Below are 136,134 nucleotides of genomic sequence, written 5' to 3' on the forward strand. Positions count from 1 at the left end.
CGTTGGATATTGGTGTTTGGGTGACGGTATACTACGCCAATTTTCATGTTAGCGCTTGTTGTGGTGTTACTTATATTAACAAATAAGCTTTCACAGTCAACACAAGGCACTTCAAAAGGTTTCAAGGGTGTGATATTATATTTGTCTAGTGCGTAAATCAAAACTCCACCTGCAGAAGTAATGGAGTTAACGTATTTATACTCGTACCCAGGTAGCGTAATATTTGACAGAGTACAACATTAACCCTAAATCTTCTACCACAGTCTCGAGTATACATTCCTCAGCCTCACTGACATTCAGAAGTTGATTCTGGGATACATTGTTGGAGCTGTTTAAAGCAAGAAGCTAAAATGAAATGTAATTTTGATGAATCGACAAAACATCCAAAAATTTTCTTCCCGAATTTTCTACAATTTTGCCCAAATTCTGGACAAATCAAAAGCTTTGGGCGTGCGATCGCACCCCCTGCACTCCCAGCTCCTACACCTATGGTTAAAAGTAACCTGGATTGTACATTGTGTGCACGGTGCACCACATATGGAGGTAGGATGTCGGTTTGTCGGCTGCGCAGTCTAGTAAAAAGAGTCCTGTACGACGGTCAGAAAGGCATCGGTTGCACTTTCATACTTTGCCCTTGCATAGTTAGTTTTTAACATTACAATGAATAAGATGTCAAAAAGCAGACACAAAATCTGGGTTCCTGCGCACAATCAAAATGTTTCAACAACCTTGCAAAAACCTGAATAGCCTTCGACAAAATGTATATGAAAGAATATGTCCAATGTTCATGTTATGTTGTTATATTTAAATGTAGGTGCAAATGTAATTTAAAATAATTTTGCCTAACATTAAATGCTTTTACAAGAAGTATCATTAGCATGTTTAAAATGCGTAAATTGGTGTTATTTGTAGCAGTGGTATTGCTGTACAGCTGTAATTGTATGTAGCCTACTGTCCCAGACAACTACTTTATCTGGTCCACACCTTGATCAGACAAAGTTATGTCAAATATCTTAAAGAGTGGTCAAACAGTCAATGAGCAACGTTCTACGATTTAACTAGGAAGACATAATTAGATCTAATAAGAAGGGATGCCAGTCATACTGCAACTAAACACCTGCTGCAAATTATTGCAAACTAATCTGCAAGCACCGTCTGATTGAACCACGAGACCTGTCGACAGGTTTTGTTTTGCAGATGTTGGAGCTTGGTTGCAAGTGGATTTTTTGATCCCGACTCGAGTAGTTGGAGTAATAACTCAAGGATATGGTGCTTTCTGGCTAGCTACATTTAAAATATCGTATGGAAATTCGACAGATCAAATGCAAGTGATTCAAGCTTCCACAGGAGGCGATAAAGTAAGATAACACTTTAACTACCACGGACTTTTTAAAGAGCACAAGCGTCCACCTAAAAAATACACACTGTTTGCAACCATCATAACTCTGTTCTTCGTTTACCAAACTGCCTTGGTTTTGTGTCTTAGACCTACTTTACTAGAAAGAGGAAGACTTGCATTTTTTAAAATTTGAACAAAACTACCAACTTTGTATTTGAATTTTTTCTGCGTATTTCAAATTTTATAGGGATTTTTTTGCAATGTGAAGTAGGCTATATTCGGTTCTTGTTCCCCATAACCCATCAGCATCATTGTGGCAACGTTTGTGTGGAAAGACTGACACTTGCCTGACATCTGGCGGTGAAATTTATCACAGTTTGAAGTTTTACTTCAGATGTCCAAACGGAAAAGAAAAAATAAAGATAAAAAAAGCAAAATTTTTGTAGTTTATTAGAAATTTCAGTCATTTTTAAGTCACTTTCAAGAAAAAATATACAAAATTTGAAAACATAAATCAAAAGGCTGTTAAATATACAACTTTCATGCGTTTTTTTTCTTCTGAGAGTTATCCTTCTCAAAATACATCAGCTCAAAATCAAAGAATTGCTCAATTAAAAAAATACAATGAAAACAGTGGCAGTTAAATGGTTGAAATCATTAACTTCGAATTTTCACTAAAGCGTTGTGTTTTGCATCATCAAGAAATACTTTAAACTATCAACGAGAAGGATTGAAATTCCAGATAACAGTACATGCACCTCTGCCAATATATCTTTGTTTATTAATTAAAATAGCCTCCCATGTTCTAACGATAAAGTTTGAAAACTCTTCAAACTGTAGGCTACTGTCAGTTCGCGCATGCCCAGGGTTAGCACAATTAATACAGAAACATGACTGCAATTCAAGATCAATGGCACTTTTAAGGTATCGTAGTAATTTTAACAAAAACAAAGTAAGAAAATATCAAACTAATAGGTGACGCAATAATTTTGCAATTTCAAAAACTTACCTTGCAACGTCAATGCAAAATGATAACTATTCTCAATATATCATTGGTTGAACCTATTTGAAATATGTTTACTTCTCATATAATATGTGTGAAATTTCGTAACGGATTTAAAATTCGTTAATTATCATGTTTGCCAGTGCCACCACATCCTTTCATCTTTTGATTTTAACACCCTCACCAAAATAAATCTGTAGCGCGTGTTTACTTGGATTTTGTGATGAATTCATTAACTGCGTCGTTACATTGAAACTTTCCATTTGCACTGAACGTTGTTTTTTAAGACTTGTGAAGCTGATCCTGCAGATGAAAGCGGAGATACTCACGTGACAAATCGGTTTCCTGCTCCTGTGACCGGAAGATACTTTCGCCTCATTATTGGTTCTTTCCCCACTTACCCCTTCTTAAGGATGGAGTATCTGCTGTGCTAAAGCAATTTATGCGACTGAATACCAAAAATGGCGGATGATAAATCCGTTATCTCATTGTAAAATTGAGAAGAGAAATTACTGTATATAGTTATTTGTCATGTCAATAAAGTCTAAGTATAATCATAAAAATTAATTCTGAATAAACGATGTAAAAGATTTGTTTGTTGTGCAAAGTGGTTGCGTTTAAGATAAAACTGATCAGTAGGCTATACATAAATGAGCGGTAATTCTCTAAAAGTTGTGCAAGCAACCTGACAGGACAAAAGAAGAAACAAAGAGTCATCAAGATGACGCCCACGTGCAAAGTATTGTATGTCACATCCTGCAATGACCAGCTGCAATCAATAGTTACGCAGTGCTTAAGAATTGTTTTTCGGATATCAGCTTCTTAGAGATCTCACAAAAAACCGGGCTCTCAATCTTGTGGAATTAAACTACTTTGCCAAATTAAAATATGCTATTATAAATTTTCCAATAACAATTAAACTAAATATTAATGTAATACATTGCGACTTAAATCAAACATAAAAATAAAAATCAACAGTTAATCCGAAATACAGTATCGGTAGCACTGTCCGTCACATCTATAAAGATAGCACTGTCCAGCACAGTACCATCTTTTAAAACGCCTTGCTTCGTTTCTGCGCAAAACGATTGAGCTTGGAAAGTGGAATAATAACAATATTCTTGGGCTTGTGGAAGTAACAAAAATGTCAATGCATTTTATTGGAATTAGAAGTTCACATCGAATGATTGTGTGAAATATAACCCCGATAGCTCAATTGGGTAGTGCGTGACTTCGAATCTCGCATTTTCGTTGTGTGCGCTTGAGCAACGCACGTTAAGGAATGCTTTCCATTCAGCTGAAGGTAATGGATGGAATAATTCTCGGCAACAACACTTCAACAATTTAAAACTTTACTCTGCCAATCTCAGTGACCGGGCCTGCGTCAGTGATTCAAAGCCTCTATAAGTATGCGAAACTACCAGGATTAAGCTCTGCAAGAAGCTTTCCTAGTCGGAGGATAAATATTCAGTCAATCAAATATCACATTTTTTTCTTTATGTGTGGAGAAGTTGAAGGCATCTCTTTATTTGAAATTTTAAATCACTTCACTTGATTTCGACGCTGAAACTTCTTTCTTGGTTTTACTTCATCATCATCATTACGTTCCTTCCTCGTATTGAGTGTTGGATACAATACGTCATTGTTCTCGACCATGAGCTGTTCGTACTGCACTTTCATAAGTTAATTTTGTCCATGTAGTGATGTTTGATGTCCAAATCATTCTTGGTCTGCCTTTGTTTCTTTTACCGTTTATCTTCCCTTCTATTGATGATCTTTGTAACGAGTTTTGCCCTATTGTGTGTCCGAAATACTTCGATTTTCTTCTTTTGACTAATTTTAAGCGAATTTTGCTTGAATTGAATTTGGATAATACTTCATCGTTAGTGATCATTTGTTTCCATGAAATTTTTAACATTTGCCTGTATGCCCAGAGCTCAGAGCAGTTTTAATTCATATCAAACTATTTAGTGAAAAATTTTGTTTTTTTCTAAGCAGTTTCGTTTCGTCGTCAGCTCAAAACGAAAACGGAACACATGAAAGTCTTTGACGTCAGAAAATACGCTACAATCTGATTTTAGGCAATGCACTTCCGAGAATAGTTAACACATTAGGCTTACTATGCAAGCATCCAAACAAACATATTCGAACATATTGCGAAAGATTGACGTAAAAGCCTGTCGCCATATTTTGCCTCTATGTCGTTTTTAATTAATGTTCTTGTACGAGTTTCGTTCCATTTAATACAAACAACACAAATTCGAAGTTTTAGAACTATCCAAGACGGACTATATAGTCCGTCTTGGAACTATCCTAATATGTAGTGTTGCGGTTGTAGAACAACGCAATCGTTCTAATTTTTTAGTGACTTAAGTAACATCACAAATAAATCATTTGCAATGAAAGGTTGTTAAAGTCAGTCATTTATTTTTTTTGAATACAAAAACAAAGCATAGCCTACATAAAAAATTTAGCAGTCTCGCAAGCGATGACCAAGCAATTTCCATACTAGACGAAAATTTCATTTGCTGACTTGGGCAATAGCTGAAATGTAGGCTACATGCTGAGTTGTCGCATGCCGAGTGGTCCGACTAGCGAAATGTTTTCGAGTGAGGATGAAGAGTCATGAAACTATGCAACCGATGAAAGATTCCTTCATTTTGTGGGGTTAGTTTTTGGCTAGTAGGCTAATATTGCGTCATAATAATAAAGATGCAAAAGTTATGTCAATTTCTCGGTGACGTAAGCCAATAAGCTTATATGCCTCCTAAAAGTAACACACTTCATGCAAGGTCGTGTGAGCACCATCTTGCTCTCTCCCAAATCCACCAGTGGGTCCTTATGTATAGTGACGACTCTTAAAAGTAGGAAAAAATCGTAATATTATGGCGCAAACTCCTTCAATGTTGGTAAAGAATTTACATTCATCATTCCAGCAAAGAGTATGTGAAGTTTGCCTCAAGAAAATTTTGAAAAGTATGATCTTGTTTGGATCACTTTTTAAGTATTTTTGAGCAAATAATGTTTTCTTCTTTATCGAGATTCTCAATTTGTATGTAGGCTAACCATACCTGTAACCATAGATCGCTTTACATAATTCATCAAATTAAATTTGGATTTGGGTAGAAAGTTTGGTTTTATATTTATGTTGGCCTCCCATTTCAAAAAAAATTCATTCACTATCATAGAAAGATTTCAATGAGTAATTTCCTGAAAATTTGTATAGCCTAGTATATGGTAGAGCCTTTCAACAAACTAGAACTTCGAAAATCTACCTGAGCTGTTTTCATTTTCGCTTTACCAATAATATTTTCACGGCACTTGAATATTAACTAACTAGGCTGTTTGAGTGGGCAGTGTTTACTTCAGAATATTACAACAGTCTACTCAGTAAGTTTTTGCTTGACATAAAAGACATTTTAATCCCTTAATCCACTTTTGAAACTCTGTATGCCCAAGGTCACTGGTTAGGTGAATAAAATGTGGTTCAGCGAGCAAAGCAAGTGAAATTTTTTTTTGTAAAATTGAAAAAACAATACCGGTACATATCAAATCTTGGCCAATATGTAAAATTACAACCCGAAAAACGCTACATGTGATAAATATGAGTAATCGGAGGTGGACCCTCATCCAGGGGTTTGAAAAGCAGTAAATACGCCTTGCATGATTTAAGTTATTGATTACTATTATTACACTGGTCTACACAAAATTTCAGGTTTGGGTTTTAACAACTGATTTTAGCTAATTTTGGGGCGCTGAATCCGAAAATGAACTCAGATTTTCTCTATCACATCACGTTTTTGAGATATGAAATATCCCTAATTTTTGAAAAAAATCAATTTTTGCCCCCCCTCTGTTGTCAAAACAAGGAATTCTGATGCAATAAACACTGTTTTACCTGCAATAATCTAGCTTTGATTAACAAACAAGCATTCTATATCATATTCACACAAATTTGCGTTGTCTTTATTAAAATTTCATGCCTTGGAATAAAAAATAGGCATGCAAAAGAGCAACCATAATAACATCAAACGCTACATTATGCTGACGAACATGTCGATAGGACAGTGACAAGGTATTTTCTGAATTATAGCCTACAGTTCACACAATATGCACATAAACATTCCAATGGAGTGCAGAAATTCTGAAGACACACACAGAAATAGCAAAGTGCCAAAATAAAGATTGACTCAAAGGGACTTGGGCAGGGCGAGTTCAGAAACAGTCAAAAAAAGAGCTTTCATAAATATGAACTCTTCACTTATAAGCTTAAAAAGGCTCTTTTGAGGGACTTTCTTTTATGAGCAGCATCTGGAATTTCTCTTTTAAAACTACAACAATAGTCGGCCATCATGACAATCCCACCGACCTTCATAACGTTCCTGCATAATTTTAATATCCTGGTGGAAACGTTCACTCTGTTCTTCACTAACTTTCTCAAGGTTTTCTGGAAATTCATCCGCATGGCTTTTCAAATAGTGAACTTTGATGCTCATCCTGCATCCCAAATCTTCAAAACTAAGCAGTAGCTCCCTTAAAAGATCTTTATAATTTTCTGCTTTTCTGTTTCACAAAAAATTTCTCACAACAGCACCGAAAGCATTCCAAGCTCTAGCCTCGAATGGCAACATTGATTTTACAAAATTTTCATCCTTTAACAATTGCCTGATTTGTGGTCCATTGAAAATCCCAGCTCTTTTTTTCTCTTCACTGAGACCAGGAAAAGCATAACATATATACTTAAAACACTCTCCTTCATGATCCAAAGCTTTTACATATTGTTTCATGAGACCAAATTTGATGTGAAGAGGAGGCAAGAGGATCTTTTTGATATCAACTAACTGATCACGTATGATATTTTTGTCTCCAGGTGTCAAGGTGAGCCTTGGAGCCCACTTTTCTTTGTTCCAGTGCTGATCCTTGGCCCTGCTGTCCCAGTAGCATAGGAAACATGGGTATTTGGTGTAGCCACTTTGTTGCCCCAGCAAAAAGTTCACCATTTTTAAATCTACACAGATGAGCCAACCATGCTCATGGTACTTTAACTTTTCAAGAACGGTTTTGATGTTCTGATACTCTTCTTTCATTGTCACCGAATGTCCTATCGGAATAGAACCGTACACGTTACCATTGTGAAGTAGAACACACTTCAAACTTCATTTGGAGCTATCAATGAAAAGTCTCCATTCGTCTGCATCATACTGTGGTAATCCCATTTCTAGAAGAAGCCCTTCTATATTGTTGCAATAAACGAAATTGGCCCCTTGTTTAAAAAGTTGGCTCTTTTTTGGCTCTTTTTGAACGTGCAGTTGGCTCCTTGCCAAATTTACATCTGGTAACCCTGCTGCACAGAGATAGCAGCTGACCCACAGATAACGCCTGAGAAGCCAAGACAGGGAGTTCAAGCCAGCATGGAAAAACTCAACGCTACCAATCTCCACTATGTCCTATTACGATTATTATCATAACAGGAATTTTTTTTATTTTAAAGGAAATCTGAACCAATTTATGAATTTAGTGTAAAAATATCTCTATGTTTGAAAGTTTATAGCTGTCAGAAAATAATTATATTTGACATTTTACTGCACTAAAAAGGGTAAAAATTGGTCAATTTCATTAATAATGGCAACGATAGAAAGAAAACTTGATGTGATAGAGAAAATCTGAGTTCATTTTCGGATTCAGCGCCCCAAAGTTAGCCAAAATCAGTTGTCAAAACCCAAACCTGAAAAAAAAAGTTGAAATTTGTAGACCAGTGTTATTATCATCTTCTGTTGCAGATTTTCTTTTTTACAGTCAAAAAACATTGAACGGACTGAAATAAAAGGGCCCTTGAACAGCCGTGTCCCCCCCGGCCGTTAACACGGCCCTGTCTTCATAGATGAAAGACTGAGAGAGAGAAATTGCTTCGTTGTCTTTCAATATTACAAACCAAATAAAAATATATAGGCAAGAAGCACCAACGAACTTTACGGTATTCTAGTCAAATTGCTTGTTGTATAAATGCACACAAAATTTTATATGTTAAAAAAAATAAGATATTTGTCGTTTTCTGTAATGAGATTTTGTATTCAGTAGATTCCAATGGAAAACTTTGGCTTCCGTTATCAACGCATTTGCACACGAGATTGAAATACCCGATACAATTATAGCACTCACCATAGCCATCTATAAAGGTCACTAAGGTGCTCACCTATTTGTTGAATAGCTGTTTTCGTTGGACTCGGAAGCATCTGTCACTTGGTGAAATGCAAAGATTGCAATTCCTAAAAAGTTAAGGATTGAATGAGTGAATTGATTGCATTGAATTGTAACATTGAATCAAATAAGATTGTGATGATGGAATGAATTCTGTCGGAAATGTGTTAAAAAAAGTTCCAATTGAGTGTAGTCAAACAGCCATGAAAAGTTCACAATCAGATAGGCCACCTGGTAGATAGACTCATAAGCAATTATTCTACTTGAAGCGAGAAAGACGTTTGCGGACAGACCCCGGTTTAGATCATCTTAATTTAGTGTTAGCCGTTATATGTAGCTTAGAGTAGTGTTAATTTTGACATAACTACTTTACATCTTTACATGAGACGCGGATTAAATCTAAAGGTTTAGCCCTTGATTTCTTGTTCGACCTGTTATTTGCTTTTTTTAACTACTTTTTTTTGATTCATTACATTGAAAATAATTAATAGCAAACATTAGCCTATCTTCTTCAATTGCCTTGCCTGAACCAGGCATCGACGGCCTCAGATAAATAATTAGACCAAATGTTCCTGTTATATGTTGCATGGATAATTGTTTCTGTTTTGTCGTTAAATTGTTCCAGATGTGTTTGTCTTTGTCTGCCAGGTGCCCGCTTTCCAAAAATTTTACCAGTTATAGAGAGATGCTCCAGTTTTTGCTTTCTTATTACATGGCCGAGAAATTTATATTGTCTGGTTTTCATACTTTTTAACAGAGTTCTGGTTTGGTTCACTTGGTGTAGAATTTCTTTATTTGTTTTCTTTGCCAGCCATGAAATGCGTTGCATTCTACGGAAGCACCACATTTCAAAAGCATTAATCTTCTCTGCCATTTTTGTAGAAATATTCCAAGTTTCAGAGTTGTAATGAAAAACAGGATAAATATAGCATTTTAAAACTCTAGATCTTGTTTTGAAAGAGATATTTTTATTGCAAAGAATTGGTTTCATTTGTTGGAAGCTTGCTTTTGCTTGGGCTGTTCTTATGTTGAGCTCTGTTTCGTCTCTTGCATCCCAATTCACCATAGTACCAAGGTATTTGAATTTTTGGACCTGTTTAAGAATTGTTCCATTAACTGATAAATTACAAATAGGAGTTTCGGTTGCTTTTTTCTTTGTTATGACCATTGTTTCTGTTTTCTTTTTATTTAATTCCATGCCAAATATCTTGCTTATCGTACACACAATATCTAATATGTTCTGCAGTTTTACGTCCGAGTCGGCTATCAAAACGGTGTCATCAGCATATCGTATGTGGTTAATGTTGTTTCCTCCAATATTAATACCTCTTTCATCTTCAATATGTCTTAAAATTATTTCGCTGTATAATGAGAAAAGGTCAGGTGATAGCACACAACCTTGTCTTACTCCTTTCTGAATGGGCGTGTAGTCACTGCAGTCATCATTTATCCTGATAGCAGCTGATTGTTCGTAATATAAATTTTGAATGATTCTTAGATCTTTGTCGTCTATTCCAATTCTGTCGAGCATGCATAACATTTCATTGTGTTGAACTCTATCAAAAGCTTTTTTATAGTCGATGAAGCACAAGTACAGGTCTTTTTGCATTTCGATTGATCTTTGAGCGAGGTTTTTCAGAATGAAGACCGCATTCCTTGTTCCTTTATCAGGCATAAACCCATATTGGCATTCGTTTATTTCTGGGTGTAATTTGTTTCTAACTCTGTTCATGATGACTCTCAGCAGCAGTTTAATAATATGGGACATCAAACTAATTGTGCTATGTTCTTCGCATTCTCTTGTGCCTGGTTTCTTCGGGATTGTAATGAAAATAGATTTTGTCATATCAGTTGGAATTTCACCGGTGTCATATATTTTGTTGAAGAGTGCGTGGAGTACGTCAATGCCAATGTCATCTAGTACTTTTATCATTTCGGTGCTTATTTCATCTGGGCCTAATGCTTTTATAAGTCATTAATTTATATTGCTAGATTATTCTTGTACGAGTTTCGTTCCATTTAATTCAAACAACACAAATTCGAAGTTTTAGAACTATCCAAGACGGACTATATAGTCCGTCTTGGAACTATCCTAATATGTAGTGTTGCGGTTGTAGAACAACACAATCGTTCTAATTTTTTAGTGACTTAAGTTACATCACAAATAAATCATTTGCAATGAAAGGTTGTTAAAGTCAGTCATTTATTTTTTTTGAATACAAAAACAAAGCATAGCCTACATAAAAAATTTAGCAGTCTCGCAAGCGATGACCAAGCAATTTCCATACTAGACGAAAATTTCATTTGCTGACTTGGGCAATAGCTGAAATGTAGGCTACATGCTGAGTTGTCGCATGCCGAGTGGTCCGACTAGCGAAATGTTTTCGAGTGAGGATGAAGAGTCATGAAACTATGCAACCGATGAAAGATTCCTTCATTTTGTGGGGTTAGTTTTTGGCTAGTAGGCTAATATTGCGTCATAATAATAAAGATGCAAAAGTTAAGTCAATTTCTCGGTGACGTAGGCCAATAAGCTTATATGCCTCCTAAAAGTAACACACTTCATGCAAGGTCGTGTGAGCACCATCTTGCCCTCCCCCAAATCCACTAGTGGGTCCTTATGTTTAGTGACGACTCTTAAAAGTAGGGAAAATCGTAATATTATGGCGCAAACTCATTCAATGTTGGTAAAGAATTTACATTCATCATTCCAGCAAAGAGTATATGAAATTTGCCTCAAGAAAAATTTGAAAAGTATGATCTTGTTTGGATCACTTTTTAAGTATTTTTGAGCAAATAATGTTTTCTTCTTTATCGAGATTCTCAATTTGTATGTAGGCTAACCATAGCTGTAACCATAGATCGCTTTACATAATTCATCAAATTAAACTTGGATTTGGGTAGAAAGTTTGGTTTTATATTGGCCTCCTATTTCAAAAAAACTTCATTCATTATCATAGAAAGATTTCAATGAGTAATTTCCTGAAAATTTGTATAGCCTAGTATATGGTAGAGCCTTTCAACAAACTAGAACTTCGAATATCTACCTGAGCTGTTTTCATTTTCGCTTTACCAATAATATTTTCACGGCACTTGAATATTAACTAACTAGGCTGTTTGAGTGGGCAGTGTTTACTTCAGAATATTACAACAGTCTACTCAGTAAGTTTTTGCTTGACATAAAAGACATTTTAATCCCTTAATCCACTTTTGAAACTCTGTATGCCCAAGGTCGCTGGTTAGGTGAATAAAATGTGGTTCAGCGAGCAAAGCAAGTGAAACATTTTTTGTAAAATTGAAAAAACAATACCGGTACATATCAAATCTTGGCCAATATGTAAAATTACAACCCGAAAAACGCTACATGTGATAAATATGAGTAATCGGAGGTGGACCCTCATCCAGGGGTTTGAAAAGCAGTAAATACGCCTTGCATGATTTAAGTTATTGATTACTATTATTATTATCATCTTCTGTTGCAGATTTTCTTTTTTACAGTCAAAAAACATTGAACGGACTGAAATAAAAGGGCCCCTGAACAGCCGTGTCCCCCCCGGCCGTTAACACGGCCCTGTCTTCATAGATGAAAGACTGAGAGAGAGAAATTGCTTCGTTGTCTTTCAATATTACAAACCAAATAAAAATATATAGGCAAGAAGCACCAACGAACTTTACGGTATTCTAGTCAAATTGCTTGTTGTATAAATGCACACAAAATTTTATATGTTAAAAAAAAAAAGATATTTGTCGTTTTCTGTAAGTTCCAATTGAGTGTAGTCAAACAGCCATGAAAAGTTCACCATCAGATAGGCCACCTGGTAGATAGACTCATAAGCAATTATTCTACTTGAAGCGAGAAAGACGTTTGCGGACAGACCCCGGTTTAGATCATCTTAATTTAGTGTTAGCCGTTATATGTAGCTCAGAGTAGTGTTAATCTTGACATAACTACTTTACATCTTTACATGAGACGCGGATTAAAGCTAAAGGTTTAGCCCTTGATTTCTTGTTCAACTTGTTATTTTCTTTTTTTAACTACTTTTTTTTGATTCATTACATTGAAAATAATTAATAGCAAACATTAGCCTATATAAGTCATTAATTTATATTGCTAGATTATTCTTGTACGAGTTTCGTTCCATTTAATTCAAACAACACAAATTCGAAGTTTTAGAACTATCCAAGACGGACTATATAGTCCGTCTTGGAACTATCCTAATATGTAGTGTTGCGGTTGTAGAACAACACAATCGTTCTAATTTTTTAGTGACTTAAGTTTCATCACAAATAAATCATTTGCAATGAAAGGTTGTTAAAGTCAGTCATTTATTTTTTTTGAATACAAAAACAAAGCATAGACTACATAAAAAATTTAGCAGTCTCGCAAGCGATGACCAAGCAATTTCCATACTAGACGAAAATTTCATTTGCTGACTTGGGCAATAGCTGAAATGTAGGCTACATGCTGAGTTGTCGCATGCCGAGTGGTCCGACTAGCGAAATGTTTTCGAGTGAGGATGAAGAGTCATGAAACTATGCAACCGATGAAAGATTCCTTCATTTTGTGGGGTTAGTTTTTGGCTAGTAGGCTAATATTGCGTCATAATAATAAAGATGCAAAAGTTATGTCAATTTCTCGGTGACGTAGGCCAATAAGCTTATATGCCTCCTAAAAGTAACACACTTCATGCAAGGTCGTGTGAGCACCATCTTGCCCTCCCCCAAATCCACTAGTGGGTCCTTATGTTTAGTGACGACTCTTAAAAGTAGGGAAAATCGTAATATTATGGCGCAAACTCCTTCAATGTTGGTAAAGAATTTACATTCATCATTCCAGCAAAGAGTATATGAAATTTGCCTCAAGAAAAATTTGAAAAGTATGATCTTGTTTGGATCACTTTTTAAGTATTTTTGAGCAAATAATGTTTTCTTCTTTATCGAGATTCTCAATTTGTATGTAGGCTAACCATAGCTGTAACCATAGATCGCTTTACATAATTCATCAAATTAAACTTGGATTTGGGTAGAAAGTTTGGTTTTATATTGGCCTCCTATTTCAAAAAAACTTCATTCATTATCATAGAAAGATTTCAATGAGTAATTTCCTGAAAATTTGTATAGCCTAGTATATGGTAGAGCCTTTCAACAAACTAGAACTTCGAATATCTACCTGAGCTGTTTTCATTTTCGCTTTACCAATAATATTTTCACGGCACTTGAATATTAACTAACTAGGCTGTTTGAGTGGGCAGTGTTTACTTCAGAATATTACAACAGTCTACTCAGTAAGTTTTTGCTTGACATAAAAGACATTTTAATCCCTTAATCCACTTTTGAAACTCTGTATGCCCAAGGTCGCTGGTTAGGTGAATAAAATGTGGTTCAGCGAGCAAAGCAAGTGAAACATTTTTTGTAAAATTGAAAAAACAATACCGGTACATATCAAATCTTGGCCAATATGTAAAATTACAACCCGAAAAACGCTACATGTGATAAATATGAGTAATCGGAGGTGGACCCTCATCCAGGGGTTTGAAAAGCAGTAAATACGCCTTGCATGATTTAAGTTATTGATTACTATTATTATTATCATCTTCTGTTGCAGATTTTCTTTTTTACAGTCAAAAAACATTGAACGGACTGAAATAAAAGGGCCCCTGAACAGCCGTGTCCCCCCCGGCCGTTAACACGGCCCTGTCTTCATAGATGAAAGACTGAGAGAGAGAAATTGCTTCGTTGTCTTTCAATATTACAAACCAAATAAAAATATATAGGCAAGAAGCACCAACGAACTTTACGGTATTCTAGTCAAATTGCTTGTTGTATAAATGCACACAAAATTTTATATGTTAAAAAAAAAAAGATATTTGTCGTTTTCTGTAATGAGATTTTGTATTCAGTAGATTCCAATGGAAAACTTTGGCTTCCGTTATCAACGCATTGCACACGAGATTGAAATACCCCATACAATAGCACTCACCATAGCCATCTATAAAGGTCACTAAGGTGCTCACCTATTTGTTGAATAGCTGTTTTCGTTGGACTCGGAAGCATCTGTCACTTGGTGAAATGCAAAGATTGCAATTCCTAAAAAGTTAAGGATTGAATGAGTGAATTGATTGCATTGAATTGTAACATTGAATCAAATAAGATTGTGATTATGGAATGAATTCTGTCGGAAATGTGTTAAAAAAAGTTCCAATTGAGTGTAGTCAAACAGCCATGAAAAGTTCACAATCAGATAGACCACCTGGTAGATAGACTTATAAGCAATTATTCTACTTGAAGCGAGAAAGACGTTTGCGGACAGGCCCCGGTTTAGATCATCTTAATTTAGTGTTAGCCGTTATATGTAGCTTAGAGTAGTGTTAATTTTGACATAACTACTTTACATCTTTACATGAGACGCGAATTAAATCTAAAGGTTTAGCCCTTGATTTCTTGTTCGACTTGTTATTTTCTTTTTTTAACTACTTTTTTTGATTCATTACATTGAAAATAATTAATAGCAAACATTAGCCTATATAAGTCATCAATTTATATTGCTAGATTATTCGGCTATTTTACATGTATGTGTTCTGACATGAATGGTCAGAAAATCAGACTGAACTGTTTCGTGATAGGTCAGCGGTGATCGTCTATTTGAAGCCAATCTCTTTAGTTCAAACTACAGTATATTGCAGAATGCCTGAAATGATAGTTAAGGAAAAGCAACCAGCTATGTTGTGATGACTAAATGATATTTGATTTCTCAAAACAATAATTGCTACCAATTTTACCAGTTGTTTTATGAGCTCAGTTGTCATAAAAATTAAGCCTCTACCCAAACGTGGCACAAAAATAGGTCAAATTTGCATGCAATGCAGATCAGAGTTCCCCACCCACCGGGTCGCTAGAGCACTCGATCAAAATGGCCTTCAAGAGTGCGAGTTGGTTGTAGGTATGTAGTATGTACTCAGTCATGACATAAATTGATTACTGTGAAACCAACTGCAATCATACAGTTAATACGTATTAATCTTATTATGACCTGCTCAGGGCCGGATTTAGCTGATGGGTGGCCCGGGGCACTTTTAGATCGGGGGGCCCCCGTGCAAGAAAAAATTTGCGCCTACGGCGCGAAAAACCATCTCTACGTCTGCAGTAGCATCAGTCCAGTACTGCACAGCATTTTGCAGAAACTTTAAAGGCCAAAAGGAAAAAAATAACACAAAATCACATATTTTTCTACATAGGGGGGCCCTTCAAAAGTCTGGAGGCCCGGGGCAACTGCCCCTTCTGCTCCCCCCTAAATCCGGGCCTGGACCTGCTGCATATCTATCAAAGTAGTGGCGGATCCAGGGAGTGGGCGCTTAGTCACGTGCTTCCCAAAACAGTTAAGAAACACATAAAGTCTCTACATTTCTGCAAAAATCTCCTGTCATTTACCTCACTACTTGTACAATTGGGAAAGCATGGTTTCAGCAATGGATTGAAGGAATAGTACAGCCAAGTCCGCCCCGTTAGCTTAGAGGTTACGCGCCAGGCTCAAAATCACAAGGAGCTGCGGTTCGTCTCGGAGTGTTCTAAGGACTGCTCTCCATTCAGCGGCACCTAGTGAATGGAATAATTCCCCAGCAACCACACTTCAACAATCAGAAAACTTCACTCCAATCTTGGTAACCGGCCCTGCGTCAAGAGCCTCTACAGGTATGCAAAACGAGGGGCTCCGAGAGGGGGGAAGTGGGGCAACTTTCCCCCCTAGCATAACATTGCAAAGTAAAAACGAGTAGTTTTTTACTTTTGAAGGGGGCTTACGTTTGCTACTAAAATAAAATGTACCAACTTAAAAATGAACAAATATTTGAATGAAATGTATAGTTTCAAGTATTTTTCCATCATTGTAGCCTACTGTAGATGCTGCTTCATTTGCTTCTCATCTGGAACAAATCGTTGTCGTAATAATGCAGGCTATGTTCAACTGCTTCAATACGTAAAATCTGCTGCTATTGAGGCTACTAATTTCTATACCACTGAACGATTTTTGTTGTTTTAATTCGAAAACTGGTGCTGCGTTGGCTAAGCGTGTAGCTTAGGCTACTATTCTTACTTTACCAGCTGAACCTTGACTTCAAACACCGCGTTGGCCATGCATATTAATCCAACATGTCTGGAAAGGTGAAAGATTTCCAAGCAAGATTAAAGGAAGTAAACCCTTTCTGCATATTTTCTATTCATACAGTGTAATGATTGTACAGTGTTGTCCAGATGTCATATCAATTTTGGAGTAATTGATCGAATGTAAGCTTGTGTCATTTTCAATTGTAACTGGCCAGATATGAACTTTTAAAGAAAGCTGTTCCGTTATGTATGCAGCCTACTTGCAGTCCACAGTTTAACCCTATCTTAGTTCGAGCTATTTTCGTACGCGGAAAATACGTCACTGGTTATCTTAGCCCTGTGCTAATTAATCGCTAATAACGGGAGCTATGAAAGTGACAGAGCCAAAATATTTTACAAGATAATAGCCATGTGTATTGTGTATTGTACGTATAGAAATTAAATTTTTACCTAACAAATTTATTGAAATAAAGTGCTTGAGATTCGCAAAGAACAAACACAAAAAGTCAAGAAAATTCACATTTCTAGCGTTTTTCCTCCTGTGAAATATTTCACTACAAGCGTGGGGCGTCCTCATACAATCATGTGTCTCTACAGATAGGGTTAAAATGTATGCCATTATGTGGTTACATTCCTAAACGAGATTCGCTCCACTAAATTCTTCATACAGCGAAAGGACTGTTCAATGGACAATCAGCTGATGAATTGAATGAAATTAGGCTACAGGAAGATATGTTGACAAAATTAGAGAAAGCTGGAAAGAGTAGGCTCCTCGCAAGCTAAATTCGTTGCGGGAACTAAGAATTAAAAAGAAAAAGATTTTCTGGGAATGGTACTCTCCTATAAAACTACTTCACCGGCTCAATCGTACAAACTAAATTTATTCTATCGCAGGCTATGTTGGAAAAGATTCGCTAGCTGTTGATAGTCTAGTAACAGATGCATCAAGAAAATCAAACACATCATCGATTAGTTTAAACTTCTATGGAAACTTCATCGTATGTCTGATATGTAATTGCAACCATGTAGAACAAATTTAAAGTGCCCCTGACAGGTTGGATCCAAGTATAGTAACTTTTTAAAGCATTTCCTAGCGCGGAATTACACTTAGCGAACTTTTTAATCTTAACCTCGTAGCTCGACTGGTTAGGGCAGTGGTTCCCAACCTTTTTTGTTGCGTTCCTCCCTTTGCCTATTTTGGAACTATTCATTCCTCCCCATATTACTAAAAACAAAAAAGGGAGTCCTAAATTTTAGAAACCCTAGAATTTTAACTAAAATGGTTTCTCTACAATTCCCCCAGATTGTAATAGACACCATTATGTTAGGGTTCTAAGACTCCTTCCTCATTCCGATCGGAAGTAAAAACGGGATCAGGGACCGCACAGCCGGCGGTCTATAAAAATTACCGGATAAGCCAGTTTTTGGTTTGGCTTCTCAAAACCATCGTGTCGATCATCCTCATTCTGCGCGAGCGGAACCCAAGGTATGTGAAGGTTTTTTAGTGGGGTGTTTGGCCAGTGGCGTAGCTAGAAATGTTTTTTTGGGGGGGCCAAATATTTGATGGATCAAAGAAAACGACAAAGTGTTTGATTAAAGACATCGCTACCTCATGTGCAGTGGCGTATCCTGGTGGGTTGAGCAAGGGAAGCAATAAAACTGGTGGGGGGTTAGAGCGTGCCAAAGGCACGAGTATTCTAGGGGGGTCCGGGGGCATGCTCCCCCGGAAAATTTTTGCAAAATTACACTAAAATAATGGATTATAGCGCTTTCTGGAAACACTTTTAGGGTAATATTTGTATGAAATTTATTAGCAAATAAACAGTTATTAACTTATTAAAGGTAGCTCTTGCACACGAACGGGCAATAACTGAAATTCCTCCCCTGAACTCATGAAATTCCTCCCTAGGGAGGAATTCCTCCCCGGTTGGGAACCACTGGGTTAGGGCGTAATTTAATCAAACGACTGCTCCGCAGCGCCACCACAGGCGAAACTCCATATTTCACTGCTCTGGGACGACTTTGGTGGTATTACGTCATCCTAAGTGGACGTCGTTAGCAACGGATGAAACAAACGCTTCCTAGATGTAATTGGTGGATCCCAGTTTGGTCGGAGTTGGTACAAGCGGTTGCTTTTTTCGAAGATTTATTGTTTTTTGCAGTTTAGTAAAACTGTAGGCTATACTGGATACGTTCCTACAAAATTTAAAATATATTTGAAGTGAAAAATGAAGAAATCGTGCGAATCATCATTCATATTTAATTCATCATCACTATTCAAAAATAAATAAAAGTTCTCTCTCTCTCTCATAATGTGCCTTCAGTTGGCCATTGAAATCCTGTGTAACGGCCATCTGGATCTGGAAAAATTTCGGATTCGCCAAACAATGCATGACGGCAACACAATCCGATTGTTACTTCCGAGAGCATCACCTTGTAATATACACTCCAACACATGCATGTAGGCATTTTTACTTGAGTGGTATTAACAAAATCATCTTCAGTGAAGTGAACATATACGACTAGTTTAGTATGGCCCATCCCACTTTGAATACTTGAAGAAATCTTTGACCATTTTCTTCTCAGTACCTTGTTTTGTGGGAAAGTGGGAAAAGAAAGCACACGGTCTTTGTCACTGACAATGTCACATAAACAGCAATTTGTAGGCATTGCCTCAATCATAAATTAAAGGTACTGTTTGTGAGATACTGTTGTTACACTGCAAATGGCTATAGCCAGATTAGGACAAATAAAAAAGTATGAAAATTGTAGCCCTATGAAACTGCAATTTCAATTGAATTGAGATGCTGTTTGATAAAAGTAAACTCAACCTATTTGATCGAAACCTGATAGTAATAATAAGTTCACTTTTTCATTTCGGTAATTCTTAATTTGCACATGCTTTAGACCAACAGAGCCCCACACATTCACGTTTTGCAGTAGCCGTACCATACTTTACCAAGTTATCACAGAGAAAGAATGTATCCTTCCCGCTTACTGTGACGTCACAGCAATGTTGCCGTTTTTATTTTCGCAATTGAATGAGTGCTAGATTCGCCGATGTCAACGAAAGTTTGCAAGCGTGTAATTAGTAGCCTGTTGATATTTTTTACGATTTGCTGGTCAGGGAAGTTTGTTAGGGTCATCTTTTTGGTATCTTAGGTAAATTTAGCGAATTTATTTACCTGTCAGAGGCACTTTAAACAATAATGACATTTTGGATGAGTTGGTACTTTTGAAAGAAAGCTACACAGCAAACTTCAGCTGCAAACCGGAACTCATCACCTATGATCTTTACTCAAGGAAAACATTTATCACAACTTTCGAAACACTTTTCCAAATATTTTTGTTTCTTAGAGAATATTTTAAGTATACCAGTACCTCCAGCGGTTGCCTGTTGAAAACGTGGTTTTAGCACACTAAAATTTGTAAAGAATTGCTTGTAAACCATGACTACAAACCGATTGAACAGCCAGTACATGTTGTGCACCAAATGGTAGGCTACGTTGCATTTGATGCTGGGATTCACAACTTTGCATTGCTACAGGTCCGAGTGGAATGAACGCTTTGTTGAGCTATTTTCATTGCCTGCAGTCTATTGTATGCTCACAAATTTTCTCCATGTAAAAAGATAAAGGGGGGATCCCATACTTGATTCAAGTGTCGGGTATGAGAAGATAAGGTTCTCATTGTACTAGGCCTTGTTTTCAACAACCAGCAGAAGCCGGGGGTCGTACCAGGTTTGCATAATTGGAAAGCCAACGCCTTATCCGTTGCGCCATCCAACCGCCATGTAGGCTACTAAAATTATCAGATACAACAATCTCGATTCGAATCATGATTGGAACCAATACTGGCATGGCACGTCGACTTGTCAAGGGGTGCAAACTTTATCACCAACCAAACAACGGCTCCTCCACATGACTTTACACAACAAACAGACGATAATGGGTAAGAGATAAGAGGATCATCAGCAGACACGCCCGCACTAGCCAAACACTACTTGGATGGAGTACTGTCAGCAACCCTTAATGCTCACACTGGATATGGAGCAGTAGCCTACACGCATGTGACGATATTTTTTAAACATTGGTTTAAGCGTCAAATGCACCGCATATATGCTATGTTCACACCATACGACTATAGGCCTACTACAATTTTTGTAGACATAATAATGAGAAACAATAGCAATTTTTCTGCAAGTGTAGTTGAGTGATTTTGATTGATTTTCATATTGAAAGAAGTTTTTTTTTATAACGATAGGTTGAAAAACTCTAAACTTTATAGAAATTCAAGTTCACACTGAGGAAATTAGGTCAAGTTCAGCATAAAAAATATGATACCTTGCATGATACAAATTTGTTGCTTTTATTTTTGCTGGAAATTGTTTTTTGGGGTCTCATTTTTCGTATTGTTTCCCGACCAGTTCTGTTTCTCTCGGAGGCCCTGTGCGAAACCACCAGGACTAACGTATCAAGGCTTTGTCAGTTCAAGGATAAAGAGTCAAAACCAACCAACCGGTAAATTATTCAGGTCCTCTTAAAAATCAAGATACTTATAACATAACTTGAAGTAGCCTATGTTTAAACCGGTATAAAAAAATAAACTAACTAAATAAGTAGATGTCAAGCTTAGTTTTTTGGAATGCCTGTCCGCGAGGCTATTTTTATTTTAAAACCGGTGCGTGATAGAAAAAAGGTTGAAGATTGCTGCAGACAAAGAGTATAAATCATAATCAAATAACCTTAGATTTGTAGGCTATATCTGATTTACACCAACTGTAATCAATTGAGCTTCATTTAAATATTAATTTGTGCGCGTCGTCAACCTTTTTTCAATTTTAAAAAATTCGTCAGTGTTTTGTTTAATCTGATGCAAAAATGCTTGTTGAAGACTACATGAAATAGTCAACAAAGCTGTTTTCATGTTGCTGGGCATAAAATTACAATTTTCAAACAGACAAAGATTGTTTCCTTTTGTCGTGACAGTACAATTTGTAAGGTTGCAGAGTAACAATCTTTGAAAATGTTGACAAAATTCATTGCAATGTTAATGTTCGTTCATCTTGTTTGTGGAATAAACCCTTCAAACTTGTGTCTACCTCTTAGTCAAATGGTTGATCAACATCAGCAGGTACAATCGCCACACGAAGTTATCCAGGGACGTGCGGGTAAAATGGGGCCTGCAGGTCAACTTGGACCAAAAGGTGAGAAGGGGGACTTTGGACCACCCGGCCAGTGCAATTGTGACGACAGCCCAAGAATTCAAGCTCTAGTGGAACATTTAAAAATCCTCAATGGTAAGTTTCTGACGTCACATATAACAAAATTGTGGTAGAACATCCCCTGCCAACATTCAAACATTTTTGACAACACAGGTAAAAAAAATTACGAAACAAAAATTAAAGTCAAACGCTTTCAGTACTGCATTGTTAAAAGACTGTTTTTAAACTGTTTAACTTCGCTATTTCACTGTGACTGTGATTCGTGATAAATAATAACGATAAATATTGGACACGATTTTTGTGTTTGTAAAATTTTTAAAACTTAAAAATTTAATGAAATTTAAACTAAAAATGTTAATATTGAATTTCCAGTTATCACTATTTTCTACTCATATGCAATGTGGTCATTACGAAACTTGTTTTTCAGACACTGTCCAACAGCAACAGCAACAGCTTGCTAACGTCACTCAAAGATCTCCAACTGGTATGTCACCATGATTAATTGTGTTTGCTTTTATTAAAATCTATCGCAGCTTTACATTACTTTGTCTGGAATAATATACTGTTCATGTATTTATAAAATAGATCTGTGCTATGTCTAATTTTCTTCAAAAATAAACCTTTCTTGAAAGTAAGACGTTTGATAAACTAAAAAGTCTTCTGAAACAAAAATGGAGTAAAACGTTCCAAATGCTTCAAAAAGCAAAGAAAAGTTATTAAAAAAATCACAATTAAAAACAGATAAAATATCCTGTAGCGAATTGTTTTGCATTTATAGTTGTTATTTTCATACTGCTGCTGAGCTGAAGCACATAACAGTCCACTGTGGATGCGATTACACAACAGCTTAGATAGATTTCATGACATCATGTGCAGATATACGATGCCGCGTACCTGACGCTCCTCAATTTGGTTCGGTGTTTCCAAATGTTGCTGAAGTATCAGTTGGAGCTACAATCACATACAAATGCGATGAAGGGTGGAGTATGGGCATTGATCATATGGACTTCCAACTGGTTGCTGCCTGCAAAGAATATCTACCTGTTGGAGCTACAAGTCTGGTAGGCCTATCAGTTAGAGCTACAAATAACTACAGGTGCAAAAACGGATCCTACGGATTTGTCGGTGTGGGTCAGCAGCTGGTCGCTGCATGCAAAGAAGATCTAACATGGACCCAGGAACGACCAACTTGTGTTTTAGGTTAGCTTTGTGGTTTTCATATTTTTTTCTGATGTTGTTTAACAAAACAATGCTGTTGTGAATTGGTGCTTTCTTGAGGTCGATGTAAAAAGGGTTGATAAAGTTTGATACTAGAAAATAGTGGTGGGATGGCGCAGTGGATAAAGATGGCGGCTTTCAAATAAGAAACTAAACCTTGCTTGACACCCTCTTTCAAGCTAGTTGTTGATAAACACCGCTAAAAAGGATAAAACAAGCTAAAATGAGTGGGCTTTCTAGACAATCGTGGAACCTCATAGGGCGGTTAACACTCTTTGTTTATGATAATTCATTTTTATTTACATTTTCTTGGTTTTCATTGATGTCAATAATTGAAATAATTCAAAAACAAACTTCTCAACAAAAATTAGTGTCCTTATTTGATATCGCGGACAAAAAATTGCTCTCAGGTACTCACAATAATTTTACTTCGATGCTCATAATACAAGTTCGACCGCGAAAGCGCACCGCAAATAAAAATGTAGCCTACACCTTACTACAACAACCATAAGTTCATGACTACTTAGCTCCAAGTAATTTAGGGACTGCCAGTGTGTTAGTACGTATAATCTATGTTGACTACCGAGGCCAGACTCTTCAACCCAGCTCAAGACGAGAGCACATATTTATTCAAAATCGGAATATAAACAAAACAAAGCTTGTAGTTGAATTAGTTGACATCGCGGTAGGTAATATAACTAAATTTCAATTGAAACCTTTGCTTTCAGGAAATTTCTAGCTTCAATAAAACAACGACGTAATCTGTGATTTGTTCTAATTTTGATGGACTTACATGAATTAATGTCTTGATTCTGATATCCGTCCCGATAACTCAGTTGGTTAAATGCCTGATTTCATAAACAAAAAAAACACGATCAAGCGACGCTGGTTCGACTCTCGCGTAGGGTGCATCATTCCCATTCATTTCTAACACTCAACTTGCGCCATTGAGATGGTGACCATTTTAATCAAGCAAAAAGAATATGGAGTACACCGGACTCCCTACTACCACCTCCTCACCCCCTTAAGAATTGGTTTAGTAGAATCAATATAGCTTAAAAACTAAACAAGATAACTAGGCCTACGTAGAGTTTTATAGTAAATTTATTGGAACTTCTTGATATACTTCAAATATGTGAAGAAAATAACGTTTTAAAAAATTTCTACATACTTTATAGATAAAAGGTGTAAGACTGAACATTTTTAGCAAGTGTATTGTAATAGAATGTGAGGCTGGATTGAAAAGTGGGAGAATCAAAGACAACCAAATGTCAGCCAGTAGTCACTACACCAGCTCGTATCTACCACAATATGGTCGATTAGATCAAAACCGCGGAACGGGAACTTGGTTTCCAAGCAGTCCATGTGAGTTTGTATGATGAAACATGTTAACCGTTTCTTGATGTCGCGTTAGTTGTATATGACGTGAAATTGTTTATATCAAATTCCATCTTGATCCGACATTACAGAGGATATGTTTTCAAAGTTTATTGCGAAATTATTTTTATGGTTATGACACCCTTCCACCGTACACTAAATGACAGTATTTGTAGATTGAGCAAAGGCTATGTCCAGTCAAGTCAGTTCAAACACACTCGGCTTAAACTTTTTCCATAATATGACTTCACAACGGTGCACAGTGGTGCAATCTAGTGACTAGATTCTAGCCAACACAGAACACTCCAAATGTTTCTATGACATCATAAAAACATTTGCTATAAGATTTCTGCTCAAAAGTATTATCCCTACTCAAGGGGTGGGCGTAATAAGCATTTTTGTGTCATGTTAGTTTTCAAGTTTATAAATTGTCGCATGTCACATTTGAATAATTGTGCTTAATATTTTAATTTTATTGCAGCCTGATAGTCGAATTGCTTATTTCATATGCAAAATATGTGATAGTTACCACAACGCATAAACTAAACAGTAAATACAGGACAGAAGTAAAAAAGTTAAAAGTTTTGCAAACCAGGTATCTTGAGGAGTAACAAACTTGTTTTGTATAGAAGAGAAACTTTAAACTAGTGGGATAAAATAGGCTAGTGATGTACGCAAAGATCGAACCGACCTGTATATAGTCTTAGTCAGGAGAACCCCAATCCTTAAAGGAACGCAATAAATGTACCTGTATATATTATTATCGTAAACAATGAATACACAAAAACATTTTCGATGGAAATCAATCTACCTAGGTTAAAAGTAAAGTCCTCCCAGCGGAAAGTGACGCTCTAAGGTTAACTTGCCAGATCACAAGCCCACGTTTCAAACGATGAAAACAATATCGTTGTTCTTCAACTGCCTTTCCATCAGTTGCGATACCGAAGAGATTTTTTAAACTCTGGGCTACCAGTTACATTGTTATGATGTTACTGATATCAAACCATGTAAAATGTTGAGATTCAAAGTCAAGTATCTAATCTACGTAAATAAAAGTTTAAAACGAAGTTAAGAAATTTGTCGTTTTTTGTGGTAAGATTTTGTATTCAGTAGGTTATAATGGAAAAGTCTGATTTTCGTTATCAACGCATTGCACGCGGCATTGAAATACCCGATAGCACTCACCATAGCCATTTTTGAAGGTCACTAAGGTAGTCACCTATTTGTTGAATGGCTGTTTTCGTTGGATTCGGAAGCTGTTACCTGATCAAATGCAGAGGTTTCAATTCATAAAATGGTGAATGATTAAATGAGTGAACTGATTGCATTGAATTGAATGAAATATTGAATCGAATAAGATTGCAAATATGAAATGAATTCTATGAATAATGGAATTCACTGAAGTAAAAAAGTTGAAAGTTTTGAGAAACCGGATATGTTGAGGAGCAACAAACTTGTTTGATGTATAGAAGAAAAACTTTAAACTAAGTGAGCTAAAATAAGCTAATGGTGTACGCAAAGATCGAACCGTAGGCTACATGTATTTATCATCTCGTCAACAATGAATATAATTGGTGTAATTGTTCGAAAACCAGCGGATAATGGAAAAGTTGAACCGACATTTCTTTTTTTTAGTTAAATGTTTTTAGTTTTACCTCAGTCAAAATTGGCCTGGATTGTGCAATGTGTGCACTCCATATGTAGGTAGGATGGCTGCGTAGTGGAGTAGAAAGAGTCTTGCACGACGGTCAGAAAGACATCGGTTGCACTTGCATATTCAGTTTTTAACAGGACAATGAATAAGTTGTATGAAGGCAGACACAAAGACTGGCCTCTTGCGCACAATCAATATTAAATTGCATACTTTGCAAATGCAATTTCATAAAATTTTGCCTATAACATTAAATGCCTTTTCAAGAAGCATCATGGCATCTTTAAAATGCATAGATTGGTGTTATTTGTATCAGTGTTATAGCTAAACTGCTGTAATTGTATGGAGCCTACTGTCCCAGAACCTGGACCAGAAAAGTTGTTGTCTGGGGTGTATGAAATATCTTAAAGAGCGGTAAAACAGTCAATGAGCAACATTCTACGATTTAACTAGGAAAACAAAGTTATATCTAAAAATAAAACGAAAGCCAGTCATACTGCAGCTAAACACCTGCTGTTAATTATTGCAATCTAATCTGCAAGCACCGCTTGATTAAACCACGACTTATTGACAGGTTTTGTTTTGCAGTCGTTGGAGAATGGTTGCAAGTGGACTTTTTGATCCCGACTGGAGTAGTTGGAGTAATAACTCAAGGATACCCGCGTGGAGATTACTGGGTAACTGGATTCAAAATATCATATGGAAATTCGACAAATCAAATGCAAGTGATTCAAGCTTCTACAGGAGTCGATAAAGTAAGTTAACTCTTTAGCTACCACGGGCTCTTTAAAGAGCTCAAGCCTCCCCCTAAAAATATACACTGTTTGCAATCACCATAACTCTTTTCTTTGCTTGCCAAACAGCCTGGGTTTTGGGTCTTAGACCTACTTTATTAGAAAGAGGAAGACTTGTATTTTTTAAAAGTTGAAAAAAATTACCAGGTTTGTATTTGAATTTTTTCTGCAATTTCTAATCATTTATAGGAAATTTGTACAACATCACTGTGACAACGTTTGTGTGGAAAGAGTGACACTTGCCTGACATGTAGCGGTGAAATTTATCGCAGTTTGAAGTTTTTGTTTTAGACATCCAAACGGAAACGAAAAAAAATTAGAAAAAATGCAAAATTTTTGTAGTTTGTTATAAATTTTAGTCATTTTTAAAGCATTTTCAAGAAAAAATACACAAAATTTGTAAACATATATTTCAAAACGCTGTTAAAAACTAAAAAATACAACAACGTTCATGTTTTTATTTTTTTCTGTTAGTTATCGTTCTTGGGATGGCCCAACGGATAAGACGTTGGCTTTCCAACTATGCAAACTGGTTGTTGAAAATGCCGCTCACCTCTACCCAGGGTGTAATAGATTGGGTGGGCGTAGTTGCTGAAGTAAAGGCAGCCGTGAGAAAGAAACTGGCCAGTGGCCACCCTACTCTCCATAGTGTCGAAGGGTTAATACAATGAGATCTGATCTTTTCAATCCCGACACTTGAATCAAGTATGGGATTACCTTCACCTTTTATCGTTCTCAAAATACAGCAGTTCAAAATCAAAAAATTGCTCAATTAAAAAAATACATCGAAAACAGTGGCAGTTAAAGGGTTGAAATTATTAATTTTGAATTTTGGTTTGGTTTTTGAATCTTTATCCTCGGACTGACAAAGTCTTGATAGGTTATTCCTGGTAGTTTCGCATATTTGTACAGGCTCTTGATGCAGGACCGGTTACCGAGTGGCAGAGTGAAGTTATCTGTTTGTTGAAGTGATGTTGCCGCCGGGAAATTATTCCACTCACTAGGTGCCGCTGAATGGAGAGCAGTCCTTAGAATGGCTTGCTCAAACGCACACCCCGAGAATCGAACCAGCGCGGCGTGATCTTGAGCTGGGCGCGTAACCACTGAGCTAAAGGGCTAAAGCATTGTGTTTTGCATCATCAAGAAATACTTTAAACTGTCAACGAGAAGGATTGAAATTCCAGACAACAGTAGGCTATACATGCACCTCTATCAATACAACTTTGTTTATTAATTAAAATAGCCTCCCACGTTGTAACGATGAAGTTTGAAAATTCTTTGAAGTTGAGGCTATTGTCAGTTCGCTCTTGTCCAGGGATAGCACAGTTACAGAAACATGACTGCAATTTTTAAAAGATTAATGCCACCTTAAAGTATCGCAGTAGCCTACCTTTAACACAAACAAAGTAAGAATGTAGTAAACTAAAAGGCGACGCAATAATTTTGCAATTTCAACCACTTTCCTTGCAACGTCAATGCAAAATGATAACTATACTCAATATATCATTGGTTGAACCTATTTGAAATATCTTTACTTCTCATATAATATTTGTGAAATTTCGTGGCGGCTTTGAAATTCGATGATTATTTGCAGGGCCTCCGAGAGAAGTCAGCACTGGTCGGGAAACAATACGAAAAATGGGCCCCATAATATTTTTTAGCAAATATTGCGTTGCATGTTCGTGTTAAGCTGAAATTAGCCTACTTTTCGCAGCATGAAAAAAACTTCGTTCAATGTAAAAATCATAATAATCACTGGATTACACTTGCAGCAAAAATGCCATTGAGGCTAACTATTTTGTCTAGAAAGCTTTGTAAACACACAATAGGCCTACAGGTAACGAAAATAGTTCAACTAAGCATTTAATTCAGGAGTGTCCAAACTTTTCCCACGCGAGTCAGATTTGATAATAAGTGTTCGCGGCCAACAGCCACAATAATTTTTCTAAAAACTGCAAGTTGAATTTATATGATTTTTGTTTGTCTGCAGGCCAAAAATAACACATTGTACAACAACAGGCGCGGGCCATACAAAAACGTTTCGTGGGCCGGACTTTGGACATCTCTGATTTAATTCAACCCTTTCTGGACTTTTTGCAATGCAAAGTTACGGATCACAGCATCAAATGATAAAATTTTGCGACGTCTGAATTGATGCACAACATGTATAGTTAGGCTTTTCAATCGGTTTTGAGTCATAGGACGACTGGAGCGCAAGCAATTCTTTACAAATTTCAGTAATTGCTAAAATCACGTTCTCAAAGCGCAACCGTTGGAGGTAGCTACCGGACCATAAAAAAAATCATAACAAAACTATTTGGAAAAACCTTTCGAAAGTTGCAATCAATGATTCCTTGAGTAGAGATTATGGGGTGGTTCGTTCTGGTTTGCAGCTGAAGTTTGCTGTGTGGCTTTCTGTCAAAAGTACCAACTCATCCAAAATGTCTTGAAAAATGTCATTGTTGTAGCCTACAAATGATTTAAATTTGTCCCACATGCCCGCAACTGCACAATAGACATACGATGAAATTTTCATGGAACTTCAAACTCATCGACGATATGTTTGAGTGTGTTGATACATTTGTCAATTCCAATAACTACCAAATCCTTTGCAATGTACGGTAGAATACATTACCTTCGAATGATTCAGCTAGTTAAGTGAAGTTATAAAAGCGTTCTGTCCTCAGGAAAAGAAAATCATTTTCTTTTAAATTTATAATTGCCACTGCAACTTTAGCTTGCGAGTAGTAGCCTACTCTTCTCAGCTTTCTCTTACTTAGATTACATCTTCCTTTATTTTCATTAAATTCATCAGTGAATCTTGTTTTGGACCGTAATCCACATAATGCAAAGCAGTCACAAATTTAAAACTGCTAGTTGTAGGCTACTTAAGCATTGACTCAGCTTCCAATCAAGCTCTTGTTGGTTCCAACTTGATGCATTTAAGAAACGTCTTTAGAGCTTCAATTGCAAAAGGGTAATGTAAAGCATTGGGTTTGACTGCACCACGCCTTGATTACCCTCTCGAAAAAATACACAAAATTTGTAAAGATATTTCAAAAGGCTGTTAAAAACAAAAAAATACAACAACGTTCATGTTTTTATTTTTTTCTGTTAGTTATCGTTCTTGGGATGGCCCAACGGATAAGACGTTGGTTTTCCAACTATGCAAACCTGGTTTGAATTCCGGTATCAGCTGGTTGTTGAAAATGCCGCTCACCTCTACCCAGGGTGTAATAAATTGGGTGGGCGTAGTTGCTGAAGTAAAGGCAGCCGAGAGAAAGAAACTGGCCAGTGGCCACCCTACTCTCCATAGTGCCGAAGGGTTAGTACAATGAGATCTGATCTTCTCATACCCGACACTTGAATCAAGTATGGGAACACCTTCACCTTTTATCGTTCTCAACATACAGCAGCTCAAAATCAAAAAATCGCTCAAGTAAAAAAATACATCGAAAACAGTGGCAGTTAAAGTGCCTCTGACATGTAAATAAATTCGGTAAATTTACCTAAGATACCAAAAAGATAACACTAACAAACTTTCCTGACCAGAAAATCGTAAAAAATATCAACAGGCTACTAAGTTACACGCTTGCAAACTTTCGTTGACATCGGCGAATCTGGCACTCATTCAATTGCGAAAATAAAAACGACAACACCGCTGTAACGTCACCGTGAGCGGGAAGGATACATTCTTTCTCTGTGATGACTTGGTAAAGTGTAGTACGGCTACTGCAAAACGTGAATGTGTGGGGCTCTGTTGGTCTAAAGCATGTGCAAATTAAGAATTACCGAAATGAAAAAGTGAACTTATTATTACTATCAGGTTTCGATCAAATAGGTTGAGTTCATTTTTGTCAAACAGCATCTCAATTCAATTGAAATTACAGTTTCATAGGGCTACAATTTTGATACTTTTTTATTTGTCCTAATCTGGTTACCGCAATAGCCATTTGCAGTGTAACTACAGTATCTCACAAGCAGTAGCCTACCTTTATTTTATGGTTGAGGCAATGCCTACAAATTGCTGTTGATGTGACAGTGTCAGTGACAAAAACCGTGTGCTTTCTTTTCACGCTTTCCCACAAAACAAGGTGCTGAGAAGAAAATGGTCAAAGTTTTCTTCAAGTGTTCGAAAATGGGATGGGCCATACAAAACTAGTCGTATTATGTTTTCTTCACTTCACTGAAGATGATTTTGTTAATACCACTCAAGTAAAAATGGGCTTGAGCGAACTTTACATTTTGAAAAAATCTGCCATACCATCTATAAAAGTAAAGATGCAACCAGTTGCTGATGATGAATCCAGCACTTCTAAACAACAACGTTTACAAAAACGTACCCTTGCACAGAAAGTAGGCTTTTACATGTATTGTATTGACTCTGCTATGTACGTAACTGTATAACTAAGATTTTGTTAACACTGGCACTTCAGTGGCACTGACAACTTGCATTGCGCAAAGCTCACTGCTTGCAGTTTTCAGTTTGATGATCTCGGAAGCAACAATCGGATTGTGCTGCCGTCATGCATTGTTTGGTGAATCCGAAACAATTTTTCTAGATCCAGATGGCCGTTATACCGGATTTCAATGGCCAACTGAAGGCACATTATGAGAGAGAGAGAGAATTTTTATTTATTTTTGAATAGTGATGATGAATTAAATATGAATGATGATTCGTAAATTTCTTTATTTTTCGCTTCAACTATATTTTAGGTTTTGTAGGAACGTATCCAGTACAGTTTTATTAAACTGCGACAAACAATAAATCTTTGAAAAAAGCAACCGCTTGTACCAACTCCGACCAAACTGTGATCCACCAATTACATCTAGGAAGCGTTTGTTTCATCCGTCGTTAACGACGCTCACTTAGGATGACGTAATACCACCAAAGTCGTCCCAGAGCAGTGAAATATGGAGTTTCGCTAGAACAGTCGTTTGATATAAATTACGCCCTAACCAGTTGAGCTACGAGATTAAGATTAAAAAGTTCGCTAAGTATAATTCTGCGCTAGGAAATGCTTTAAAAAGTTACTATACTTGGATCCAACCTGTCAGGGGCACTTTAGAGGGTTCAAATCTTTAATTTTTGTTTGGTGTTTGAATCTTTATCCTCGGACTGACAAAGTCTTGATAGGTTATTTCTGGTAGTTTCGCATATTTGTACAGGCTCTTGATGCAGGGCCGGTTATCGAGATTGGCAGAGTGAAGTTTTCCGATTGTTGAAGTGATGTTGCCGCCGGGGAATTATTCCACTCACTTGGTGCCGCTGAATGGAGAGCTGTCCTTAGAATGCCTTGCTCAAGCGGACACCTCGAGAGTCGAACCAGCGCGGCGTGATCTTGAGCTGGGCGCGTAACCACTGAGCTAAAGGGCTAAAGCATTGTGTTTTGCATCATCAAGAAATACTTTAAACTGTCAACGAGAAGGATTGAAATTCCAAACAACAGTAGGCTATACATGCACCATTGCAACTCTATCAATACAACTTTTTTTATTAATTAAAATAGCCTCCCACGTTCTAACAATAGAGTTTGAACACAATTTGAAGTGTAAGCTACAGTTAGTTTGCGCATACCCAGGGTTAGCACAATTAATACAGAAACATGACTGCAATTCTTAAAAGATAAATGCCACTGTTAAAGTATCGTAGTAACTTTAACAAAAACAAAGTAAGAAAATATCAAACTAAAAGGTGACGCAATAATTTTGCAATTTCAATAACTGACCTTGCAACGTTAATGTAAAATAAATACTCTCAATACATTATTGGTTGAACCTATTTGAAATATCTTTACATCTTATATAATATGCGTGAATTTTCGTAACGGCTTTGAAATTCGTTAATATCCTGTTGGGATGTTTGCCACCACATCCTTTCATCTACTGATTTTAACAACCTCACAAAAATAAATCTGTAGCGCGTGTTTACTTGGATTTTGTGATGAATTTATTAACTGCGTTTTTACATTGAAACTTTCCATTTGTACTGAACGTTGTTTTTCAAGACTTTTGAAGCGAATCCTGCAAGTGGAAAGGCTCACGTGACGAATCGGTTTCCTGCTGCTGTGACCGGAAGATACTTTCGCCTCATTGTTGGTTCTTACGTCAGAGGATCTCACTTAAGGATGGAGTATCTGCTGTGCTAAAGCAATTTATGCTGCAGGATATAGCAGATGGTGGATGGTGCATCCGTTATCTGATTGTAAAATTGCAGAGAAATTTCTGTGTATAGTTATTTGACATGTCAATAAAATCTAAGTATAAACATAAAAATTAATTCCAAATAAACGATGCAAAACATTTGTTTGTTGTGCAAAGTGGTGGCGTTTGAAATTAAACTGGTTAGTAGGCTATATAAATGAGCAGTAATTCACCAAACGTCGTGCAAGCAACCTGACAGAGACAAAAGAAGAAACAAAGAATTATCAAGATGGCGCCCACGTGCAAAGTATTGTATGTCATATCTTGTAATTACCAGCTGCAATCAATAGTTACGCAGTGTTTAAAAATTGTTTTTCGGATATCAGCTTCTTAGGAATCTCACAAAAAGTCGGCCTCTCATTCTTGAGGAAATAAACTACTTTGTCAAATTTAAATATGCTATCATAAATTTTTCAACAAAAATTAAACTAGCTATTAACGTAATGCATTGCGACCTAAATCAAACATAAAAATAAAAATCAACAGTTAATCCGAAATACAGTAGCATTGTCGATGCTTTTAGTTGTAGGCTATACAAATTTTTAGTTAACAAAGGCAAACATTTGTTGATCCTCATCGCTACTTGGACTGTTCGAAACGAAAATGTTTTGAAACGCCTTGCTTCGTTTTTGGGCAAAACGATTGAGCTTGGATAGTGGAATAATAACAATATTCTTGGGCTTATGGAAGTGACAAAAATGTCAATGCATTTTGTTAGAATTAGAAGTTCACATCGAATGATTGTGTGAAATGTCACAATTTTTGCGTTATGTGAAAAGTGCAGGCAGGGCCGGATTTAGACCATGAGAGGTCCTAGGCTATTCCATTTGTGAGGCCCTTCCCTATTTTTGAGCTCAGAATTTCTCTCTAAACAACATCACATGTCATTGCATAATGTTAAAAATATGAGTGCATTAAACCAAATATAATTATTACTATCTGGAGCCTTTACAAGTTGTTTCACCTAACGGATCATGAGAAGTTCTTATTCAAATAGAATCATGAGTGCATTAAACTATATAAACTTTTCGTTCTTTTCATTTTCCACATTCATGGGTGCAAATTTTTATTTAAAAGAATAAAAATTTAGTTAATGCAGTTTTGCTTATAATTTCTTTGATCAGACAACCGTTACAATAATTGTAAAGTTTATTTACGAGGACATCAGAAATAGTTACAGCCATCAAACAGAGTAAGACTTTTTTTTTTCTCGCGCAACGCTCAGAGTTTAAGATGGATAGACTAGAGGCTACCAATTTTTTTCCAGCTTTCGTCAAAGCAAAATCATGCAAAGTTAATCAAAATTTATCTGTTTAAGTTTGTCACTCTTAATGTACAGAATGCTCAGTGCGGACAAACTTTCTTGAGACATTGTCAATCTCAGTTTATTTTTGATGCTTTTGAGCGGTAGGCACTTTAACGTAGTACACTGTCCGAATTCCACAACGCAATCATGCGTGACGTACACGCAAATCAGCTGACTTCAGTCATGTGACTCAACACGTGATTATCTGGTCGTCTTTATCGAAAACATTTTGATGCAATGAAATTTAACTGAATGCATTCCCACAACCTGCGTGGCCGAATGGGTTATGGCAGTGGTTCCCAACCGGGGTGCCGCGGCACCCTGGGGTGCCAATTGCAACGCTCAAGGGTGCCGCGAGATATTGAGACATTGAAATACTGCAGCCTTTTCTATATTTTAACTTTAACCTGTTGAGAGCGGAATTTATTTATTTCTAACTGAGTTTCAGTGCGTATTAAGTTTCGCGTCTCGCAGTTATTCCCGGCTCCTTTCTGGAGAGTCGCTTAGTGGCGAAGCCGCTGGCGGTAAGTAGATAATAATCCACGGTAAGTCTTTGTTTTCTCGCCCAGGAAAAACAGCGTGAAAGAGATTTTGACTCGTTGCTGTTCCTTCCATAAAAACGTTTGAAACGCATCATTATTGCCAGGTTTCATGATTTTATTTTGCGTTTCACGGCGCACAATTGGGTCTCCAAATTAGCGTATTTACTAGATATCTTCGACCATTTAAATACGGTAACGTGAATGTCAAAATGGAGGGCAAAATGAAACTCTCTTAACTTCAACAAGACTCATAGTCCAGGGATTGGGCAATCTTGTTTTCGATGGTAATTGCAAGAGCAGAAAGCCTGTCATCTGCCACGGTTAAGCGCAGGATATTCTTGACCAGTTTCATTCTGCTGATGGTCTTTTCAGCACTGGCGACAGTGACTGGTGTGGTCGGTCAGAAGAATTCTGGTGCAAATGCAAAGATTCGGATATATATCCTGAAGGCTGTTCTTGTACGTTAAAAAAATGCTTGCCGTGACAAGTCCTCTGTCTTTCTCTATGTTATAAATAAAACGATTCAATTCCATTAGGCTATTAGTTCGTTGGCATCAATGTCTCCCATTTTTCTTTTAATTTTTTTGCAGTGATTGTCCAGTTCCATTGTCCGCCCCATTAGCTCAGTGGTTACGTGCCGGCTCAAGACCACGCGGTGCAAGTTCGACTCTCGGGGTGTGCGCTTGAGCAACGCATTTCAGGGCTGCTCTCCATTCAGCGGCACCTAATGAATGGAATAATTTCCTGGCAACAACACTTCAATAATGAGAAAATTTCACTCTGCCAATCTCGGTAACCGGGCCTGCGTCAAGAGCCTCTACAAGTATGCGAAACTACCAGGAATAACCAATCAAGGCTTTGTCAGTCCGAAGATAAAGATGCATAACCAACCAACACAACCATTTTCTCTGAGACAGTTCTTCAGGCTGCTAGCGTTGTACAGAAATTCAAACAACTTGTACCACTCCACGAGTTGGTCAAAGCGCAAAGAAACAGAAGACATGGCCTGATCAGTGAGAACAATAAAAAATTGCGATTTGAATTTTTCTTCAGCAGAAAGACGACTCAAATCATCAGCGCATTCGTAACCAAACATTGCACATTGTTTTTTGAAAACATCTGCTCAATACCAATAAGCTCTGCTATTTCGCGTGCGTTTGTGACCACGTGGTTAGCCTATATCCTGTATTTCGATAGTTTTTCAAAAACTTCGGCGGAGGGGCCCTCATTCCTTGCGGGGCCCCCTCCGATCGGAGGGCGGTTGCTACGCCTAGCCTAGGCTACATTTATTCACGCGCGCTATACTGCAAAATACAACTCATTTTGTGTTATTTCATCATAGGTGGGCAAAGTTACTTTCAAAAGTAACTGAGTTACAGTTACAGTTACTTGGCCAAAATAGTAACTGAGTTACCGTTACAGTTACCGATTTTAAAAAGTAACTAGTTACCGTTACTAGTTACAGTTACTAGTTACTTTCAGTTACTCACAAATCTGAACATAAAATTTTGCACCTGGCCATCTCTGCATGCACGTCCAGTTTAACCGCAATATTTGATATATAGTGTTAGAGCCATCCATGCTAACATAACAGCACAAGTACAAAACCAACAAGGTTTTATTTTAAAAACATAGTGGCTTAGATGTTTATTTCCTTTGAGAAATACGAGCATTTCAAAGTGCTCGTCACTCAGGCCTGCCCTTTTGGGCTTTAAAATGTCCTTGCCCAATCGTCGTCGTCGTGTGAGCCTCTGGGGCCGAGAGTCTATTCTTTTACCGCCCCAGATTCACGATGTTCCCGGACTACACTGGAAGGCTTCTAGAGAGCAGCCAGTCTTTGGTTTCATCATTCATGACACGCAAGCCTTCCACTCGGTTAGGTGGCTTGAAGGTGTTACAGTCATTGATGATGTCCGCCCCGGTAGTTCAATTGGTTAGCGCGTCTCTTCTGGAACGAAGAAGCTTCAAGATCAAGCGGCACTGGTTCGACTCTCAGGGCATGCGCTTGAGCAACGCACGTTAAGGACTGCTCTCCGTTTAGCGGTATCTAATAGATGGAATAATTTCCCGGCAACGAGACTTCAACAATCGGAAACTTCACTCTGTCAATCTCGGTGACCGGGCTTGCGTTAGTGATTTAAAGCCTTTAGTCTACAAGTATGCGAAACTGCCAGGATTAAGTTGTGCAAGAAGCTTTCCCAGTCCGAGGATAAAGATTTAATCAATCAATCAATGATGTGATCTGCGGTCTGTTCCTCAGCACCACATTCACAGGAGAAGAAAGAGGCCATTTCCCATTAGTGCATGGTTGAGCGGAAAAGCCCGACGCCCGCATGGAGACGGTTGAGGCGCATCCATGCCTGTCTTGGTAGTGTCAGGTAGATGGAGCGTGTGTCGGGGATGAACGAATAAAGTCTGGTGATGAACAAGTGCTGCAATGAAAACAACAGTAGTAAGGAAATGCTCATTTCAGCCCTTTTTTGTGTTAACCCTCAGTGTTAACCTGCCACAACCACATTTGATTTTATATAGTTATGAATATGAATGGTCTTGTAAATGTATTAACCCAAAGTGGTGACGCACATTTGATTTTATGTGAGAAAGGTGAATCGCAAAGTGCAAAGTCCGAAAGTGCTAAGTCCGAATTATGCGCAACAAGCACATTTGATTTTATGTCATAAAGAAGTAGTAAGTCAGAAAAAGGAATTATGAAATAATGAATTGAAAAATGAATCTTTCCTAGCAAAAACATAAGATACAATCAACAGACATACGTCATCCAAGCATCAAAAAGTGGTAACGCTAAGTGGTGACGCTATATCAAATGTAGTGACGATAAATGGTGACGGTTAACTCCGCACTAATTTTCTAAATTATAAAACAAAAATGTCTTATCACGAGCCTGAAAGAATGCATAGGCTACATAAGATTCACTTACATACCCTACACCGAATTACATTGCTAAACCTGATTGTAACCATTTTTTTTTGCAAACCTTCATTACATCATTTTTTTTAAACGCTTTACCAGGGAAACAACCTACAATATGTTTGCGGTTATTTAACGTCACATGATACCTTTGTGTCATCGCTTTTGTTTCATGATGCTGCGCATTGAATGTATTAATTGCGAAATCGTTTTAATTTCGTAGGCTTTCATAATTACCTTGCTTTAATTTCTTTCATTACAATTACACTATATACATTACATAAAGAGCTTGTAAATGATGTGATTTTAACTATTTTTTATCTTCGCTTCGAAGTACTGCCATAATTATTATTACAATTCAATACCTAAACAGTACACCTAAAGCATATACTTGAAGATCATAAAGGTTTATTAACGTTATTTGTGTAATGTTTCTTGCTCAACCAACATAAAAATATCAATCTCACAAAATAACTAATGTAGTGTTGTTGATTTAAATTGTAGATCTGTTGGTTCTAGGCATATAGAACATCACGATTTGAAATACCAACGCAAAATATATCAAAATCATGAACACAGTTATATTGCCAACATTAACAGACGGAGCAGAAACATAGTCATTCACAAAACAACAAACAAGAAATCTGGCCGCGGCGCAAAGGAACATGGAAAGAATAATATTAAACATAAATAGAAAAGACAAGATTAGAAATGAAGTCATCAGAAACAAAACTTGTATTAAAGATGTTATAGAAACAACAACAAACCTAAAGTGGCAACCACAGAATGGACACGAAGATATGCAAGAAGAACTAGAGCGAGACCAAAAAGAAGATGGCGAGATGCCATAGAAGAAAAGATTGGTATCACCTGGATGAGAACAGCAAAAGACAGAATGGTGTGGAAACATATGTGGAGGCCATCTGCCAGCAGTGGCATGACCGGTTGATGTTGATGATATATCAACGCATGTTTGTTCTTCTTCCCGTACAACACGTAGTGCGGGCCGATCGCGTTGAAGTTAGCAAACTGTCTGTATGCGTATGGACCTAAAAATTATAGATCGGTTAATATGTAGGATTTAATTAAGATGATTTCATAAAAGTTTTGTTAACTTTTTATCGGTTTGGTTGTAGCCATGTTTTTTCGTAAAGTTGTTTGCTTGCAGGAATAGAGTTTTCACTGTTGATTCTGATGGATAGATCTATTGGTTCGATTCCAGAGCTTTCCAAATGCTGGGTTTTGTTCTTGCTGAATGTGTTATTTTGGTAAATCAATGAGGTTTCACTATTTTTTGGCTTGTATGGGTTAGTTAATTTCGTTATACTTTAATTTATTTATTTTCTTAAGCTTGTAAAAATAAAATTGCAATTTGTTGAAAATATTTTTTAAGTTTGTAAAAGAAAATTTAAGTTTGTAACTTAAAATAATTTTTCATGTGTATGTTTTCAGAGATAAACTTTCAGATTACAATTTGTTGAAACTACTTTTTTTATTTTCAGTTTGTAAGTTATGGAACTTAAAAGTTTGCAGCTGGTCAGTTAATTTTTGTTTTGATTTGTCAATCATACAACTTAAAAGTTTATAGTTTGTTAAAAAAAAATATTTTTAGTTGTTGGTTTTTACAAGGAAAGCTTTGTGATTTATTAAAATTATTTATTTTCATTTTTGCAAGTAACAGAACTAACATTTTCAATTTCTTAAAATAATTTTAGAGTAAAAACTTTCAGTTTACAGTTTGTTGAAATAATTCTTTTATTTCTTTCAAGGATAATACATCTGCTTATTTATTTATTTGTTTAATTTTTATATGTTACACAATTCAGTTTGTAATGTTTTAGCATAGAAAATCAAGATGAGGTATTTCCAGCAACTTAAAGCACGCTTATGATTTTATATATTTATGAATATGAATGGACTTGTAAATGTATTAATCCTAAGTGATGAAGCACATTTGATTTTATGTGAGAAAGGTAAATCGCAAAGTACAAAGTCCGAATTAAGTGAAGCGACATAATTGTGTAACCGGGTTCGCTTCATAATTCTCACGATAGGATATTGATGAAAAGGCACCTTATTATGAAATAATTAAAAAATGCTCATAACATATATAAAGTATAAAAAGAGTGGAATGAATGTTTTTTTTTATGTGGTAGTTTGGAAAACATGGAGAAACAAATCTCACCAATCTATGCGCCACAACCGTATGAATATAAACCATTGTATGAGGCTGAACAAGGCTTAGCTAACGAATCAAAACTTAAACGTGCTTCAGAAAAAGTTGTTGACATCGCCAGTACTTTCAATGTGAAGCATGAAATTGAATTTAATCCTCACTTAAGACGAGCTTCATTATCTGTTTGCGTCGGAAGAAAAGCGTTTCATCCTGAACAACTTTGCAAAGTCGCGAAAAAGCTAATTGTGAAACAACCGTTTTTTGCTTTTCCCTCCATGAAAAATATCTTACCAATTTTATACTGGAGCAAAGAAGAAGATTTAAATTATTGTTCTCATAGTCAGCATATCCAGCGTGTGAAAGAGGAGCTCCTACCTCAACAAATTGATTTGAATTTTACCAATGGGAAAGTTTACGCGCCAGCTGCCTATCTCTCGTATATTATCGATGGGAAAGTGAATGTGAAGGTTTATCATGAAGCGTGTCCCTTGCCAACTCCAGAAGATCAACACCAATTACAAGAAATCCTCAAATATTTAAAAGTCCTAAAGGATCAAACACCCAGCGCTTTTCGACCTCAAAAACGTATTAAATTAGATTCGATTCTGTGATTGTTTTGAACCATTTGTCAATAAAATATGATTGAAACTGTGCTGTCTTGTTTCTTTTGTCAGTCAGCACATAAGTTTTATTAAACAACAAGATTTCCAATAAAAAACACAGCAAAAATTAGTCCTAAAGCACATAGACACATACACAAATTATATTGATAATGGCAAAGTAGTGACAGCATCAGAACAGACGATACGTTTCACATAAAAATACGCCAATCCTTTTTTAGTTTGATGATATGTGTAAATTTTGTTTCTACATTCTGACAATTAGAAAAAAAATCAAAAAACCTAACGCAAACTACATCACTAATTGTTGCCTAAACTTAAGACAAGCATGAAAAAATACAAATTCTAGCAGAATGCGAGCACAAATTTTGCAACACGTAATGACACCTGATGATAAAAACACACAAACAAATCTCCAAACACAGATTTTAACGTTAGAAATTATGCAACAGAAACTTGCGATATTTTGTTGTAGTTTCTTAAGCTTGTAAAAATAAAATTGTAATTTGCTGAAAATATTTTTAGTTCGTAAAAGAAAATTTAAGTTTGTGACTTGAAATAATTTTTCATGTGCATGTTTTCAGAGCTAAACTTTCAGATTAAAATTTGTTGAAACTATTTTTTTTTTATTTTCAGTTTGTAAGTTATGGAACTTATCAGTTTGTTAAATATTTTAGTTTTTGTTTTTTGCAATGAAAACTTTGTGATTTGTTAAAATTATTGTTCAGTATGTAAACGAAAATTTAAGTTGTGATTTAAAATAATTTTTCGTGTGTATGCTATTAGAATATTTTTTTTAGTTTACAATTTGTCAAAACTACTTTATTAGTTTGTACTGTAAAACAAAACTTAACTATTCTTTTTATTTAAAATAATTTTTCGTGTGTATTTTCTTTGAGCAAAACTTTCATCATGTTTCCTTATTTCACATTTATTAACTTTACAAAATTAAATGTGAATAATTATATATAATGTAAACTTGATATTTGATTTAACTTATAAATTAATTAAGATAATAATAACTCAAATTGATAGTTTTCTTGTACATAGTTTTGTTTGAAGCAAAAAATATTATGATAATGTTTAGTTTACAATAACTTATTACTACTTATTGCGAATTAATGTGAGTTACTCTTAGATTGATATTTTGTTTTCTTATTTCTAAAAAAAATAATACATCGGCTTATCTATTTTTTATATGTTACACAATTCAGTTTGTAAAGTTTTTAGAGTAAAAAAAATCAAGATAAAGTACTCCAGCAACCATATCGGGGTGCTTGAACGCATAAGATGTGGCTACTCAAAGTGCACTTATAATTTGCAAACTCTTCAAACACTTTCGATGTGTCACATTAAACTTTTAAATGGCAACACCATGTACTTAAGGTTTCACCTCCATTCTGTTCTGAAGTTTTTATTATTGAGCCGTTGATTCTCTGATCGATCCCATGCTTCCATTTGTAAGAAGTATTAGTTGTCTTGTTAATACTGGGGTCACAAGTGTTTTTTTTTCACATTTTCAACCCTCCTGTTAGTTTTGTTAAAAACAAGCATGGTTTACTTTGTAAATACTAAAACTTTTATGCTGGTAGTTTTATCAAGCATATTAGGATATATTACAATTCATCTGGAAAGATAATGATTACCTAAAACTTGTTGTTTTAAAGTAACAACAAAATATTCCATCTGACTCTTCCTTGTTTCTTCTCCATCTAAATTTGTTGTCTTATTATAAATCTCATGTACAAAATCGTGCCCAATAGACATCTATCAATGTCATCATACTTCTTCCACTAAATTTGTTCTATTGGCATGTATATCGTACTTGTGATTGATGTTACACAAGCGACAATTTATCAATCACCAAGCCAAGGTAGTCAACAAACCAACATGTTTACAAAAAATTATCATATTTATAGTATATATTTTTAAAGTTCATATAATTAGATATAATTTATAATACTATATTCTATTTAAATATTTATAATATATTTTATATATATGTGTTAATAACATAAATAGGTATAATTTTGTAGGATAACCTAGTTATAATATATGTTTTTTGAACATGTTGGTTTGTTGACTACCTTGGCTTGGTGATTGATAAATTGTCGCTTGTGTAACATCAATCACAAGTACGATATACATGCCAATAGAACAAATTTAGTGGAAGAAGTATGATGACATTGATAGATGTCTATTGGGCACGATTTTGTACATGAGATTTATAATAAGACAACAAATTTAGATGGAGAAGAAACAAGGAAGAGTCAGATGGAATATTTTGTTGTTACTTTAAAACAACAAGTTTTAGGTAATCATTATCTTTCCAGATGAATTGTAATATATCCTAATATGCTTGATAAAACTACCAGCATAAAAGTTTTAGTATTTACAAAGTAAACCATGCTTGTTTTTAACAAAACTAACAGGAGGGTTGAAAATGTGAAAAAAAAACACTTGTGACCCCAGTATTAACAAGACAACTAATACTTCTTACAAATGGAAGCATGGGATCGATCAGAGAATCAACGGCTCAATAATAAAAACTTCAGAACAGAATGGAGGTGAAACCTTAAGTACATGGTGTTGCCATTTAAAAGTTTAATGTGACACATCGAAAGTGTTTGAAGAGTTTGCAAATTATAAGTGCACTTTGAGTAGCCACATCTTATGCGTTCAAGCACCCCGATATGGTTGCTGGAGTACTTTATCTTGATTTTTTTTACTCTAAAAACTTTACAAACTGAATTGTGTAACATATAAAAAATAGATAAGCCGATGTATTATTTTTTTTAGAAATAAGAAAACAAAATATCAATCTAAGAGTAACTCACATTAATTCGCAATAAGTAGTAATAAGTTATTGTAAACTAAACATTATCATAATATTTTTTGCTTCAAACAAAACTATGTACAAGAAAACTATCAATTTGAGTTATTATTATCTTAATTAATTTATAAGTTAAATCAAATATCAAGTTTACATTATATATAATTATTCACATTTAATTTTGTAAAGTTAATAAATGTGAAATAAGGAAACATGATGAAAGTTTTGCTCAAAGAAAATACACACGAAAAATTATTTTAAATAAAAAGAATAGTTAAGTTTTGTTTTACAGTACAAACTAATAAAGTAGTTTTGACAAATTGTAAACTAAAAAAAAATATTCTAATAGCATACACACGAAAAATTATTTTAAATCACAACTTAAATTTTCGTTTACATACTGAACAATAATTTTAACAAATCACAAAGTTTTCATTGCAAAAAACAAAAACTAAAATATTTAACAAACTGATAAGTTCCATAACTTACAAACTGAAAATAAAAAAAAAATAGTTTCAACAAATTTTAATCTGAAAGTTTAGCTCTGAAAACATGCACATGAAAAATTATTTCAAGTCACAAACTTAAATTTTCTTTTACGAACTAAAAATATTTTCAGCAAATTACAATTTTATTTTTACAAGCTTAAGAAACTACAACAAAATATCGCAAGTTTCTGTTGCATAATTTCTAACGTTAAAATCTGTGTTTGGAGATTTGTTTGTGTGTTTTTATCATCAGGTGTCATTACGTGTTGCAAAATTTGTGCTCGCATTCTGCTAGAATTTGTATTTTTTCATGCTTGTCTTAAGTTTAGGCAACAATTAGTGATGTAGTTTGCGTTAGGTTTTTTGATTTTTTTTCTAATTGTCAGAATGTAGAAACAAAATTTACACATATCATCAAACTAAAAAAGGATTGGCGTATTTTTATGTGAAACGTATCGTCTGTTCTGATGCTGTCACTACTTTGCCATTATCAATATAATTTGTGTATGTGTCTATGTGCTTTAGGACTAATTTTTGCTGTGTTTTTTATTGGAAATCTTGTTGTTTAATAAAACTTATGTGCTGACTGACAAAAGAAACAAGACAGCACAGTTTCAATCATATTTTATTGACAAATGGTTCAAAACAATCACAGAATCGAATCTAATTTAATACGTTTTTGAGGTCGAAAAGCGCTGGGTGTTTGATCCTTTAGGACTTTTAAATATTTGAGGATTTCTTGTAATTGGTGTTGATCTTCTGGAGTTGGCAAGGGACACGCTTCATGATAAACCTTCACATTCACTTTCCCATCGATAATATACGAGAGATAGGCAGCTGGCGCGTAAACTTTCCCATTGGTAAAATTCAAATCAATTTGTTGAGGTAGGAGCTCCTCTTTCACACGCTGGATATGCTGACTATGAGAACAATAATTTAAATCTTCTTCTTTGCTCCAGTATAAAATTGGTAAGATATTTTTCATGGAGGGAAAAGCAAAAAACGGTTGTTTCACAATTAGCTTTTTCGCGACTTTGCAAAGTTGTTCAGGATGAAACGCTTTTCTTCCGACGCAAACAGATAATGAAGCTCGTCTTAAGTGAGGATTAAATTCAATTTCATGCTTCACATTGAAAGTACTGGCGATGTCAACAACTTTTTCTGAAGCACGTTTAAGTTTTGATTCGTTAGCTAAGCCTTGTTCAGCCTCATACAATGGTTTATATTCATACGGTTGTGGCGCATAGATTGGTGAGATTTGTTTCTCCATGTTTTCCAAACTACCACATAAAAAAAAACATTCATTCCACTCTTTTTATACTTTATATATGTTATGAGCATTTTTTAATTATTTCATAATAAGGTGCCTTTTCATCAATATCCTATCGTGAGAATTATGAAGCGAACCCGGTTACACAATTATGTCGCTTCACTTAATTCGGACTTTGTACTTTGCGATTTACCTTTCTCACATAAAATCAAATGTGCTTCATCACTTAGGATTAATACATTTACAAGTCCATTCATATTCATAAATATATAAAATCATAAGCGTGCTTTAAGTTGCTGGAAATACCTCATCTTGATTTTCTATGCTAAAACATTACAAACTGAATTGTGTAACATATAAAAATTAAACAAATAAATAAATAAGCAGATGTATTATCCTTGAAAGAAATAAAAGAATTATTTCAACAAACTGTAAACTGAAAGTTTTTACTCTAAAATTATTTTAAGAAATTGAAAATGTTAGTTCTGTTACTTGCAAAAATGAAAATAAATAATTTTAATAAATCACAAAGCTTTCCTTGTAAAAACCAACAACTAAAAATATTTTTTTTTAACAAACTATAAACTTTTAAGTTGTATGATTGACAAATCAAAACAAAAATTAACTGACCAGCTGCAAACTTTTAAGTTCCATAACTTACAAACTGAAAATAAAAAAAGTAGTTTCAACAAATTGTAATCTGAAAGTTTATCTCTGAAAACATACACATGAAAAATTATTTTAAGTTACAAACTTAAATTTTCTTTTACAAACTTAAAAAATATTTTCAACAAATTGCAATTTTATTTTTACAAGCTTAAGAAAATAAATAAATTAAAGTATAACGAAATTAACTAACCCATACAAGCCAAAAAATAGTGAAACCTCATTGATTTACCAAAATAACACATTCAGCAAGAACAAAACCCAGCATTTGGAAAGCTCTGGAATCGAACCAATAGATCTATCCATCAGAATCAACAGTGAAAACTCTATTCCTGCAAGCAAACAACTTTACGAAAAAACATGGCTACAACCAAACCGATAAAAAGTTAACAAAACTTTTATGAAATCATCTTAATTAAATCCTACATATTAACCGATCTATAATTTTTAGGTCCATACGCATACAGACAGTTTGCTAACTTCAACGCGATCGGCCCGCACTACGTGTTGTACGGGAAGAAGAACAAACATGCGTTGATATATCATCAACATCAACCGGTCATGCCACTGCTGGCAGATGGCCTCCACATATGTTTCCACACCATTCTGTCTTTTGCTGTTCTCATCCAGGTGATACCAATCTTTTCTTCTATGGCATCTCGCCATCTTCTTTTTGGTCTCGCTCTAGTTCTTCTTGCATATCTTCGTGTCCATTCTGTGGTTGCCACTTTAGGTTTGTTGTTGTTTCTATAACATCTTTAATACAAGTTTTGTTTCTGATGACTTCATTTCTAATCTTGTCTTTTCTATTTATGTTTAATATTATTCTTTCCATGTTCCTTTGCGCCGCGGCCAGATTTCTTGTTTGTTGTTTTGTGAATGACTATGTTTCTGCTCCGTCTGTTAATGTTGGCAATATAACTGTGTTCATGATTTTGATATATTTTGCGTTGGTATTTCAAATCGTGATGTTCTATATGCCTAGAACCAACAGATCTACAATTTAAATCAACAACACTACATTAGTTATTTTGTGAGATTGATATTTTTATGTTGGTTGAGCAAGAAACATTACACAAATAACGTTAATAAACCTTTATGATCTTCAAGTATATGCTTTAGGTGTACTGTTTAGGTATTGAATTGTAATAATAATTATGGCAGTACTTCGAAGCGAAGATAAAAAATAGTTAAAATCACATCATTTACAAGCTCTTTATGTAATGTATATAGTGTAATTGTAATGAAAGAAATTAAAGCAAGGTAATTATGAAAGCCTACGAAATTAAAACGATTTCGCAATTAATACATTCAATGCGCAGCATCATGAAACAAAAGCGATGACACAAAGGTATCATGTGACGTTAAATAACCGCAAACATATTGTAGGTTGTTTCCCTGGTAAAGCGTTTAAAAAAAATGATGTAATGAAGGTTTGCAAAAAAAAATGGTTACAATCAGGTTTAGCAATGTAATTCGGTGTAGGGTATGTAAGTGAATCTTATGTAGCCTATGCATTCTTTCAGGCTCGTGATAAGACATTTTTGTTTTATAATTTAGAAAATTAGTGCGGAGTTAACCGTCACCATTTATCGTCACTACATTTGATATAGCGTCACCACTTAGCGTTACCACTTTTTGATGCTTGGATGACGTATGTCTGTTGATTGTATCTTATGTTTTTGCTAGGAAAGATTCATTTTTCAATTCATTATTTCATAATTCCTTTTTCTGACTTACTACTTCTTTATGACATAAAATCAAATGTGCTTGTTGCGCATAATTCGGACTTAGCACTTTCGGACTTTGCACTTTGCGATTCACCTTTCTCACATAAAATCAAATGTGCGTCACCACTTTGGGTTAATACATTTACAAGACCATTCATATTCATAACTATATAAAATCAAATGTGGTTGTGGCAGGTTAACACTGAGGGTTAACACAAAAAAGGGCTGAAATGAGCATTTCCTTACTACTAACAACATTTCTACTGCAGCACTTGACGGAATGGGAGTGTTATGTTTTTAAAACAGTTTTTTCATCGGTCCAATTGTGAATCTGGATCCGCTTAACTTGTCCTCAGGGTCCGCTTCCAAATACTCCTGTAACAGATGCAACGCGCATTGTTTTCTTGGTTTTTGCGTAAAGTGGTGCAAAAAGTCCTCCGTGGCTCTACCTACCACCATCCACTTCAGTGTCGCTGCTACTCCCCTCTTCAACAGAGCAGTTTGCTTCTTCAATTGCTTGAAACATGTTCTGTTTTATTTTGGTCTTCAATTCAGCAGTGTCGCTTAATGATCAGGCATTAAACACAGATAAGTCTAAATTGTGGGTGGAATGCAGTCGCAAGCTGAAAGTCGCTGTCCTCGAACCAATGACCAAATCTGGTTTGTATTGCTTCCACAAGAACGTCCACCAACGGCAAGCAAACAGCAATGCTGTTGCTGGTTTTAATGTCAGACAATCTTTTTAGAGGCATTGCAAGCGTTACACTAAATGCAATAAATTTTAACTTCTTGAAGGTAACTAACTAACTGACTATAAGCATCAACAAATTGCTTTTAATCGCTGCGTGTTTCTTGATGCTTATAGTCAGTTAGTTAGTTACCTTCAAGAAGTTGAAATTTACTGCATTTTTATAAATATTTTCAGGTTCCTGATGAGGGCTTAAGTTAAACCGAAAACGTTTGACTGCTAAACTCATTTGTAAATATGTAAAATATATTATTATAATGCTCAACCCTGTTGTATTGTTGTGTCTTGCCTGTCTTTGGTACATGTTGATTAATCGCCAAAAACAATTAATTTAGCCAAATCAGTTATCAAAAATCGCCAAAAAAGAGCCAAATCATAAATATGAAGCTAAACGTCTTAAAATATGGCCAGATTTCTGGACTTCGGCGATAAATTCGCCAATATGGCAACCCTTCTCCACCAGACCACAAAAAAAAGTAGAACCGCGCATGCGCAGTGCTGCGCCGATACATCTGCGAGAAAAATGCATTATTGCGCAAAACGCAGCAAACACGCACTAAGCAAGACACAAACACGTGCAGAGAAATAAACGGCAATTAAAAACTGAAATTTCAATACAAAAGTAACTTGTAACTGTAACTGTTGAAAAAGTGCTAAAATAGGAACTAGTTACCGTGTTTCGTTACTTTTGGAAAATAGTAACGAAGTTACCGTTACAGTTACTCAAAAAGTAACTAGTTACTTTTGTAACTAGTTACTGCCCACCTCTGTATTTCATACAGTTATTTGAAATACAGAAACCTCATAAAATTGATCCAGTTTTGCCAGGGTGCCGCAAACTATTTATCTCTTTGATAGGGTGCCGCAAGGTCAAAAAGGTTGGGAACCACTGGGTTATGGCAAAGAAATGAGTAGTAATTTCGATTGCGTGGATTCGATTCCCACCTTCTGCTAATACTATTTTTTCTTCTGCAACTGAACTGAGTGCAAGAAGAATCTTAAAGGGTTACTAAAGGAAAAACCTGGCTTGGCGATTTTCCACGTTCTTTGTATTTAACATGCTACCATAAAACGATTTACAATAAAATTTTGCCCCATTGCGGTCTGACCACTATTGTGCGGGTGCTTTTGTCAGAGCTTTCAAAACGAGATTGGGCCTGAGCAACGAAGCGTGCGACTGTACAGTGTACAGTCTACGTAACAAAATACTAGCATACCGATCACGCAACAATTGTTCCTGCGGGCGATTTGACTGTAGGCTAGGTATGTATGTACATCAAAACAGCACATTTCAACATCAAAACATCAGACAATTTGCTCAAAACATCAGATGTGGTAACGTGGCTTTTGTTATTGCTGTCTTTTATTACGTATTCTCGAGCAGTGTTTGCACGTTTTGGTCATTTTGAAAACAATGAAAATAAATGAAACACTGGACTTTGGGCCTTGCCAGCGCCATTGAAAACAATTTTTTTTCGGTAATTGTTTTTGAAATGTATTCTTGAATGTTCAGTTTACTCATTTTAATGCTTAATTCCGGTTTGAAATTTTCATTTAGTATGCCTTTAATGACTGCAATCAATGGAGTAAATAAAGAAAATTGTGACTGAAATACTAGTAATGTCACATACGTCACGCATGATTGCGTTATGGAAGTCGGACAGTGTACTACGTTGAGTGCCTATCTTTTTGAGCCATAGGCGTAGCCAGGGGGGGGGGGGGGCGAAAGGGGCCATGCCACCCACAAATTTTCACAGTTTGGATTCCGAAGTTGAGCCCTTTGTTGAAAATGTCTTTGAAGTTCTCCAGTAGTAAACTGATGGAGGAGATCTGCCTGACTATCTGAGCTGCTATTATGCTGCGACGATCCTTTGTCCATTACTACTTGGTCTGTCTGCACTGTCTAAGTACCAAAGGATCGGTCAACAGTCTTAATATTATATTAGAAATCGATTTCATGAGAGGCCGCAGCCCTCACATCGTCAGTCTATACTATAGACTTGACGATGTGAGGTTTAGATGTCTATACTAGTTTAGACCGGCTTGATGCTTGTGAGGACAAATGGCTTCACAAGATCAAAGCCACCATCAATATTCAATCCATGATTTTACCTGCAGTGAAATAATTCGTCTATTTTCTACCAATTATTTATTTACTTTTGACCTAGTGTTAACTCCATTACTATGCATTCCCGTGGCATTCACGCCTTTGTTTTATTCTTATTACGTCATAGTGCGTACATTTTTGTTATCTTTGCACGAACCGTAACTTGTTTCATACTATAGTATAGACTGACGATGTGAGGGCTGCGGCCTCTCATGAAATCGATTTCTAATATAATATTGAGACTGTTGACCGATCCTTTGGTACTTAGACAGTGCAGACAGACTTTGTTGAAAATATAATAAAATTGTGGAAATTTATATCGTTTTCCAAGACATCTGGCTATTAACGCCCCCAGGACTTGTTTTAGACACACAGAAAGACACCAATAAATTTTGCAAATCGTAAATCGCACAAAATTTAGCCGATTTACACTTCTTTTAACTAATCTGTGGAAGCAATTTCAGAATCGCTTACTCTGCTGTGTTTTGTGTAGTTTTTGTGTAGCTGAGGTTTTGGTGTTCTTTAATTTTAGCCACAGTTTTTGCCCGTTCGTGTGCAAGAGCTACCTTTAATAAGTTAACGGCTGTTTATCTGCTAATAAATTTCATACAAATATTACCCTGAAAGTGTTTCCAGAAAACGTTATAATCCATTATTTTAGTGTACTTTTGCAAAAATTTTCCGGGGGAGTATGCCCCCGGACCCCCCTACAATACGCATGCCTTCGGCACGCTCTAACCCCCACCAAAACTTATCTTCGATCCATCAAATATTTGGCCCCCCCAAACTTTTTTTTCTGGCTACGCCACTGTTTTGAGCCTTGAGAAAGATCTCTCTCCTGAGCAGTTAGTGACCAGTAAGCTTACAAACAGTCTTAACCCATTTACGGCCGGTGTCCTTTTAAAAAGACATCGTTTTGAATGGATCAGTATTGCATCAGCCATGGCCACCTACAGATACGGCCTGATTTGTCACATTTTGCAGAAATTTCCAGGTTTTTCTAACTTTGGGCGAACGTTTAAATATTTTTTCTAAAAATTAGATTTTTACGCTTTCTTTATTTTTTTCCCTAGATGACACAATAGGTTTTAACATTCTCACATGTTGAAAAACAAAGAAAATTTGATTTTGTAGATTTCAGTCAGACTGTTAATTTTCAATAACAGTCTGATTTTGCGTTTTTCAACTTACTTTTTCTCGTTTGCTACTGCTTCCCCAAGGCAACAAAAAAGTTTTTTGTCATTAGGAAACCGCAAAAAGTAAAAACATTTCAAAAAATGTCAGTTAAGCACTAGCAGTGGCTGTAATCAAAATCTGCAAAATGCGACAAATCAGGCCGCATCTACAGGTGGCCATGCATCAGCTTATTTTGATTGAATCATTTTGGACTTGCTAGTAGTTGTTTAGGGTCTGTTTTGGAAGGTGTTGGTAAATATTTGCGAACAACGTACTTTTTCTGAATTTTGTGTAAGTTTGAAAATTGTTGAAAAATGAGAAAAGCTAGATGAAGTGAAGTGAGGAGGAACATGCATGTTTTATTGCCTATTGGTAATATATATAAATTATGTTTCTTCATAGTTTGACATTCTATAACAGGGGTCACCAAACTTTTTTCTCTGAGGGCCGGATTGCTGCGAGATTAACAGCTGCGGGCCGGATGCAAATTGCGATAAGATATACAACTATATAGAATCTCCATTGACTTGAATTGAGCACAATAAATAACAAAGTCAGCGGTAGAATAGCAAAGTTGTGATGAAAATCGAAAGGTTGCTGGAAAAGTTATCCCCTGCTGTGATACAGGGCATCGTGCTCTTGAAAAAACATTACATCTTTCCAAATTTGGCCCAGGCTGTCCCCATTCGTGGTGGCCTAATGATTAACAGCAACGTCAGTCTTTTACAAAAAAGTTTGGTAACTTTTTTCCTTAACAGTTGTAGTGCAGTTGTTATTTCCGCAGCACGTGGCGGGCCGGATGAAATCAGTTCGCGGTCCGGTTCCGGCCCGCGGGCCGTAGTTTGGTGACCCCTGCTCTATAATATTGTGCTTCCTACTACCCTCTAATTTGTGTAAGGTTTTGCTTCTTTTATTTGTTTATTTTGCTTTATTTATTGTTGCCTTTTAAAAGGACACCGGCCACATGGCCACATTTTTTTTGGCTGTTTGTCACACTGTCAAAGGATATTGAACATCGTGTAAAAGCAGCACATTGTGCCTATGAAGACTTAAACATCGTGTTTTCAACAACCATGCTATATCTATCCGCACAAAAATTATGGTCCTCCGGGCAGTCGTTCTATCCACCCTTATCTATGCTTGTGAAACCTGGATATTATACCTCTGTGACATCAAACGTCTTGAAAATTTTTAGCAGAGGAAGCTGGCTCAAATGCTCGGCAATCGTTGGGAAGATTGTCTCACCAAAGATGCAATCCTTGATCACGCCAGGTTGCCCAGTTCAGAAGCCACCATATTGCAACACTGCCTTTGCTGGACAGGACATGTCATGAGAAGGGACAACGAGGAGGGACAACTAGAGACTGGAAAAAGCCCCCCCCCCCCCAGAAAACCAAAAATGAGATACAAAGATCAGCTGAAAGTCTCCCTCAACCATGCAAACATTGATCGTGATTTATGGAAGAACCTTGCTAGTGACAGATTACTCTGGAGAAAAAGAACTAAGAAAGGCACAGAAATTTTCGAAAAAAGGATACAAAAAGCCCATGAAAAACGAACACAAGAACAGCTAAAACTACCACTCCCTCCCTCCGTACAATCCATACCCTTCATACAATGTGACTTTTGTTCATGTCTTTTCCATTATAAACTGGCCTCCAATGCCATATATGACATCACCATCCAAAGCCAAATTCGATTTGATGACGAAACCAATGCTAGGTTACGAGCTGGAGCCGATGACTGTCAATGGCGTATAGCTATGGTTTGTGCCGCCCGCGGCGGACCATGATTTTGCACCCATGAACGTGTGAAGAAGGAACCAGCAAATAGAATGCGAGACAAATCCGTTTCAAAAAAGATTTTTACTGTGCTTTTTCGATTACGTTTAAATATATTCTGCCGCCACAAGCTTACGGCCGGGGGGGGGGGGGGGAGACTGCCTACTCGGGTGCACTCTCCCACTAGCTACGCCGATGGTTACCGTGAATATAATATGTTCATACAATAACTCTGAAACGTCATTCAAGAAAGATCTGACAAATTTCTGCGGAAACAAACACCTGCTTATGTTAAGGCAGTGGTTCCCAACGCATGGATCGCGACCCAAAGTTGGGTCGCCTGATTAGTTTTTTGGGTGGCTTGTTTTTCAGTCATATTGTATTTTGGGCGAAAAAATAACAATAAAAAAAATTTAAAACGTGAAGAGATCGATCACAAAACTGGAAAATATAAACACAAGTCATGAAGCGTTTTTATGTCGAGATTTCGGAAAGCTGTGCAGCATGATCGTAGTGCAAGAAGTTTTAACAGTTTTCGTTTTTATTGTGGTTATTATCAGGGGCGCCGGAAGCGCGGGGGGGCAGGGGAGCGGATACCCCCCATGCTCTCAATTTTTCTGTGGATGGGGGGGTGCAGGGGGGATAATGGTGCCTTTTTAAGTTCATGTAAGCCACTGCATATTTTGCAATATAACAATTTCTGCTATTCGCTTTTAGCCTAATCATAATCTTTTATTTTTGCCTCAAAATAATATTCACGACACAGAATTCTGTATCACAGAAATATAATTATAATATCATTATAACAAAGCATGATGCTCTTCCGTGCCATTGTTCTTTGTAGCCTACCGGTAGGTAGTTTTTGTATCATTACTCGATTATGAGCTGATAGATGAGCATTATAGTTATATCTTATCTTAAAACTTAAAAAAAAATTGGCCGTTCAGAAACAAAAGTGCCCTTTTTTCATAGTATTGCCCCCCCAGTCAAAAATCGTTCCAGCGCCCCTGGTTATTATTAGTAGTAAATGAAAACCCAATAAAAATTTCAGTCTCAAACATAAATTAAACTTGCCAAAATTACGGGATATGCATTGTAACGTGCACTATATGTCACGAACGCTATGCCGGACAAACCATAACAAATTTTTCCATACGTTGAGCCACACATAGTCTGATGTGGTAAAACGCATCAAAGACAAAGGCCCAAGTGCTGTATGGACTCATTGCTTTCTCCACAGGGAGGCCTTTTCTGAAAAAAGGCTGTCTCAAGAGCTACACGAAGTGTTGAATGATGTTGTGAAGTGTGTAAACTTCATCAACGTTAGGTCACTAAATCGGCGTTTGTTTTCGTCTTTGTGCACTGACATGGATATTCTGATTATTATCGAGCATTGCTGCTGCACATTGAAGTGCGATGGTTGTCACGAGGTAGTGTCCTGAAGCGAATTTGTGATTTGTGGGAAGAAATTGCTATCTTCCTGAGGCAACAGAACTGTGTGAGATTAGCCGAGAAGTTTTTGCAAGAAAACTTCAACGCAAAAGTTGCTTACCTTGCCGATATATTTGACTCTCTGAATTCTCTTGTTGGGCTCGCAGTCGAGTGCCTGCATGTTCGACTCCAGCCACCCGCACTTGCTGTTGTTTCTCTGGGCAAGAAACTTTACGATAATTGCCTCTACCCAGTGATCGATTTCGAGTAATGGGTAGTACTAAATGTAAGTCATAAGTAGAGTAGACAACCGGAAACAGACATTGCCGTCGGCTGCAGCGTGGGTCAGGTGTATGTCGGAAGGCGTACACCGATGCATAGCGCTCAAGTCCGCTTTCCCGCAATGCAGGATAAACATAAACAAACAAACAAACAAATCTATGCAAGGCAACGGTTTTACGGTGATTGATCGCGTTGCAAAAGTTTTTGCTTACCACAAACACTCATACTCTGGAAAAGTTATGTCACCAGAGATGAGTACGATATATTTCCTCAGTTAACGCAATATATTTGCGGCAATAAAAAAATAAAAAAATAAAAAAAAAAAATAAAAAAAAAGCAAGAAAGTTGATATTAAGCAAACCATAATTGGACACCTGGAACAGTTTGACAAAAAGTTTGTGCACTAGCCTACTACGAAGAATCTCTAACACAACACTTAGCCAAAATGATCGGATAATTGATCCATTTGTTGGAAAAGATCTGCCTCAACTTTCCATCCATATTGCAGAACAGTTTATGGACAAAACGACAAAAGCAGCAAATCATATTTCTTTTGCTTCCTTCAAAGATAAATACCCCAAAGATTTTGCAAACTTCCACTTTTGGGCTTCCATGTACAAAGTGTATCCCACAGTTTCAAAATTAATGATTCAAAAATAGATTCCATTTGCAACAACTTGGCTTTGTGAGACTGGATTTAGCGCCATGGTGTATTGAAAACTAAACAGCGAAACCGGCTGGAACTTAAAGGACCATGCGGCTATGCCTAAGCAAAATAACGCCTCGATTTCATAAACTCACTGACAGCAAGCCATCACAGCTTTCTCGTTACTGATTTGATAAACATATTATTTTCGGAAAAAGTTACAGCTTTTGTAGTGCTTTTTGTTTTCTTGTTTTCTGTTTGTTTGCAACGCCATCTTGTAACTTATGGCTTTTAAAATATTACGATAACTTGCTTGGGTCGTAAGGTTTTACCGAACTGATTTTTTTTTTTAAATGGGTCGCCTTAAAAACGAGTTGGGAACCACTGTGTTAAGGTGTGGCGAGATTTACATTTAACCATGTGGCCGGTGTCCTTTTAAAAGGCTAACAAAAAATGCATCAAAAAAGCAAAAATCATCAATTTTTTTTAAACTAATTAAAAAGTTATGACAAAACAACTTTATGGCTGAAATATTTCCTAAAAAGAGCAATGGGAACATGTGGCGGCTTTTAATGGGTTAATATTGCTTCCACATTGGGAAAGGCAGTGTTAATTTTTTCCTTGCACATAACTTTATAAAGGTCTCCATGAGACAAGGAAATAGATTGCTCTTCTGTACCGGTAAGCCCTTGGTTTTGTATTTGTCTCACGTACAAATGAAAATGTAGAAGTTCATCAGTAAGGTACGGGTCAACATCTTCCGGATACCCTTCCTTTAAAAGTATTAAACCTTGGTTGTCCATTTTCAGTTTTAGCCAAAACTCTGGTGGGCTAAGGTTATCACTATCATGGAGAGCATTGCATGCTTGAGCCAAAGCTCCTTATTCTTCTTGCAAATCACCAAAATCTTCTTCGTTAACAACAGAAGGAAAGTTGATGCTTCTACTCTCAAAATTAAAAAAAAAAACATTAGATTCTCCAAGAAAACCACTAGACCAATAGATTATATCAAAAACCTCTAGATCTAAGTTAGTGGAAAACCACTAGGAGTGGCAGCCCTGATGTCAACTACAGATACTGCTTTTTGCATAGAAGACGATACATTTACATAGAAGCTTCCAGCAGAATGCGCGTAGCCTAATAATTGCCTTTATTATGATGCAAACGACGTAATAATGACTGTTTACAACGTGGTTGAAACCAGTTGTGTAGCCTACAGAATTGTATACTTTGAAAAGCTTGATATACTGTATATATACTTTAGGTAGGGTTAAAACTTGTCAAGCTTTTAAAAGAATTACAAACTTCGAAACCGAATTTTGAGGCCCCTGGAAGTTGAGGTCCTAGGCTTCAGCCTGCCTAGCCTATTGGTAAATGCGGCCCTTAGTGCAGGGCAGTTAAAGGAATGTTTTGAAATTTTAAATCGCTTTATTTGGTTTCGACGCTGAAACTTGTTTCTTAGTTTCACTTCATATCAAAGTATTTAGTGAAATATTTTGTTTTTTTTCTAAGCATTTTCGTTTCGTCGTCAGCTCGAAACGAAAACGGAAGACATGAAAATCTTTGACGTCAGAAAATACGTTAGTAGTAAGTAAATGTCAAATACATCAAGTAAATGTAATGACCAAATGTAGTTCGGCTAGATTGTGAGCACATTTTTCGGCTGATGACGCTATATCAAAGGTAACACATAGTTTTTTGTAGTAAGGCTAACTAGAGACGCTAGATTGTGAGCACATTTTTCAGCCGATATCAAAGGTAACACATATAGTAAAAAGTATCAGATTTAGCTGGCTGGGGTTTGTGTTTTAATTGGTTATTTTTACTATCAGTGAAGCTTGTTTTTACGTCTAATAAAATAGAAACATGTTGACTTTAACTGCAGTTCCATCATACTGCATTTTTGGCATTTTAATAAGAAGTATAAAAGTTGTTCCCTAATTTTGTGTTTTAAACTTATCATTTGATATTGTGCATTCTCCTGACTCCTGATGAAATCTTCGTGGATAGGAAGAAGAAATATTAAGAATAAAAAATCGTTTAACACCGGCGGAGCATTTTATTGCAGTTGAACTATGCCAGGTGGCAGTCACATTATATTTATTCTATTAACTTTTATTAACCTCAATGCTCGCAATGTCATATGCTACACACGAGACCGCCTTTGCGTTTGATATATCTACTGTGTTTTGACATTTGTATCTTCTAAGCATGGAAAAATGTTTTCATAGCGCTTCAGTGCAGTATTTGATAATTTCTCTATCAACTAACAGACTAGTCAAAACCATGAAGCATATTTAATTAAAAAACTGTTGGAAAATCAAAAAGTGCATTTGAAAAAATAGTTTTTCAATCTGGAAAAAAGCTACGCAGAATTTCTCTAGCCAAGGCAGTTGCAGTCTCATGCGGAATCAAACTGAGAATGGATATCTTGGAAGGCTTCAAACCGCGTTGATGTTCTTTTGGAAAAGCAAAAACCAGAACAACTCAGTTATCATGAATAAAAGGTACTATTATTATTTATGTAACACTGGATGCTACTGTTTCTAACAATGTCACTGTGTTGCAGATAAACAAAAACACACATGCTTTGGGTCGTATTTTAGCAAGCTTGTTGGAAAGCTGTCACTACCTTTTCGTTGCCATAGCGACGACCTTGCAGCGTGGCTGGATTGTTTCGAGAGCATTCTAGAATTCGCTGCTGAAGGCGACATGCATCTTTTTGAACATCTCGCAAGTGCACTAGGTAATTGTGCACAAACTTTCTCAGCATTTAAAATAGATCATAATCATATGTGGATTTTTAATGTACCACCGACAGCATAAAATGAGATACGAATATTGAAATAAGGGCTAAACAGCCTTGCAAACTTTTCACTAAATTGTTGTTGATAATAATAAACAATAACAACTTTTCTCATGTTAAATGTATAAATAGAATTTAGTAAAGCTCTTCTTCAAAAATGAAACATGCAGATACGTTGACTGATTTAGCCCTCTCTATTTGTACTTGGCCAGATATCAAAGGTGTTTGTGCCTGATTCACCTAAAGTTTTTTTTTTTGTGCAGGCAATTGCTCCTACTTGAGCCACCAGACACAAAAGGAAATGATAGAGTTGGTGTCAAATGCAATAACTGAATAAGTAGTCCGTCAAATCAAAGATGCTGAATTTTTCTGCATAGTGGCTGATGAAACTATGGATTGTGCACATGACGAACAGCTTTCCCTTATTGTGCGTTATGTTCACAATGGTACGGTTGAAGAACGATTGCTCGCCATGATTAAAGTCGACGACACATGTGCTGCTACTCTGGTTATTGTTATAAAGAAGACACTCCCCTTGAGAATCATTGCTTGGATCTGTCAAAACTAGTGGGCGGTGTTACGATGACAAGGCAAATGGCAAATGTGAGTGGAAAATACAATGGTCTTCAAGGGCGGATTCAAGAATTATCTTCGTCGGCGCTATTTGTGCATTGTTATGCACATTGCATGAATTTGGTACTGGTGCAGAGAGTCTCCGCAAGAATTTTGGACAAATTCGAAATCTTTATGTGTTTTTGGAAACTTGCTCTTTGCGCCACGAACTGTTCCAAACAATGCAAAAAGTGCATTGCAATTGGTAGGTAAAACACTGAAAAAGCTGTCCGACATAATAGTCCTGCAGCCCGTGACGTTTTTGTAACATCATAAGGTACAAAAGGTTTGAGTGTTTTATCAACCTTGCCCCACTGTGGGATGTTCAGAAACCCACATCCGAGGTTTCACTGCTGGGGCGTTTGGGGGCTACGGCCCGGTGAAAAACCCATTTTGGGGGTCAAAAAAACATCATAAGGTACAAGAACAAAACCTACGCCAGAGTTTATGCCTTCACTTGTAGACTTTGGAACAAGTCGATCTGGGTGCCTCAGGTGGGGCATTCCCGAATAAGGGGCCCCCAAAGTTGGGGCAAAATACGTAAAAATAACATCATAAGGTACAAAGATGGAACTTCTTTCATCAGTTGGGGCATGTTCCACTGAGTTCGAAACAACTTTTCTTATGGCCCCAAGGTGGGGCTTAACCTCATTTTTGGGGTATAACCCCTAAAATTCACAAAATTAACATCATAAGGTACATGGATGAAACCAAGTGTAGGTGATAGTACCTCACTTACGGACTTCAGAACATTAAAATTTGGACGCTCCAGGTGGGGCATTCCTGAATAAGGGGCTCCCAAAGTTGGATCAAAATACGTAGCCTACCGGTAAAAATAACATGATAAGGTGCAAAGATGGAATTTCTTTCATCAGTTGGGGCATGTTCCACGTCTGAGTTCGAAACAACTTTTCTTATGGCTCCAAGGTGGGGCTTAACCTCATTTTGGGGTATAACCCCTAAAATTCACAAAATTACCATCATAAGGTATAAAACCAAGTGTCTCTCGTGTATATTTCAAAACGTCTGCAAATATTTTGGAAAATCAATGAAGCATGTAAGATATAATATCTACACAGCATAACATTTGCTTATTAGGTTAAAATTTATCACTATGAAAATAGATATTCTACGCAGGGGTGGATTGGCGGCTAATCATTAGCCTACTGGGAATTCTAGAACGTTCCCGGTTGGCCGGTCAGAGGGTCACTGTGCTGTTTTATGTACAAAAGAAAATTTTATTTGAAATATAATAGTCGTAGCGCTATATCCTTATTCTTTGTTTGAATAACACTGGCAATGATTCAAGTTACAAATCGAAGCTTGCTATACAAATACGTGCAATGTCTAACTTTATAGCCTACATCATATTACCGGTGAAAGACTTTTTCTGAAATGAAATAAATTGTTTGTGAAACGAGTATTTTTATGCTAAATCTATTTTGATAGAAGTGGACCGTTATTATTTTTAAATTCCCGGGCTAATTCAATTTGCTAATCCGCCCCTGATTGTACGTAGGCCTACCTACATTTAAGTTTCTCTCAGACTAAACACTGAACAGAAACAAATCACACTATGTGGTCTTATTTAAACAACTGAGAGGACTTCTCGAATAACATGTGACTTCTGCTGAAAGGAATGGAAAAATTGCTCGCTACAAAATAACGAAACCTGGAATGGCGTGTGAAAGAAACGTTAAATTATACACTAGTAGAACGAAAAGATGCACATTGAACTATTTAAAAACGTATGGCCTGTTCATCAAGTCAAAGGGCTTCTTGAAAAAGCATGCCTCCTGCATAATCTCTCGCGGGTAGGCTATGCACCATTGGCCCCGGTTTGCAGCCGTGTGAAAAGATCAATCTTAACACTTTGTTCTATGTGGTTTCGTAAGTTCTGGTGAAAACCGTAAAATTAATACAAGTTCAAATCATACTCTATCCCCATGTTTACAAAAATAAAGGTAAAAAGTTGCTTATGTAGGCTATAGCCTACAGTTTATTTATGCTTGAGGTGGAGAAAGGCAAAAACATCTATTCATTAAAGGTTTGCAGGTTCGTCGTCAGAAAAGTCGCATTCATCCGTTTCTGTTGTTTCATGATCTGATTCTGTTCCGTGTTGGTCCAAACCCTTCTCACTTTGCAGAACGTTGTCCAGCGTGGACGGAACTGGATCTCCATGAAACCAAACCAGTGAATTTACCATCTTCCAAACGCCAGCCGCTTTCAACTGGTGTCTGGAAAAAGCTTCCTTTTTCAGCAGCATGATTCCAAATGCCACAAATGTAATTCGCTCTGAGTATTTTCTGATGGAGCACAGTTTTGCTCAGGGGAAAGTTGCTTCCATCTGAACCTTTCCGTCGTCGCAATGGATTGGAACCTTTCGGTTTGTATGTCTCAATGAATTTTTTAAATCGTAATTCATTAACGCAATGACCACTTTTACATCCACACATCTGGCACACAAATTTTTCAATGCCTTTTACAATGTTTTCATCAAGATTTTTCGAATACCCCAAAGCAGCAAAGGCATGTTGAGCATGCACATTTTTCTCCAATATATTAAGGGGTCGAGCCTTCCCTTTACCCGAAAAAGCAGCTGTATGATCACAACCTGTAAAGCAATGAAAACCGGGAAGCGACCGAAGCATGTCTGGAGATGAAGTACTGCCAAGCTTTGATACATCAATATATCTCAGAGTGTTGTTTGCCTTTACACCACCTTCCATCCATATGTTACGTCTTTTTGTACAAACGACAAATTTCCCAACAATATAATCAGAACATTCGTGTCATTAGAGCGGACTACCACATTTTTCACATCTTGGCATGCGGTGACGATGTGGTATACATTAGGCGCGTATCTGCTTCTTCGTGGTAGCATAACAAGGACTCCTCTTTATCACACAACATTTTTTCGCCATCTTTTCGATAAACATAACATTTTTCATCAAGTGTAGCATAAAAGAACCTTAAGTCGAGAAAGCTGGAATACTCATCTGATTTTCAAGAATTAACAAGAAAATGCACCAATGCTTGCCTGAAGTTGTCATTCCTCATGCGCTGCAAAATTAACAGGTTGTTTTATGGCCTCTCCTTCGATGACGTATTGCTGATCGCGGAAGCCATGAATTGCTCGGCGATCTCGCTCGGCATCTTTCATGGACAGTTCGATACAGTTTCATGGACAGGCGATACAGTTCTATCGAAAACAACGTGTATTGTTTTCTCACTGTGTCTGCACAATTTCTTCAAAGTCGTCTTTGCAACACCTCCGAACGTCATCGGCAAATCTCCAAGAGTGTGAAGAAGAAACATACTATCGATTTCAAGAGCCTTCAAAAGCATTGACTTTTGAGTTGATTTCATCGTTGCATCCATATGGCACAAATACAGTGGTACTGGTGTGAGGGGGTAAGACAGCATCAATTCCACGTCTACCTTGTGATCTACTGCTGAACATAGAAGCCTTTCCATCAAATTGCGTTGCATTCTCAACTTAGAAAATTTGCCTTTGCGGGTTATGCTTTTCACAACGGCAGTTTTAGAAGCAAAGTTGCAGATTTTGTTTCTACGTGTTGGCTTGTTGAAGGTGCTAGCGTCCTGGTGGCATTGACTTATAAATTTGTTTCTATCCTCAGTTCCTTTTTGAAAAACATTCAAAAGAAAATTTGAAGTGGCAGGAGCGACTGCTTTTCCTGTGCTAAAATTGAATAGAAAGGATACATCGAAGCTTGCATTAAATGGATTAACTGTACTGCTTATTTTTTTGCATTAGTTTATCCAAATGTTTGCGGTCTCTATCGGTGCTTGAAGGACGAAGGTCAAATGATGCTTCCTCTGCTGATGTCATCCCCAGATCTTCATAGAAGTTGTAAAGGATCGATCGGCGCATAAAGTGGGTAAGTGCCCATCTCTGTCTGGCACCAATTGAATTGGTGAAAGACGAAATCCCAGTGAGTCGATTGGCAGATTCTGCATTGATTGTTTGCTCCAAAGTTTGATCAACAGCACATCCGCAGAAGTTTATTTGAGTTCTTTTTACGGACAAGATGCCTTGTTCAAACAGATCACTTATTTCAGGGTGAGTTGCTTCCATTTTTAGCATGTTATCCTGCAGTCGCAAAATCCATCTTGCATAATTTGGTTGGTTGAAAATGAAGAACACGCTTGACATCTTTCCTATGCAGTGCACAAACAACTGATGATTTGCAGAATGAATACTCCGAGCAAAGAGTAGGTACGTCTTGACAAGTTTTAAGTATCCATACCAGTACTGGGCAGTCTTGCCATTTTCTCCTGTTTCGGTTTTTCTTGAAAATTCTTGGTAGGAACTCAAAAAGTCTTTAACATCGTCATCCAAAAAGCCAATCGTTGACTGGGATGGACGAATACATAAACGACGTAGTTCTTCGTCCAGATTTTCAGGAGCAGGGCATTGTAACAAGAATTGATTAAAATGCAAGATTTCTAATGCTGTTCCGAAAAGAACGTGTATTCGTTTGCACCTATTGTAATGAGTACCACGCAGAAATCCGTTAAGGGATTCTTCGGAAAGAATACCAGCTTCTGTTAGGATGTATGGACCACCTAAACCATCCAAGTACTTACCCATAGCTTTAAAGAACGCCATGGAAATGTGGAAACCACCCAGCAATATGAACAAGCGGTCACATTTTGGACTTTCTTGCTCTTGAATGATGAGGGAATGTTTTGCAATAGCCAGATCGTATGTAACACACAGGTACTCTTGCTACCACATGTACGTATGCTACTGTACACTACAGTCTTCAACCGGTGAAATATTATATTATAGTTGCTTAAGGAATTATGACTTTCGCACCCGGTATCAGTCTTTGTGCTAGGAAAAATTCTCAGGTGAAGCAAAACATTTTTTGACGTTTTGCAAAAACTTGGTTCCATCCAAATAGGCTACAACCTTGAATTTGGGGTTGTATATCCTAAAATGAGAAGCCCCACGTTGGAGCCACAAGAAAAGTTTTTTCGAATTCGGTGGAACGCGTCCCAACTGATGATAAAAGTTCCATTTTTGTAGCATACCTTATGCTGTTATTTTTACGTATTTTGTCCCAGCGTTGGGGCTCCTTATTCGGGAATGCCCCACCTGGGGCGACCAAATTTTAATGTTCTGAAATCCGTAAGTGAGGTACTATCACCTACACTTGGTTTCATCCATGTACCTTATGATGTTAATTTTGTGAATTTTAGGGGTTATACCCCAAAATGAGGTTAAGCCCCACATTGGGGCCATAAGAAAAGTTGTTTCGTACTCAGTGGAACATTCCCCAACTGATGAAAGAAGTTCCATCTTTGTACCTTATGATGTTATTTTTACGTATTTTGCCCCAACTTTGGGGGCCCCTTATTCGGGAATGCCCCACCTGGGGCGACCAAATTTTAATGTTCTGAAGTCCGTAAGTGAGGTACTATCACCTACACTTGGTTTCATCCATGTACCTTATGATGTTAATTTTGTGAATTTTAGGGGTTATACCCCCAAAATGAGGTTAAGCCCCACCTTGGGGCCATAAGAAAAGTTGTTTCGAACTCAGTGGAACATGCCCCAACTGATGAAAGAAGTTCCATCTTTGTACCTTATGATGTTATTTTTACGTATTTTGCCCCAACTTTGGGGGCCCCTTATTCGGGAATGCCCCACCTGGGGCACCCAGATCGACTTGTTCCAAAGTCTACAAATGAAAGCATAAACTCTGGCGTAGGTTTTGTTCTTGTACCTTATGATGTTTTTTTGACCCCCAAAATGGGTTTTTCACCGGGCCGTAGCCCCCAAACGCCCCAGCAGTGAAACCTCGGATGTGGGTTTCTGAACATCCCACAGTGGGGCAAGGTTGATAAAACACTCAAACCTTTTGTACCTTATGATGTTACAAAAACGTCACGGGCTGCCGGACTATAAGGTGGGCATGCCGTATCGATTCTATATGACGTGTTGTAGACAGCACACTTCCTGCTATCCTTTTCACTTTAGAGGAATCTTAATGAATGGAAAAAAATTGCTATATGCAGCCAGGCAAGATGACTTCGTCACTGCATCTTTGAATTTGTGCTGTCCTTAAAAGTAAGCAAAAATTATTGCTTATATTTTTATCAGTATTCGTACGTTATCTATTTACTATATTTTCGAAAAGGAATTTTTTTTTAGAAAAGTAGCTTTAAATTTTTGTTCAATTCAATGGACCTTACCTTTAACATTGCCGGCTATTTATGCATTTCCGGTGTTCAAATGTCTTTTTCAGTCAAAACTCGTCGCAATGACGAGAAGTTTGACTAATTTTTGAATGTGTGCCAGGGTTAGGGTTAGCAGTGTGCCAGGGTTAGGGTTAGCAGTGTGCCAGGGGTATACCATTAGCGGTTTTCCGATCAATCCTGACAGCTCTGGTAGCCCACGAAAGAGAAACAGTTTCAAAACGACTTGACGAAAATCGTCACACTGTTGCTAACCTTACTGAAAAAGATCGCTTCCGCGTGCAGTTTTACGTTCAGGTTTGTGATAGTTTGATAGCAGTCGATATGTAATGTAGCACACGTTCCGCTCAAGTAAATTTTATATTTTGTAGGTTGCTCCAAAATTATTCTCTGAATTTGCTCTCACTTCTTTGTATTCACCATGCCTTTTTATATTTCAGGTTCTTGATATCATGCAGCAAACGATAATATCACGATTTAATCAGCCAAGTTCATTTGTGCTACACGGACTAGGATATTTAGCTCCAAGACGATTCCGGACGAGAGATGCTATAGCCAACATTATGAAGGCAGCCGAGTGGTATCTTGAAGACCTATATATGTACGATCCCAAATTGCAACTGCTACTGCTGCAAAACGCTAGTTTTTTTAGACCCAGATGCAACATTGATAGACCAATATCGCATAATTTGTGACGAGGGCAATTGCTACAGCAATGTTGTGATTCTAATGAAACTGGCACTTTCGTTGCCCGTCACTTCATGCTCAGCTGAAAGATCATTTTCAAAACTGAAAATTGTTAATGCGACTTAGAACCACCATGACTCAAGATCGCTCAAACAATCTGATAATAATGTCATCTGAATCAGACATATGTGAAAAGCTAGATTTGAATGTGTTGGTAGGAAAATTTGTCTCGGCTAGTGCAAGGCGAATGATGCTATATTAACGTAACGTTTTCGTTCTATTTATTAAATTACTATTGACATTGTTAGTTGTTACCTAGTTGTCAGTCAGCTTGTTATTCTTGGAAAGAAGTTCTTTCCCATAGCGGCTAGCCAGTAGATGCAGTGCACTATTAAAAATGCTTCTAAAATTTACCCTCTATTTGGTATTAAATTATTCCCACTTTTCTCACGCTAACTTTTACCAAAATGTGAGTAAATATTGCAACAGATTGAGTAATAATTACTCAAATTTTAAGTAAAATGTACCACGAGAAAAGCGGAAACATCTGAAAACCAATAGTAGAAAAAATTACTAAAGATTTTAACAGTGCAGCGTGTTCTATTTTGTTATTGTAAATTGACGTAAGAAGAAAGTTGTATACAAATATTATTCCTCAAGTTGTGACTGAAGATGTATTTCAAGTTATGACAGATTATCCACTGGGTTAGATATACGCTTACGAGTGTTGAACGGAATGCGATTTTAAAGTTATTCTAAATTTCTATTTTTGACGGTCAATGTAAATTACGATACAGTGCTGCCAACTTAGTTCAGTGCAAGTGAGATTGAAACTATAAGGTAGACCATAACCCATACAAGAGAACTTAATTGTTACAAGCACCTATAGCATCAAGTCAATTTATTTTGTTTCAACAGATCAGACATGTCATAAATGTGTGACTTTAGGTAGGCTATATTGCAGCAGACAACAGAAGTAGAAAACAAGAGAAGTTAAATAATATATCACTGTCTTGCAGTAATATTTCCCAATGTTGAAGGTCTGGCGGCGCCACTGCTGTGGATGCGATTACAAAACAGTTTAGATAGATTACATTACATTATGTGCAGATGTACGATGCCGCGTACCTGACGCTCCTCAATTTGGTTCGGTGTTTCCAAATATTGCTGAAGTACCAATTGGAGCTACAATCACATACAAATGCGATGAAGGGTTCAGTATAGGCATTGAGCATATGGACAACCAACTGGTAGCTGCCTGCAAAGAAGATCTAACATGGACCCAGGAACGACCAACTTGTCAGCGTAAGTTAGCTTTGTGTTTTTCATTTTTTTCTTATGTTGTTTAACAAAACAATGCTGTTGTGAATTGGAGCTTTCTTGAGGTCGATGTAAAAACGGTTGATAAAGTTTAGAAATAAGCGGTGGGATGGCGCAGTGGGTAAAGAGACACAGATGAATGAAACCTGCATCGACACCTTTTTCAAGCTAATTGTTGATAGACACCTCTAAAAAGGATAAAACAAATGAAAATGAGTGGTCTTTCTAAAAGTCGTGGTATCTCATAGGGAGGTCAACACGCTTTGTTTATGATAAATTTAATTCTATTTACATTTTCGTTGGTCTTCACTGATGTCAATAATTGAAATAATTTTTTTTGAAAAACTTTAAAAAAAAATTAGTGTCCTGATTTGAAATCGCTGCTTTCCGATGCTCACAGTAATTTTACTTCGATGCTCACAATACAAGTTCAACCGCGAACTCGCACTGCAAATAAAAATTTACACCTTGCCGCTACAACCATAACCAAACCATTTAGCGCTAAGCCATTTAGGGACTGCCAGTGTGTTAGTACGTGTTTAACCAAATTGAATTATTTTCAGAATCCGACTATAAACTAACAAAGCTTGTAGTTGACATCGTGGTAGATAATGTATCATAATTTTAATTGAAACCTTTGCTTTCAAGAAACTTCCAGCTTCAATAAAACAACGACGTAACCTGTGACTTGTGCAAATTTAGATTGACTTACATGAATTAATGCGCTCTTTGTCTTGATCCCTTTATCCATCCTGATATGCCTGATTTCATAAACAAAAAACTTCATGATCAAGCGATGCTGGTTCGACTCTCGCGTAGGGTGCATTATTTACTTTCATTTTGGAAATTCAACTTCTACCATTGAGAAATTGGTGACCATTCTTGGTCAACCAAAAGAATATGAGGGTCACCGACCCCCCTACACCTACCTCCTCATTCCATTAAAATTTGGTTTAGTGAAATTGCTTTAAGTTAAAAACTAAACAAGATAACTACGTAGAGTTTCATACTAAATTTATTGCAACTACTTGATATAATTTAAATATCCAAAGAAAATAACGTTTTAAAAAATTTCTACATATTTTATAGACAAAAGGTGTAAGACTAAACATTTTTAGCAAGCGTATTGTAACAGAATGCAAGACTGGATTGAAAGATGGGAGAATCAAGGACAATCAAATGTCAGCCAGTGATAAAAATGGTACCAGCGCGTATCTACCACAATATGGTCGATTAGATCAAAGCCGCGGATTGGGAGCTTGGCGTCCAAACTGGCCATGTGAGTTTGTATGATGAAACAATCAATCAATCATTTTATTTTTCGTCGTTAACGAGTCCGGGACGAAAAAGATACTAACTACAAAAATCGATATAGGTGTAGCCTACCAGCACGTTAAGCATATCTGTAGCGACACGTGGCTATATGAGAACCGCCCCACTTTAGTAGTGAAATATTTCACAGAAGGTAATATGCTAGGAATGTGAAATTTCTTCACTTTTAGATTTTATTCTTTGTGAATTTTCTAAACCTACACTGGTCATTTTTCTACTTTCCTGCCCTTCACATTAAGCATTTCGTCTCAGGAGGCTAGACATTTTCGTGCAATGCTAGTTATTATGTTAATGTTAGTGCAATTACTTTGAAATGTAAAAACGCCCCAAAAATTGCTTATATTTATGAGCAAAAGTAATTTTTTATTTAGTTTAGCATTACTCTGTGTTATAATTCAAAAACTTCAATTTTGAAGCTATTTTTGGGAAATTAGAATAAAAACCGAATTTCTTACGTTTGGTATTACCTCAATAAATTTGTTGGGTAAAAATTTAACTTCTATATGCACAATACACATGGCTATTATCTTGTAGAATATTTTGGCTCTGTAGTTTTCATAGATCTCGTTATTAGCGATTAATTAGCACAGGGCTAAGATAGCCTGTGACATACTTTCCTCGTACGATAACAGCTCATATTAAGATAGGGTTAATGAACGGGAAAAGGCGGCAAAACCTTGAAAGGTTTAAAACGTGCCTTAATGGAAAATCCTGTAGTAGGCTATATGTCAGTAGTTATCACGGCCACAAACCCCAAGCATGTTGATCCGACATTGCAGAGAAAATGTTATCAAACTTTAGGGCGAAATGACTTTTTAACCGTAGCCTATACTAAACCACAGGATTTGTAGATTGAGCGAAGGCTATGTGCACTGTGCAGTCAGGTCAGTTCAAAAACACAGGGCTTAGACTTTTCCATAATACTTCACAGGGGTGCACAGTGGTATATCCTAGCCAACACAGAAAACTCCCACTTTTTCCATAATATCATAAAAACATTTGCTATAAGATTTCTGCTCAAAAGTAATATCCCTACCTAAGGGGTGGGCAGAATAAGTATATCTGTGTCTTGTCACATGGCTATCTAAAGATATGGCCTGATTTGTCACATTTTGCAGAAATTTCTAGATTTTGCTCACTTTCGGCGAACGTTTAAATAAATTTTTCTAAAAATTATATTTTTACGCTTTCTTAACTGTTTTCCCCAGATGGCGCAATAGGTTTTACCATCCTCAGATGTTTGAAAACAAAGAAAATTTGATTTCGAAGATTTTTATCAGACTGTTAATTTTCAATAACAGTCTGATTCAGTGTTTTTCAACTTATTTTTTCTCATTTGCTACTGCTTCCCCAAGGCAACAAAAAGCTTTTATATCATTAGGAGACAGCAAAAGTAAAAAAATCTCAGAAAATGTAATCAAACACTAGCAGGAGCTATAATCAAAATCTGCAAAATTTGACAAATCAGGCCGCGTCTTCAGGTGGCCATGGTTGTCGCATGATGTATTTAAATAATTATTCTTTATATTTTATTTGTATTGCACTCCCTGGTATTGCAGCCAACAAACTCGTTTTGTATAGAAGAAAAACTTTCAACTAGAAGCTGAAATAGGCTAGTGATGTACGCAAAGATCGAACCGTACATGTATATATTATATCGTCAGCAATGAATACACAAAAACATTTTCGATGGAAATAAATCCACCTAGGTTAAAAATAAAATCCTCCCACCGGAAAGTGACGTTCAAAGGTTAACTTGCCAGATCACAAGCCCATGTTTCAAACGATGAAAACAATATCGTTGTTCCTCAACTGCCTTTTCATCAGTAGTAATACCAATACCGAAGAGATTTTTTAAACTCTGGGCTATACCAGTTACATTTTTAAGACGTTACTGATATCAAACCATGTGAAATATTGAGGTTCAAAATCAAGCATTTAATTTACTACTGTAAATAAAAGTTTAAAAAGAAACTAAGAAATTTGTCGTTTTTGTAGTAAGATTTCGTGTTCAATATGTTATAATGGAAAAGTCTTGCTTCCGTTATCAACGCATTGCACATGTGATTGAAATACCCGATAGCACTCACCATAGCCATCTATAAAGGTCACTAAGGTAAGCTACTCACCTATTTGTTGAATGGTTGTTTTCGTTGGACTCGGAATCTGTATCGTGATCAAATGCAGAGGTTGCAATTCATAAAATGGTGAATAATTAAATGAGTGAATTGATTGCACTGAATTGACTGAAATATTGAATCGAATAAAATTGTGAATATGAAATGAATTCTATGAATAACGCAATGAAATTCTATGAAGTAAAAAAGTTTAAAGTTTTGGAAAACCGGATATGTTGAGGAGAAACAAACTTGTTTGATGTACTGTATAGAATAAATTTTTAACTAAGTGGCCGAAACAGGCTAATGGTGTACGCAAAGATTGAACCGTACATGTATCATCCCCAATAACGAATAATTGTTGTAGTTGTTTGAAAACCAGCGGATAATGGAGAAGTCTAACCGACGTTTTTTTTTTTTTTTTGGTTAAATGTTTTTATTTTTATCTTAGTCCAAAGCATAGGTGTAGGAGAAGCGTATTTTTAGGGGGTGCTAAAGAAATTCTACCCAAATATGATAAACTGTGCCCGAAAAAATTTTGCGATGAGACATGCCTCACCTCAAAACATGTCACAACTTTTTTGTACGTAGGTACAACATTAACCCTAAATCTTCTACCACAGTCTCGAGTATACATTTCTCAGCCTCACTGACATTCAGAAGTTGATTCTGGGATACATTGTTGGAGCTGTTTAAAGCAAGAAGCTAAAATGAAATGTAATTTTGATGAATCGACAAAACATCCAAAAATTTTTTTCCCGAATTTTCTACAATTTTGCCCAAATTCTGGACAAATCAAAAGCTTTGGGCGTGCGATCGCACCCCCTGCACTCCCAGCTCCTACACCTATGGTTAAAAGTAACCTGGATTGTACATTGTGTGCACGGTGCACCACATATGGAGGTAGGATGTCGGTTTGTCGGCTGCGCAGTCTAGTAAAAAGAGTCCTGTACGACGGTCAGAAAGGCATCGGTTGCACTTTCATACTTTGCCCTTGCATAGTCAGTTTTTAACATTACAATGAATAAGATGTCAGAAAGCAGACACAAAATCTGGGTTCCTGCGCACAATCAAAATGTTTCAACAACCTTGCAAAAACCTGAATAGCCTTCGACAAAATGTATATGAAAGAATATGTCCAATGTTCATGTTATGTTGTTATATTTAAATGTAGGTGCAAATGTAATTTAAAATAATTTTGCCTAACATTAAATGCTTTTACAAGAAGTATCATTAGCATGTTTAAAATGCGTAAATTGGTGTTATTTGTAGCAGTGGTATTGCTGTACAGCTGTAATTGTATGTAGCCTACTGTCCCAGACAACTACTTTATCTGGTCCACACCTTGATCAGACAAAGTTATGTCAAATATCTTAAAGAGTGGTCAAACAGTCAATGAGCAACGTTCTACGATTTAACTAGGAAGACATAATTAGATCTAATAAGAAGGGATGCCAGTCATACTGCAACTAAACACCTGCTGCAAATTATTGCAAACTAATCTGCAAGCACCGTCTGATTGAACCACGAGACCTGTCGACAGGTTTTGTTTTGCAGATGTTGGAGCTTGGTTGCAAGTGGATTTTTTGATCCCGACTCGAGTAGTTGGAGTAATAACTCAAGGATATGGTGCTTTCTGGCTAGCTACATTTAAAATATCATATGGAAATTCGACAGATCAAATGCAAGTGATTCAAGCTTCCACAGGAGGCGATAAAGTAAGATAACACTTTAACTACCACGGACTTTTTAAAGAGCACAAGCGTCCACCTAAAAAATACACACTGTTTGCAACCATCATAACTCTGTTCTTCGTTTACCAAACTGCCTGGGTTTTGGGTCTTAGACCTACTTTACTAGAAAGAGGAAGACTTGCATTTTTTAAAATTTGAACAAAACTACCAACTTTGTATTTGAATTTTTTCTGCGTATTTCAAATTTTATAGGGATTTTTTTTGCAATGTGAAGTAGGCTATATTCGGTTCTTGTTCCCCATAACCCATCAGCATCATTGTGGCAACGTTTGTGTGGAAAGACTGACACTTGCCTGACATCTGGCGGTGAAATTTATCACAGTTTGAAGTTTTACTTCAGATGTCCAAACGGAAAAGAAAAAATAAAGATAAAAAACGCAAAGTTTTTGTAGTTTATTAGAAATTTCAGTCATTTTTAAGTCACTTTCAAGAAAAAATATACAAAATTTGAAAACATAAATCAAAAGGCTGTTAAATATACAACTTTCATGCGTTTTTTTTCTTCTGAGAGTTATCCTTCTCAAAATACATCAGCTCAAAATCAAAGAATTGCTCAATTAAAAAAATACAATGAAAACAGTGGCAGTTAAATGGTTGAAATCATTAACTTCGAATTTTCACTAAAGCGTTGTGTTTTGCATCATCAAGAAATACTTTAAACTATCAACGAGAAGGATTGAAATTCCAGATAACAGTACATGCACCTCTACCAATATATCTTTGTTTATTAATTAAAATAGCCTCCCATGTTCTAACGATAAAGTTTGAAAACTCTTCAAACTGTAGGCTACTGTCAGTTCGCGCATGCCCAGGGTTAGCACAATTAATACAGAAACATGACTGCAATTCAAGATCAATGGCACTTTTAAGGTATCGTAGTAATTTTAACAAAAACAAAGTAAGAAAATATCAAATTAATAGGTGACGCAATAATTTTGCAATTTCAAAAACTTACCTTGCAACGTCAATGCAAAATGATAACTATTCTCAATATATCATTGGTTGAACCTATTTGAAATATGTTTACTTCTTATATAATATGTGTGAAATTTCGTAACGCCTTTGAAATTCGTTAATTATCTGCTTGGATGTTTGCCACCACATCCTTTTATCTTTTGATTTAAACACCCTCACCAAAATAAATCTTTAGCGCGTGTTTACTTGGATTTTGTAATGAATTCATTAACTGCGTCGTTACATTGAAACTTTCCATTTGCACTGAACGTTGTTTTTTAAGACTTTTGAAGCTGATCCTGCTGATGAAAGCGGAGATACTCACGTGACAAATCGGTTTCCTGCTCCTGTGACCGGAAGATACTTTCGCCTCATTATTGGTTCTTTCCCCACTTACCCCTTCTTAAGGATGGAGTATCTGCTGTGCTAAAGCAATTTATGCGACTGAATACCAAAAATGCCGGATGATAAATCCGTTATCTGATTGTAAAATTGAGAAGAGAAATTACTGTATATAGTTATTTGTCATGTCAATAAAGTCTAAGTATAATCATAAAAATTAATTCTGAATAAACGATGTAAAAGATTTGTTTGTTGTGCAAAGTGGTTGCGTTTAAGATAAAACTGATCAGTAGGCTATACATAAATGAGAGGTAATTCTCTAAAAGTTGTGCAAGCAACCTGACAGGACAAAAGAAGAAACAAAAAATCATCAAGATGACGCCCACGTGCAAAGTATTGTATGTCACATCCTGCAATGACCAGCTGCAATCAATAGTTACGCAGTGCTTAAGAATTGTTTTTCGGATATCAGCTTCTTAGAGATCTCACAAAAAACCGGGCTTTCAATCTTGTGGAATTAAACTACTTTGCCAAATTAAAATATGCTATTATAAATTTTCCAATAAAAATTAAACTAATTATTAATGTAATACATTGCGACTTAAATCAAACATAAAAATAAAAATCAACAGTTAATCCGAAATACAGTACCGGTAGCACTGTCCGTCACATCTAAAAAGATAGCACTGTCCAGCACAGTACCATCTTTTAAAACGCCTTGCTTCGTTTCTGCGCAAAACGATTGAGCTTGGGAAGTGGAACAATAACAATATTCTTGGGCTTGTGGAAGTGACAAAAATGTCAATGCATTTTATTGGAATTAGAAGTTCACATCGAATGATTGTGTGAAATATAACCCCGATAGCTCAATTGGTTAGTGCGTGACTTCGAATCTCGCATTTTCGTTGTGTGCGCTTGAGCAACGCACGTTAAGGAATGCTTTTCATTCAGCTGAAGGTAATGGATAGAATAATTCTCGGCAACAACACTTCAACAATTTAAAACTTTACTCTGTCAATCTCAGTGACCGGGCATGCGTCAGTGATTCAAAGCCTCTATAAGTATGCGAAACTACCAGGATTAAGCTCTGCAAGAAACTTTCCCAGTCGGAGGATAAATATTCAGTCAATCAAACATCACATTTTTTCCTTTATGTGTGGAGAAGTTGAAGGCATTTCTTTATTTGAAATTTTAAATCACTTTACTTGATTTCGACGCTGAACCTTCTTTCTTGGTTTTACTTCATCATCATCACTACGTTCCTTCCTCGTATTGAGTGTTGGATACAATACGTCATTGTTCTCGACCATGAGCTGTTCGTACTGCACTTTCATAAGTTAATTTTGTCCATGTAGTGATGTTTGATGTCCAAATCATTCTTGGTCTACCTTTGTTTCTTTTACCGTTTATCTTCCCTTCTATTGATGATCTTTGTAACGAGTTTTGCCCTATTGTGTGTCCGAAATACTTCGATTTTCTTCTTTTGACTAATTTTAAGCGAATTTTGCTTGAATTGAATTTGGATAATACTTCATCGTTAGTGATCATTTGTTTCCATGAAATTTTTAACATTTGCCTGTATGCCCAGAGCTCAGAGCAGTTTTAATTCATATCAAACTATTTAGTGAAATATTTTGTTTTTTTCTAAGCAGTTTCGTTTCGTCGTCAGCTCGAAACGAAAACGGAACACTTGAAAGTCTTTGACGTCAGAAAATACGCTACAATCTGATTTTAGGCAATGCACTTCCGAGAATAGTTAACGCATTAGGCTTACTATGCAAGCATCCAAACAAACATATTCGAACATATTGCGAAAGACTGACGTAAAAGCCTGTCGCCATATTTTGCCTCTATGTCGTTTTTAATTAATGTTCTTGTACGAGTTTCGTTCCATTTAATTCAAACAACACAAATTCGAAGTTTTAGAACTATCCAAGACGGACTATATAGTCCGTCTTGGAACTATCCTAATATGTAGTGTTGCGGTTGTAGAACAACGCAATCGTTCTAATTTTTTAGTGACTTAAGTAACATCACAAATAAATCATTTGCAATGAAAGGTTGTTAAAGTCAGTCATTTATTTTTTTTGAATACAAAAACAAAGCATAGCCTACATAAAAAATTTAGCAGTCTCGCAAGCGATGACCAAGCAATTTCCATACTAGACGAAAATTTCATTTGCTGACTTGGGCAATAGCTGAAATGTAGGCTACATGCTGAGTTGTCGCATGCCGAGTGGTCCGACTAGCGAAATGTTTTCGAGTGAGGATGAAGAGTCATGAAACTATGCGACAGATGAAAGATTCGTTCATTTTGTGGGGTTAGTTTTTGGCTAGTAGGCTAATATTGCGTCATAATAATTAAGATGCAAAAGTTATGTCAATTTCTCGGTGACGTAGGCCAATAAGCTTATATGCCTCCTAAAAGTAACACACTTCATGCAAGGTCGTGTGAGCACCATCTTGCCCTCCCCCAAATCCACTAGTGGGTCCTTATGTTTAGTGACGACTCTTAAAAGTAGGGAAAAATCGTAATATTATGGCGCAAACTCCTTCAATGTAGGTAAAGAATTTACATTCATCATTCCCGCAAAGAGTATGTGAAATTTGCTTCAAGAAAATTTTGAAAAGTATGATCTTGTTTGGATCACTTTTTAAGTATTTTTGAGCAAATAATGTTTTCTTCTTTATCGAGATTCTCAATTTGTATGTAGGCTAACCATAGCTGTAACCATAGATCGCTTTACATAATTCATCAAATTAAATTTGGATTTGGGTAGAAAGTTTGGTTTTATATTTATGTTGGCCTCCTATTTCAAAAAAACTTCATTCATTATCATAGAAAGATTTCAATGAGTAATTTCCTGAAAATTTGTATAGCCTAGTATATGGTAGAGCCTTTCAACAAACTAGAACTTCGAAAATCTACCTGAGCTGTTTTCATTTTCGCTTTACCAATAATATTTTCACGGCACTTGAATATTAACTAACTAGGCTGTTTGAGTGGGCAATGTTTACTTCAAAATATTACAATAGTCTATTCAATTAGTTTTTGCGGGACATGAAAGACATTTTAATCCCTTAATCCACTTTTGAAACTCTGTATGCCCAAGGTCGCTGGTTAGGTGAATAAAATGTGGTTGAGCGAGCAAAGCAAGTGAAATTTTTTTTGTAAAATTGAAAAAAACAATACCGGTACATATCAAACTTTGACCAATATGTAAAATTACAACCCGAAAAACGCTACATGTGATAAATATGAGTAGCCTAATCGGAGGTGGACCCTCATCCAGGGATTTGAAAAGCAGTAAATACGCCTTGCATGATTTAAGTTATTGATTACTATTATTATTATCATGCTTCTGTTGCAGATTTTCTTTTTTACAGTCAAAAAACATTGAACGGACTGAAATAAAAGGGCCCCTGAACAGCCGTGTCCCCCCGACGGCCCTGCCTTCATAGATGAAAGACTGAGAAAGAGAAATTGCTTCGTTGTCTTTCAATATTACAAACCAAATAAAAACATATAGGCAAGAAGCTCCAACGAACTTTACGGTATTCTAGTCAAATTGCTTGTTGTATAAATGAACACAAAATTTTATATGTTAAAAAAAACAAGAAATTTGTCGTTTTCTGTAATGAGAGTTTGTATTCAGTAGATTCCAATGGAAAACTCTGGCTTCCGTTATCAACGCATTGCACACGGGATTGAAATACCCGATAGCACTCACCATAGCTATCTATAAAGGTCACTAAGGTGCTCACCTATTTGTTGAATGGCTGTTTTCGTTGGACTCGGAAGCATCTGTCACTTGGTGAAATGCAGAGATTGCAATTCCTAAAAAGTTAAGGATTGAATGAGTGAATTGATTGCATTGAATTGTAACATTGAATCAAATAAGATTGTGATGATGGAATGAATTCTGTCGGAAATGTGTTAAAAAAAGTTCCAATTGAGTGTAGTCAAACAGCCATGAAAAGTTTACAATCAGATAGGCCACCTGGTAGGTAGACTTATAAGCAATTATTCTACTTGAAGCGAGAAAGACGTTTGCGGCAGGCCCCGGTTTAGATCATCTTAATTTAGTGTTAGCCGTTATATGTAGCTTAGAGTAGCGTTAATTTTAAAATAACTACTTTACATTTTTACGTGAGACGCGGATTGAATCTAAAAGTTTAGCCTTTGATTTCTTGTTCGACTTGTAATTTGCTTTTTTTAACTACTTTTTAAGATTTATTACATTGAAAATAATTAATAGCAAACATTATATAAGTTATTAATTTATATTGCTAGATTATTCGGCTATTTTACATGTATGTGTTCTGGCATGAATGGTCAGAAAATCAGACAGAACTGTTTCGTGATAGGTCAGCGGTGATCGTCTATTTGAAACCAATCTCTCCAGTTCAAACTACAGTATATTGCAGAATGCCTGAAATGATAGTTAAAGAAAAGCAAACAGCTATATTGTGATGACTAAATGATATTTGATTTCTCAAAACAATGATTGCTACCAGTTTTACCAGTTGTTTTTATTGTTTTATGAGCTCAGTTGTCATAAAAATTAAGCCTCTACCCAAACGTGGCACAAAAATAGGTCAAATTTGCATGTAATGCAGATCAGAGTTCCCCACACACCGGGTCGCTACAGCACTCGATCAAAATGGCCTTCAAGAGTGCGATTTGGTTGTAGGTATGTAGTATGTACTCAGTCATGACATAAATTGATTACCGTAAAACCAACTGCAATCATACACTTAATATGTATTAATCTTATTTATGACCTGCTGCATATTTATCAAAGTAGTGGCGGATCCAGGGAGTGGGCGCTTCGTCACGTGCTCCCCAAAACACATTAACACTCAAATTCTCTTCAGTTCTGCAAAATTCCTCTGTCATTTACCTCTCTACTAGTAGCATTGGGAAAGCATGATTTCAGCAATGCATTTAAGGAATAGTACAGCCAAGTCCGCCCGTTAGCTCAGTGGTTACGTGCCCGGCTCAAGATCAAAAAGAGGTGGTTCGTTTCTCGGAGTGTGCGCTCGAGTAAACGCATTCTAAGGACTGCTCTCCATTCAGCGGCACCTAATGAATGGAATACTTCCCCGGCAACAACACTTCAACAATCAGAAAACTTGACTCCAATCTCGGCAACCGGCCCTGCGTCAAGAACCTCTATACAGGTATGCGAAACCAGGGGCTCCGAGAGGGGGGAAATGTGACAACTTTCTCCCATAGCTTAACATTGCAAAGGAAAAACGAGTAGTTTTTTCACTTTTGTGGGGTATAACGTTTGCTACTAAAACAAAATTTAACAACTTAAATATGGAAAAATTTTTGAGTGAAATGTATAGTTTCAAGTATTTTTCCATCTTTGTGCTGTAGATGCTACTTTATTTGCTTTTCATCAGGAACAAATCGTTGTCGTATTAAGGCAAACTATGTTCAACTGCGTCAATACGTAAATTCTGCTGCTATTAAGGCTACTGATTTCTGTATCACTGAACGGTTTCTGTTGCTTTAATTCGAAAACTGGTTCTGCGTTTGCTAAGCGGTTATAGCTTAGGCTACTATTCTTACTTGTAAAAACAAAAAACAACAAGCCAACGTTTTCGGCTAGTCATTATTAAAAGAAATGCTAAAGAATCATATAGTATCACAGCAAAAATATGGTCAAATCTAAACATTTAAGAAACTGCCTCGCTCACACAAAATGATAACTGAAAATTACACAGCACAACGGGTCAAGTATTTCAGAGGTAAAATTAATTGATTGTTCAGACAAGGACTCAGGCAGATTACGCAAGAAAGACAGAAACACAAGAGACACTGTCTTTCTTGAGTAAGCTGCCTGAGTCCTTGTCTGAACAATCAATTAATTTTACCTCTGAAATACTTGACCCGTTGTGCTGTGTAATTTTCAGTTATCATTTTGTGTGAGCGAGGCAGTTTCTCAAATGTTTAGATTTGACCATATTTTTGCTGTGATACTATATGATTCTTTAGCATTTCTTTTAATAATGTATTTTTTCTTATAGGCTTGAAAAGGGCTATATGACTAGCCGAAAACGTTCGCTTGTTGTTTTTTGTTTTTATAATGTTAAATGTAGTGTTGTTGCTTAGTTATGTCTGTTTATGGTTTAAAAGAGTTACCTCTCTATCCAAATTGTATTCTTACTTGACCAACTGAACCTTGACTTCAAAAAACTGCGTTGTCCATGCATATTAATCCAACATGTCTGGAAAGGTGAAAGATTTTCAAGCAAGATTAAAGGAAGTAAACCCTTTCTGCATATTTTCTGCTCATGGTTGGCATTGCTTTAATCTAGTTGGGTTGTGTACACTGTACAGTGTACAGTGTTGTCTAGATGTCATATCGATTTTGGAGAAATTGGTCGAATGTAAGTTTTTGTCATTTTCAATAGTAACCGGCCAGATAGGAAATTTTAAAGAAAGCTGTCTCGTTATTTAAGCAGCCTACTTGCAGCCCACAGTTTAATCCTATCTTGGTATACGAGCTGTTTTCGTATGCGGAAAATAAGTCACTGTCTATCTTAGCCCCGTGCTAATTAATCGCTAAAAACGGACCTATAAAATCACAGAGACAAAATATTTTACAAGATAATAGCCATGTGTATTGTGCGTATAGAAATCAAATTTTTACCCAACAAATTTATTGAAAAAAAGTGTTTGAGATGAAAAAACGTCAAAAACCGGTTTTTATTCTAATTTCCCGAAAATAGCTTCAAAATTGACCAAACGCATATTTCGGAACATAGATTAATGTTAAAGGAAACAAAAAAATACTTTTGCTGATAAATATAAGGCGTTTTTGGGCGTTTTTAAATTTCAAAGTAATTGCACTAACATTTATGATATTTAACAGTTTTATGAAAATGTATAGGCACCCGAGACGAAATGCTTATTGTGAAAGACACGAAGGTAGAAAAATGACCAGTGTAGGTTTAGAAAATTCGCAAAGAATAAAAACTAAAATTCAAGAAATTTCACATTTCTAGCGTAATACCTTCTGTGAAATATTTCACTACAAGAGTGGGGCGTCCTCATAAAACCACGTGTCTCTACATATAGGGTTAAAATGTATGTCATTATGTGGATTACATTCCTAAACGAGATTCGCTCCACTAAATTTTTCATACAGCGAAAGGACTGTTAAATGGACAATCAGCTGATGAATTTAATAAAATTACAGGAAGATGCTAACAAAATTAGAGAAAGCTGGAAAGAGTGGGCTACTCGCAAGCTTAATTTGTTGTGAGAACTAAGAATTAACAAGAAAAAGATTTTCTGGGAACGGTACTCTCCTACAAAACTACTTCACCGGCTCAATCATACAAACTAAAATTTATTCTATCCCAGGCTATGTTGGAAAAGATTCGCAAGCTGTTGATAGTCTAGAAACAGATGTATCAAGAAAATCAAACACATCGTCGATTAGTTTGAAGTTCTATGGAAACTTTCTCGTATGTCTGATATGCAGTTGCAAGCATGTAGAACAAATTAAAATAATAATGACATTTTGGATGAGTTGGTACTTTTAAAAGAGAGCTACACAGCAAACTTGAGCTGCAAACCAGCACTCATCACACATGATCTTTACTCAAGGAAAACTTTAATCACAACTTTCGAAACACTTTTCTAAATATTTATGTTGCTTTGAGAATATTTTAAGCAGGCTATACCAGTACTTCCAACGGTTGCGTGTTAAAATCCATCATTGTGCTGAGTCATCGTCAAGAGCCTCTATACAGGTATGCGAAACCAGGGGCTCCGAGAGGAGGGGAAGTGTGGTAAATTTCCCCCATAGCTTAACATTGCAAAGGAAAAACGAGTAGTTTTTTCACTTTTGAGGGGTCCAACGTTTGCTACTAAAATAAAATGTACCAATTTAAAAATGGACAAATTTTTGAGTGAAATGTATAGTTTCAAGTATTTTTCCATCATTGTGCTGTAGTGTAGATGCTACTTCATTTGCTTTTCATCAGGAACAAATCGTAGTCGTATCAAGGCAGGCTATGTTCAACTGCATCAATACGTAAATTCTGCTGCTATTAAGGCTACTGATTTCTGTATCACTGAACGGTTTCTGTTGCTTTAATTCGAAAACTGGTTCTGCGTTTGCTAAGCGGGTATAGCTTAGGCTACTATTCTTACTTGACCAACTGAACCTTGACTTCAAACACTGCGTTGGCCATGCATATTAATCCAACATGTCTGGAAAGGTGAAAGATTTTCAAGCAAGATGAAAGGAAGTAAACCCTTTCTGCATATTTTCTGCTCATGGATGGCATTGCTTTAATCTAGTTAGGTTGTGTACAGTGTACACTGTACAGTGTTGTCCAGTTGTCATATCAATTTTGGAGTAATTAATCGAATGTAAGTTTGTGTCATTTTCAATTGTCACCGGCCAGATAGGAAATTTTAAAGAAAGCTGTTTCGTTATTTAAGCACCTTACTTGCAGCCGACAGCTTAATCCTATCTTTGTATACGAGCTGTTTTCGTATGCGGAAAATTCGTCACTGGCTATCTTAGCCCCGTGCTAATTAATTGCTAATAACGGGAGCTATGAAAATCACAGAGACAAAATATTTTACAACATAATAGCCATGTGTATTGTGCGTACGGTATAGAAATCAAATTTTTACCCAACAAATTTATTGAAATAAAGTGTTTGAGAAGAAAAAACGTCAAAAACCGGTTTTTATTCTAATTTCCCGAAAATAGTTTAAAAATTGACCAAACGCATATTTCGGAACATAGATTAATGTTAAACGAAACAAAAATTACTTTTGCTGATAAATATAAGGCGTTTTTGGGCGTTTTTAAATTTCAAAGTAATTGCACTAACATTTATAATATTTAACAGTTTTATGAAAATGTCTAGACACCTGAGACGAAATGCTTATTGTGAAAGACACGAAGGTAGAAAAATGACCAGTGTAGGTTTAGAAAATTCGCAAAGAATAAAAACTAAAATTCAAGAAATTTCAGATTTCTAGCATATTACCTTCTGTGAAGTATTTCACTACAAGGGTGGGGCGTTCTCATATAGCCACGTGTCTCTACAGATAGGGTTAAAATGTATGCCATTATGTGGATTGCAGTCCTAAACGAGATTCGCTCCACTAACTTCTTCATACAGCGAAAGGACTGTTCAATGGACAATCAGCTGATGAATTTAATGAAATTACAGGAAGATGTTAACAAAATTAGAGAAAGCCGCAAAGAGTAGGCTACTCGTAAGCTTAATTTGTTGTGAGAAGTAAGAATTAGAAAGATAAAGATTTTCTGGGAACGGTACTCTCCTACAAAACTACTTCACAGGCTCAATCGTACAAACTAAAATTTATTCTATCGCAGGCTATGTTGGAAAAGATTCGCTAGCTGTTGATAGTCTAGTAACAGATGTATCAAGAAACTCAAACACATCGTCGATTAGTTTGAAGTTCTAAGGAAACTTTCTCGTATGTCTGATATGCAGTTGCAAGCATGTAGAACAAATTAAAATAATAATGACATTTTGGATGAGTTGGTACTTTTAAAAGAGAGCTACACAGCAAACTTGAGCTGCAAACCAGAACTCATCACACATGATCTTTACTCAAGGAAAACTTTAATCACAACTTTCGAAACACTTTTCTAAATATTTATGTTGCTTTGAGAATATTTTAAGCAGGCTATACCAGTACTTCCAACGGTTGCGTGTTAAAATCCATCATTGTGCTGAGTCATCGTCAAGAGCCTCTATACAGGTATGCGAAACCAGGGGCTCCGAGAGGAGGGGAAGTGTGGAAAATTTCCCCCATAGCTTAACATTGCAAAGGAAAAACGAGTAGTTTTTTCACTTTTGAGGGGTCCAACGTTTGCTACTAAAATAAAATGTACCAATTTAAAAATGGACAAATTTTTGAGTGAAATGTATAGTTTCAAGTATTTTTCCATCATTGTGCTGTAGTGTAGATGCTACTTCATTTGCTTTTCATCAGGAACAAATCGTAGTCGTATCAAGGCAGGCTATGTTCAACTGCATCAATACGTAAATTCTGCTGCTATTAAGGCTACTGATTTCTGTATCACTGAACGGTTTCTGTTGCTTTAATTCGAAAACTGGTTCTGCGTTTGCTAAGCGGGTATAGCTTAGGCTACTATTCTTACTTGACCAACTGAACCTTGACTTCAAACACTGCGTTGGCCATGCATATTAATCCAACATGTCTGGAAAGGTGAAAGATTTTCAAGCAAGATGAAAGGAAGTAAACCCTTTCTGCATATTTTCTGCTCATGGATGGCATTGCTTTAATCTAGTTAGGTTGTGTACAGTGTACACTGTACAGTGTACAGTGTACAGTGTTGTCCAGTTGTCATATCAATTTTGGAGTAATTAATCGAATGTAAGTTTGTGTCATTTTCAATTGTCACCGGCCAGATAGGAAATTTTAAAGAAAGCTGTTTCGTTATTTAAGCACCTTACTTGCAGCCGACAGCTTAATCCTATCTTTGTATACGAGCTGTTTTCGTATGCGGAAAATTCGTCACTGGCTATCTTAGCCCCGTGCTAATTAATTGCTAATAACGGGAGCTATGAAAATCACAGAGACAAAATATTTTACAACATAATAGCCATGTGTATTGTGCGTACGGTATAGAAATCAAATTTTTACCCAACAAATTTATTGAAATAAAGTGTTTGAGAAGAAAAAACGTCAAAAACCGGTTTTTATTCTAATTTCCCGAAAATAGTTTAAAAATTGACCAAACGCATATTTCGGAACATAGATTAATGTTAAACGAAACAAAAATTACTTTTGCTGATAAATATAAGGCGTTTTTGGGCGTTTTTAAATTTCAAAGTAATTGCACTAACATTTATAATATTTAACAGTTTTATGAAAATGTCTAGACACCTGAGACGAAATGCTTATTGTGAAAGACACGAAGGTAGAAAAATGACCAGTGTAGGTTTAGAAAATTCGCAAAGAATAAAAACTAAAATTCAAGAAATTTCAGATTTCTAGCATATTACCTTCTGTGAAGTATTTCACTACAAGGGTGGGGCGTTCTCATATAGCCACGTGTCTCTACAGATAGGGTTAAAATGTATGCCATTATGTGGATTGCAGTCCTAAACGAGATTCGCTCCACTAACTTCTTCATACAGCGAAAGGACTGTTCAATGGACAATCAGCTGATGAATTTAATGAAATTACAGGAAGATGTTAACAAAATTAGAGAAAGCCGCAAAGAGTAGGCTACTCGTAAGCTTAATTTGTTGTGAGAAGTAAGAATTAGAAAGATAAAGATTTTCTGGGAACGGTACTCTCCTACAAAACTACTTCACAGGCTCAATCGTACAAACTAAAATTTATTCTATCGCAGGCTATGTTGGAAAAGATTCGCTAGCTGTTGATAGTCTAGTAACAGATGTATCAAGAAACTCAAACACATCGTCGATTAGTTTGAAGTTCTAAGGAAACTTCATCGTATGTCTGATATGCAGTTGCAAACATGTAGAACAAATTAACACAATAATGACATTTTGGATGAGTTGGTACTTTTGAAAGAGAGCTACACAGCAAACTTGAGCTGCAAACCGAACTCATCCCCCATGATCTTTACTCAAGGAAAACATTAATCACAACTTTCGAAACACTTTTCCAAATATTTATGTTGCTGTGAGAGTATTTTAAATATACCAGTGATTCCAACGGTTGCGTGTTAAAAACGTGGTTTTAGCTCACTAAAATTTGTAAACAATTGCTTGTAAACCATGACTCCAAACCACTGTTGCCACTCTCTTGTCATGGAAAAGTACTAGATTTGACTGAAAAAAACACTAGATTCACAAAAAAAAACACTAGAATCATAAATACACAATCATTTACATGCACATTGCACAATGTACAAAAATGACAGCCAATGGCGTTAGTGAGTGTTAACCCATTAAACGCCGCACCTATTTCAAGAAGCTAATTTTTTTTCATTTTCTGATATGTTAGTAACACCCTTCCAGTTTAGATAATAATTAGTAAAAAAAATTAAAATTTTTTTTTGTTTGTTTATACAAAATCTGAGGCGTTGCAGAAACGCAACGTCAGCGGTTAAGCGATAATTTTTTTTTTAATTGTTTGACTAATCGAGTGTTAAGACTTCTTTCCCTTTTCGTCTTCTGCGTCTCTCTTTTGACTGTTTTCTTTTTTTCCTTTGAACATATACAAATCTAAGAGCGTATTTGTTGAAAATTTTTTTTCAGGATTTCCAAATATGGCCTAACTTTGAATAACTTGTCATCTTTGTGGATGGTAACCTACAGTTATCATTCAGATGTAAATTCATTTTTATATCTCTGAATCTTTGTCTGCTTGACGCACTATAGCGGTGTTGTAGTCAGGATCAAGGGACCAACATTTCTTCTCGTGGAAGTTTGTGGTAGCCAGTAAACAATAGGAAGCCTATGAATGACTTCATTTCCCAAATCGAACAAGTAAATTCGTGCCTATTGTTTTGTCTGGCGTATAGAACGCTTTGATCAATGAGTAAACTTAGCATTTCTTCATCGAAAAACAATTCGAATACCTCCGTTGGTGACTTTTTCCTTTCCAAATCTTCCAGCTTATCAGCTTCTTTGCTTACAGGAGAAGATAAGAAAGAAGCCTTTTGCCTACTCCATTTTACTTCCGATAAGCTGCATTTTTTCTTCGGGCCTGGGTCGTTGGCACATCATCACTTTGTACTGGGTTGCAATGAATTCCAATCTCTCCTGCAGCGTCTGGTAGCACTGCTCTACTTTCTGTCAAATCGTTTTCGTCCATACCCTCTTCGTCGCTAACTACAGCATGATCTAGTGATGCTATGACCTAATTGACCATGTCAGTTTCATCTTCTACATAATATTCCATATCTTCGAAAGCGGCTAATACCTCCTCTACAGTAAGAAACTTCTGGCGAGACATTATTTAGTGTAACGTAATGTGTTTGGAAAAAATAGCAGTAGCTTGGCCTGGCTCTTGTAACAATCAGTTACCATGTGAGACAGAAAACAAAATGTTATCTCGGAGGTGACTGTCTACTACGCTGCATAATAAAGTATCGGTTTTACGCTGACGTTGCAGAAATGGTACAGCAAAGTTTGCACTTAAATATTTCGGGCTCTTCACACATTTAGAAGATGTGCTTACACAGGTATGTTCTAGCATCACTACACTATAATTTAAGCCAATTTTTGAAATTATTTTATTGAATTAATGCATATTAAAATACGACTAACAAAATGCGCTCAAAATGCGTGAAAAGTGTCGTAAAAGAGCGATGATTTTAAGAATACAAAAATTTTTTTTTTTTTAAATAAGGTTTTAAAGACTTTATTTAGAGTTCAAATGACAAGAATATTCAGTTTTTTAGATAGAAAGTTGCTTTTGCAATGCGTTTATAGAGGCTCAAAGTGAGCGTTCCAGCAACGCAACGTCAGCGGTTAATGGGTTAAAAGTCCTTAAAATTTCAAAATAGAACTGAATTTCCTTGAAAGTGAGAGCCCTGAAGTCATAGCCGTAGGGGAGTAAAACATTTGGGGGGGCGAACAAAATTTTCCCAAATTTGGCCTTTGCAAATATTTTGTCAAAAACGCAGTATTACGGTACTCACTATCATCTCTGAGGTAGTGTAGTCTATGAACTCCACACTCACCAAATGTAAGCCGAAGAAATGCAAGCCTACTATAAGGTAGGCTACGCTGCCTTAGTACTTTAGTCTACTTTGAACACATTTCACAGTTATTGGGGGGTATTTTTTTAAAGTATTTGAGCTAAATATCTCAAATTTGGTCATCATTGGGTCACTTGGGTGTAACTAAACAAAAAACTCGTGTCCACTTTGAAAAGCACTACAAACGCATTGATGCAGCCAAACAAAAATAGGTGGGGCTACTTTGAACATTGTCCAAACTTATGCACACCTACATAGCGGTAAATCGCTAAAAAAAACACTAGATAGCAGAAAAAAACACTAAAACACTAGATTCAACCCAAAAACACCAGATCTAGTGGAAAAACACTAGGAGTGGCACCACTGCTCCAAACCAATTGAACAGCCAGTAGCCTATATGTTGTGCACCAAATCGTACGTTGCATTTGATGCTGTGATCCACAACTTTGCATTGCTACAGGTCCGAGTGGATTGAACGCTTTGTTGAGCTATTTTCATTGCCTGCAGTCTATTGTGTGCTCACAATCTTTTCTCCATGTAGGTTATACTGAAATCATCAGATACAACAATTTCGATTCGCATCATGATTGGAACCAATACTGGCCTGGCACGCTGACTTGTCAAGGGGTGGAAACTTTATCACCGACCAAACAAAGGCTCCTCCAGGATTTTACACAGCAAACATACAAGAATGGGTAACAGCTAACAGGATCATCAGCAGACACGCCCGCACTACCCAAACACTACTTGGATGGAGTACTCTAAGCAGCCCTTAATGCTCACACTGCGCATCCAACATTCAGGAAGTCAACCACTTGGTCAAGGATTGCCCATCTACCAAAATCATTGGCGGATATGGAACAGTAGCCTGCACGCATGTGACGATATTTTTTAAACACTGGTTTAAGCGTCTAATGCACCGCATAGCCTATATGCGATGTGCACACCATACAATTTTTCTGCAAGTGTAGTTGAGTCATTTTGGTGGATTTTCATATTGAAAGAAGTTTTTTTTTTTTTTTTTAACGATAGGTTGAAAAGCTCTAAACTTTAAAGAAATTCAAGTTCACACTGAAGAAAGTAGGCCAAGTTCAGCATAAAAGATATGATACAACGCATGATACAAATTTGTTGGTTTTATTTTTGCTGGAAATTGTTTTGGGGGCACATTTTTCGTATTGCTTCCCGACCAGTTCTGATTTCTCTAGGAGGCCCTGTGCAAAACTACCAGGACTAACCTATCAAGGCTTTGTCAGTTCGAGGATAAAGATTCAAAACCAACCGGTAACTTATTCAGGGCCTCTCAAAAATCAAGATATTGATAACTTGAAGTATGTTTAAACCAGTATAAAAAATAGAATAATTTTATAAGTAGTTCGTGAAGCTATTTTCATTTTAAAACCAGTCGTTATAGAAAAAAGGTTGAAGATTGCTGTGGACAAAGAGTATAAATCATAATCCAGGGATGGCGAACCACTGACCCGCGGGTCACGAAGTGACCCATCACAGATTTTCAGTGACCCACTTGTCTTTCTTAAAATAATGAAATTTTAACAAATATTTCAGCAAAGAATAAATGTTTCACTAAATATTTGTAATATGGCCCCACCCTATTTTAATCTAGTACCGTACCGAATTGCCATATAGCAGTCTGACACAACTAAAGCCGTAGTAGTGTGTTATCAGTATTACGGCAAGTTACTGGGTGCTTACTCAATTACTAAAACAGGAGTTAAAGCGCAGCTTTGTTGAATTTCACTGCATAATACATCAGGAAGCTTTTTGCGCCAAATCAATCAAATCTCTTCACAAAGTTCTAAGTGTAGTAACAAAAATAGTCAACTATATTGCATCTCATGCTCTTAATAAACGCCAGTTTGCAAATTTATTGAACGCGTGTGACAGTAAATTTAATGGCTTACTCATGTACAACAGTGTAAGGTGGTTAAGTTGTGGTAATGTTTTACAGCGATTTGTTGAATTGTTGGAAGAAGTACAACTTTTTTTAGCTGAAAAAAATCAAAAATATCCAGAGTTAAGCGAAAGTACGTGGTTGAATGATCATTAAATTTTTTCGCTGATTTCACAATGCGTTACAATAGCCTAAGTTAAATAGGCTACTAAATTGCAAGGCTGTGGAAATATTGTATTAGGCTATCCATGTTTGGGCACATTAAAGCATTTGAGAAGAAACTCGCTATTTTTTCTGTAGACCTTGAACAAGGTCAGCTGAAATATTTTCCTCAGTTGTTGAAGCACTTTACCAGCACCAATTTAACTTATGAACAAAAGCAAACTGCACTCAACAAGTATGTTTTACTGACGAAAGAGGCCAAAAATGTAATTTCAGAAAGGTTTACCCATGTTCCGAAAGCTAGATACTACATTGCAGTTCATTCTTTTCCCGCATGCAATTCAATTTGAAAATCTTGAATTATCAAACTTCGAATGGCTTCGTCTTTACAACTTGGAAATGGAAATGATAGACTTTCAAGAAAGTGCAGTTTGGAAAACAAAATTTGTAGACTTAAATCATCTCCTACAAAAAATTGAAATGAAAACGGATATGGATGGTTGTGACTTTCCTGCTGTTGAAAACCATGCTAAAAATATAATTCTTACAGAGTGGAATTCCCTGTCAAATTCGTTTGAAACTATGAAAAGATTTGCGGTAGCTCTGTTAACGTTGTTTGGTTCTTCATATTTGTGCGAATCTTTATTTTCGCACATGAATTTTATACAATCAAGCACACGGAATCGTCTCAGCTCAGATATGAGTCCTGCATATGTGTGAAGCTAAAAACTACGGATTACCAACCAAGGATAATAAGACTTGCAGAGAAGATGCAGCGGCAAGTTTCGCATTAACATGTAGTTTCGCATTAACATGTAATTAAATGTATGACCCACTTTTGCTTTTTCAAAGATTAAGGTCTCTTTTGTGACCCATGCACTAAAAAAGGTTCGCCATCCCTGTCATAATCAAATAACCTTAGATTAGTACCATATATCTGATTTACACCAACTGTAATCAGTTGAACTCCATTTAAATATTAATTTGTGCGCGTCGTCAACCATTTGTCAATTTCAAACAATTCGTCAGTTTTTTATTAATCTAAAGCAAAAATGCTTGTTGAAGACTACATGAAAAAGTCAACTTCCAAACAGACACAAATTGATTCCTTTTGTCGTGACAGTACAATTTGGTTGCAGAGTAACAATCTTTCAAAATGTTGACTAAACTCATTGCAATATTGATGTTCGTTCATCTTGTTTGTGGAATAAACCCTTCAAATTTGTGTGTACCTCTTAGTCAAATAGTCGATCAACATCAGCAGGTACAATCGCCACCCGAAGTTATCCAGGAACGTGCCTGTAAAATTGGGCCTACAGGCCAACTTGGACAAAAAGGTGACAAGGGGGACTTTACACAACCCGGCCAGTGCAATTGTGACGACAGCCCAAGAATTCAAGCTCTAGTGGAACAGTTAAAAATCCTCAATGGTAAGTTGCTGACGTCACATGTAACAAAATTGTGGTAGATCATCTTCTGTCAACATTCAAACATTTGTTTTGACAACACAAGTAAAAAAAAATTATGAAAAAAAAGTAAAGTCAAACGCTTTTATTACTGCATTGTTAAAAAACTATGTTTTTAAAATGTTTAACTTCGCTATTTCACTGTGACTTTGATTCGTTATAAATAATGACTATAAATATTGGACACGATTTTCGTGTTTTTAAAATTTTTAAGACTTAAAAATTTAATGAAATTTAAACTAAAAATGTTGATATTGAATTTTCAGTTATCACTGTTTTCTACTCATATGCAATGTGGTCATTATGAAACTTGTTTTTCAGACACTGTCCAACAGCTTGCTAACGTCACTCAAAGATCTCCAACTGGTATGTCACCATGAATAATTGTGTTTGTTTTTATTAAAAGCTATTGCAGCTTTACATTACTTTGTCTGGGACAACATAGCCTACTGTGCATGTATTTATAAAATAGAATTGCTGTGCTATGTCCAATTTTCTTCAAAAGTACTAAAAAGTGATAAACTTGTTTTAAAAAAAGAAAAAAAAAATTTTTAATAATAAAACATCTTCTGAAACAAAAATGGAGAAAAAACTTTCCAAATGCTTAAAAAAGCAAAGAAAAGAGATTTCAAATCACAATTAAAAACAGATAAAGTATCCTGCAGTGAATTGTTTTGCATTTAAAGTTGTTATTTTCATACTGCTGCTCAGCTGAAACACATAACAGTCCACTGTGATTACAAAACAGTTCACAAAACAGATTACAAAACAGTTCATATAGATTTCATTACATCATGTGCAGATATACGATGCCGCGTACCTGACGCTCCTCAATTTGGTTCGGTGTTTCCAAATATTGCCGAAGTGTCACTTGGAGCTACAATCACATACAAATGCGATGAAGGGTTCAGTATGGGCATTGATTATATGGACATCCAACTGTTTGTTGCTTGCAAAGAAGACCTAACATGGACCCAGGAACGACCAACTTGTCAGGGTAAGTTACCTTTGTGGTTTTCATTTTTTTCTTATATTGTTTAACAAAACAATGCTGTTGTGAATTTGAGCTTTTTGAACACCACTGCTGTGGATGCGATTGCAAAACAGTTGAGATAGATTCCATTACGTTATGTACAGAAAAACGATGCCGCGTACCTGATGCTCCTCAATTTGGTTCGGTGTTTCCAAATGTTACTGAAGTATCAGTTGGAGCTACAATTAATATGGATTTGTTGGTGTGGGTCAACAGCTGACCGCTACATGCAAAGAAGATCTAACATGGACCAAGGAACGACCAACATGTCAGGGTAAGTTACCTTTGTGTTTTTCATTTGTTTCTTATGTTGTTTAACAAAACAATGCTGTTGTGAATTGGAGCTTTCTTGAAGTTGATGTAAAAACGGTTAATAAAGTTTGCGGCGTCACTGCTGTGGATGCGATTGCAAAACAGTTTAGATAGATTCCATTACGTTATGTACAGAAAAACGATGCCGCGTACCTGGTGCTCCTCGATTTGGCTCGGTGTTTCCAAATGTTGCTGAAGTATCACTTGGAGCTACAATTAACTATAGGTGCAAAAAAGGATATGGATTTGTTGGTGTGGGTCAACAGCTGACCGCTACATGCAAAGAAGATCTAACATGGACCCGAGAACGACCAACTTGTGTTTCAAGTTAGCTTTGTGGTTTTCATATTTTTTCTTATTTTGTTTAACAAAACAATGCAGTTGTGAATTGGAGCTTTCTTGAGGTCGATGTAAAAACGGTTGATAAAGTTTGCTATTAGAAAATAGTGGTGGGATGGCGTAGTGGATAAGATGGCGCCTTTCAAATAAGAAATGAAACCTTGCTTGACACCCTCTTTCAAGCTAGTTGTTGATAGACACCGCTAAAAAGAATAAAACAAGCTAAAATGAGTTGGCTTTCTAAACATTCGTGGAACCTCATATGGCGGTTAACAGGATTTACTTATGATAATTTATTTTTATTTACATTTTCTTGGTTTTCATTGATGTCAATAATTGAAATAATTTAAAAACTTTTAAACAAAAATTAGTGTCCTTATTTGATATCGCGGACTAAAAATTGCTCTCAGATACTCACAATAATTTTACTTCGATGCTCTTAATACAAGTTCGATCGCGAACGCGCACCGCAAATAAAAATGTAGCCTACACCTTACTACAACAACCATAAGTTTATAACTACTTAGCGCCAAGCAATTTAGGGACTGCCAGTGTGTTAGAACGTATAATCTATGTTGACTACCGAGGCCAGACTCTTCAACCCAGTTCAAGAAGCCAGCATATACTTATTCAAAATCGCCTGCTTCCTTATGGTCCATATGATTATGGAACTAGTCAGGAATCGAAGCTTCACCCTCACCACCGGCAATCCACGGCGAAGCAGACTGAGACGCCCACATCTACACCCACGCAGGGCCTCCGAGAGAAGTCAGCACTGGTCGGGAAACAATACGAAAAATGGGCCCCATAACATTTTTTAGCAAATATACAACTAATTTGCATCTTGCGTTGCATGTTCGTGTTAAGCTGAAATTAGCCTACTTTCCTCAGCATGAAAAGAACTTCGTTCAATGTAAAAATCATCAATAATAATCACTGGATTACACTTGCAGCAAAATGCCATTGAGGCAAACTATTTTGTTAGAAAGCTTTGTAAACACACAATAAGCCTACAGGCGACGAAAATAGTTCAACCAAGCATTTAATTCAGGAGTGTCCAAACTTTTTCCCACGCGAGCCAGATTTGATAATAAGTGTTCGCGGGCCAACAGCCACAATAATTTTTCTGAAAACTGCAAGTTGAATTTATATGATTTTTGTGTGTCTGCAGGCCAAAGTAACACATTGTAGGCTACCTACAACAACAGGCGCGGGCCATACAAAAACGTCTCGTGGGCCGAGTTGGCCCGGGGGCCGGACTTTGGACATCTCTGATTTAATTCAACCCTTTCTGAACTTTTTGCAATGCAAAATTGCAGATCACAGCATCAAATGATAAAATTTTGCGACGTCTGAATTGATGCACAACATGTAGGATAGTTAGGCTTTTCAATCGGTTTTGAGTCATAGGCCTACTGGAGCGCAAACAATATTCTTTACAAATTTCAGTAATTGCTAAGACCACGTTCTCAAAGCGCAACCGTTGGAGGTAGCTACCGGAACACAATATAAAATCATAACAAAACTATTTGGAAAAACCTTTCGAAAGTTGCAATCAATGATTCCTTGTGTAGAGATTATGGGGTGGTTCCTTTTGGTTTACAGCCGAAGTTTGCTGTGTGGCTTTCTGTCAAAAGTACCAATTCGTCCAAAATGTCTTGAAAAATGTCGTTGTTGTAGCCTACAAATGGTTGAAATTTGTCCCACGTGCCCGCAACTGCACAACAGACATACGATGAAATTTTCATGGAACTTCAAACTCATCGATGATATGGTTAAGTTTGTTGATACATTTGTCAATTCCAACAACTATCGAATCCTTTGCAATGTACGGTAGAATACATTTCCTTCTAATGATTCAGCTAGTTAAGTGGAGTTATAAAAGCGTTCTGTCCTCAGGAAAAGAAAATTATTTTCTTTTAAATTTATAATTGCCACTGCAACTTTAGCTTGCGAGTAGTAGCCTACTCTTCTCGGCTTTCTCTTACTTAGATTAGGCTACATCTTCCTTTAATTTCATTAAATTCATCAGTAAATCTTGTTTAGGACCGTAAACCACACAATGCAAAGCAGTTACAAATTTAAAACTGCTAGTTGTAGGCTACTTCAGCATTGACTCAGCTTCCGATCAAGCTCTTGTTGGTTCCAACTTGATGCATTTAAGAAACGTCTTTAGAGCTTCAATTGCAAAAGGTAATGTAAAGCATTGGGTTTGACTGCACCATGCCTTGATTACCCTCTCGAAGTCAATTTTCTTTGCAAGATGATAGGACAGCTTACTTTAGATTTTTCAGAATTTTTCCTCTGACTGGGATGCCACAAGCTTACAGATAATCAATTACTCCAAAATGATAAGACATTTGAACAACGCTGTCTGTAGGCAACATTATGAATTCCTACTAGATTTAGCCTAAGCAACAACACCCATAAACAAAAAACTCACTACCTTCCAAAATCGCATCATGAGAAGCATGACCAACAAAAGGCTACTTGACCACACGAAAACAGAAGATCTTTTAACTCTGACAAAATTACATCCAATTGCAGCAATAATAAAATAAAAAGTTTTAAAACTGTTCGGCCACACTAAAAGATCACAATTCGGAATCAGCAAAGTTTGCACAGAAGGAAAAGTAGAAGGAAAAAGAAAATGTGGCAGACAACCAAAACGATGGCAAGACAACATCCAATTATGGACCGGACTCAACTTGGCGACACTGGGCGAGCTGGCTCAAAATCGCCACTCTTGGAAGCAAATAACTCATGTTGATGCGCAATCTGCTGCAGGCGGAGATGATGACTGATGATGATGATCCATAAACAAAAAATAAACAGGATTTACTTTCTTTAATCGTGCTTGGACTGATACCTTTAACTTTCCCAGATAACTTATGTTGGATACAACATCCTATGCCTGGCCAACGCAGATTTTGAAGTTAAGGTTCAGTTGTCAAGCAAAAATAGTTTCTGCTTAGCTAAAACAGCACCAGTTTTCAAGTTGAAACTATCAATACAATCGAAACCGTTCAGTGATACATAAATCATTTCAGCTTCAGATTTTACGTCTTGAAGCTGTTCAACATCGCCTACCTTAACACGAAAATGATTTGTTCTTGATGAGAAGCATCGAGAGTGACATTTACAATGATTGAGAAATACTTGAAACTACGCACTTCATTTAAGAGTTTGTTGATTATTTAGTTGGTACATTTTTACTTTAGTACGGTACTAAAAATGGGCCCCCCTCAAAAATGCAAAAACAAAAACTACTCGTTTTTCCTTTACAATGTTTTGCTAGGGGGGAAACTGGCCCGACTTCCCCCCCCTCTCGGAGCCACTGCACCCACGACCTGCCAACCATGGTCTCCGCAAAATACGCTTATGCGGACGATCTGGCAATTCTCCACTCAACAAAGTCGTGGGAAAATCTAGAAGACACCTTGAGCCAGGACATGCAAACCATCTCAGCTTATCTCCAGAACTGGCAACTGAAACTCAGCGAAACAAAACTGTGGCGGCAGCTTTCCACCTACACAATCGGGAAGCTGATCGTGAGCTACATGTCCACAACAACGGAAAACCTCTGTCCTTCTGCCCCGAGCCAAAGTATCTTGGGGTGACACTAGACAGATCGCTCACATACCGCCACCATTTGGTGTCACTGCGCAAGAAATTGACATCCCGCGCTGCACTACTGAAGCGCCTGGCAGGCTCTAGCTGGGGGCGAGGGCTGACACTGTGCGAATAGCAACCTTAGCCCTTGTCTACTCTTCAGCATAGTACTGTGCACCTGTCTGGTGCCGCAGTGCTCACTGCCACAACATCGACACTGCCATAAACAGCGCCCTGCGCACAGTGACCGGATGCCTGCGTCCCACACCATTGGACAATCTCCCCATTCTCGCTGGCATCCAACCCGCTGAGCTTCGTCGCGAAGAAGCCACTCTATCCCTCGGTCGACGGGCACTGGAGCCTAACCACCACAAGATCTCTGCCTTCCCAAACGGGCACCCCCGCCGACTGAAATCAAGACACCCATTCGTGCCAGCCGCTTGGCTTTTGATCAACGAAGCTGATGAACAAGACATCTCTGCGGCTACTTGGGCGGACCATAAATGGAATTCTGAATGGAGGTCAAGCACCACCAGACTCCATTCATTCATCTCCGACGCCGACACACTCCCCATCGGCTTGACACTACAGAGACAGGCATGGTTGCGCCTCAACCGTCTCCGTACGGGCGTCGGGCTTTTCCGCTCAACCATGCACCGATGGGGAATGGCTTCTTCCTCCTCCTGTGAATGTGGTGCCGAGGAACAGACCGCAGACCACATCATCAATGACTGTACCATCTTCAAGCCACCTAACGGAGCGGAAGGTCTGCGCGTCATGGATGATGAAACTAAATACTGGCTGCTCTCTAGCAGCCTTCCAGTGTAGTACGGGAACATCGTAATCTGGGGTGGTAAAAGGATAGACCCTCGGCCCCAGAAGCTCAGACGACGACGACGAGTTGGTTAAATGCCTGATTTCATAAACAAAAAAAACACGATCAAGCGGCGCTGGTTCGACACTCGCGTAGGGTGCATCATTCTCTTTCATTTTTAAAAATCAACTTGTGCCATTGAGAAATGGTGACCATTCTTGGTAAACCAAAAAGAATACTGGGGTTACAGGACCCCCTACCACAACATCCTCACCCCCTTAGAAATTGTTTTGGTAAAATCACTGTAACTTAAAAACTAAACAAGATGACTTCGTAGAGTTTCATACTAAATTTATTGCAACTTCTTGATATACTTCAAATATGTAAAGAAAATAACGTTTTAAAAAATGTCTACATACTTTATAGACAAAAGGTGTAAGACTGAACATTTTTAGCAAGCGTATTGTAACAGAATGCAAGGCTGGATTGGAAGATGGGAGAATCAAGGACAACCAAATGTCAGCCAGTAGTCAATACAACAGCTATAAGCTACCACACTATGGTCGATTAGATCAAAGATGGAGAAGTTGGTATCCAAGAAGTCCACGTGAGTTTGTATAATGAAACATGTTAACCGTTTCTTGATGTCGCGTTAGTTGTATATGACGTGAAATCGTTTACATCAAATTCCATCTTGATCCGATATTACAGAGGAAATGTACTCAAAGTTTAGGGTGAAATGATTTTTATGATTATGTCTCCCTTCCACGGTATATAAAACGACAGGGTTTGTAGATTGAGCGAAGGCTATGTGCATTCAGGTAAGTTCAGTTCAAACAAGTAAGTCAAGTAAGTTCAAACACACTTGGCTTAGACTTTTCCAAAGTACAACTTCACAACACTGCTCAGTGATGTAACCTAGCCAACCCAGAAAACTCCAAATGTTTCTATGACATCATAAAAACATTTGCTATAAGATTTCTGATGAAAAGTAACCTCTCTATTCAAGGGGAAGGCGTAATGAGCATTTTTGTGTCATGTTAGTTTTCAAGTTTATAAATTGTCGCATGTCACATTTGAATAATTGTGCTTAATATTTTAATTGTATTGCAGCCTGATAGTCGTATTGCTTATTTCATATGCAAACTATGTGATAGTTATCACAACGCATAAACTAAACAGTAAATATAGGACAGAAGTATTAAAAGCTTAGCAAACCAGGTATCTTGCGGAGTAACAAACTTGTTTTTTAAACAAGGGGGATAAAATAGGCTAGTGATGTACGCAAAGATCGAACCTTACCTGTATATAGCCTTAGTCAGGAGATCCCCTATCCTTAAAGGAACGCAATAAATGTACCTGTATAATCTTTATCGTCAACAATGAATACACAATACATTGTTATGACGTTACTGATATCAAACCATACAAAATATTGAGATTCAAAGTTAAGCATCTAATCTACTGTAAATAAACCATTGAAAAGAAGTTAAGAAATTTGTCGTTTTTTGTGGTAAGATTTTGTGTTCAATGCGTTATTAATGGATAAGTCTGGCTTTCGTTATCAACGCATTGCACCCGGGATTGAAATACCCGATAACACTCACCATAGCTATCTATAAAGGTCACTAAGGTACTCACCTATTTGTTGAATGGCTGTTTTCGTTGGACTCGGAAGCTGTTACTTGATCAAATGCAGAGATTGCAATTCACAAAATTGTGAATGAGTGAATTGATTGCATTGAATTGATTGAAATATTGAATCGAATAAGATTGTGAGTATGAAATGAATTCTATGAACAATGCAACGGAATTCAATGAAGTAAAAATGTTTAAAGTATGGAGAAACCGGATATGTTGAGAAGCAACAAACTTGTTTGATGTATAGAATAAACACTTTAAACTAATTCGGCCGAAATAGGCTAATGGTGTACGCAAAGATCGAAGCGTAGGCTACATGTATTTATCATCTCGTCAACAATGAATATAATTGGTGTAGTTGTTCGAAAACCAGCGGATAAAGGAAAAGTTGAACCGACGTTTCTTTTTTTTTAGTTAAATGTTTTTAGTTTTACCTCAGTCAAAATTGGCCTGGATTGTGCAATGTGTGCACCTCATATGTAGGTAGATCATGATGGCTGCGTAGTCGAGTAGAAAGAGCCTTGCACGACGGTCAGAAAGACATCGGTTGCACTTGCATACTCAGTTTTTAACAGGACAATGAATAAGATGTCAGAAAGCAGACACAAAGACTGGCCTCTTGCGCACAATCAATATTAAATTGCATACTTTGCAAATGCAATTTCATAAAATTTTGGCTATAACATTCAATGCCGTTTCAAGAAGCATCATTGGCATGTTTAAAATGCGTAGATTGGTGTTATTTGTATCAGTGTTATTGCTACACTGCTGTAATTGTATGGAGCCTACTGTCCCAGAACCTGGACCAGACAAAGTTGTTGTCTGGGGTGTGTCAAATATCTTAAAGAGCGGTAAACCAGTCAATGAGCAACGTTCTACGATTTAACCAGGAAAAAAAATTATATCTAAAAATAAAATGAAGGCCAGTCATACTGCAACTAAACACCTGCTGTAAATTATTGCAAGCTAATCTGCGAGCACCGCCTGATTAAACCACAACCTATTGTCAGGTTTTGTTTTGCAGAAATTGGAGAGTGGTTGCAAGTGGATTTTTTGATCCCGACTAGAGTAGTTGGAGTAATAACTCAAGGAAAGCCGGGTCTAGATGGCTGGATAACTGGATTCAAAATATCATACGGAAATTTGACTGATCAAATGCAAGTGATTCAAGCTTCTACAGGAGGCGATAAAGTAAGTTAACTCTTTAGCCACCACGGGCTATTTAAAGAGCACAAGCCTTCTCCTAAAAAAATACACACTGTTTGCAATCACCATAACTCTGTTCTTCGTTTGCCAAACAGCCTGGGTTTTGGGTCTTAAACCTACTTTATTAGAAAGAAGAAGACTTGTATTTTTTAAAAGTTGAAAAAAATTACCAGGTTTGTATGTGAATTTTTTCTGCAATTTCTAATCATTTATAGGAAATTTGTATAACATCACTGTGACTACGTTTGTGTGGAAAGACTGACACTTGCCTGACATCTGGTGGTGAAATTTATCGCAGTTTTTGTTTTAGACATCCAAACGGAAATGAAAAAAATAATAGGAAAAAATGCAAAATTTTTGTAGTTTGTTATAAATTTTAGTCATTTTTAAAGCATTTTCAAGAAAAAATATACAAAATTTGTAAAGATATTTCAAAAGGCTGTTAAAAACTAAAAAATACAACAACGTTCATGTTTTTATTTTTTTCTGTTAGTTATTGTTCTTGGGATGGCCCAACGGATAAGACGTTGGTTTTCCAACTATGCAAACCTGGTTTGAATTCCGGCATCAGCTGGTTGTTGAAAATGCCGCTCACCTCTACCCAGGGTGTAATAAATTGGGTGGGCGTAGTTGCTGAAGTAAAGGCAGCCGAGAGAAAGAAACTGGCCAGTGGCCACCCTACTCTCTATAGTGCCGAAGGGTTAGTACAATGAGATCTGATCTTCTCATACCCGACACTTGAGTCAAGTACGGGATCACCTTCACCTTTTATCGTTCTCAACATACAGCAGCTCAAAATCAAAAAATCGCTCAAGTAAAAAAATACATCGAAAACAGTGGCAGTTAAAGTGCCTCTGACAGGTAAATAAATTCAGTAAATTTACCTAAGATACCAAAAAGATAACACTAACAAACTTTCCTGACCAGAAAATCGTAAAAAATATCAACAGGCTACTAAGTTACACGCTTGCAAACTTTCGTTGACATCGGCGAATCTGGCACTCATTCAATTGCGAAAATAAAAACGGCAACACCGCTGTAACGTCACCGTAAGCGGGAAGGATACATTCTTTCTCTGTGGTGACTTGGTAAAGTGTAGTACGGCTACTGCAAAACGTGAATGTGTGGGGCTCTGTTGGTCTAAAGCATGTGCAAATTAAAAATCACCGAAATGAAAAAGTGAACTTATTATTACTATCAGGTTTCGATCAAATAGGTTGAGTTTATTTTTGTCAAACAGCATCTCAATTCAATTGAAATTACAGTTTCATAGGGCTACAATTTTGATACTTTTTTATTTGTCCTAATCTGGTTACCGCAATAGCCATTTGCAGTGTAACTACAGTATCTCACAAGCAGTAGCCTACCTTTATTTTATGGTTGAGGCAATGCCTACAAATTGCTGTTGATGTGACAGTGTCAGTGACAAAAACCGTGTGCTTTCTTTTCACGCTTTCCCACAAAACAAGGTGCTGAGAAGAAAATGGTCAAAGTTTTCTTCAAGTGTTCGAAAATGGGATGGGCCATACAAAACTAGTCGTATTATGTTCTCTTCACTTCACTGAAGATGATTTTGTTAATACCACTCAAGTAAAAGTGGGCTTGAGCGAACTTTACATTTTGAAAAAATCTGCCATACCATCTATAAAAGTAAAGATGCAACCAGTTGCTGATGATGAATCCAGCACTTCTAAACAACAACGTTTACAAAAACGTACCCTTGCACAGGTAAAGTAGGCTTTTACATGTATTGTATAGACTCTGCTATGTACGTAACTGTATAACTAAGATTTTGTTAACACTGGCACTTCAGTGGCACTGACAACTTGCATTGCACAAAGCTCACTGCTTGCAGTTTTCAGTTTGATGCTCTAGGAAGCAACAATCGGATTGTGCTGCCGTCATGCATTGTTTGGTGAATCCAAAACAATTTTTCTAGATCCAGATGGCCGTTACACCGGATTTCAATGGCCAACTGAAGGCACATTATGAGAGAGAGAGAATTTTTATTTATTTTTGAATAGTGATGATGAATTAAATATGAATGATGATTCGTAAATTTCTTTATTTTTCGCTTCAAGTATATTTTAGGTTTTGTAGGAACGTATCCAGTACAGTTTTATTAAACTGCGACAAACAATAAATCTTTGAAAAAAGCAACCGCTTGTACCAACTCCGACCAAACTGGGATCCACCAATTACATCTAGGAAGCGTTTGTTTCATCCGTCGTTAACGACGCTCACTTAGGATGACGTAATACCACCAAAGTCGTCCCAGAGCAGTGAAATATGAAGTTTCGCTAGAACAGTCGTTTGATATAAACTACGCCCTAACCAGTCGAGCTACGAGATTAAGATTAAAAAGTTCGCTAAGTATAATTCTGCGCTAGGAAATGCTTTAAAAAGTTACTATACTTGGATCCAACCTGTCAGGGGCACTTTAGAGGGTTGAAATCTTTAATTTTTGTTTGGTGTTTGAATCTTTATCCTCGGACTGACAAAGTCTTGATAGGATATTCCTGGTAGTTTCGCATATTTGTATACAGGCTCTTGATGCAAGACCGGTTACCGAGATTGGCAGAGTGAAGTTTTCCGATTGTTGAAGTGATGTTGCCGCCGGGGAATTATTCCACTCACTTGGTGCCGCTGAATGGAGAGCTGTCCTTAGAATGCCTTGCTCAAGCGCACACCTCGAGAGTCGAACCAGCACGGCGTGATCTTGAGCTGGGCTCGTAACCACTGAGCTAAAGGGCTAAAGCATTGTGTTTTGTATCATCAAGAAATACTTTAAACTGTCAACGAGAAGGATTGAAATTCCAAACAACAGTAGGCTATACATGCACCATTGCAACTCTATCAATACAACTTTTTTTATTAATTAAAATAGCCTCCCACGTTCTAACAATAGAGTTTGAACACAATTTGAAGTGTAAGCTACAGTTAATTCGCGCATACCCAGGGTTAGCACAATTAATACAGAAACATGACTGCAATTCTTAAAAGATAAATGCCACTGTTAAAGTATCGTAGTAACTTTAACAAAAACAAAGTAAGAAAATATCAAACTAAAAGGTGACGCAATAATTTTGCAATTTCAATAACTTACCCTGCAACGTTAATGTAAAATAAATACTCTCAATACATTATTGGTTGAACCTATTTGAAATATCTTTACATCTTATATAATATGTGTGAAATTTCGTAACGGCTTTGAAATTCGTTAATATCCAGTTGGGATGTTTGCCACCACATCCTTTCATCTACTGATTTTAACAACCTCACAAAAATAAATCTGTAGCGCGTGTTTACTTGAATTTTGTGATGAATTTATTAACTGTGTTTTTACATTGAAACTTTCCATTTGCACTAAACTTTGTTTTTCAAGATTTTTGAAGCGAATCCTGCAGTTCCCCATGGGAATACTCACGTGACAAATCGGTTTCCTGCTCCTGTGACCGGAAGATACTTTCGCCTCATTGTTGGTTCTGAACGCCGTGGCGCCTTCTTAAGGATGGAGTATCTGCTGTGCTAAAGCAATTTATGCTGCAGGATATAGCAGATGGTGGATGGTGCATCCGTTATCTGATTGTAAAATTGCAAAGAGAAATTTCTGTGTATAGTTATTTGACAAGTCAATAAAATCTAAGTAGCCTATAAACACAAAATTAATTCCAAATAAACGATGCAAAACATTTGTTTGTTGTGCAAAGTGGTGGCGTTTGAAATTAAAATGGTTAGTAGGCTATATAAATGAGCAGTAATTCACCAAACGTCGTGCAAGCAACCTGACTGAGACAAAAGAAGAAACAAAGAATTATCAAGATGGCGCCCACGTGCAAAGTATTGTATGTCATATCCTGCAATGACCAGCTGCAATCAATAGTTACGCAGTGTTTAAAAATTGTTTTTCGGATATCAGCTTCTTAGGAATCTCACAAAAAGTCGGGCTCTCATTCTTGAGGAAATAAACTACTTTGTCAAATTTAAATATGCTATCATAAATTTTCCAACAAAAATTAAACTAGCTATTAACGTAATGCATTGCGACCTAAATCAAACATAAAAATAAAAATCAACAGTTAATCCGAAATACAGTAGCATTGTCGATACTTTTAGTTGTAGGCTATACAAATTTTTAGTTAACAAAGGCAAACATTTGTTGATCCTCATCGCTACTTGGACTGTTCGAAACGAAAATGTTTTAAAACGCCTTGCTTCGTTTTTGGGCAAAACGATTGAGCTTGGATAGTGGAATAATAACAATATTCTTGGGCTTGTGGAAGTGACAAAAATGTCAATGTATTTTGTTAGAATTAGAAGTTCACATCGAATGATTGTGTGAAATGTCACAATTTTTGCGTTATGTGAAAAGTGCAGGCAGGGCCGGATTTAGACCATGAGAGGCCCTAGGCTATTCCATTTGTGAGGCCCTTCCCTATTTTTGAGCTCAGAATTTCTCTCTAAACAACATCACATGTCATTGTTTAATGTTAAAAATATGAGTGCATTAAACCAAATATAATTATTACTATCTGGAGCCTTTATAAGTTGTTTCACCTAACGGATCATCAGAAGGTCTTATTCAAATAGAATCATGAGTGCATTAAACTATATAAACTTTTCGTTCTTTTCATTTTCCACATTCATGGGTGCAAATTTTTATTTAAAAGAATAAAAATTTAGTTAATGCAGTTTTGCTTATAATTTCTTTGATCAAACAACCGTTACAAAAATTGTAAAGTTTATTTACGAGGACATCAGAAATAGTTACAGCCATCAAACAGAGTATGACTTTTTTTTCTCGAGCAGTACGCTCAGAGTTCAAGATGGATAGACTAGAGCAGTGGTTCCCAACCGGGGTGCCGCGGCACCCTGGGGTGCCATTTGCATTGCTCAAGGGTGCCGCGAGATATTGAGATATTGCAATACTGCAGCCCATTCTTTATTTTAACTTTAACCCGTTAAGTGCTGAATTTATTTATTTCTAACCGAGTTTCAGTGCGTATTAAGTTTCGCGTCTCGCAGTTATTCCCGGCTTCTTTATGGAGAGTCGCTCAGTGGGAAAGTCGCTGGCGGTAAGTAGATATTCCGCGGTAAGCCTTCGTTTTCTCGCCCAGGGAAAAACAGCGTGATAGAGATTTTGACTGGTTGCTGTTCTTTCCATAAAAACGATTGAAACGCATCATTATTGCCAAAATGCCTTTCAATTAAATGCAGAGAATGCCAAAATGTAGAGCAAACTTCAACCGATACAATGAAAGCACTGAGAGAAAAACTGCAAATGTGGCCCTCAAAAATGGAGAACAGAAACTTTGACATGTTTTCACATTTCTCTGAAATGAAGAACAAAGAATTTGTCGCATTAATAACTCAGCTCCTAAAATCATTGGAAGAAGAAATTGAGAAGTATTTTCCTAGCTTGTCCACGAAAGTTACGCATTGGTAAGAAATCTATTTTTACTGGACTCTCATATTGTTTTGAATCTTAAAGAAGAATTAATTGACTTTCGTAACGATGGAAATTTTAAGCTTATGCACAAGCAGATGCCTCTCGACAATGCGGGGGGGGGGGCTTTATCGAATGTGCCCCCAGATATTAAGGGACTTTGTGCAAGAAGTCAAGCCCAAATTTCACACTGACTTTTGAATAAATACATTTATTTACGCGCGTTATACCGTACAACTCATTCTGTGTTATTTCATACAGTTACCGTATTTGAAATACAGAAACCTCATAAAATTGATCCAGTTTTGCCAGGGTACCACAAACTATTAATCTCTTTGATAGGGTGCCGCAAGGTCAAAAAGGTTGGGAACCACTGGACTAGAGGCTACCAATTTTTTTCCAGCTTTCGTCAAAGCAAAATCATGCAAAGTTAATCAAAATTTATCTGTTTAAGTTTGTCACTCTTAATGCACAGAATGCTCAGTACTGACAAACTTTCTTGAGACATTGTCAATCTCAGTTTATTTTTGATGCTTTTAAGCGGTAGGCACTTTAACGTAGTACACTGTCCGAATTTCACAACGCAATCATGCGTGACCTACACGCAAATCAGCTGACTTCAGTCATGTGACTCAACACGTGATTATCTGGTCGTCTTTATCGAAAACATTTTGATGCAAAGAAATTTAACTGAATGCATTCCCACAACCTGCGTGGCCGAATGGGTTATGGCAAAGAAATGAGTAGTAATTTCGATTGCGTGGGTTCGATTTCCACCTTCTGCTAATACTATTTTTTCTTCTGCAACTGAACTGAGTGCAAGAAGAATCTTAAAGGGTTACTAAAGGAAAAACCTGACTTGGCGATTTTCCACGTTCTTTGTGTTTAACATGCTACCATAAAACGATTTACAATAAAATTTTGCCCCATTGCGGTCTGACCACCATTGTGCGGGTGCTTTTGTCAGAGCTTTCAAAACGAGATTGGGCCTGAGCAACGAAGCGTGCGACTGTACAGTCTACGTAACAAAAAACTAGCAATCAACCGATCACGCAACAATTGTTACTGCGGGCGATTTGACTGTAGGCTAGGTATGTATGTACATCAAAACAGCACATTTCAACATCAAAACATCAGACAGTTTGCTCAAAACATCAGATGTGGTAACGTGGCTTTTGTTATTGCTGTCTTTTATTACGCATTCTCGAGCAGTGTTTGCACGTTTTGGTCATTTTGAAAACAATGAAAATAAATGAAACACTGGACTTTGGGCCTTGCCAGCGCCATTGAAAACAATTTTTTTTCGGTAATTGTTTTTGAAATGTATTCTTGAATGTTCAGTTCACTCATTTTAATGCTTAATTCCGGTTTGAAATTTTCATTTAGTATGCCTTTAATGACTGCAATGAATGGAGTTAATAAAGAAAATTGTGACTGAAATACCAGTAATGTCACATACGTCACGCATGATTGCGTTATGGAAGTCGGACAGTGTACTACGTTGAAGTGCCTATCTTTTTGAGCCATAGGCGTAGCCAGGGGGGGGGGGGGGCGAAAGGGACCATGCCCCCCCCACAAATTTTCAAAGTTTGGATTCCGAAGTTGAGTCCTTTGTTGAAAATATATTAAAATTGTGGAAATTTATATCGTTTTCCAAGACATCTGGCTATTAACGCCCCCAGGACTTGTTTTAGACACACAGAAAGACACCAATAAATTTTGCAAATCGTAAATCGCACAAAGTTTACGCGATTTACACTTCTTTTAACTAATCTGTGGAAGCAATTTCAGAATCGCTTACTCTGCTGTGTTTTGTGTAGTTTTTGTGTAGCTGAGGTTTGGTGTTCTTTAATTTTAGCCACAGTTTTTGCCCGTTCGTGTGCAAGAGCTACCTTTAATAAGTTAACGGCTGTTTATCTGCTAATAAATTTCATACAAATATTACCCTGAAAGTGTTTCCAGAAAACGCTATAATCCATTGTTTTAGTGTAATTTTGCAAAATTTTTCCGGAGGAGCATGCCCCCGGACCCCCTACAATACGCATGCCTTCGGCACGCTCTAACCCCCACCAAAACTTATCTTCGATCCATCAAATATTTGGCCCCCCCAAACTTTTTTTTCTGGCTACGCCACTGTTTTGAGCCTTGAGAAAGATCTCTCTCCTGAGCAGTTAGTGACCAGTAAGCTTACAAACAGTTACATTTACGGCCGGTGTCCTTTTAAAAAGACATCGTTTTGAATGCATCAGTATTGCATCAGCCATACGGCCTGATTTGTCACATTTTGCAGAAATTTCCAGGTTTTTCTAACTTTGGGCGAACGTTTAAATATTTTTTTCTAAAAATTAGATTTTTACGCTTTCTTTATTCTTTTCCCTAGATGACACAATAGGTTTTAACATTCTCACATGTTGAAAAACAAAAAAAATTTGATTTTGTAGATTTCAGTCAGACTGTTAATTTTCAATAACAGTCTGATTTTGCGTTTTTCAACTTACTTTTTCTCGTTTGCTACTGCTTCCCCAAGGCAACAAAAAAGTTTTTTGTCCTTAGGAAACTGCAAAAAGTAAAAACATCTCAAAAAATGTCAGTTAAGCACTAGCAGTGGCTGTAATCAAAATCTGCAAAATGCGACAAATCAGGCCGCATCTACAGGTGGCCATGCATCAGCTTATTTTGATTGAATCATTTTGGACTTGCTAGTAGTTGTTTAGGGTCTGTTTTGGAAGGTGTTGATAAATATTTGCGAACAACGTACTTTTTCTGAATTTTGTGTAAGTTTGAAAATTGTTGAAAAATGAGAAAAGCTAGATGAAGTGCAGTGAGGAGGAACATGCATGTTTTATTGCCTATTGGTAATAAATATAAATTATGTTTCTTCATAGTTTGACACTCTATAACAGGGGTCACCAAACTTTTTCTCTGAGGGCCGGATTGCTGCGAGATTAACAGCTGCGGGCCGGATGCTAAATGCGACAAGATATACAACTATATAGAATCTCCATTGACTTGAATTGAGCACAATAAATAACAAAGTCAGCGGTAGAATAGCAAAGTTGTGATGAAAATCGAAAGGTTGCTGGAAAAGTTATCCCCTGCTGTGATACAAGGCATCGTGCTCTTGAAAAAACATTACATCTTTCCAAATTTGGCCCAGGCTGTCCCCATTTGTGGTGGCCTAATGGTAAACAGCAACGTCAGTCTTTTACAAAAAAGTTTGGTAACTTTTTTTCCTTAACAGTTGTAGTGCAGTTGTTATTTCCGCAGCACGTGGCGGGCCGGATGAAATCAGTTTGCGGGCCGGTTCCGGCCCGCGGGCCGTAGTTTGGTGACCCCTGCTCTATAATATTGTGCTTCCTACTACCCTCTAATTTGTGTAAGGTTTTGCTTCTTTTATTTGTTTATTTTGCTTTATATTTATTGTTGCTTTTTAAAAGGACACCGGCCACATGGCCACATTTCTTTTGGCTGTTTGTAACACTGTCAAAGGATATTGAACATCGTGTAAAGCAGCACATTGTGCCTATGAAGACTTAAACATCGTGTTTTCAACAACCATGCTATATCTATCCGCACAAAAATTATGGTCCTCCGGGCAGTCGTTCTATCCACCCTTATCTATGCTTGTGAAACCTGGATATTATACCGCTGTAACATCAAACGTCTTGAAATTTTTTAGCAGAGGAAGCTGGCTCAAATGCTAGGCAATCGTTGGGAAGATTGTCTCACCAAAGATGCAATGCTTGATCACGCCAGGTTGCCCAGTTCAGAAGCCACCATATTGGGGGGGGGGGGTAGGGGAGCGGATGCCCCCCATGCTCTCAATTTTTCTGTGGATGGGGGGTGCAGGGGGGATAATGGTGCCTTTTTAAGTTCATGTAAGCCACTGCATATTTTGCAATATAACAATTTCTGCTATTCGCTTTTAGCCTAAATATAATCTTTTATTTTTGCCTCAAAATAATATTCATGACACAGAATTCTGTATCACAGAAATATAATTATAATATCATTATAACAAAGCATGATGCTCTTCCGTGCCATTGTTCTTTATAGCCTACCGGTAGGTAGTTTTTGTATCATTACTCGATATGAGCATTATAGTTATATCTTATCTTAAAACTTAAAAAAAATTGGCCGTTCAGAAACAAAAGTGCCCTTTTTTCATAGTATTGCCCCCCCCCAGTCAAAAATCGTTCCAGCGCCCCTGGTTATTATTAGTAGTAAATGAAAACCCAATAAAAATTTCAGTCTCAAACATAAATTAAACTTGCCAAAATTATGGGGTATGCATTGTAACGTGCACTACATGTCACGAACGCTATGCCGGACAAACCATAACAAATTTTTCCATACGTTGAGCCACACATAGTCTGATGTGGTAAAACGCATCAAAGACAAAGGCCCAAGTGCTGTATGGACTCATTGCTTTCTTCACAGAGAGGCCTTTGCTGCAAAAAGGCTGTCTCAAGAGCTACACGAAGTGTTGAATGATGTTGTGAAGTGTGTAAACTTCATCAAAGTTAGGTCACTAAATCGGCGTTTGTTTTCGTCTTTGTGCACTGACATGGATATTCTAATTATTATCGAGCATTGCTGCTGCACATTGAAGTGCGATGGTTGTCACGAGGTAGTGTCCTGAAGCGAATTTGTGATTTGTGGGAAGAAATTGCTAGCTTCCTGAGGCAACAGAACTGTGTGAGATTAGCCGAGAAGTTTTTGCAAGAAGACTTCAACGCAAAAGTTGCTTACCTTGCCGATATATTTGACTCTCTGAATTCTCTTGTTGGGCTCGCAGTCGAGAGCCTGTATGTTTGACTCCAGCCACCCGCACTTGCTGTTGTTTCTCTGGGCAAGAAGCTTTACGATAATTGCCTCTACCCAGTGATCGATTTCGAGTAATGGGTAGTACCAAATGTAAGTCATAAGTAGAATAGACAACCGGAAACAAACATTGCCGTCGGCTGCAGCGTGGGTCAGGTGTAGCCTATGTCGGAAGGCGTACACCGATGCATAGCGCTCAGGTCCGCTTTTCCGCAATGCAGGATAAACATAAACAAACAAACAAACAAATCTATGCAAGGCAACGGTTTTACGGTGATTGATCGCGTCGCAAAAGTTTTTGCTTACCACAAACACTCATACTCTGGAAAAGTTATGTCACCAGGGATGAGTACGATATATTTCCTCAGTTAACGCAATATATTTGCGGCAAGAAAGTTGATATTAAGCAAACCATAATTGGACACCTGGAACAGTTTGACAAAAAGTTTGTGCACTAGCCTACTACGAAGAATCTCTAACACAACACTTAGCCAAAATGATCGGATAATTGATCCATTTGTTGGAAAAGATCTGCCTCAACTTTCCATCCATGTTGCAGAACAGTTTATGGACAAAACGACAAAAGCAGCAAATCATATTTCTTTTGCTTCCTTCAAAGATAAATACCCCAAAGATTCTGCAAACTTCCACTTTTGGGCTTCCATGTACAAAGTGTATCCCACAGTTTCAAAATTAATGATTCAAAAATAGATTCCATTTGCAACAACTTGGCTTTGTGAGACTGGATTTAGCGCCATGGTGTATTGTAAACTAAACAGCGAAACCGGCTGGAACTTAAAGGACCATGCGGCTATGCCTAAGCAAAATAACGCCTCGATTTCATAAACACACTGACAGCAAGCCATCACAGCTTTCTCGTTACTGATTTGATAAACATATTATTTTCGGAAAAAGTTACAGCTTTTGTAGTGCTTTTTGTTTTTTTGTTTCCTGTTTGTTTGCAACGCCATCTTGTAACTTATGGCTTTTAAAATATTACGATAACTTGCTTGGGTCGTAAGGTTTTACCGAACTGATTTTTTTTTAGAATGAGTCGCCTTAAAAACGAGTTGGGAACCACTGTGTTAAGGTATGGCGAGATTTATATTTGACCATGTGGCCGGTGTCCTTTTAAAAGGCAAACAAAAAATACATCAAAAAAGCAAAAATCATCAAATTTTTTAAACTAATTAAAAAGTTATGACAAAACAACTTTATGGCTGAAATATTTCCTAAAAAGAGCAATGGGAACATGTGGCGGCTTTTGATGGGTTAATATTGCTTCCACATTGGGAAAGGCAGTGTTAATTTTTTCCTTGCACATAACTTTATAAAGGTCTCCATGAGACAAGGAAATAGATTGCTCTTCTGTACCGGTAAGCCCTTGGTTTTGTATTTGTCTCACGTACAAATGAAAATGTAGAAGTTCATCAGTAAGGTACGGGTCAACATCTTCCGGATACCCTTCCTTTAAAAGTTTTAAACCTTGGTTGTCCATTTTCAGTTTTAGCCAAAACTCTGGTGGGCTAAGGTTATCACTATCATGGAGAGCATTGCATGCTTGAGCCAAAGCTCCCTATTCTTCTTGCAAATCACCAAAATCTTCTTCGTAAACAACAGAAGGAAAGTTGATGCTTCTACTCTCAAATTTAAAAAAAAAACACTAGATTCTCCAAGAAAACCACTAGACCAATAGATTATATCAAAAACCTCTAGATCTAAGTTAGTGGAAAACCACTAGGAGTCTCAGCCCTGATGTCAACTACAGATACTGTTTTTTGCAGAGAACACCATACATTTACATAGAAGCTTCCAGCAGAATGCGCATAGCCTAATAATTGCCTTTATTATGATGCAAACGACGTAATAATGACTGTTTACAACTTGGTTGAAACCAGTTGTGTATAGAATTTTATACTCTGAAAAGCTTGATATACTGTATATATACTTTAGGTAGGGTTAAAACTTGTCAAGCTTTTAAAAGAATTACAAACTTCGAAAGCGAATTTTGAGGCCCCTGGAAGTTGAGGCCCTAGGCTTCAGCCTGCCTAGCCTATTGGTAAATGCGGCCCTGAGTGCAGGGCAGTTGAAGGAATGTTTTGAAATTTTAAATCGCTTTATTTGGTTTCGACGCTGAAACTTGTTTCTTAGTTTCACTTCATATCAAAGTATTTAGTGAAACATTTTTTTTTTTTTAAGCATTTTCGTTTCGTCATCAGCTCGAAACGAAAACGGAACACATGAAAATCTTTGACGTCAGAAAATACGTTAGTAGTAAGTAAATGTCAAATACATCAAGTAAATGTAGTGACCAAATGTAGTTCGGCTAGATTGTGAGCACATTTTTCGGCTGATGACGCTATATCAAAGGTAACACATATTTTCGGCCGATTTGAGCGGGGGAGAGGAACGGTTAATTTACCGTAAGTCAGGAAGTTTCCTGGAATATCGTGACGCTAGATTGTGAGCGCAGTTTTCGGCCAGGAAGTTGCAATCAGCAAAAGGAAGCTTAAAACAGAAAGTCTCCTTGAATATCGTGACCAGGGCCTGATTAAGGCTCACGGGGGCCCGAGGCACAGCTAAGTTTAGGGGCCCCTGTTGGAATCGCTTTCAATGCAATACCATGTAGTCTCTACGAATGATGAAATATGGGCTAACAAATAGTTCAAGCAAAACTATAACTTCATAAATATTAATTTAACCAATTTACCTACAACTTTCTAACAGTATGAACACTCTTGTTACAAAAATTATTGGATGAAAAATCTCTCAGATTGGAAATTGAGCTCATTTCAATTTCATACTGGAAACACTAGCAAAATATATGCTACATTTGAACTAGCAGAGTTTATTAATTGATCCTTGAAACCAGTGCTGTGTTAAACCCTTTGTGGGCCCCGGGGCCAGAATAATTTTGGGCCCTCTATCGTCAAGCAGACCTATAATATCGGTACGGTACCTCTAAATACCCATTGTCAGGCATTGTCGGGCATTGTCAGGCGTTGTCGGGCATTGTCGGCTTTTTGGGGGGTTGTGGAGCATTTATAGGGGTTGTAGAGCATTTTCAGGGGTTGTCAGGTATTGTAGAGTAGCTACTATCAGGCATTGTTTGGAATTTCCAGGCATTGTCTAGGATTTCCAGGCATTGTCGATCATTATCAGTGGTTGACGGGTTTGTTAGGCATTATAGAACATTTTCAGGCATTGTCGAACATTTTAACCCTTTGAAGGTTGGGGGGGGGGGAGGGGGCTGTCAATTCAACTTTTTTGTATCAACAGTTGTATCTCTAAAACCACTGAGGCTGCGACTACGAGATTTCTTGACTTTTCCTAACTTTTATTCACCTCTATTGAGCTGAAATTTTGAGCGAATAAAGGTTATAAATTGAGAGATACAAGGCATTTCTCAGCACATCCTCTAAAATATTTCATATTCTATTGTTCAAAATTTTTCCACCAGCTGGATGAAAGCAATTAATTTGGCCCATGTCTCGTTAATCAAATGATTTAAATTGAGATTATGTAAAAAAAATTTAATCACAACATTGCAATGCATGTTTTTCATTACTCTATCAAAAAATACCAAATAATTCAAACGTCATAAGTCACATCAACATTTCAACGTATATAAGCAGTTCTAAAATTTACATAGTTTTAATTTTCGGATATGCTCTGCTTGAATAGTTTTACAAAGTGAATCCCAAATTTTGAAACCGTGCCTTAAAAAATAACAGAGATATCACTCCTAAAGCATAAGAAGAATCGACAGCCCCCCCCCCCAAACTGAGCAAGACTCCAGGAGCCCAACCGCCTAAGGGTTAAGGGTTGTCGAGCATTTTCAGGGGTTGTCAAGCATTGTAGAGTAGCTACTTTCAGGCATTGTTGGGAATTTCCAGGCATTGTCGATCATTATCAGTGGTTGACAGATTTTTTAGTCATTATAGAACATTTCCAGGCATTGTCGAACATTTTCAGGGATGGTCGAACATTTTCAGGGGGGGAGTGGGAGGGGCGAACCGCCCCGGCGGCACGTCTGGGGGCGGCACTTTCAGACTACGATTTTTGATTTTGATTATAATCTGATAAAAAAACGCATTTCATTTTCACACAGGGCCGGATTTAGCTGATGGGGGGCCCGGGGCACTTTTAGATCGGGGGGCCCCCGTGCAAAAATTTTTTTTGTGCCTACGGCGCGAAACACTCCCTCGACGTCTACTGTAGCATTAATCCACCACTGCACAGCATTTTGCAGAAACTACAAAGGCTAAAAGAAAACAAAAAAATAACACAAAATCACATTTTTTCACGTATGGGGGCCCTTTAAAAGTCGGGGGTCCAGAGCACCTGCACCCTCTGCCCCCCCTAAATCCGGGCCTGATTTTACATGCTTTTTCTTGAAGGGACGGCAAGACCTGAATCCGCCCCGGGCGGCACATTCCCTAGCTACTCCACTGCCGACAATGCCTGCCAGAAAGAATCTAAAGTACTTTACAATGTCTGAGAACCCCTGATACCTAAAAATGTTCGACAATGCTTGAAAATTTCCGACAATGCCTAACAACAAGCCTGTAACCATTGATAATGATTGACAATGCCTGGAAATTCTAGACAATGCCTTGAAACTAGCCTACCGACAATGCCTGAAAGCAGCTACTCTACAATGCCTGACAACCCCTGAAAATGCTCGAGAACCCCTGAAAATGTTCTATAATGCCTAACAAACCCGTCAACCACTGATAATGATTGACAATGCCTGGAAATTCTAGACAATGCCTGAAAGTAGCTACTCTACAATGCCTGACAACCCCTGAAAATGCTCGACATCCCCTGAAAATGTTCGACAATGCCTGAAAATGTTCTATAATGCCTGATAAGCCTGCCAAGCACTGATAATGATCGACAATGCCTGGAAATCCTAGACAATGCCTGGAAATTATCGACATGCCTGAAAGTAGCTACTCTACAATGCCTGACAACCCCTGAAAATGCTCGACAACCCCTGAAAATGTTAGACAATGCCTGAAAATGTTCTATGATGCCTGATAAGCCTGCCAACCACTGATAATGATCGACAATGCCTGGAAATCCTAGACAATGCCTGGAAATTATCGACAATGCCTGAAAGTAGCTACTCTACAATGCCTGACTGAGGGGGGAAGAACAGTCACCTTCACGCGGTCCCCCCTGTAAGTAGCATTATAAAAATGCGAGACGAAGACTGTCAAAACCGAACCTCGACCCGGAGCGCTCAGCACAAGACCCCACGAGAACCGCTCTTTTCAGAGCGCGGCAGTCCCACTGTCGACAAGTACCGTCGTCCCACCATCTTACAGCTGAACGCTGAGGGCATCACATCCAGAAAGATTGATGTGATCGAGCAGCTCGCTCATAAGAACCGAGCTCTTGTCATCCTCCTCCAGGAGACCCACTGCACTTCTGCATACAAGCTAGTAATTCCACACTATTCACTAGCTGGGTCAACCCAAAGCAGGAAACATGGCCTCGCCACGTTCGTCCATGAGAGCTTGAACTGGACGCTTGCAAACTCCTCCGTCAATGAAGAAATAGAATGGGTTTGTGTGAGCATTGAAAATTACAACATCATCAATGTATACAAGCCACCATCCTCACGCCTGAACCCATCATCTATACCCGCATTCCCCTCACCCAGTATCTATGCTGGTGACTTTAACTGCCAACAAATAACTTTAACTGCCACAAACCAAAATACACAAACCACCAAAATAACTTTAACTTTAACTGCCACTTTAACTGACTTTAACTGCCACAAATTAACAAATAACGTATTGCTCGTAGGTTTGTTATTCTGCAGTGTAGCAAAGTGAGCATAATTTGCATTTCCCAGCTGACTTTCCGAGAGCCGTAGTTTTGTTTCGAATGCGCGTAGGCTTGGCCTATCTTCTCAACTGTGCCAGTGGACGATTGAGTCAAAAGATATGTTCAAAGGTTTGTCGGGAATTATGACGATTCACATCATGAACAATATGAAAGTCACCAAAGAAGAGAAAAAAAATGAAGCATAGCCTATGTTACAATCACATTAATCAAAAATTGGTGATTCGGTCATAAAATAATAAATCACTGGGCGGGTCATAGGCCATAATACTATAATGTTTAAAGCGGCTGCGGGCCGGATGATTTTCTTTAGCGGACCGCAGGTTGCCGACCCCTACAGTGTAGCCAAACAATATAAAATAAATAATAATCAAAAAACCTTACATTAGTCATCTGATTTGCACAAACTGTAATCAGTTGAGCTCCATTTAAATATCAATTTGTGCGCGTCGTCAATCATTTGTCATTTTTTTTTTTAATCTGAAGCAAATATGCTTGTTGAAGACTACAAGAAAAAGTCAACATGGCTGTTTTCATGTTACAGGGCATAAAATTACAACAAGTTTCAAACGGACACAAATTGATTCCTTTTGTCGTGACAGCACAACTTGTAAGGTTGCAGAGTAACAATCTTTCAAAATGTTGACAAAACTCATTGCAATGTTGATGTTTGTTCATATTGTTTGTGGAATAAACCCTTCAAACTTGTGTCTACCTCTTTGTCAAATGGTCGATCAACATCAGCAGTTACAATCGCCACCCGATGTTATCCAGGGGCGTGCCGGTAAAATGGGACCTGCAGGCCAAACTTGGGCCAAAAGGTGACAAGGGGGACATTGGGCCACCCGGCCACTGCAATTATGACGACAGCTTGACAATTCAAGCTCTAGTAGAACAGTTAAAAATTCTCAATGGTAAGTTACTGACGTCACATATAACAAAATTGTGGTAGATCATCTTCGGCCAACATTCGAACATTTGTTTTTACAGCACAAGCAAATAAAAATTTATAAAAAAAAAAAAAATTATTGACAAAGACTTTTAGTACTCTGTTCTTAAAAAAAACTGTTCAAGTGCGGTATTTCATTGTGATTCGTGATAAATATTAACGATAAACATTGAACACGATTTCGTGTTTATAAAATTTACAAAACTTTAAAATTTTATAAAATTTAGACTGAAAAGGTTAAAAGCTAATTTTCAGTTATCACTGTTTACTATTCATAATAATACAATGTGGTCATTATGAAACTTGTTTTTCAGACACTGTCCAACAGCTTGTTAACCTCACTCAGCGTTCGCCAAATGGTATGTCACCATGAACAGTGGCGGCTCGTCATAAGGGACTGCGGGACTGCAGCCTCCCCCAACATTTTTATGCATATGTGAATTATATTACATATAGATAGTTTTGCCATGTTTTTTTTTTAATTTATTTCGCTTGAAGAATTAAAAAAACTCTTAATATTATTTTTTTTTTTTTATAAAAAAAAATTGTATTACAAAAGTTAATTGGCAACTCTGGGTCTGCAAATTTTGCAGGTCCGGTGTTGCTTCTTCTTTTTTTTATGACGTAGGTTTTTCAGAAAAAAGTTTTCTAGCATCACTGAACAAGCGCTGCAGGGACTGCAAATAGAACAGACCCTGGTCAGGGATTCCAACTTTGGTTCTCGTAATTCTTTAGGGTAAGCGTGTGGAAGCTATCGGTGATTAGGTGAAGGGATCGTAGGTTACTTTACTTGATCTGTGTTTTGAGAAGTCACTGAGACAGACTAGTTTAGATGTGAAGTAAAGCCAATTACTGTAATGATTGGTGCTCTTTCACAATTCGCCCTCTGGATGATGACGTCATTATACGTAACACAGGTTGGAATGGACTATTATAAAGGAGGAAGTACGGGGTTGAAATACACTGAAAAATACCTGAAGGAAATTGTCTCCCATTTATTCATTTGTTGTTCAATTTCAACAAATTTGCTATCGTTGGAAAGCACAAGCATAGATATAACTAACTAAGTTAATACCAAGTCCCATAATAGTACTAGCTCCATCTGGTGGCCACCTAAACTTGACCAAATTCAAGACATTATCAAAAGTTTACTTTAAATGATAAAAACATTAAACGACAGCCAATTAAAAGAACACGTTTAGTTAGGGCAATATATGACAATATATGACCTTACCCCAAAAAAATTGCAACAAAAGGTTTTTCAACTGATTTGATTAGTATTGGGTGTCAGTATTGACATGTTCAAAATCTTAAGCGATCCAACTTCCAGAAAGTGGTTATTTTCAAGATGGCTTCCAAGATGGCTGTAAAATGATGGCCAGTAAATGACCAAAACATGTAGTTTTGGTGTCTATATCTAGATTTTTATACCCTGTGAAGTCAATGAGACCATTCTCAGAATTATTGAATTATCTGATAGCCTATAAATTCAATATGGCAATCCAAGATGGCCGCCAAACCAATAAAATGACAGTAAATTGACCATAACTCGGTCATAATATGACTAAAACATGCATTTTTGGTGTCTATATCTAGGTTTTTATACCCTGTGAAGTCAATGAGACCATTCTTAGAATTGTTGAATTATCTCATAGCCTATAAATTCAATATGGCAATCCAAGATGGCCGCTAAACCAATAAAATGACAGGAAATTGACCATAACTCGGTCATCATATGACTAAAACATGCAGTTTTGGTGTCTATATCTAGGTTTTTATACCCCGTGAAGTCAATGAGACCATTCTCAGAATTGTTAAATTATCTGATAGCCTATAAATTCAACATGGCAATCCAAGATGGCTGCCAAAACAATCAATAATGAACAATAACAATGTATTGGTTATTAAAAAACCTGGTGAATTTCTATATATATTTGAGTAAACTAAGCAAGCATAAAGAGTTCATACGATGTGGTTATGTACAGTAGACTCTTGACATAATCAGCATAAAGAAAGCATATGGATCAAGTATTACTAAAGCTCATCGCTGTCACTCTTGATGTCATCGTCTGTAATTATGTGATTGCTGTATGGGTTGACACATGAACCAGTTTGGTATGGTCCACATCCAGCATGGCATGGTTGCCCATATCTCCGGCAACTACAGTGAGGTGGACACGATACCAAATATCCTTGACGTTGAATCACAACCGGTGAATGTATGAATGAAGAGGAGCTGTGAGTAATGAGCATAGGCTATGTCTGGTCCGGTGATTGCCTTCTGTTTGCTGATGTCGTGTGTCTTGGTTGAGTAACCTTTGTCGGAGCGGAAGTAAAGGTTTTTAATGTGTGGGTCAGTGTTAGCATAGTATAGTAACAATATTAAAAGAGCCGTGCCTTCACCAATTAAAGTCGTGCTATGTCGATGAGGGCTGTCCATCTGCCGTCTTGACGATGTCAACATCTGCATCACCTGGTGCGTTGATCACATTGCAGCTTTTATTCCTCAGTTGAGAAGAAATTAGAGAAATTAATCCATCCTTGTTGGAAGCTCGAGACAAGAACTGCTCCTTCTTTCTAATGAACTTGGTGTCTGCAGTAAAGTGAACAACCCGGTGGACGTTCATGCCGCGTCTTTGATGGGTATTGTTTTTGAAAGACGGACCACCATATCCATCAAAGACCACCGTTGCTAAGCGATAATGACGAATGGTATCATCTGCATACGACTGTACAATTGATCCCACAACTGTCTCCAGCTTTCCATAGCACTCGATGCAACAAGAACCCCCCTATCAAGAACGTAGTCATCGGTTTTCGGAGCAGATTTTTTCACTACTTCATAATCACCTGACGTCACACTGCTGGCATGTTCTGTGATGGCGGTAGCTATTTGAGGCTTATCGGCTTCTCGGAAAAAATGTCTAGCTTCAAACAAGACGGGTTGGCATTTACTGAGCTCGTGCTTCATCACTTCCTGCATGGAGAGATCACCTGTTTGATTAAGGATCTTGGAAACAAAGCTATGACCGTTATGTTTGGCAACGATGGAAGTAGTAACCTGGAAACACAGCGCTGCAATACATTGGTCAAGAAAATTACAACATCCAAGTCCTTTGTTCACCCTGAACGTTTGCCACCTACACCATCCTTTACCAAATTCCACTGCCTCAGAGTTTACTACCAGATTATGGTCTGGATGGGTAGGCTACTGACGATGGTGTGGATGCTCTAGACTGGGGATAGAAAGTAGACAATAATCAGATGGTTCCAATCATGACGGACATGAAAGCTGCCCCGGACAACCTACTGAAAATGATACACTGCAATTGCGAATCGTGTCCACCTCACTGTAGTTGCCGGAGATATGGGCAACCATGCCATGCTGAATGTAGACCATACCAAACTGGTTCATGTGTCAACCCATACAGCAATCACATAGTTACAGACGATGGCATCAAGAGTGATAGCGATGAGCTTTAGTAATACTTGATCCATGTGCTTTCTTTACGCTGATTATGTCAAGAGTCTACTGTATATGACCACATCGTATGAACTCTTTATCCCTGCTTAGTTTACTCAAAAATATGTATAGAAATTCACCGTTTTTTTTTTATAACCAATAGGCCTACATTGTTATAGTTTATTGTTAATTGTTTTGGCAGCCATCTTGGATTGCCATATTGAATTTATAGGCTATCAGATAATTTAAAAATTCTGAGAATGGTCTCATTGACTTTACAGGGTATAAAAACCTAGATATAGACACCAAAACTACATGTTTTAGTCATATAATGATCGAGTTATGGTCAATTTACTGTTATTTTAATGGTTTGGCGGCCATCTTGGAAGCCATCTTGAAAATAACCACTTTCCGGAAGTTGGATCGCTTAAGATTTTGAATATGTCAATACTGACACCCAATATTAATCAAATCAGTTGAAAAACCTTTTGTTGCAATTTTTTTGGGGTCAAACCATATATTGCCCTAACTAATTACTGTGTACTGTGTTACTAACCCTAACCTTAACTCAGTGCATTTATAACTCAGTCCGGTACAGGTTTATAATTATTTATATTAGGTTAGCCTACTGGTTGACGCAGCCCCCCCATGTATTGAGACCACGAGCCGCCACTGACCATGAATAATTGTGTTTGTTTTTATTAAAATCTCTTGTAGCTTTACATTAGTTTGTCTGGGACAACATAGCCTACTGTGCATGTATATGTTAAATGGAACTACTGTGCTATGTCCAATTTTCTTAAAAAATAAAACTTTCTTGAATGTAAGACGGTTGATCAACTAAAAAAGTAATTACCTTGCTTTCAAAAACGGAAAGGATTTCGTTAATGATACAACTTCTTCTGAAACAAAAATGGAGAAAAAACTTTTCAATGCTTAAAAAAGTAAAGAAAAGTCATTAAAAACAAAGTTAAAAACAGATAAAATGTTCTGCAACGAATTGTTTGCATTTAAAGTTATTATTTTCATACTGCTGCTGAGCTGAAACACATAACAGTCCACTGGGAATGCAATTACAAAATAGTTTAGATAGATTTCATTACATTATGTGCAGATATACGATGCCGCGTACCTGACGCTCCTCAATTTGGTTCGGTGTTTCCAAATGTTACTGAAGTACCAGTTGGAGCTACAATTAACTACAGGTGCAAAAACGGATACGGATTTGTTGGTGTGGCTCAACAGCTGATCGCTACATGCAAAGAAGATCTGACATGGACCCGAGAACAACCAACTTGTCAGGGCAAGTTAGCTTTGTGGTTTTCATATTTTTTCTTATTTTGTTTAACAAAACAATGCTATTGTGGATTGGAGCTTTCTTGAGGTCGATGTAAAAACGGTTGATAAAGCTTGCTATTAGAAAAAAGTGGTGAGATGGCGCAGTGAATAAAGATGGTGGCTTTCAAATAAGAAAGGAAACCTTGCCTGACACCCTCTTTCAAGCTAGTTGTTGATAAACACCGCTAAAAAGGATAAAACAAGCTAAATGAGTGTGCTTTCTAAACAATCGTGGAACCTCATAAGGCGGTTAACACGCTTTGTTTATGATAATTTATTTTTATTTACATTTTCTTGGTTTTCATTGATGACAATAATTGAAATAATTAAAAAAAAACAACTTTTGAACAAAAATTAGTGTCCTTATTTGATATCGCGGACAAAAAATTGCTCTCAGATACTCACAATAATTTTACTTCGATGCTCATAATACAAGTTCGACCGCAAACGCGCACCGCAAATAAAAATGTAGCCTACACCTTACTACAACAACCATAAGTTTATAACTACTTAGCGCCAAGCAATTTAGGGACTGCCAGTGTGTTAGTACGTATAATCTATGTTGACTACCGAGGCCAGACTCTTCAACCCAGTTCAAGAAGCCAGCACATACTTATTCAGAATCCGACTATAAACAAAACAAAGCTTGTAGTTGACATCGTGGTAGGAAATGTATCCAAATTTCAATTGAAACCTTTGCTTTCAGGAAATTTCCAGCTTCAATAAAACAACGACGTATTCTGTGACTTGTGCAAATTTTGATGGACTTATATGAATTAATGTCTTGATTCTGATATCCGTCCCGATAACTCATTTGGTTAAATGTCTGATTTCATAAACAAACAAAACACGATCAAACGACGCTGGTTTGACTCTCGCGTAGGGTGCATCATTCCCCTTCATTTCTAACACTCAACTTGCGCCATTGAGAAATTGGTGACCATTCTTGGTCAACCAAAAAGAATATGGGGGTCACCGGACCCCCTTACCACTATCTCCACACCCGCTTAAAATCGCAATAAGTTAAAAACTAAACAAGTTAACTACGTAGAGTTTCATACTAAATTTATTGCAACTTCTTGATATAGGCCTACTTCAAATTTGCAAAGAAAATAACGTTTCAAAAGATTTCTACATACTTTACAGACAAAGGGTGTAAGACTAAACTTTTTTAGCGTATTGTAACAGAATGCAAGGCTGGATTGAAAGATGGGAGAATCAAGGACAACCAAATGTCAGCCAGTAGTCAATTCGGCAACTATTATTTACCACAATATGGTCGATTAGATCACAACCGCGTAGGGGAAACTTGGCATCCAAGCCGTCCATGTGAGTTTGTATGATGAAACATGTCAACCGTTTCTTGGTGTCGCGTTTGTATATGACGTGAAATCGTTTACATCAAGTTCCATTTTGATCCGACATTGCAGAGGAAATGTTTTCAAAGGCTATGTGCAGTCAGGTCAGTTCAAACACACACAGCTTAGACTTTTTCCATAATACGATGTCACAGCGCTGCACAGTGGTGTAACCTAGCCAACACAGAAAAGCTCCAAATAATTCTATAATATCATAAAAACATTTGCTATAAGATTTCTGTTGAAAAGTAATATCCCTACTCAAGGGGTGGGCGTAATAAGCATTTCTGTGTCATATTAGATTTCAAGTTTATAAATTGTCGCTTGATGTAGTTGAATGACTGTGTTTTATATTTTAATTGTACTGCAGACTGATAGTCGAATTGCTTATTTCATATGCAAAATATGTGATAATTATCACAACACATTTATAAACAAAACAGTAATTATAGGACAAAATAAGACAGTTCAAAGTTTTGGGAAACCTGATAAGCTAAGGAGTAACAAACTTATTTTGTATACAAGAAAAATATTAAACTAGGGGATGAAATAGGCTAGTGATGTACGCAAAGATCGAACCATACATGTATTTATTATCGTCAACAACGAATACACAAAAACATCTTCGGTGGAAATAAATCTACCTACGTTAAAATTAAAATCCTCCCATCGGAAAGTGACGCTCTAAGGTTAACTTGCCAGATCTCAAGCGCACGTTTCGAACGATGAAAACAATATTGTTGTTTTTCAACTGTCTTTCCATCAGTAGCGATATCTAAGAGATTTTTTAAACTATGGGCTATACCAGTTACATTGTTAAGACATTACTGATATCAAACCACGCACAATATTTAAATTAAAAGTCAAACGTTTAATCTTCTGTAAATAAAAGTTTAAAAAGAAGTTAAGAAATTTGTTGTTTTTTGTCGTAAGATATTGTTTTCAATACAATTAGGTTATAATGGCAAACTCTAGCTTTCATTATCAATGCATTGCACACGGGATTAAAATACCCGATAGCTCTCACCATAGCCATCTATAAAGGTCACTAAGGTACTCACCTATTTGTTGAATGGCTGTTTTCGTTGGACTCGGAAGCTTCAGTTGTTACCTGATCAAATGCAGAGGTTACAATTTATAAAATGGTGAACGATTAAATGAGTGAATTGATTGCATTGAATTGACTGAAATTGTCAATATGGAATGAATTCTATGAATAATGGAATGGAATTCTATAAAGTAAAACTTTAAACTAGGGGCTAAAATAGGCTAATGTTGTACGCAAAAATCGAACCGTAGGCTACATGTATTTATTATCATTTAGTTTTACGCAGGACAATAAATAATATGTCAGACAGCAGACACAAAGGCTGGGTTCCTGCGCACTATCAAAATTATTCAACCACCTGAAAAAAAACTGAATAGCCTACGACAATATGTATATAAATGAATATGCTCAATGTGCATCTTATGTTGTTATATTTAAATGTAGGTGCAAATGCAATTTCATATAACTTTGTCCAACATTAAATACCTTTACAAGTTTACAAGAAGCATCATTATCGGATCAGTGGTATTGTTACACTGTTGTAATTGTATGTAACCTACTGTGCCAGACAACTACTTTATTTGGTCCACACCTGGACCAGATAAAGTTGTTGTCTGGGGTATGTCAAATCTCTTAAAGAACGGTCAAACAGTCAATGAGCAAAGTTCTACGATTAAACTAGAAAGACATAATTAGATCTAAATAGAATGAAAGCCAGTCATACTGCAACTAAACACCTGCTGTATGTTATTGCAAACTAATCTGCAAGCACCGCTTGATTAAATCACGCGATCTGTTGACAGGTTTTATTTTGCAGATGTTGGAGCTTGGTTGCAAGTGGATTTGTTGATCCCGACTGGAGTGGTTGGAGTAATAACTCAAGGATACCCGTATGCAGCTTACAGGACAACTGGATTCAAAATATCATACGGAAATTCGACAAATCAAATGCAAGTGATTCAAGCTTCCACAAGAGGCGATAAAGTAAGTTAACCCTTTATCTGCTACAGGCTCTTTAAAGCCCAAGCCTCTTCCTAAAAATATACACTGTTTGCAATCACCATAACTCTGTTCTTTGCTTGCCAAACTGCCTGGGCTTTGGGTCTTAGACCTACTTTATTAGAAAGAAGAAGACTTGCATTTTTTTAAAGTTGAAAAAATTACCAGTTTTGTATTTGAACTTTTTCTCCAATTTTTAATCAATAATAGGAAATTTTGTATTTTTTTTGCAAATTGAAGCATATTCGGTTCTTTTTTTCTCATAACGCATTAACATCACTGCCACAACGTTTGTGCAGAGAGCCTGGAATTGGCCTGACATGTAGCGGTGAAATTTGTCGCAATTTGAAGTTTTTGTTTCAGAAGTCCAAACGGAAATGAAAAAAATATAAAAAACGCAAAATTTTGTAGTTTAATGTTAGAAAGTTTAGTCATTTTTAAGGCATTATCAAGAAAAATACACAAAATTTGTAAACATATTTCAAAAGGCTGTTAAATATACAACAACTTTCATGTTTTTTGGCTTTTTTTTTTGTCAGTTATCCTTTCCAAAATACATCCAATACAAAAAATGCTCAAAACCAAAGAATTACGGTACTCAATTGAAATTCAAAAATTGCATAAAAAAACAGTGAAAGTTAAAGATTTCAAATCCCTAAGTTGAATTTCACTAAAACATTGTGTTTTGCATCATCAAGAAATACTTCGAATTATCAACGACAAGGATTGAAATTCCAGATAACAGCACATGCACCTCTACCAATACAACTTCGTTTATTAATTAAAATAGTCTCCCACGTTCTAGCGATAAAGTTTGAAAACTGAAGTGTAGGCTACTGCCAGTTCGCCCATGCTTAAGGTTAGCATAATTAATACGGAAACATGAACGCAATTTAAAAAAAGTAAATGCCAACTTAAAGTAGCCTATCGTAGTAACTTTAACAAAAACAAAGTAAGAAAATACTAAACTAAAACGTGACGCAATACTTTTGCGATTTGAATAACTTACCTTGCAATGTCAATGCAAAATGATAACTATTCTCAATATATACTTCACAGTGTAGAAGTAAGCAACGATCATGCTGCTAAAAGCGAAACTCATTCAACTACATATTCTCAATATATCATTGGTTGAACCATGGCCATAGTTGAACCTATTTGAAATATCTTTACTTCTCATATAATATGTGTGAAATTTTGTAACGGCTTTAAAATTCGTTAATTATCCTGCTTGGATGTTTGCCACCACATCCTTTTATCTTCTGATATTAACTCGCTAATAAAAATCAATCTGTAGCGCGTATTTACTTGGATTTTGTGATGAATTTATAAAATGTGTTTTTACATTGAAACTTTCCATTTGCACTAAACTTTGTTTTTCAAGATTTTTGAAGCGAATCCTGCAGATGCCGATGGGGATACTCACGTGACAAATCGGTTTCCTGCTCCTGTGACCGGAAGATACTTTCGCCTCATTGTTGGTTCTTACCGCCATGACCCCTACGAATGGAGTATCTGCTGTGCTAAAGCAATTTATGCTGCTGGATGTAGAAAATGGCGGATGGTAAATCCGTTATCTGATTATAAAATTGCAAAAAGAATTTTCTGTGTATAGTTATTTGTCATGTCAATAAAGTCTAAGTACAGTCATGAAAATTAATTCTGAATAACTGATGCAAAAGATTTGTTTGTTGTGCAAAGTGGTGGTATTTAAAACAAAACTGATAAGTAGGCTATATAAATGAGCAGTAATTCACCAAACGTCGTGCAAGCAACCTGACTGAGACAAAAGAAGAAACAAAGAACAATCAAGATGGTGCCCACGTGCAAAGTATTGTATGTCATATCTTGCAACCTGCAATCAATAGTTACGCAGTGTTTGAGAGTTGTTGTTCGGATATCACCTTCTTAGAGATCTCACAAAAAGCCGGGCTCTTATTCTTTAGAAAATAAACTACTTTGACAAATTAAAATGAGCTATCATAAATTTTCCAAAAAAATTAAACCAGCTATTAACGTGATACATTGCGACCTAAATCAAACATAAAAATCAACAGTTAATCCGAAATATAGTAGCACTGCCGAAGCTTTTAGTTCTACACAAACTTTTACTTAACAAAGGCAACCTTTGTTTATCCTCATCGCTACATGGACTGTTCGAAACGAAAATGTTTTAAAACGCATTGCTTCGATTTTGGGAAAAAGGATGGAGCTTAGGAAATGGAATAATAACAATATTCTTGGGCTTATGGAAGTGACAAAAATGTCAATGCATTTTGTTAGAATTAGATGTTCACATCGAATGATTGTACGAAATGTCACAATGTTTGCTTTTTATGTAGGGCAGTTGAAGGTAATTTTTTTATTAAATTTTGAATCGTTTTATTTCGTTTCGAGACTGAAACTTTTTTCTTGGTTTTACTTCATATCAAAGTATTTAGTAAAATATTTTTTTCCTAAGTTTTCGTTTCGTCGTCAACTCGAAACGAAAACGGAACACATGAAAATCTATAACTGCAGAAAATACGTTACAATCTGATTTTAAGCAATGCACTTCCAGAAATAGTTAACATATTAGACTTACTACAAGTGTTCTAACTGAACAAAGATATTTCGAACGGATTGCGAAGCATTGACGCAAAATCCCGTCACCATATTTTGCCTCTATGTCGTTTTTAATTATTGTTCTTGTACGAGTTTCGTTCCATTTAATTCAAACAATTCAAATTAGTTTTAGAACTATCCTAACATGTAGTGTTGCAGTTGTAGAACACGGCAATCGTCGTAATTTTGTAGTGACTTAAATTACATAACAAACGAATTATTTGCAATGAAAGCTTGTTACAGTCAGTCGTTTATTTTTGTTTGAATACAAAAACTCTGCCGAAGCTCTTACAAAAACAAAACATGCATAAAAAATAAAACAATTAAATAGCCTACATTGTATCCAATGAGAGAATGCGTAAGACCATAACAGGCCTGGGTAGGCGTGAGTGGTCGTCGAGTTTGCACTTTCATACAAGTCAGCTGTCAAATGTAATGAAAGCATAAGCTTAGTTACAAATCATCTGTCAAATGCATCGCTGCAGTTTCCGGTAAACAATATGAGTTGATGCACGTTCAATGTTAGGTTATTACATGTTTTCTTCAAAATGCATTTATACGTTTTGTGGATCATTCGCCACAGCAGCAGCCCTATTCTGGTAATTTAATAGCAGCCCTATCAATCATACATCAATGTGAACCATGAGCAGGTAAAAGTTGAGAGATGTTTAGATAAATATATTTCGAACATAACTTGACAGAATTATGTCATGATAGCCAACAAACGTATTTTTAGTTTCACGTGACAATAATCTTCAGAAAGTTTTAACGACATGCACGACATTTGAAGCAGTTGGGTGTGGTTTGGATATCTCTTTCAGATGGAAAATGCCATAAAACGACACTTTTGCAAGCGGGTTTCTTTCAGTCTGTAAGTACAACCGAATAAATTACACTAATGAGATCGTTGTTTATTGTATTAGTTTTTGAACTGGTTTTTCAAGATCAATAACAAACGTTCAACAGAAGATGAGATAATATAAATGTTGTCTGAAACAGTGGTACTAATAAGTGGTTTGGCACTTTGGTGGCACTGCCGTGGTAACTTTCCAAAGATTAGTTGAGGCAGCATACATGCCTCGGGGAGTATCCAGAAAGGTTATGAGGTGGGGACATTACGGATCGATAGTTTTAACAAGTCGCTGACATTTCGATAAACTTTAATGTAATTTTTTTAGATCATTGACGGTTTCTTGCAGTAACTTATTCATCCGAGATCGCGCCAGATTTTACATGTAAAAACTTTCGAGATTATCAACAATCAACACAATTGTCAAAAGTGTTTATTGACTATGTCAATCACATCAGTTGAAGCAGAAAAAACATCAGCAGTGCAGGATAGCTCGACTTGCTATGAGTGATCAAATCGTCAAAACCTCTGTTGAGTTTTTGCTGTTTTGTCCAGGAAAATATCCAGTGGTTGAACATTTAGAATGAGTAGCAGGAAGGCAAGGAGCAAGTCAATGTTCATTGTTCATGTCCATCGTTTGCTATGGTCACTCTAAATCAGTGGTTCCCAACCTGGGGGTAAATTACCCTCTGGAGGTAATATGCGATTCTTCGGAAGGTAACGTGGTACCACAATCACGTTAAAAATATATTTTGTTTTCCATTACATGATAGCCTATAGCCGACGTTGCTGTTCACCTCACAGACGCAGTCGTAACCGTCACACAGAAAACGATATTTATTCCTGCTGTGGTTGTTTCTAAAAACTTACTAAAAAGTAATCAATAAATCGATATAAACATAAGCGTAATGGTTGGGTTCTTTTACGAAGTGAATATTGAGGGTAGTACGTCATAATCGTTAAGTTTATTTGAGTAACGGTTCAAAAAAGGTTGGGAAACACTGCGCTAAATGAATGAGCAATTGAGCATAACAAGCTGCTGTGCTTGACAAGGCTGTGTCATAAGCTATAGGATCTCTTTAAATTGTGGGCTACAATGAGTTCAACCTGAGAAAGATGTAAGGTATTGACAACGGCATTGTTGTAAACAGCAAACTTATAAATAACCTTCTCTGAGCAAACGACACAGTCTTGCTTGCAAAGCCAAAATGTAGTTTTCAAACTTGAAGAGATGCAGTTCAAAAAACTAGTGAAAATTATGGACTAAAATTGAACACCAACAAAACTAAAACGCCTGTCAAAAAGTCTTTTTACAGAATCAAAACCTTAAATTTCTACGATAACAGAAAAACTTGGGCAAGTTCAAAATAGAAGATGATTCTATTCTATGTTAAGCATCAGCGATGTGAACCAGAAATCAAACATCGAACGAGAATACTAGATTGACAAAATCAAGCTTTAGCGTCATGGCAAATGTCTTTAAAGATTGAAGGCTCTTTCACAACCATGAAAATTGCAGAGACGTGTAGTCAGGGGAGGCAGTGCCACTCTTGCCAACGTCTGGCAAAGCAAAAGTTATATCAAAGAAATGGTTATCACAAAATTAATATTATTTGTTAAAAAGTAGTAAATATTGCACGTTTTTAGGTGCTTTAATTTCTGTGAATTGCTGTAGTCGCGCCCCCTTTCCCGCAAATTTTACGTTTCTACACCCAAACTGTGCTTTAATTTTTTTTGTTTTTGTGACGATATTCAAATCGAGCGTTCACGTGGTCAAAATAATTTGAAATGCGCGAGGAGAGGCAGTGCCAAGGTGTGCCTCACTTCAGATCAGAAAACTTCCATACACAGCATTATGCGTGCCTTTTTCTTTTGCAAAGTGGCCCAGAAATCATCATGAACGATTTAGCTACAATTTGAGGCATGCCTCAATTGTGACGTCACAGCTATGAAGCATTTTTTGTCAAGCTCTTGCAGTGTAAAGTATAGTTTCATACAAAATTCAACTAAAATGGAAGAAGACTTACTATCTAAGGCAGTGGTTCTTAACCACGGTTCGATGGAACCCCTAGGGTTCGACGAAGTTATTTCAGGGGTTCGGCGCGAACGTCCTCTGAAACATTAACACACGGCCTACTGAATGGTATATCAGAGATTATTTTTTAAAAATATTGTCCAGCCGAAACTTAATTTCGGCTTACGTGATGGTTAATAAACATCTGTGTGTTTGACGCGTGATGTAATGGTGCCATCTGCATGTAACGTAGAATGCAAATTTATTACGTAGCATCGCAAAAACGATCGGTAAGAAAAACTTGATTTTCTCAAAACATGAATTTCCTCACGTTTGCTTTTTGCATGTTAGTTCTATTTTTAATTTTTAAGGAAGTTCTTTTTAGTAAGGAAATCGAAGAAAACTTTTTAGCCTACGCTAACTTTACTGTATTTGTGCTTTTTTGTAGTCAGGTTTGCTGGCTTTGTATTGACTGGCGGTAATGTTCAGTAGTCAGCCATCAGTCAGTATCGTAACGGTAGGCCTACATTTTTTTTTTCTTCACTGTATCAAGACACAGATATTTATGCTAGAAAAAAGAAAGGCTCATGATTGCCACACCTTTTATGTAACCTTTTTTAATGTAACATATTTAATAACAAAGTATGATAAAAGTAAGCACGAAGACAGCACACTTCTAACAGTGTTCATTTCATGCGCCAGAAATAATATGTTGTTTATTATGTTCATCTGTTGTTGAACTTTAGCCTAACATGCCTGCCAAAAAAAGAAAGTGGTCAGAGAATTATGTGCAATACGACTTTGCTAACTTTCAAGGTTTTGCCACCTTTTCCCGTTTATTAACGCGCTGGTAGGAGTGGTAGGTCGATATCGACCACTGTACTGTATTGTAGTTAGTAGTATCGTTTTCGTCCCGGACGCGTTAATGACGAAAAATAAAATGATTGATTGATGGAACTAAGTAGCCTACTACTTTCCTGAACAAACGCAATATCCAGCATGGGTACTGGATAAGCCTACGTCAACCATTTGCTCATGATACTGCAACAGCAGATATAAACAGTCCATACTTGGTTGACATTATCGAGCTTCAAGAAAGCGATTTGCAAAAAGAAACTTCAATAAAACAAATCTTCAAACGTTTTGGTGCCAACAAATTCAAAGTTATCTACTTATTACAAAAGTGGCCCTTGAAGTTCTCATGCCATTCGTAACCATTTATTTATGCGAGCATGCGTTTTCTATTCTTGTGGATGTTAAAACTGAAAAACGAAACCGGCTTGCATACGAAAGTGACATGAGAATTGCTGTTCACGAGACAAAGCCTCGAATCTCACTATTGGTCCCAGAAAAACAACAACAGAAGTCTTATTAATACAGTAATGTATTACTACTAAATGTGGTAGATTCTTGTTTTTGAGATTCGGCGAAAATTTGAGATTCAACGAAACCTTGCAGATTAGCGTAATGGTTCGGCAGGTATGAAAAGGTTAAGAACCACTGATCTAAGCTGAGAAATTTTTCAAAATTAAACTTCCAATCTAAAGTTGAAATCATAAATAAAGGAAGACCTGTTCCAGATTTAAAAGGTTTGCATCAGACGACTGGACAAAAAAAAATTAACTCGCAACTTTCAAAGAGATTGGTAGCCTACTCAAAAAAGGATTGGCTGTGTGGCTTTGCAAATCGCCTATTCTGCTTTTCCTGTCTCTTGTTTACAACATCCAGTGATAATGTTTGGACTAAAGAAGGGTTTTGTGACTTAAAAAACTTACAGAGAAGCCTTAATTTACTTATTTACTTAATTTACTAATTTACTTAAGACCGAGGATCTGTGATGTCATCAGATTTAAACGGGGTGCAAGCCAGGATAAAGGAAGAGGTGCCCGAAGCTATGTTTACGCATTGTTATGTACATAAATTGAACCTGGTGCTGTTACATTCAGCAAACTGCATGCCCGATTGCAAAACAATTTTTTCAACACTGGAGGGGTTAAGTGCATTTTTTAGTAAATCCGTAAAACGCACTCACTTATTGGATACTTGATGTTGTAAAGCGGTGTTTGCCAAGGACATCGCCAACGAGATGGAGTTCACACTCCAGATTGTTGCAAACAGACTAAACATGTATCACGCTGATCTGCTTAAAGTTTTTCGTATTATTATTGGCGACGGTGATGGGAGGTGGGACAATGATTCAGTAATTAAGTCAGCTGGATACGAGCGATGGCTCTCAAAACCGCTGACCGTCTTTTTGATTATAGCTTATGGGGGAATTTTTAATAAGACTGATGCTTTGTTCAGAGTACTTCAAAACAAAATAATGGACATTTCTTTCTGTTGTGAGCAAATACGCGACACAGTTGGCTATGTAGAACGTCAGAGACAAGAGTTTGAAATTTTTATGAACGTTTTGAGCAGAATTGCACAACACTTGAGCTGAGATTTGCCGACACTGATATTGGAAACCGCGTGTCGATTAAAAATAAACGAAAACAAATGTTTTACAATATTTTGGACTATAGGCTATCATTGTTCAACTGAAATCGAGGTTTGACAATTTTAGTGACCTTACCTTCCTGGGTTTGGTAGATTGTTCTAAATTTTCCGAAATGGCTCTAAAGTTTGATGACACTAAATTGCAGTCAAAAAGTTATGCAAAATTCTTCGACTTTGTAAAACGGAAAGCTAGTCTTGTGGGACTCTACACTCTACAGCTCACAAACAGTCAGAAATAGTTGTAAAACTCCTGCACAGCTTCTCAGTTTTTGTACCAGAACGATCTAATTCAGACAGTTCCTGAGGCGACAAAGTTGCTACAGGTAGTGCTCATTATACCTGCTAAAACAGCGTCGGTGGAAAGATCATTTTCTGCGTTGAAAAGGATCAAAACACACAGTAGAAATCGAACTGAACAAGAACGTCTTTCATAACTAGCAATAATTGCCATTGAGATGAAGAGGCTTCAGAAGTTGCGGCAAAATAAAGACGATTTCTACAACAAAGTCACAGATGTTTTTGTCCAAAAGGATAGGCGCATCGATTTTATTTTTAAATTATTATTTTTTTGGTTAGTATGATATCGTTTTTGTTAAAGATTAAAGGCTTTACTATTAAAATTTACTTTATTTTTTGTTAAAGATTAATTGTTTAATGATTATTTTTTTGTTAAAGATTAAAGGCTCTTTCACAACCATGAATACTGTTTGTTAAAATAGTTTAGTCAGCTTGGATATAGCCTACTGATGCAACACTCGATGCTATCTGCATCAAACGAAAAACTTTAAAGATGAAAAAAGTAGTTTTTACCATCGATTATTAATTCTCAGACAGATTTCGGACCAACAAGCAGTTCTCCAACAAATACTACAAGATCTATCGAGATGCGGCAAACGAAATTCATGGCCCACATAGCGAGTTGATAGAAGGTCTACTCTCCATATTTTTCATGTCTATAGATCTATAATATCATAATAGTTTTGAATCTCACATAATTAATAATGCACTAAAATTTGTGCAGTTAAGACAGATCAATCGAAATGTTCTGAAAATAAAAAACAAAATTGTGCTGAACAAGTTCCCGGGGTCTTGATGTTCAAGCGACTTACCAATTTGTTTGCATGACTCTGACGCACGAAATTGCAAAACAGTCTAAATTTAACTTTTTCAATATATTAACCTAATATGTTTTTGTGTTAGCTTTCGACAGGTATATAGTAGCTTACTGGTTTGGCGAAGTAGAAACTGAGATTTGAAATGTTAACTAAACTCATTGCAATGTTGATTTTCGTTCATCTTGTTTGTGGAATAAACCCTTCAAACTTGAGTCTACCTCTTAGTCAAATGGTCGATCAACGTCAGCAGATACAATCGTCACCCGAAGTTATCCAGGGACGTGCTGGTAACATGGGGCCTGCAGGCCAACTTGGGCCAAAAGGTGACAAGGAGTACATTGGACCACCCGGCCAGTGTAATTGTGACGACAGCCCAAGAATTCAAGCTCTAGTAGAACAGTTAAACATTCTCAATGGTAAGTTGCTAACGTTACATATAACAAAATTGTGACAGATCACCTTCGGCCAACATTCGAATATTTGTTTTGACAACACAAGCAAATAAAAATTTATGAAAAAAAAATTAACGACAAAGACTTTTAGCACTGTATTGTTAAAGAACTGTTTTAAAACTGTTTTACTTCGATATTTCATTGTGATTGTGATTCGTGATCAATATTAAAGATGAATATTGAACACGATTTTCGTGTTTGTAAAATTTATAAAACTTTAAAATTTTATAAAATTTAGACTGAAAAGGTTAGAACTGAATGTTTAGTTATCACTGTTTACTATTCATATGCAATGTGAATGTGATCATTTAGAAATTTGCTTTTCAGACACTGTCCAACAGCAGCTTGCTAACGTCACTCAAAGTTCTCTAAATGATATGTCTCCATGAATAATTGTGTTTGTTTTTATTAAAAGTTGTCGTAGCTTTTACATTACTTTGTCTGGGATAACATACTGTGTAATTGTGCATGTATTATAAAATGGAACTACTTCGCTTTGTCTAATTTTCTTAAAAAATATAATTTTCTTGAATACAAGACATTTGATAAACTAAAAAGTAATTAACTTGTTTTCAAAAATGGAAGGATTTTTTTAATGATAATAATCTCTCTTCTGAAACGAAAATGGAGAAAAAACTTTTCCAAATGATTGAAAAAGCAAAGAATGAAAAACTGAAAAGGTTGAAATTGAATTTTCAGTTATCATTGTTTACTATTCATTAGGGTGGGCCGTTTTTGACTTTTTTTCGAAATTCAAAAACGGTTAGTCATAAAAAGTGGCACATGCATGAAAAAATTACGTGTGCAAAATTTCATCAGTTTGGGGGTGCATCTTCTGCCCCCGCAGGGGGGTCAAACTTTCAATTTTTTGAAAAAAAGGGAAAAATTTCACTTTCCGTTTTAACATAATTTTTTTGATAATTTTCTACTGGCTAGTTATAAAGTGTAAGTGGGATGTATCCAGAACTTTCCTGGTTTACTGCCCCCGCATCGACGACCAAAATGCTGAATTTTCACCAATTTGAGATGCTATTTTGTCATTGCTCAATAAACAAACTTGTCGCAAAAGGGCGAGATGTTGTTAACGCTGTACGCTCATTTATGTTCTGTC

At 36.8% G+C, this 136,134-nt stretch overlaps 2 protein-coding genes across 2 annotated transcripts; both read left to right on the plus strand.

Moving 5' to 3' along the window:
• Positions 1 to 21,815: 21,815 nt before the first annotated feature.
• Positions 21,816 to 33,203, plus strand: LOC145771056 (EGF-like repeat and discoidin I-like domain-containing protein 3). The gene is made up of 6 exons (XM_082582800.1): positions 21,816 to 21,939; positions 22,292 to 22,348; positions 22,741 to 23,064; positions 24,307 to 24,447; positions 26,699 to 26,865; positions 32,913 to 33,203. The coding sequence occupies exons 1-6, from the start codon at positions 21,816 to 21,818 to the stop codon at positions 33,051 to 33,053; spliced, it is 954 nt and encodes a 317-aa protein (XP_082438926.1). The 3' UTR covers positions 33,054 to 33,203.
• Positions 33,204 to 66,857: 33,654 nt separating this feature from the next.
• Positions 66,858 to 103,740, plus strand: LOC145771057 (uncharacterized). The gene is made up of 12 exons (XM_082582801.1): positions 66,858 to 66,876; positions 67,282 to 67,476; positions 68,627 to 68,770; positions 72,498 to 72,658; positions 73,932 to 74,062; positions 91,025 to 91,215; positions 91,573 to 91,617; positions 92,054 to 92,248; positions 92,732 to 92,923; positions 97,834 to 97,968; positions 100,027 to 100,193; positions 103,594 to 103,740. The coding sequence occupies exons 1-12, from the start codon at positions 66,858 to 66,860 to the stop codon at positions 103,738 to 103,740; spliced, it is 1,722 nt and encodes a 573-aa protein (XP_082438927.1).
• The last annotated feature ends 32,394 nt before the right edge of the window (positions 103,741 to 136,134 follow it).

Source organism: Aplidium turbinatum, chromosome 5 (genome assembly GCF_918807975.1).
Source record: "Aplidium turbinatum chromosome 5, kaAplTurb1.1, whole genome shotgun sequence".
NCBI lineage: Eukaryota > Metazoa > Chordata > Ascidiacea > Aplousobranchia > Polyclinidae > Aplidium > Aplidium turbinatum.

Excerpts from the sequence above, each read along its gene's own strand:
- LOC145771056 (XM_082582800.1), top strand. The coding sequence starts at position 21,816 with ATGGGGCCTGCAGGTCAACTTGGACCAAAAGGTGAGAAGGGGGACTTT. Across the intron at positions 21,940-22,291 it reads ACATTTAAAAATCCTCAATG|ACACTGTCCAACAGCAACAG; the intron begins GTAAGTTTCTGA and ends CTTGTTTTTCAG. Across the intron at positions 24,448-26,698 it reads TTGGTTTCCAAGCAGTCCAT|TCGTTGGAGAATGGTTGCAA; the intron begins GTGAGTTTGTAT and ends TTTGTTTTGCAG.
- LOC145771057 (XM_082582801.1), top strand. Across the intron at positions 67,477-68,626 it reads GGAACGACCAACTTGTCAGC|AATGCAAGACTGGATTGAAA; the intron begins GTAAGTTAGCTT and ends GTATTGTAACAG. Across the intron at positions 100,194-103,593 it reads CTTCTACAGGAGGCGATAAA|ATTTTTGAAGCGAATCCTGC; the intron begins GTAAGTTAACTC and ends TTGTTTTTCAAG.